The following is a 144,179-nucleotide window of genomic DNA, read 5'->3' as shown; positions in this document are numbered from 1 at the left end:
GCTGCTACGGCCTGGAATACGTAATGCGTCTGATTCGCTTTCTGTAACTAGGTTTAGGGACTGGAGCGTAGTTACTAATAATACTCAGAACTGACTGCAAACTGAGCATCATAAATCAGTAACTCTCATTGTTGTTTTTATATTTCTTTCGTAAGTGTACTCAAAACTAAGAAAGTCATTCACAGGCGTTTTCGTGCCTCGCCGATAGTCGAGCACAACATACAAATAAAAATAAAAAAGAATGTGTGTGTCTGTGTGTGTGTGTGTGTGTGTGTGAGAGAGAGAGAGAGAGAGAGAGAGAAAGAGAGAGAGAGAGAGAGAGATAAATAAAAAGCAATGAGAGAGAGTGTAAAAAATTGTTGTAAAGAAATTGAATCATGGTATTTAAAGAAATCTTTCATTAAAATGACACGTTCCACATCATTACGAAATGTCGTATTCATGATCTATGGAACAAGAGTTAATCTAATGTAATGTAATCTAATCTAATCACATCATATTGATGATTAGCCATGAAGAGTCATGAATTACCGAAATTTTGGCCAATACCAGTAACCAAATCTAAACTTGAAAATAAAAGACGACAATTTTTGTAATAAACCGTGACTCCTATCAAGACCCTTTCGTCCCTGTTATCTAACCACGAAAGATGTCTGATATACCTCCATTCTGAAGTAACAAAGTGTGCATGCATTTAAAGATGAAGTGCATGATGTGAAGTTCTGTGACGGAGATACGAACCCAACACGTAATCCGATTGTTAACTAAGAAAAATCAAATGTTACGTATCGGTTTTTCTTACGAGCCGCTAGGTGTCTGAATCTAAAATAAGGATACAAACTTTTGTGCCTAAGCGACAATCGAACAGCACACCTACCGTGCATCCACGAATATAGCTTAAGTATCAGTTGCTTACTCATGAACAGTAAGATGTGTGCGTGTTTGACCAGAAATAACGACACCTGTTGCGATTGTTGGAAACACATGAACAGACATTGAAATTGCGCGTTAATTTTCACTAGCAGGTGGGTGTGCACTTGATAAAGCTAGAAATGAAATTATGAATATTTTTGTACTGGATCAGGTTTCAGACCCACATACTTACCTTTGGAGGAGACCTAGAGAAGATTGCAGTCTTGGGAAAAGGAACGAAATGACTGAACTATACTGTTCCGAGAGATTCAGATCCTCGAAAGAGGAGATACGAATTCGAATCACAGTCCAGCACCAAATTTTTAAACGTCTCTAGTTCAATCAAGTACAAGTAAAATAAGAGCCCTGTCCCTTTAAATGGCTATCGGTTCATCAAATAAAATAAAATTTTCTAATGTAAGTAAGCTTACTGGCGACTGTATTTCTGTTTACCATGACTTCCGCTGTGTCATTTCCCAACGTAATCCGGCTCTGCCCAGTTGGTAATGAAGGAACGTGATGTTCAATGCGGATTCTGGATTATAACGTCTTTCTCTTGAGGTTACCAGAGGTAAAATAAATCTGTTTGTGCCTCTTAAAAGTAAATGCCTGAACCCACGCATTGCACCTGTGATAGCTCGTTCCACCATACCATTGTGGCCACATTACCCAGCCCCAAGAGTGTGCTGTAACGGATGATGTGCTTAGCTTACAAAATTAGTCACGGTGGAAAAAATGCGAGTCTATTAAATGGTCAAGTAGAAGCAAGCTTCTGACGCAGAGATTATGCTATTCTCATGTCAGCAGGATGTAAAGACTCTTCTAGGCATCATAGGCTGGATGTGAAGCCATTTTGATTTTTCACAAATTCAGCAAATTTCTTAAGTGAGGAAAATCCACTGTGAAGTGTGAAGTTACCGGATAATTCGATTATTACTGTTATTATTAATATCATTTTATTCATACCGCTGCTTTAACACAAGTGCTTGAACATCATTTAATGCCTTTTGGTCACTATAGATGTAGTTTCCCAAGAACAGGTTCTTTCCCTGTCTACGGAATCCTTTTCATGTTAATATCAAACACCAGCAATTACTCGTAGATTACTTTAAAACTAAAGTAATTGACGAAGACGTTACTTGGTAACAAAAACGCACTGCCTTTCTTCATTTACTTTCGCCTAGAAATGGTTATCGAGTACTGACAAACCAAAAGGAAAGAGATCCTACTGCCTTCCGATATACGTTGCTGTTAGTTCTTCCACATGATTTGGTCGACATGACCTGTTTCAAGTTGTGTATGACAGACAGTGTTTTAGAAAATCTATTGTTTCCCTTCGAAATAAACAGAAGTATTTTCATTCTAAGCTGTCCAAGTACAAAATTTTCGCAATATTAGTTCAAATTTAATATTCGCTTCTATAATGTAGGAAAGTATTTCACAGTCGCAAAACTCGCATCCGAAACGTTGACCTTACACTTAGTCGCTGACCACAAATTCTAGCTCAGAGTGACACCAGTTTAAATAACCTAATGTAGCGAAGACTGTTTGCCAGTGCTCTTTCTCACCGGAAAATACGCAATTCACTCATTTGGCTCCATAAGTACACTGTAACAGTAATTTCTGTGTGAAATTTGTCTGTAAGCTTTTGCCTTCCAACCGGCAAAATACGGCAGAGTACGGCCGGTAAACAATTCACAAACCACGATCTAGTGCCAATAAGACGATTTCTTTAAACATTGTCGAAGTTGAGGGAATTTAGTTTCTGTTTAAATCGTCTTAAGCAGCAACGTTCACAGATATCTCAAATAGGAAAAAGCTGAATATCCAGGTACAAAGGTTGTAAAACAAACTTCCCACAGTTTGTGTCAGGTTGATCTTTTCGTCTGATAAAACTGCTTAAGTATTTTGTCTAAGAGGTATCACAAGTAGTATCCCTGTAGCTGTGGGAATCATTGGTTGAAAAGAGTTTAACACCAATGGGTACAGTGCTGCTAAATTTTCACAATTATTATCAACCTAAGTCTGAGTTCATCCACAAACTGAGGCGTATTTATAATATTGGAGCTAGACTGTGTATCCTTGTCTTTCTTGAGTGGTCATTGGAAGGCGTTTACACACACGTATACAATACTATGAATACTTCGAACGCTATGGTTAACGTTGCTCTCATAAACTACTTTTTTTTTAAATTCTTCTGGGTCTTCAGCGTGCAATATGTGTTGTAAATACAGTCTCAGACCAAAAAATTGACCGCCGAGTCGTTCACGTAAGGTGGACAATACAGTCGTGCTCTTCGCAGAATTCTATGTCTGGCAATATGCTCGATCTAGCAACATGTGGACTGCGGCACTTCCCAGAGGAAGTCTTGACTCCAGTCTTAGTACATTACTCTCGACTACGACCGTAGTCTTGAGGTAAAACGCGAGACAAGCTAATATGATATTGTAGATTCGCTTGAATTACACTCATAGCTTCAGCACCGAGAGTAAAGTGGCGATAAAAATTTTGTCGATAAGTGCTTTCGGTCGCCAGACGTCATATTAGCTGGTCTCGTGGTTTACCTGAAGACTACGGTCGTGTTCCAGCAGCGGTATGAATAAAATGATATTAATAATAACAGTAATAATCGAATTATCCGGTAACTTCACACTTCACAGTGGATTTTCCTCACTTAAGAAATTTGCTGAATTTGTGAAAAATCAAAATGGCTTCACATCCAGCCTATGATGCCTAGAAGAGTCTTTACATCCTGCTGACATGAGAATAGCATAATCTCTGCGTCAGAAGCTTGCTTCTACTTGACCATTTAATAGACTCGCATTTTTTCCACCGTGACTAATTTTGTAAGCTAAGCACATCATCCGTTACAGCACACTCTTGGGGCTGGGTAATGTGGCCACAATGGTATGGTGGAACGAGCTATCACAGGTGCAATGCGTGGGTTCAGGCATTTACTTTTAAGAGGCACAAACAGATTTATTTTACCTCTGGTAACCTCAAGAGAAAGACGTTATAATCCAGAATCCGCATTGAACATCACGTTCCTTCATTACCAACTGGGCAGAGCCGGTTTACGTTGGGAAATGACACAGCGGAAGTCATGGTAAACAGAAATACAGTCGCCAGTAAGCTTACTTACATTAGAAAATTTTATTTTATTTGATGAACCGATAGCCATTTAAAGGGACAGGGCTCTTATTTTACTTGTACTTGATTGAACTAGAGACGTTTAAAAATTTGGTGCTGGACTGTGATTCGAATTCGTATCTCCTCTTTCGAGGATCTGAATCTCTCGGAACAGTATAGTTCAGTCATTTCGTTCCTTTTCCCAAGACTGCAATCTTCTCTAGGTCTCCTCCAAAGGTAAGTATGTGGGTCTGAAACCTGATCCAGTACAAAAATATTCATAATTTCATTTCTAGCTTTATCAAGTGCACACCCACCTGCTAGTGAAAATTAACGCGCAATTTCAATGTCTGTTCATGTGTTTCCAACAATCGCAACAGGTGTCGTTATTTCTGGTCAAACACGCACACATCTTACTGTTCATGAGTAAGCAACTGATACTTAAGCTATATTCGTGGATGCACGGTAGGTGTGCAGTTCGATTGTCGCTTAGGCACAAAAGTTTGTATCCTTATTTTAGATTCAGACACCTAGCGGCTCGTAAGAAAAACCGATACGTAACATTTGATTTTTCTTAGTTAACAATCGGATTACGTGTTGGGTTCGTATCTCCGTCACAGAACTTCACATCATGCACTTCATCTTTAAATGCATGCACACTTTGTTACTTCAGAATGGAGGTATATCAGACATCTTTCGTGGTTAGATAACAGGGACGAAAGGGTCTTGATAGGAGTCACGGTTTATTACAAAAAATTGTCGTCTTTTATTTTCAAGTTTAGATTTGGTTACTGGTATTGGCCAAAATTTCGGTAATTCATGACTCTTCATGGCTAATCATCAATATGATGTGATTAGATTAGATTACATTACATTAGATTAACTCTTGTTCCATAGATCATGAATACGACATTTCGTAATGATGTGGAACGTGTCATTTTAATGAAAGATTTCTTTAAATACCATGATTCAATTTCTTTACAACAATTTTTTACACTCTCTCTCATTGCTTTTTATTTATCTCTCTCTCTCTCTCTCTCTTTCTCTCTCTCTCTCTCTCTCTCTCTCACACACACACACACACACACACAGACACACACATTCTTTTTTATTTTTATTTGTATGTTGTGCTCGACTATCGGCGAGGCACGAAAACGCCTGTGAATGACTTTCTTAGTTTTGAGTACACTTACGAAAGAAATATAAAAACAACAATGAGAGTTACTGATTTATGATGCTCAGTTTGCAGTCAGTTCTGAGTATTATTAGTAACTACGCTCCAGTCCCTAAACCTAGTTACAGAAAGCGAATCAGACGCATTACGTATTCCAGGCCGTAGCAGCCGCGACTTGGAGACACCAGCTATGGACACTTCCCAGACCGCTGTAGGATCACATCGGTTCGTCTTCTTCCTGCTGGTACTGTAACTGAGATTTGGCAACAAGGCAACGTATGTTTGGCAACTCTGTGATCGACGAGTTACTTCCTGGTGTGCACGGAATTAAGCCTCAAAGTTCACTTGATTTTACCTGTCATTTCCATTGAATAATCTGAGTTATTATCGCTTGAAGGGTAACAAAAGATTGAAAATTTACGGTTTTCAGCCCAGGAAAGTCGTTGCAGGTGGAAACCGCAACTAATCTCGACCTTCAAATAGCGGTTTACGAGTTCTAGTTACTATTGGCCTCGTAATAGGAAGCTAAGACCCATACCTCCTCGCCAGCTCTGTGGTAACGTGCTGACGTGTGAAAAAGCGTGTGTTACGGTTCGCAGTTCTAGTCTCACTGACTGTAACGTTTTTATCCCTTCTGTGAAAGAGCTACAAGCAGTCACATCAAACATCAATAAGGAAATCGCAAGAAAATGCTTTTAGCTCATAGTGCAATGTTGAAAAACTTACAATGCTGCACAACAGGTAAGGCCTCTTTCTGCTGCTGACAAGCGAATTTTGGGTTTCTAGGAATACGTAACTATATTTATGAAATGCCACATTTGCATACCTCTTGAGTATGACACAGCATACCAATTAAACACAGACCCAATCAAAATCTAAGTGAGTAGTATTTTACTAATTTGTGTCGATAGAGGCATGCTTGTGTACAGATACTTTCGTCGTAAGGTTATCATGGTTAGTTTTATTTCATTTCTTATAATACAGAGCACAATTTTCGTAAGGTTTCCTTTAGTGTTGTTAAAACAATATTAAACATGAGAGGGAAATTAATCATCAACGATATATGCGAATTCTCTGATGTTACCTATGACAGTCTGACAATGCACATGCAGTTTATTGATTACATGCATGTAGAAAACTTGTTCTGAGTTAAAGCTGTCAAACAAAGTTTGAAGAAGAATAAAATATCACTACCACACGACGGCTAATGTAGAAAATACTTTTCTGACATATTATGGCACGATGCGCTCTCCCTGCACATCTTCGAGATGCATCTGCTGCCTGCTGTCTATTAAACCTGAATAGAACAAAATGTCACAGTAGTTAGCCCTTTTTCCACATGCGACTACTTTGGGTTGAGAAGTGAAGGGAATTATGTTCAAAGTTCCATTAGATTGATACCTTCAGCAGAGAGCAGAATTGCGTTTTAAAAAATGTAGCACTGAATGTATTCGAACTCGCGACATCTTATCTATGCTACAAGCTGACACGTAGCGACAGCAGCTCCAGAGCTCGGCAACTATTCCTCCAGAACTTTTGGATTCCACATCACTGTGAGATTATGCATATGGCCAGGTCTTGACTTCTGAGAGACAAACAGTTACAGCTTTTCTTTTGGACTGAACGACGTTTTCTAGTAACAGATAGCGCAATAGAATAGCTCAAGTGGAAAGGAACACTTCCTATTTAAACTTCTGCATCCTACACTGTTGGCAGTTGTGTGTAGGTGGCAGTTACGTGATTTTATTTCTGTGATTACAAAATAGTCGAATGTATGCACTGGGTAGCCGAGGCAGCTAGTTCATGGTGATTCGGTCAACCAAGTAAATGAATTTACTGAACATGCTGCAAATTACTACAGGGAGCCTGTGTGTCAGAATTCTCATCCAGTGTGGCGCAACTGCGTTACGATTGAAAAATGACTCGCAGAGAAGAGGATTTCGTGGTCTGTTGGACGGATGGTAGGTTGTTATACCTATGGCCTGGGTTCGATTCCCACTTCCGTCAATGATTTTAGATAGGGAGAGACAGATTCCATTCTCTCCTGGCTACACCAAGTGAAGGAGATATAATGGCTGCGTGGTCTGAAAATTCACATTAAAGATGATATTCCTTCTTTACCAAGTAGACGGTAGGTTCAACCACAATAAAGTCTGGAGTGGCGACATGTAGAAACTCTATCACCAGTAACCTTTCTTATACTAGTTATTTATTTCAAGTGACGACACAAACGCTATGTATGGTCACAGGACACTTATTCCATCTTTTATTTGAGCTTCTGTATGTCGATAAAATTGGTTCTAAACTGGGAATGCAACTCAGACCGCCCTTAACGCGGAATTTGATCCCTTCGTGGCAATACAGCTCGGCTACAATTTGTTGTTTGTTCAAAACTGCAGATTCCTCAACACCTTCACATATTACGCGTGAATGGGATCGAATCCTGGCCCGGCACTAAAGATTTAATTATGTATTATCAAGCTCTATCATGAGAACACCTATCTGCTGGTGGATAATAATTTTGATTTTTAATGTATTTTCATTCGTTGTCAACACTAACGATATCTGACGTTTTTAACTCCCAGTGAGACACAGAACTATTTGCGAGATGACTGTAAGTTCAAGATGCTATTCTGAGCAGCTGGTGGAATAAAATTCGGTAGCTGACGTCTCTTTGTGTGTAGTCAACAACGATATGTGTGGGGCTCTATTCCCAGTGAGCGCTGAACTCTTCGTCATATTATTTCAGTTCGTCGTGTCATTTAATGTTCATACATATTCTCAAATAGCTGCTCGTGAATAACTTTAATGTTTAATGTCATTTTGTGTTAAGTAGTTCAAATGGTTCAAATGGCTCTGAGCACTATGGGACTTAACTTCTAAGGTCATCAGTCCCCTAGAGCTTAGAACTACTTAAACCTAACTAACCTAAGGACATCACTCACATCCATGCCCGAGGCAGGATTCGAACCTGCGACCGTAGCGGTCACGCGGTTCCAGACTGAAGCGCCTAGAACCGCACGGCCACACCGGCCGGCTCCCACCATCTGGTATCAATGCATTACCCTATCATCCATTATATATAATCATTTTTATAGTACACTTGATATTATAGATGAGTAGGACACAAGACAGGACATAGATAATGTCCGTTTGACGTCAACAGTGTATAACATTTTACTTTTTTTGAATAGGACAATGTTCCTCTCCAATAATTTTTAGATTAGTTACAATAAGCTTACGCTGCAAGAGAATTCGCTTGTATTTTTCAATATGTGGTCTGTTGTCGGTTTGAAGGCCTTCCATAACATCGGCAACGTAGTGCAACTCCACCGAGGGCTGTCTGGAGTAGGGTGGAGATAGCAATGTGAAAGTTGCGAGCTGTCGAAGACGATCTTCATATTCCTAATGCGATTAGGACATCGTATACTCTTGACGACGTTTAGCACCTGTGCAGTCAGTCACCCAATTTCAGAATTCATTTTGAGTAATCCTGCTAAATTCCCAAAATATTGTCTTTTTATATTGATGAGTAATATGGATAGTCGTCACGTTCATGTGCCGTCTACAACGCAAATTTAATGTTACTATCCTAGGAACTAACCTGCAATACGTTTTGTATTTCATAATCGGAACTATCTGCATTAACCGTCATCAGAGCAATGTCAGGGAACAGAATGCAGCAGTGCCTTGCTACCTACTTGAGGACCTGCTTGAGTCGTGTTCTAAGGAAAGGGTAGTTGCTGGTTCACATTATATTACACTAGCGAGAAGTACCGACTTTTCCTTTTCTCTGCAAACATCCAGAACTAAATTCAGTAACTAAATGCTAAGAATATATTTGCATTGTGCCAACTCAAAGATCAATAGATATGGATATGGATATAGATACAGATTTTTATATTTAAAGCCATTCTCGTTCTGCGTTGGAATAAACATCATTCATTATTTGCTTGTTCTTGTTACGATTGTTATTGTCATTCTCTCACTCGCAAGAGTTTTCGCATTCCTATTTGGTATCGATGCACATGAAGAGTGGCTATGAAAGAAGGGAATACTGAATGTTACGTCATGCAGAATACACTCATTTACTTCGGCTCCTCGTGATCTACGCTACAGGAGAAGTGAGATACATAAAGTTGACAGTGTGAGGACAGACCTGGTAGCACAACTGTGCAACTACACAGTGTTACCAGATAAAATGGTGCTGCGGAATCGAAAGTGTAGTACGGACTTTGCCACAGTAGCAGACAGCTGGTAATTTAGGACCATGACCGTGGATTACACTTTGGTCAGTGCTGGTTAGAGTGCTGCAACTGTAAATGGAAGGCTTTGTTTGATAGTCTTATGCTGATGCTGTCTGAATAAATTATGCCATTGGATACAAAGCGGTTTAGTTTTGAGACCTAACCCACGAGGGGGGAAGGCACAGTGGTCTGCTTCAGGAATTCCAAGCAATAAAACACAAAAAACAACCCAGGAAGGGAGACATGCATTTGGAATCTGTTCATCGTTACGGGGTCAAACAAGAGGGTAACATTACTGAAACAATGATCGGGCTACTTAGTATATAATAGAGCATACAGGTTTCAAGGAGGAAACGTATGAAGACGCAGACTTCCTCGTTATCAATATGTGCGGCATATCTTTCGTGTTATCGAAAGTAAATTCCCGCTTTACCTCTTCTTACGTGTCAAATGAAATGAATGCAATGAGGAATAGAATATTTGTTGACTGCGTCTCTTCTTGCTTCCATTCTTACCAACATATTTCTTCGTTCTCGTGGTAATCATGACATTCTATGTGTGTGCTGCAAAAGATTGCAAGTGGACAAATTCGACATCGAGGTGCAAAGCGTTATATTCAATTCGAATAAGCTTCCGGTGTATTTTTACTTCGTTTGTATTTTTAGATGATTATGAACGTTACGGAAAATTATCTCACATGCTTTATGTTGAATGAGAAACATTGAATGATCCGTTTTGCTTTCCCTACGTTGAAATGATATAATGTCGGCGTCAACAGCCTTCTTCCACGCCGGAAGCTGAAACTTGTATCATTCTGGATTAATGATAATTGAATGTCTCATATGTATACATAGCCCACAAGGCGACGTCAGAAACCATCAGGGGAGAACGCCGCATAAAAACCAAACGTGCGCGCGCGTCTCCACTCTGAAGAACCGTATCGGAGAATCACGGCAAGCATTTCGCTGAAGAGCTGCCTCGTCAGAGAGCCTAGAAATGGCAGCGTCGTAGCAAGTATTTGTCAACACTCTGATAGTGCATTTACTTCCGGGTGTAGGTCGGCGTTACCTCGCTAAATTCACTTGACATTCGTTTTCCACATCGAAAACTCGTACGATATAATCCACTGCAAGATGACACAATTAGAAGGTATATTTAATTTCTGGACTCCAAGAACGGCGTTCTTCACATAAGTAACACCTGTTTGTGTGTGCATTCGGGAGGACGACGGTGCAATCCCGCGCCCGGCCATCCTGATTTAGGTTTTCAATGATTTCCCTAAATCGCTTCAGGCAAATGCCGGGATGGTTCCTTAGGAAGGGCACGGCCGATTTCCTTCCCCATCCTTCCCTAATCCGAGCTTGTGCTCCGTCTCTAATGACATCGTTGTCGACGGGACGTTAAAACAGTAATCTCCACCTCCTCTGTTCGTGTGTTTAAGGTTGCGTTTTGAGGCTCAGGCAACATCGCAGTGACTATATTCCGCCTCTGGCCGCCAGTGTGTCGTTAGCTCAGAGGTTCCCTTGTGCGTTGCAGTGCTTGTGCTATAAGACATAGCAGTTCGAATCACGGTAGAAGCCGCTGACTACAACCTTTTATTTTCCATTTTAATTAATGGAGTTGCAAAGTGCTAGTAAAAATTTCTTATGCGAAATCTGAAGAATGCCTTTAAACATCAATCTTCGTCCGATTTCGACTTAGTAAATTAAGTTAATATCATGGATTTCTGCTTTGCAAATTCCAAGGTGCTTCACTGTAAAATAGACCCTGAAAAGATTCAAACCGACTGTCAACGATATAAATTTGAGCTTTGTTCGTCATATACGTCTAACATGTCAGAAGGTTGTTTATGAAGTGCACATGTTCATTAATATAGTTCCCTTCTTCTAAATTTTTGCAATAGCATTTAACTGTAGACGTTTTCTAACACCGGCGTTAGCAATTCCTTTCCGTTCTCTGAAACCTTCAAAACGACAAATTTTTCTGGTTTAAATCTGATGACCTTAACTATCGCTTCCGATCAACAATAAATACTTCATGAACCCATACATGGAACTCCAAATGTGCAGTGTTCCTGCACTGCTACAGAGCATGCATTGCAAGGTATTCACACAGTTTATCGCATAGACTTACCATAAGGAATGAAACAAGAACTGTAATACACTTTACACCACAGACGCTCACTCTGGCTTGACGAAAACATCCAAACATTGACCAAAAGTTGCACAAAAAATTGAGTTTGAAAGGAAAAGAAACGAGGTATGAAGCATTTATAAATTCATCAAATGTAGTGAGGTGGTTTAATTTCGTCCCAGTCTATAAAATTAATTTCGGGCCATACTCAGCTCTTGCCGATTAATGTAATATAATACCCGCCTACTAATCAGGGCGTCTGTCTCCGTTGCTTTTGAGCGTGAATGGGAATTGTAGAAATTTTCTGTGGAGCAACATTTAATAATAAAGCGTTTTAAATCATCAAAAGCGATGAGCGGTAGCAGGCGCTTTCGATAAAGAACGGGGGAGTGCAGCGCCGCTGCTGTCGCCACGGCCGCTGCCAGTAGCCAGCAAATGGATCCCGGAGCTTTGCCGCATACGGCGTCCAGAGGAGGACAGTCTGCAGGAAATCTGCCGCAAAATCGTTACTGGATAAAATTTTGATATCGGTGTGTCACAAAGCGAAATAGATTGAATCTGCGCTACCATTACATTCACGTCTTCAGCATTCAGACAGAAGAGGCTATAAAAGTATTTTATGCCAGCTGCTCTCGATCCACTGACTTTATGAACAGAAACAACGCACGCTACCGCTAGACCACAGGCGTAATCAGCCTAGAGTTCCTCTATCATGGGACAAGTTTTCCTCCAGGAAGTGCCGCAGTCTACAGTGTTGCCAGATTGTGCAGATAACCGGATTTAGAGAATTAGCGAGTTGGCCAGTTTTTTTGTCCCATGTCGCGATCGGCGCGGACTTAGCCTCTGAAGCGGCCGGCCGCCGGTCAAGTTTTATGTCAAAGAGTGTACACTCTGTCAGTTGTCATATATCTTAGGGTTTACATGATTTATTATAACGTTTGTTGTCGCTGTCCATCTTGTTGGGCTATTTGTGTGTCTGGAGGTTGAAACACTTAACACATCAAGTAAGCTTGTTGTACAAACATTTCCTCTGATTTTATTTCTGTTCAAATCACCTGCTATTTATAACTGTGTGAATTGTCTTATATGTATTTCCAGTAATGCCTTAAATTCCGAAAGAAAGCTATCCACCTTCGAATCAGGAGAGCGGTGTGTACCTAGCGCTTTATATTTTTCTCCCTAGGAGCTTTATTTGTGCTGCATCTGCTTCAAACATCAGTTATTAGCAGTTTAGTTTGTGACATGCAGCGCACACGTCACAAACTACACAGTTTGATGTTTTCTGAATGGCCGTAACTGCTCAGCTAAGTGGAATACGATTGTCAGTATAGACTAGCCAAATGGCGTCCACGAGTCCACACTCCAACGTCTGATCTGCTACCCAGTGGAAAATAAGCACCAATGGTTAGCTCTTGCCACATGAACTTAGAGGTACTAACCACCCTAAAAACATACTACTTCTAATAGCTGTAATAAATTATTAATTTGCAAATGAAGTAAATACTGATGTAATGTTGGTCAGTTCACAGTCATCAGTCAGCAATGCACCGTATTTCATACTTTATGTGGGTTATCTTGTAATGCATTGGTACTTCTGACAATTTTTTTGTTATTATTTATACCTGTTACACCCTGCATAGCGACACCATCACTTTTATGTTCACTTCTGCAGCAATATGATTTTCGTTTACATCCCGTTAGATTACAAACCATTGTTTCGTGTACCTTTCGTCCACGCGCTGTCACTATGAAACCATTTAGTAGCTAGGTAACTAATAATACATTAATTTCATCTGATTTCACTTATTGATGCAGAACTTTAACTGTTGTTTTTGTATCTTTAGTTTGCTTGTGCAGTCTTTGTCTCACAGGAATCTCATTATTGTCTGTGGTTAAATTTTTGATAATGACATGGGAGCCAACATAAGCGTTTAGAACCTTTCCTCTTTTGGGACGATACCATACAAAAATATTCACTTAATGAAAAGAAATGATGTTACCCTCAGGTTTATTCCCCAATAAGCGACTTTTATTTCTTAGGGTGGTTGTTGCTGCTCCTTCCCTGTTTGCAATTGTTCTTTGAGAAGCATTTGTTGTTCTCTGTAGAGTATAGTTGTGGTGGAATTTGCTTCAAATGGTTCAAATGGCTCTGAGCACTATGGGACTTAACATCTGGGGTCATCAGTCCCCTAGAACTTAGAACTTCTTAAAGCTAACTAACCTAAGGACATCACACACATCCATGCTCGAGGCAGGATTCGAACCTGCGACCGTAGCGGTCACGCGGTTCCAGACTGAAGCGCCTAGAACCGCACGGCCACACCGGCCAGCCTGGTGGAATTTCGATCTCAGGTATACGCGCGGTGTGGTTGGCTTCTTGGAAACTGACGCTTGCATTGTTTGTGTGGGTAAAAGTACTTCTTGGAAGATTTCACAACCAGGTTCACCGCTCCGAAAAATCGAATCAGTAGCCTGAGGTAATGCTACAAGAGCTGAAATTTAGCACGTGGAAGAGGTAGACGGAAACAAATCTACAGCCTTTAGGCTGATGTAAGATTTACAATAAGCACTGAAATGCAGGCCATTACTTTTATACGGGTCTCTTCTCATTCAGTCTGTAGGAAGAAAGTAGGTGGCAGTGTAGGCCTAGAATATTTTCCTGTACAATCTAAACGCTGTTTTCTCGTTTCTTCATTTCTACATGTCTACGAGGGACGCTCGTTACAATTTTTTGTTGTAAACATCAAGGTAATAGATGCGTTATATATCTGTTACGTGTGATACACTGCAATGAAATAAAAAACCCTAAGATCTCACGTGCTCGTCTGAATACGCGATGCACCGACCGACGTCAGGCACCGAAGGTCGAGGGTGCGTTCAAGGAGAGCGCTGTCCAGCTCACGGTCAATGTTAAGGCTGCAGCGAGAGAGACAGCAATTACGTGCCGGCCGAGCGCACGGAGAAACTAGCGTGAGCGCGAGGCTAGCTTCGTGTTACATAATTACTCCGGAGTCCACATACTATCTCAGCTTATTTCAACACGAATATGATCGTGTAACTAAGCTGTCGGCGCTTTATAGCATAAACAGAAGTAGAATGCGGTACAGAAAGTGGTGTTGTAGTCGACATTCAGAAGACTAGTCCGATGCAGTATCCACCGCCATCTGGCCTGTGCATGTCTTTTCATATCACACCCCGGTAAGAACAGTGACAACTCGAAAATGCAATACTTTAAAAAAATCGACTTAAATAATTCCTTAAAACTTACATTGAAATAATATAAGGTCCTTGTAAATTCCAAGAAAGTATTTTTGCCAGTTAATTCCATTATATTCTATGCAGCAGTAATATGGAAATTTAGTTCTGTTCTTGTCGAACGTGAGATTTTATCAGGTACTTATTGATTAGTTCTTTGAATTGTCACTTTTTCTGCTTTTCTAAAAACTTTTTGTTTCTGTTACGACTACTCGAAACATCCCAAATAATATTTTTTCCCCTTACTGTAACACAATACGACATTATAAGATCAATCAGAGTAAAATTAGTACTTAAGTTAGAATAAAAAAGGAAAAACAAGTTGAAATTGTTTCATTAGGAAAACACAAAATGCGAAATTATGATTTATGGCAGTTAATACAATTTAATAAGCAACATCAATTACGTACAATGTAAGGAACACAATTTACAAAAGCATAGAACCATAAATGACCTTATGTAATACAGCATTGCTTATGGCGGAGAAAAGGGATTGAATATGATTTCGTAATATTTACAACAGCTGTAATCGTCAAAACATGCATGTTTGAAGGACAGTGTAGTGTAAGATCCAGACGTTGTATAAACACAGACACTGTAAAAGTGAATGATATTTAAAATTACGTTAAACTTTCCTCATACATGCAAAGTGTCAGAACTCAGAATGAACCTCTCTTCTTGAACGACCTGTGGACACCTGCCAGTAGCAACGATGAATTGACACTGTCGGTGCCGTGGCCAATCATTAAACAGCCTACAACAAAAATGACACAACTCTCCTGAAGTGGACAAATAGCAAGATGGAGATTTTACGTGTTTTGTGCTCGTTAAGGCGCCTCATACTTTTTTTCAGTGACATAGACTAAGAGCTGCCGTTTTTTACTTGAGTCGCTTTTCTTGCCGGGATGCGATGTAAGCATGACTATAGCGCACCAATGATGTTGACTCACTTCGGTCTCACTTTACAGATTTTACCCCCTACTCTTCTGTCTATGACCAAATTAACTATCCCTTGATACCTCAGACTGTGTCCTATTAATAGTTCCTTCATAAAATTGTGCCACAAATTTCCGTTCTCCTCAGTTAGATTAATTACCATATCTATCTATCTAATCATTAGGATTATAATGTAGCACCACATTTCAGAACTTTCTCTTCTCCTATTGTCTTGCTGTACTCCATATCGTCCACGGTTCACTTGCATTTAGTGCTATGCTCGACACAAATAATTTCAACAAATACTTCCTAACACTTAAATTAATAACAGTTATTCCTACTAATAACGCTATAAATGTATTAACAGACCTTCTGCACAAATCCAAACCAACTCATATAGACTCACCTAATATAATCTTTGCAACTAACATGTGTGCAAAATAAAATATTTTTATTGTCACGACACATACGAGATGTGTTAAAAACTATCGGGAATTTTGTATTTTCGCGGGTTTTATTAGCTCGATTGCCGCGATTTTTCGTTGTTGTGTTGCTAAACATGTCTGAAACGTATCTATGCACTAGCAGCCATTAGGTATGTTTGGTCTGTCGTCACTTGTCAAGAACGTTACATCTGTTTGTTACGAGTGGCGTTTGTTGTTGTTGTTGTTGTGGTCTTCAGTCCTGAGACTAGTTTGATGTAGCTCTCCATGCTACTCTATCCTGTGTAAGCTTCTTCATCTCCCAGTACCTACTGCAACCTACATCCTTCTGAATCTGCTTAGTGTATTCATCTCTTGGTCTCCCTCTACGATTTTTACCCTCCACGCTGCCCTCCAATGCTAAATTTGTGATCCCTTGATGCCTCAGAACATGCCCTACCAACCGGTCCCTTCTTCTTGCCAAGTTGTGCCACAAACTCCTCTTCTCCCCTACTCTATTCAATACCTCCTAATTAGTAACATGATCTACCCATCTAATATTCAGCATTCTTCTGTAGCACCACATTTCGAAAGCTTCTTGTCCAAACTATTTATCGTCCATGTTTCACTTCCATACATGGCTACACTCCATACAAATACTTTCAGAAACGACTTCCTGACACTTAAATCTATACTCGATGTTAACAAATTCCTCTTCTTCAGAAACGCTTTCCTTGCCATTGCCAGTCGACATTTTATATCCTCTCTACTTCGACCATCATCAGTTATTTTGCTCCTCAAATAGCAAAACTCCTTTACTACTTTAAGTGTCTCTTTTCCTAATATAATTCCGACTTAATTCGACTACATTTCATGATTCTCGTTTTACTTTCGTTGATGTTCATCTTATATCCTCCTTTCAAGACACTGTCCATTCCGTTCCACTGCTCTTCCAAGTCCTTTGCTGTCTCTGACAAAATTACAATGTAATCGGCGAACCTCAAAGTTTTTATTTCTTCTCCATGGATTTTAATAACTACTCCGAATTTTTCTTTTGTTTCCTTTACTGCTTGGTCGATATACAGATTGAATAACATCTGGGATGGGCTACAATCCTGTATCACTCCCTTCCCAACCACTGCTTCCCTTTCGTGCCCCTCTAATCTTATAACTGCCATCTGGTTTCTGTACAAATTGTTAATAGCCTTTCGCTCCCTGTATTTTACCCCTGACACCTTCATAATTTGAAAGAGAGTATTCCAGTCAACATTGTCAAAAGCTTTCTCTAAGTCTACAAATGCTAGAAACGTAGGTTTGCCTTTCCTTAGTCTTTCTTCTAAGATAAGGCGTAAGGTCAGTATTGCCCCACGTGTTCCAACATTTCTACGGAATCCAAACCGATCTTCCCCGAGGTCGACTTCTACCAGATTTTCCATCCGTCTGTAAAGAACTCGCGTTAGTATTTTGCAGCTGTGACTTATTAAACTGATAGTTCGGTAATTTTCACATCTGTCAACACATGCTTTCTTTGGGATTGGAATTATTATATTCTTCATGAAGTCTGAGGGTATTTCGCCTGTCTCATACATCTTGCTCACCAGATGGCACTGTTTTGTCATGACTGGCCTTCCCAAGGCCATCAGTAGTTCTAATGGAATGTTGTCTACTCCCGGGGCCTTGTTTCGACTTAGGTCTTTCAGTGCTCTGTCAAACTCTTCACACAGTATCATATCTCCCATTTCATCTTCATTTACATCCTCTTCCACTTCCATAATATTGTCCTCAAGTAAATCGCCCTTGTATCGACCCTCTATATACTCCTTCCACCTTTCTGCTTTCCCTTCTTTGTTTAGAACTGGGTTTCCATCTGGGCTCATGATATTCATACAAGTGGTTCTCTTTTCTCCAAAGGTCACTTTAATTTTCCTGTAGGTAATATCTATCTTACCCCTAGTAAGATAAGCTTCTACATCCCTACATTTAGCTATCCCTGCTTAGCCATTTTGCACTTCCTGTCGATCTCTTTTTTGAGACGTTTGTATTCCTTTTTGCCTGCGTCATTTACTGCATTTTTATATTTTCTCCTTTCATCAATTAAATTTAGTATTTCTTCTGTTACCCAAGGATTTCTACCAGCCCTCGTCTTTTTACCTACTTGATCGTCTGCTGCCTTCACTACTTCATCCCTCAGAGCTACTCATTCTTCTTCTACTGTATTTCTTTCCCCCATTCCTGTCAATTGTTCCCTTATGCTATCCCTGAGACTCTCTACAACCTCTTGTTTAGTCACTTTATCAAGGTCCCATCTCCTTAAATTGCCACCTTTTTGCAGTTTATTCAGTTTTAATCTACAGTTCATAACCAATAGATTGTGGTCAGAGTCCACATATGTCCCTGGAAATGTCTTAAAATTTAAAACCTGGTTCCTAAATCTCTGTCTTACCATTATATAATCTATCTGATACCTTTTATTATCTACAAGGTTCTTCCATGTATACAACCTTCTTTCATGATTCTTGAACCAAGTGTTAGCTATGATTAATTTATGCTCTGTGCAAAATACTACCAGACGGCTTCCTCTTTCATTTCTTACCCCCAATCCATATTCACCTACTATGTTTCCTTCTCTCCCTTTTCCTACTGACGAATTCCAGTCACCCATGACCATTAAATTTTCGTCTCCCTTCACTACCTGAATAATTTCTTTTATCTCATCATATATTTCATCAATTTCTTCATCATCTGCAGAGCTAGTAGGCATATAAACTTGCACTACTGTAGTAGGCATGGGCTTTGTGTCTATCTTGGCCACAATAATGCGTTCACTATGCTGCTTGTAGTAGCTTACCCGCGCTCCTATTTTTTATTCATTATCAAACCTGCTCCTGCAGTACCCCTGTTTGATTTTGTATTTATAACCCTGTATTCACCTGACCAAAAGTCTTGTTCCTCCTGCCACCGAACTTCACTAATTCCCACTATATCTAACTTTAACCTATCCATTTCACTTTTTAAATTTTTTAGCCTACCTGCCCGATTAAGGGATCTGACATTCCACGCTCCGATCCGTAAAACGACAGTTTTCTTTCTCCTGATAACGACGTCCTCCTGAGTAGTCCCCGCCCGGAGATCCGAATGGGGGACTATTTTACCTCCGGAATAATTTACCCAAGAGGATGCCTTCATCATTTAACCATACAGTAAAGCTGCATGCCCTCGGGAAAAATTACGGCTATTGATTCCCCTTGCTTTCAGCCGTTCGCAGTACCAGCACAGTAAGGCCGTTTTGGTTAGTGTTACAATGCCAGATCAGTCAATCATCCAGACTGTTGCCCCTGCAACTACTGGAAAGGCTGCTGCCCCTCTTCGGAAACCACACGTTTGTCTGGCCTCTCAACAGATACCCCTCCGTTGTGGTTGCACCTACGGTACGGCCATCTGTATCGCTGAGGCACGCAAGCCTCCCCACCAACGGCAAGGTCCATGGTTCATGGGGGGAGGGGGGGGCATTATCGTCTTGTTTTGAAAATGGATTGAGAATTTGCTTTAAATTTTGCTATAAAAATTTAACAAAATATAAAGAAGTTTTAAAAATAGTGATCAGTGCTTATCGTGAATTTGCTATGAGTAAAAACAGTGTTTACGAGTGGTTTAAGCGTTTCCAAGATAGCTGAGCAGAAATTGATGATGAACGCTCTGGACGCCCCAGCACATCAGCGACCGTGTAAGAAGTGGAAAAAGAGAAAGAAATGTTTGTGAGAGATTTGCTGAAACACAGTCAGAGAAGTTGTTAATCTAATTTGCATATCAACTGGCTCATTTCATGAAATCTTTTCGAATGTTTTGGACATGACACATTTGCCAGCAAAATTTGTGCCAAAGGTGTTCAATTACGAGCAAAACCAGCGGCCAATGGAAGTTGCTCTAGAGTCGCTGAAGTAAGTCAACAACGACGCTGGATTACTCGTACGCGTCATGACGGGAGGCGAAAGATGGGTGTACGGGTTTGGCATCGAAGCTAACGCTCAGTCGTCCCAGTGTACGCTTTCTAGATCGCAAAGACAGAAAAAAACTCGGCAGGTGCGGTCTAATGAGAAAGCTCTGCTTACCGTTATCTTCCACTTTAACGACATAGCGCATCGTGAGTACTCACTAAACGTTCAGACGATTAATGAGGAATACTACCTACAAGTTTAATGTCGTTTGTGGTAAGCAATTCGAAGAAAACGACCGGATTTGTGGGGAGACAACTCATAGCTTTTGCACCGGACAATGCACCTCTTCTCGTTCGCAAATTTTTGGCGAAGAACAACACTGTAATGATCCTCTAGACTCCATATTTGCCAGGTATGGTTTCCTGTAGTTTTTTGCTGTTTCCAAAAATAAAAACAACTTTAAGGGATTGTCATTCTACAAGTTTAGATGAAATTAAATACGAATGGCAGAAAGAGCTAAGCTGCGCTACAAAGATCGTTCCAGAAATGTTTCGGGGATTGGAAAAAACCCTGGTACAAGTGAATAATATTTAATGGGAACTACTTTGAAGAAGATAACATTAATGTAGACGAATAAATAAAATTATTTCCAAAACATCAAAGTTGTCATAGTTTTTGAGCACATGTCGTATTATAGTCAGTCTGACGGATCAGCTATGGGTTTTCCTCTCAGTCCTATATTATCAGAAATTTTCGTGAACGTTTTCCAACAAAATTTCCCACAGAAAGAACCGATTATATGGTTCAGATATGTGGATGATGTGCTGTGTTTATGGCCGGCCGGAGTGGCCGAGCAGTTCTAGGCGCTACAATGTGGAACCGCGCGACCGCTACGGTCGCAGGTTCGAATCCTGCCTCGGGCGTGTATGTGTGTGATGTCCTTAGGTTAGTTAGGTTTACGTAGTTCTAAGTTACAGGGGACTGATGACCTCAGCAGTTAAGTCCCATAGTGCTCAGAGCCATTTGAACCATTTTGCTGTGTTTATGGAGTGGTATCACCAGGCAATTAGATACCTTACTACAACATTTGAACTCCCAGCACAAGAAATTTCAGTTCACAATGGAGCTGGGAGCCTCTTCTATAAATTTCCTGCACCTTGGACCTTGATATTAGCACACAGAGATACTTCTTTAGCATTTACAGAAAAACCATAGCCACAGATACAGTAGCCCCCGTAAACACCCAACACTCAAACAGCCACAAACGTGCAGCTTTCCATTCGATAGTGTATTGCCTAGTATATGTTCCTTCATCTTAATCTACCTTTCAAACGGAACAACAAACGATCAAACATATCACTTCCAGTAATGGCTACAGCTCTGCCCCAATTGATAATACACTATGAAAAAAGCGTACATTAACGCTACTTCTGTGTGCCAGCAAACAGGAACCAGTCAGTACTTACAAAAACTAGTGCATCAACCCACATACTCGTAAAATTTCAAGTAAGCTCGGTAAAAAGTTGGAGTCTCCCAACTAGAGACCGGCAGTTTATATAAGGAGCGATCAAAACGTTTCCGTTAGAGGACGTTGCTGTAGAGTATATATACAACGTAGTGCGACTCTTTTGCGGATACATGAGCACCGACATGTAAGCAAGGGATTAGTGTGCACGTGTCTTTCCGATGTGTGTGTGCTAAATGCCGAAACGTGAAATATGGCGACTTTGTTATCAAAAGCGTCCAAGCAGAACCATCGGGATGTTTTTCTTTTCGTGACTACCGAAGGACAAACGCCGGAAAGATATCCCTCGGAGAATGGAGAATGTGTATGGCGGCAGCTTATCTGTCGGAAAAAACCGTTGTGGAACGGTGTCAGAAGTTCCGTGCGACAAAGGCGCCTGCTGATAACGGAGGTCTCCATATTGAAACTGTAAAGCGGAAGTTACGCCAACTCAAGTGTGGAGACACTCAATCACCCACCCTACAATCCTGATCGTTATCCATGCGCTTACGGTGCCTTATTTAAAAAAGGTCTTTAAGCGTCGACGATTCCTCTCGGACAAGGATGTGTAGCAGGCAGTTTCGGACTGCTTCACGTAGCAGGACGCTGTGTTTTAGCAAACTGGTATCTTCAACCTGGTGCGTCAGTTGGATGGTTGCTTCAATGCTGATGGCGATTTCGTCTGGTCCGCATACCGATTTTGGTTTGTGCGGCCTTCGAACACAAACTCTTTTCAACACCCTTTATAATACCAACAGCGTGCCAGAATTTTTATTCAGCAGTGACCCTTTGTATCTTCAGTGTAAATGATGTCGCATGTCATTGTGTCTGTGTTTGCGACATTCGGTTGTCACCGGAAGGTGGCCTAATAAGCCGAAAGACTGCTCGTGCTGCTGACAAGGGAACCTCCCCATCGCACCCCCCTCAGATTTAGTTATAAGTTGGCACAGTGGATAGACCTTGAAAAACTGAACACAGATCAATCGATGAAACAGGAAGACGTTGTGTGGAACTATGAAAAAAATTAGTAAAATATACAAACTTAGTAGTCCATGCGAAGATAGGCAACATCAAGGACACTGGGAGTCAAGGTGCGCCGTGGTCCCGTGGTTAGCGAGAGCAGCTACGGAACGAGAGGTCCTAGGTTCGAGTCTTCCTTCGAGTGAAAAGTTTAATTTTTTATTTTCAGTTTATGTGACAAACTCTTATGTTTTCATCACTTTTTTGGGAGTGATTATCACATCCACAAGAAAACCTAATTCGGGCAAGGTAGAAGAATCTTTTTACCCATTCGCTAAGTGTACAAGTTAGGTGGGTAGACAACATATTCCTGTCATGTGACGCACATGCCGTCACCAGTTTCGTATAGAATATATCAGACGTGTTTTCCCGTGGAGGAATCGGTTGACCTATGACCTTGCGATCAAATGTTTTCGGTTCCCATTGGAGAGGCACGTCCTTTCGTCTATTAATCGCACGGTTTTGCGGTGCGGTCGCAAAACACAGACACTAAACTTATTGCAGTGAACAGAAACGTCAATGAACGAACGGTCAGATCATAATTTTGCGAAAATAAAGTAAGTAAAATTTTCAGTCGAGGGAAAACTTGAACCAAGGACCTCTCGTTCAGCAGCTACTGACGCTAACCACGGGACCACGGCGCTGCTAAGCTCGCACTTTCCTTGATGTTGCCTATCTTGCATATGGACTACTCAGTTTGTACATTTTACTAATTTTTTTCACGGTTCCATACAACTTCGTCCTGTTTTATCGATTGATCTGTGTTCAGTTTTTCAAGGCCCATCCACTGTGCCAACTTATAACTAAATCTGAGGGGGGTGCGATGGGGAGGTTCCGTTGTGAGAATTTTTCCGGGTTGAATGGCTGTGGTCCATGGAACTCTTCAATCCCTGACGTTTCGTCCAAGGCTACGTTGGACATCTTCGGAGGTACTCCTGGCTGTGCTGAGTCTTGCCGACTGACAAGTCGGATGTCGAAGAGCGGCCTAAATACCGTGGAAAGTGGGCGTGATCTGGGTTTCACGTGATAGCAGAGATAAACATTGTCAAAGATAGCATTTTTTAACTATCGATTATAGTACGTCAGAGATAAAAACTTCTCATCGATTCTGTAGCGCCACTTTGTAACTACAAAGAGAAGTGTGAATACACGGTTGAAGGAACATAAAAGTCTTTTCTGACTAGGGAAAACAGACAAATCAGCTGTGGCGGAACATGCTCTTCAATCAGGTGATCAAGTAGTGAAATTTTCGGAAACTGAAGTTTTATGTTCTATGACGAACTATTATCCACGGCTATATAGAGAAGCCATCGAAATATATAAACATGGGGATAATTTTAACAGAAAGTAAGAAGCCCTGAAACTCAGTGATGTATGGACTGTGGCGGTACAGAATCGATGAGAACTTTTTATCTTTGACGTACTATAATCGATGGTTAAAAATGTTATCTTTGACAATGTTTATCTCTGCTATCACGCGAAACCCAGACCACGCCCACTATCCACGGTATTTAGGCCGCTCTTCGACGTCCGACTTGTCAGTCGGCAAGACTCAGCACAGCCAGGAGTACCTCCGAAGATGTCCAACGTAGCCTTGGACGAAACGTCAGGGCTTGAAGAGTTCCGTGGACCACGGCCATACAACCTGAAAAAATTCTCAGTAGCTGAAACATCCGGTCGTGAAAGCCATCATTGTATGATTAGACTGCTCGTGGTAAATATAATTTTGCGAGATATCAGGGAGCGTTTCCTGCTTAATGTTTATTGTCATTGCTAGTATGCTTTCATATCTCCTCCGCTTCGTCCATCCTCACTTATGCAACGTTTATGTACTACATTTGGTGTCTCGTTATCTAATCAAATTTTCCTCAGCTTCGCCCAATTTAACTGAAGATGCCTTTCCGCTCGACTGATCTTCTAACTTCATTGCTCTGAGAGAATTACAAATTCAATGGAAAACCTTACACGTTTAATTCCTTATCCTTGGTCTTTAATTACGTTTTCAAATTTCTCCTTGGGTTCCTTTACTGCTTGCTCAGTGTCCGAGGTGAATGACATGAGTGGTAGGTTACAACCCTGTCTTATGTCATTCACAGTTTCTGCATTCCTTTCATTTTCTTCTACTCTACAACAACAGTCGGATTTCTGTACAAGAAGTAGATAACCGTCCATTACCTATATTTTGTCATTGATGACATCAGAATTCAAATTATTCATCACTAGAGAAACATCTTTCAGTTACAAAATTTTGATTTCCTTTTTGACATTTCGGTTCCAGAAGGGCGTCTTGAGGCGCAGGGAATTTACGGCTACAGGGGTTGGACGAATACATGGAAACACGGCCAGAAACGCATGCTTTAACATAAATGCAGATGCTAGACAAGGCTGCAGGTTGCGCGGTAATATTCGACCACGAGCGGAATCTGCACAATGTCCTCAATACGTTGAAAGCGTCAGTCTTGGTCAGAACAATGTTCTGTATAGCAGTGACGACATTATGTCGAAGTTAAGTGAATTCCAACATTGGCAAAATTGTTGGTGCTCGTAATGTAGGTGCTCCCATAACCAACGTTGCCGATGTGTCTGGTGTTTCAAGAGCCACCGTATCGGAGATTTATAGCGCATATAATCCTAAAACGTTATCCGCTAAGTTACAACGCGGACGAAAATGTGTGTTGAGTGATCGCGAGCGGACGGTCATTGAAGAGACTGACAACTGCAAAAGTGACTGCAGAAATGAATGTCGCACTCGCGAACCCTGTCAGCATTAAAACAACGCAACGTGAGCTCCATAATTGCAGGGCGAGCTGGAATTCTAAAACAACTCATGAGTGAAGCAAATTCCGGTAACAATAAAAGTTGGTGGGGAAGCCATAAAATCTGGACTATGAATCAGTGAAAGAATGACGTTTGTTCAGATGAGTCTTGTTTCGCACTGTTTCCAACTTGTGGACAAATTTGCGTCCCATGAATAAAACATGGCGCAGTTGGGTGATGATTTGAGCAGCCACATCGTTATATTCCTTGGGCGTCATGGATACGCTGCAACGTCGCAATATTGCCAAGGATTACGTGACCATTTTAGTTGATACGGTCCATCCCATGTAACAACGTCTGTTCCCCAACGGTAATGCTCTATTTCTACATGTACATCTATATTTATACTCCGCAAGCCACCCAACGGTGTGTGGCGGAGGGCACTTTACGTGCCACTGTCATTACCTCCCTTTTCTGTTCCGGTCGCGTATGGTTCGCGGGAAGAACGACTGCCGGAAAGCCTCCATGCGCGCTCGAATCTCTCTAATTTTACATTAGTGATCTCCTCGGGAGGTATAAGTAGGGGGAAGCAATGTATTCGATACCTCATCCAGAAACGCACCCTCTCGAACCTGGCGAGCAAGCTACACCGCGATGCAGAGCGCCTCTCTTGCAGAGTCTGCCACTTGAGTTTGCTAAACATCTCCGTAACGCTATCACGCTTACCAAATAACCCTGTGACGAAACGCGCCGCTCTTCTTTGGATCTTCTCTATCTCCTCCGTGAACCTGACCTGGTACGGATCCCACACTGATGATCAATACTCAAGTATAGGTCGAACGAGTGTTTTGTAAGCCACCTCCTTTGTTGATGGACTACATTTTCTAAGGACTCTCCCAATGAATCTCAACTTGGCACCCGCCTTATCAACAATTAATTTTATATGATTATTCCAATTCAAATCGTTCCGCACGCATACTCCCAGATGTTTTACAGAAGTAACTGCTACCAGTGTTTGTTCCGCTATCATATAATCATACAATAAAGGATCCTTCTTTCTATGTATTCGCATTTCGCATTTCCAGACGACAGGGCACTGTTCATACAGCTCGCACCGTACAGGAGTGGTTTTGTGAGCACGAGGAAGAATTGTCGCATATACCCTGGGTACCAGATCTTAACATCATTGAGCCTTCGTGTATTACTTTTTGAGGGAAGAGTGCGTGAAGGCTTTCCGTCTCCGTGATCTGAACTTGCCATTACAGGGTGATTTTTCCCACCGTGTACAAACTCTACGGCCTGATCGATGACAGGATATGCAACAAAAAAGGTCTAATGAACTTGTGTCCGGAAATGCGTGGTTTCCATGCCAGAGACCTTTCATTCAGCCACACATTGTTACTGAGACTGCGATCTAATATGCGCTGTACTGTGAAGCCACAAGTACAGTATGAGTTGAAAATGGTTTCTATGTTCCTCAACCCATGTGTATAAGTGCCGTAGCATGTTCTCTCTCACGTTCACATTGGCCAGTCTGCACCCGAACAGTGTCAAAGGCAACATGAATACGCTGATGCAGTGTCTTCACATCTCGAATGGGCTCTGCATACACGATACTTTTGAGATGGCTCCAGAAACAGAAACCGCACTTGTTGAGACACGGTGAACGAGCAGGCCGTGTAACTGGACCCTCTTGTCCGATCCTTCGATCGGGGAAGACACGATTGAGATGCGTCCTGACATTAAAGGCGAAGTGGACTGGAGCACCATCATGTAGCAGCCACATAACCGAATCACCAATGACATTTCTTCCAGCAGGGGAGGCAAAGTCACTCGCAAGAAACGCCGGTAGTTCCGGCATATTCGGCGACGTCGAAGGAAGACATGTCTCAAATACGGTGGCCAATTATCCCGGCCCACACATTCCGGCTGTACCGACGCTGATGATTCGCTGTCACCATACCATGGGAGGATCGGCATACTATCCCACAGACGACTGTTGTGAAAGTTGAAGATACCACTCCGCGTAAAGGTGAGCTCAGCTGTGAATAGGACGGATGACACAAGTCCCGGAACCATGGTTGCCTGGTGAAGAGACCATTGACAAAACTACTCCCGATGTGGAAAGTCTGTCTCTAGTAAGCCCGGCACACCCTGTAAGTGATAAGGGTAGTAACAATTGTCATGGACAATGTTCCACACGGTCGTCTGGCTTAACCAGTACTGGCGGGCCAACTGCCAGGTACTGACAGGGCAGTCGCCTCCCACAGTATTAATCACATTTTCCTCCAACTCTGGTGTCCACACATTTCACATACGTCCTTCATGATTTCCTGCTTCCTGAAACGACCCTGTCTCAGACAAACGGCGAAACACTGTTGAAAACATTGAATACTGTGGTTTTTGGCGGAGGGGATAGATCTGCTGACACAACTTGCCGCTATGTTCCCCTTTGCCATTTGCCTTTACGTAAGTAAATACCTTGTCGGCAAGCTCTCGATTCGAATACGGAACCACTGTGTACAGCTCTGTATCACATCCACAACAAGGTGCATCAAAGAGAAGTGAATCGGACACAGCATTACCAATTACTATGGAAAGAGAGGGCGATAGGGCATGAGGTATGAGGAACAGTACCATCCTCTAGGAAGAAACCTTGCATACTGTAGCTGTGGCTGCATGGTACAGCGTCTCTCTGTAACAAAGCATGATTGAATAAATGGACTCTAACACGGAAACAATGCATTTACGGACATAAGTTCATACCCCTTTTCTGTTCCGTATCCTCTCATCGACTAATCCCTATAGTTTGTAGACGGTGGAAAAAATCATCGTGTATTTTTCAGTAATAATGGTATAGAATCACCTTGATAACCATAAAAGACCTGTATTTATACATTCCGAGACGACTGGAGGCTGTTTTGAACGCCAGTAGGTTTCTTACACTGTATGGACCACAGTAATTTGTTGTGTTTTCGGTGTTTCCATATTTTCGTTCACCCTCTGTGAATCCCTGGCTCTATGAAAATGACGCTTCTTATATAATAACACAGTAATTATTTATACAGGTGAACAGACATCAACGGTATATTAAAAGCCCACTGTCGCTTCATGCACTCTCACTTCCCGCATTCCGTTGAACATCGTTCCTAGCAAGTAACCGCTAATACAGTCCACAAAAAGAAAAACAAATACGCAGTGTGCAGCGAATAAACGTAAATGCTTCAGAGATGTACAAAATATTCGAATGTTGACCAGTTCCAGTAGGAACTCAGTTCAATGACACCAAGAATGGTAAGGGATACGGAGAATAAAAATATTTTGTTAATTTATTTGTGCCTTGTACATCATAAAGTATAAAATTTCGTATATAGATGACGTCATTGCACTATATTGGCCTTTGGGGAACATATCTGCGAAACTGCGTCAAAATTATTGATGAGGAAATCTGATTTTTTTTCGTTAATTATATCTTGCAGTTGTTGTAATGTGTTTCAGTAAATTTCAAGTTCGTCTAGCAAGGCAAGATTTTTGGCTTAATTATGCCAGTAAGAATGGTCGGTCTCTTTTGGAAGCGATGCATTTTATAATAGATGAAAAATAAAATGTTGTGTATGTTCTACATAATTAATTTTATTGAGTTAACCGTTTTTCAGTTTACAAGGCTGTCATCGGACTTTAAATGACTAAAAGAAGCTTCATTGGAGAAGATGTTACACGCCTTGAGTGAGGCACGAACATACATTAAATGTCATCTTTGACAGTGGAACAGTAATGCATTTAAAAAGTTAAAAGTTTAGTATCAAAGAAATATAAAGAGAGCGAACCAGAAAAACATTAACTTGTTATGTAGACATTGTTTCACGAGTATAATGTTAAATTAAATTAACAATCCTAACAAAATAAAATTGGTAGTTCAAAAGAGTAATAAAGTATAGCTTGAAAGGGTATTACATATGGAAACTGATACAGAAACAGTGTATAAGACATTACTGACAATTGTAACAATATATGGAGTCCATAGGCAATCAGAATAAAATAAATAAATGCAGGAAAATGGAGGAATAGAAACAAACAGGCAGTTTGGAAAGCATGGGAAAACTGTTTGGATTGACAATAAGAATTACCATTGTCCCAGTACACATTCGTTACGCTTGTACATACCTCTTTTCATCCTGATCTTCCTCATTTCCCAGTATTCTTCGTCGATGCTGCCTCCTTAAATTTCCTTATTCCCAGGACCCACTATATCAGAAAACATCAATTTTGTACACCTATATATTCTTCTTATATCTGCCACTATCATTATTGTTATTAATGCCATAATCATCTATGTTTCGTGCCCTGCATGAGTGTGAACGCATATTATTTACTTAATTGATGTTTGGTCTCAAAACAAGCATGCGTCTCATGAAATGTTTTTGGAAGCTCTTATTTTTCGTTACCGCTGAAGGCGTTTTTACACACATATCTTCGGTTATCTCGGATAATGCATATGAACGAAATTACGATATAGAACCGTATAAAAGTCTCCCGCAAATCACAATAGGAATACATTCCTGAAAACTTACCAAAAAATCAAAAAATGATAATACAGTGACATCAGGAACCTTTCTTTCCATAATGTTTTGCGTTGTTGAGACAATGGTCTACGAGAAAGGTCAGAATTCGTCGGCCAGACAGCAGCTAAACCTGATTTTACATAACAGTCTGTCGGCCGTGAAAACCACTTAACTCTTTTCTTTTGCAGAAGCACCAGGCAGGACAGGCCCAGATTTCCACTAAGCAAACGTAATTACTTATACATGAGGCAGTCATGATTAACAGATTTAAAACTTACGTAAAACATATTCCTGGCATAACATACTGTAGCTTCGAGTCTTCCAATATCTAAATTTTCACCTTCAAAGAAAAATTTATATTTTCATTACCTTCGAGCATTCATGAAGCATGTAACTTTTGGTAGGCACTATGAATCAAATATTTCGAGTCACGCCATCACTTGTTTGTATACTGTCGCAAAGTTACATACAAACAACATTCACATTACTTTGAAATACATAAGGTATTATCAGTTTTGAATAGGCACTTATGAATATAACTTGATATTATGAAGATTTGTTTTACAGCTTGTTTCGACACTTGCTTTATTGGAAGCGTTTCTCTTTTTGAATGATGCTCCGTGGAACAATTTTAGGGGGGAAGGGAAAAGTAGTGTCGAACACGTAAGCTTTTCCGAAGTTATAATATTTTCTGAAGGTTGTATTGGGACATTCTTCAGATTAAACCACACTACAAGACGTTACTTAAGAAAATTGTAAGACTCGCCGTCAAGGATTTTTTAATATTTTACCAGCTTTTACGCCTTGTTCGTTTAAATTTTTGGAAGCCTCTGTCGGACGTGAGTCTGTAACGTGCAAAAAACTCATTTTAATACCAAAAATTTTTAACTGGTTCGTAAATGGTTATAAACTTCAATTTGTCCGTCAGCTCACTTAATTTGCGAAAGAATCTGTCAACTTGTTCCTTGCTGAATCCTACAGGTCGGTGCAAGCTCGTGGATTCGGCTGCACTCAGTCTTAAGTCTTCATGCATTATCACATAATAATTTTAAAAGTTTTCACTTAATTTCGTTTTTGTCATAGTGAGCCGATGCTTTATTGTCAGTTATTCTACATTCTTGTACACTAGGATTAAGAACTTATCTTTATTCACAAACATAACCTGGCTACCTACATTTTTAACATGATCGTACAGTACCGTTTCCTGTTCATCACTGGCTGTTACGGAAAAAACTTACTATTTCAAAAAAAAAAAAAAATAAATAAAGAAAAGGCTCGTGCAGGTTCTTTGTTTTAACGCTGTCACCTTTATGTACTACCTGGAACTGCACATTTCACAATCGCTCCCCTGATTGTCATTTCAATACTTCTGATTTTTGTCCATCTTCGCTTTTTAAAAGGAGAAAAAATAGAAAAATTTTAATTTATATGCTATTTTTCTAATCAGATACAGCCAGAAATTGCTTAGTTCAGTGCAACCCGAATATACCTCTGTAGCAGTTTAAGTCCCACTCCCTCCACCCCATGGTAATTACTTAGGCTAAACATTGGTATAGTCTACAATTTAGAGAATAATATAGTAAGAGTTATAACTGAAGATACAATAAAAATGATCTCTTCCTTGGAAACAAAGCACACCATCCCAAAGTTATTTTCGTGCATCGAAAAGTTCGCTAAGAACACGTAGCTTGTTACCACTCTGAAAAGCTCTGTTTCTTTGATTCAGAATCTCGTGAGTCGTCTCGTTGCTCCACAGTTCAGACAGCAGTGACGCGCCAAGCGTTCTAACCAGCGCTAGAGTTCAGAGAAAGCTCTTCTCCAGTACAGTCCGCTGTCTATACCACCCAGCATTCCCCTTTGCGTCATGAGAATTAAGTGAAGGCGACCTGTTAGAAGAGATACGAGAACTCCATTTGAAATATTCTAGAAAAATTGTGTAAATGCACTCAAAGAGTAATGTTGTAGTCACCATATTAAATGCATACTGTAACCGAAATCCTGCAAATGTACAGTAACGCTGACTTATCTTTGTACGTGCAGTGCAAGGGCAGTTGCTTACATAAGACGATATGGCACTGAATAACTGTCCAAAATAGTGGCCGTTAACAAGATGTGGAGTGGCACGCCCTGAGTAACGGACATGCTAATTTCAATGCACCTGAACTGGAATGTTTCGCGGCCATGAGTGCGGCGTTGCTGTTAAAGGTGACCACCTCATGATCCACATCTGTAGCCCACCTCTACTCTGTAAGCTGCCAAACGGTGCTTGGCAGAGGGTACGTGGTGCACCATCATAATGGTGCATGCGTCTGGACTGCGGAAAGAAAGACTTTTGGCAGCGGTACCTAATTTTAGCTTGGCTATGTTTACTTGAGATGTTTGTTGGAGGAAGTAGTATATTTTCCAAGTCGTGATGGATCATGGACTAAGTTTCTCCCTGACGCTCAAGTCTTTCTAGTAATGTCTTCCAAGGCAATATCAAGTGGCGCTATTTTTATTTTATACTATATTTTCACAGTTTTCGGTAAATATATGAAATTGGTCTTTTGAAATTGTAGAACATTACTTTACTTTCACTGTGTGAAGGAGTCTTATTACTTTTTGGGCTTTCATCACGTCCAGTTTCTCTCTTTGACTGTGTGAAGCAAGTATAGGAGGCACAAAGAAGAAGTCCGATTGCACTGTGGTGTGGGTGTGAATGGAACAACAAGATTTTCGATGCGAAGAAATAGCACACCATTTGCGTTAATAAACAATGTTTGGCGCAGCTAGTGTGTTGTTTGATCACAGCGGCATCCTTCAAAAATAGTTGCTGAAAACGATGAACAAGAGTCTAAATGACAAGATAGGTCTTTGCGATGGGCGGAGAGGTGTGAGGGGAAATGCTGATGTAATCGGCGCTCGGTGCTACCAATAGATCCTGCAATGTTTAACTTCACCACGCAGTTTTGACACTATAGCTGCCAGGTCGCTGACGTTGGCAGAAATTTTAAAAAATCGGGAAGTCGACATGAAGTGTTCAGGACAAATCCGTTATGTGACGAGACCAAACGACAGAGCCATTGGACACCTTTTTTTTTCCAAGTACCATGTAGATTTAGTTACCATGTTAGCAAAGTGGTTATCGCCAAGCGTGAACTTGCACCGTTTTCCTTTCAGGTCTTACTCTAAAAGGAATGTGCTTGTTGACGTACAGATCATCTAATGATAAATAAATAAATACTTACATATACAGTTCTAAAACCGGCAGTATATTTACAATGTGCAGCCGATATTTTCATAGGTCAGTACGTCCATATTTCTTCCACCATTATATCGATACTTTTTATCGATATGTCGGCACCCGATAGTGAAAGTTTTGTAATATCTATGTATCTGATTCCCGATATTTTTAAATACATTAACAGTCCTAATTGGAACCTGGGATCTCCTGCTTACCGGGCAGTTGGCTTAAGGGAACCACGCCGTGGTTCAGGTCGAAAAAAATCGGTTTTCGTTTTTTATCATATTTCGACAGATTAAGGTTTTATTTAAATACTCTGAAAAGGATTTTGCTGAAAGAAAATTTTTCGAGCATTTATAGAGCATTTTCCTACCATGTGTGTTTATGTGCCCCGCCCACTTTTCTGTCACCTACTTTTCTGCATATATTTTAGATCTTTATATCCCCTACATTGCACGTTAGGGTTTTTTTTTTTTTTTTTTACTCCAGAGTGTGTTGGCTATCCTTGGAATGCAACGGTCGGTATTCTTTTGTTTCTGCTGTTTGTAAACAACACGCTTTCAAACGCGCGGTTAGTTTTGTTCAAGTGTGATTGCGAGTAGTTATATTTACGTTTGCAATGCTTGTTTACGTGTGTTTTGTTGTGTTTATTGAAGATGACGAAACGTAAAGGCATTTTCAAGAAACGACAATTTAGAGGAAACAAGTTTAGAAAGCTTTCTGTACAAGAGGTTATGTCGCCTGGCAACGATGTTTCTAATTGTAATTCTTCAACGAGTGCTTTATCAAAGAAACTCTCACCATTTCAAGAGAGTTACAACGAATTTAATGTAAATGACAAGGGTTACAGAAACATTATTATAAATTTGAGAATATTATCAGATGGAATTTCTAAATTTGTACAATGTAGACAGTGTGGTGAGTCACAGAGTGTGAAAAATTGTGAGAGGGCCAGTGGGAGAAAATGCTTAGCAATTGCTTTGGATTTAATTTGTACTAAATGCTCAGCTGTGATTTCATTTATGAGTTCTTCAAAACCAGATGCAAGTGGCCGTTATGAAATCAATACTAGATTAGTTTATGTCTCACGATCCATTGGCAAGGGCATGGCTGCAGGGAGAACATTTTGTTCAGTGATGAACTTACATCAACCACCAAATAAATTTGAAAAACTGACTGCAATATTAGAGAAAGCTGTATGTGAGGTCAGTGAGGAAAGCATGAAACTGGCTGCTAGGGAAGCAGTGGAAGAAATTGATGGATGTTCAGATATTGCAGTTGCACTTGATGGAAGTTGGCAGAAAAGAGGACATACTTCTCTGAATGGAGTAGTGACTGCCACGAGTGTAGACACCGGTAAAGTGTTAGATGTGGAGATAATGTCTAAATATTGCAAATGTTGTAAAGTCAATGAACATAAAGAACACAACTGTGTGGCTAATTTTATAGGAACAAGAGGTGTACAGTACACCAAATATTTGGGCGATGGTGAAAGTAAGGCATACAACAATGTCGTGAACTAAGCCATATGGAGGTGCCATTATTAGCAAAATAGAATTTGTAGGCCATCATCAAAAACGTTTGGTAACAAGGCTGAGAAAACTAACTGTTGACATGAGAGGAACAAAATTAGAAGTTGAAAAATTGTTGAACGAACAAAGTCGGTTAACTAAAACTGAAATAGAAAACTTGCAGGTATATTGTGGGCACGCAATTAGGAGAAATAAAGAAAATCTGGAGGCAATGAAGAGAGATGTTTGGCCATATTCTTCCATAAGTGCTCTACTGATGATAAGCCATGTCATGGATTGTGTCCATCAGGAGAAAATTCGTGGTGCAAATACAACAGGGCTCAGGCAACTTGAGAATCTTTTTCTCACGAGCATTGTGCTGCTGTTATTACAGCAATTAAACCTATTTTCAGAGACTTGGCTCATCCTGACCTAGGGCATGGGCAGACACAGAACCCAAATGAATGTTTCAACAGCATAATTTGGAACCGCCATCCTAAAACTGTATTTATAGGCATGCATACAATAAAACTAGGAGTTCATGATGCTGTTATTACATTCAGTTGTGGTAATGTTTGAAAGTGCTGGGTACTGAAAAAACTGGGAATTAATCCTGGTGAAAATATGATCACTGGGCTGCAATATTGCGATAAAATGAGGCTATCCAATGCAGACAGGTATGCATCTAATATGGCCAAGAAAGCAAGACAAATATCCAGGAAGGTGAAAAAGAAGCTGGAAGACCTGCTAGGGGCCAAAGAAGGACCATCATATGCAGCAGGACAGTTTTAATTAACTGTAAGTAACAAATTTCAAAATTTTTTTCTTTAAAGTCAATTTCCCGAAAACTAAAATTTTCAGTACAAATGCCCCATTATATCAGAAACTATCACAAATTAATGAATGAAATTTTCAGAGTCTCTGCATAACATAAAAAGCCACCTCTGGTACTACCTCCATTAATATTCCCGCACTAGGAAGTTACCAAAAAAATATTTTCTGCAGAAAAAACTTAATATTTTTTGTTAATAAATTTAAAAAGTATTTCTTAAAGAGTATATAATGGATAAAGTAGATTTTAGTACGGTTGACTCTGTTAGCATCATGTAACATACAGTAAAAATATTAAGGTCCTGCATCAAATAGTTTTTTTTTCAGAAATGGGTCAAATACTTGTCTAAATTAACATGGGTTAGATAGGCAGGGTGTGGTCCCCTTAACACTGTGCCACCCGGTCACAGTGTTTATCGCAAATGCGCGGATCATCTCTGGGCGCTTCTCGGCCGACCCACATTCACACTTGGCGCCACCTACCTGCAGCCCCCGTCCATGTTCTCCATGCTCGCTACTTTGAGATTCCCGCAGGAGGTCGGGCGCAATTGTGCTCTGGGTATGAAAGTGGTGGTTTCACTGCCCAAAGAGGCGAATCAGTTATGTGAAAGCGTGGTGTCTGTTCTTTCGGGCCGGCCGGAGTTGCCGTGCGGTTCTAGGCGCTACAGTCTGGAGCCGTGCGACCGCTACGGCCGCAAGTTAGAATCGTGCCTCTGGCTTGAATGTATGTGATGTCCTTAGGTTGGTTAGGTTTAATTAGTTCTAAGTTCTAGGCGACTGATGACCTCAGAAGTTAAGTCGCATAGTGCTCAGAGCCAGCCATTTGTTCTTTCGGATGTGTATGAAAGAGCAGATAGAGAGCATTCATATAAATGTATTTATACTCTTTACAGAGTAATAACGTAATGAAGATTTATTCGATTTGTTACCGCAGTCGCCCTTGTTTTTGTTAAAACATCTTCACAGCAGCGAAGAAGCCTATAATAGGCAATAAGTAAAACGTACAACACTCAACAGGGCGTAACGCAACAACCATCATAGGTAAAAATATCGAGATGTTGAGCCGTCGGTGCGACGACAGCACAGCGTAGTGCAGCAGTGCCGCTCTTCCGTTGTATTCAGTGAACCCTTATGCAAGGTGCATATCGACCAATTCTTCATCAGTAGACTTATTCATAGTACTCTCGTGTACCACAGTTAATTCCATCGCTGACACTGTCGGAAAACAAAATCCTAGACAGAACCGAGCAGTACTGGATACAAACGAATCAAAGAGGACATTACTGTTATCAGCACCATCAGGAAACAAGACACACGGCGCATACCGTCGATATTTGCACTGTTGTCAACTGTGGTCACTGTAATACATACACTGTGTGATCAAAAGTATCCGGACATCCCCAAAACATATATTTTTCATATTAGGTGCACTTTTCTGCCACCTACTGCCAGGTACTCCACTTTAGCGACCTCGATAGTCATTAAACATCGTGAGAGAGCAGAATGGGGCGCTCTGCGGAACTCAAGGACTTAGAACGTGGTCAGGTGATTGGGTGTTACTTATGTCATACGTCTGTACGGGATATTCCCACACTCCTAAATATCCCTAGGTCCACTCTTTCCGATGTGATAGTGAAGTGGAAACGGGAAGGGACACGTACAGCACAAAAGCGTACAGGCTGACTTAGTCTGTTGCCTGACAGAGACCGCCGACAGTTGAAGAGGGTCATAGGCAGATATCTATCCAGACCATCACACAGGAATTCCAAACTGCATCAGGATCCACTGCAAGTACTATGACAGGCAGGAGGTGAGAAAACTTGGATTTGATGGTCGAGCTGCTGCTCATAAGCCACACATCACGCCGGTAAATGCCCAAAGACGCATTGCTTGGTGTAAGGAGTGTAAATATTGGACGATTGATCGGTGAAAAAACGTTGTGTGGGGCGACGAACCACGGTACACAATGTGGCGATCCGATGGCAGGGTGTGGGTATGGCGAACGCCCAGTGAACGTAATCGTCCAGCGTGTGACAGTGCCAACAGTAAAATTCGGAGGCGGTGGTGTTATGGTGCGGTCGTGTTTTTCATGGAGGGGGCGTGCACCCCTTGTTGTTTTGCGTGGCACTATCACAGCAAATGCTTACATTGATGTTTTAAGCACATTCTTGCTTCCCACTGTTGAAGAGCAATTCGGGGATGGCGATTGCACCTTTCAACACTATCGAGCACCTGTTCATAATTCACGGTCTTTGGCGGAGTGGTTACACGACAATAACATCCCTGTAATGAACTGGCCTGTACAGAGTCCTCACCTGAATCCTATAGAATACCTTTCGGATGTGTTGGAACGCCGACTTCGTCCCAGGCCTCACCGACCGACATCGATACCTCTCGTCAGTGCAGCACTCCGTGAAAAATGGGGTGCTATTTCTCAAGAAACCTTCCAGCACCTGATTGAACGTAAGCCTGCAAGAGTGGAAGCTGTCATCAAGGCTAAAGGTTGGCCAACACCATATTGAATTATAGCATTACCAAAGAGGACGCCACTAATTTGTAAGTCATTTTCAGCCAGGTGTCCGGATACTTTTGATCACATGGTGTATACAGAGCCAGTATGGGCAAGAAGACAAACGAAATGCAGTAATTCTGTAACGAGCAGCCAGAGACTTTGGATCCCTTATACCAAAATAGTCAGAAGGTATCATTGGACAACATCTAAAAGTTTGTCGTTGGAGTTCAGTTCAACGCTGTACTCACCGTCTGTCCCTCCTGAGAGTCGTCAGGCGCATTGTCTCTGGTGTTTCGGCAGATATCCACGAATTCTTTTTGGCACTGTATGGCTGGAGTCAGATCAGACCAATGCTGTTAGTCAGGTCCTTCATGCGACGCCTAGTGTCGACGGTAAGCATCGGTTCTTTTCCGTTATAAACTAAATTATGTGTAAAATGGAATTTTGCTTGTTCATTCGGCAAAGCGGTCTAAGTCACGCTAGTGTGATATTCTTCTTATTTGTGTGTAATAAAAGGACCGTAAGACACTAAGAATAACCAGTTGACCAGAAGCGACAGCATCGCTGGTGCACGGCGGTAGCAGTCAGTGGCGGGCCAGGACGGAGCTGTCGATGCTTGAGTACCACTTATGCTTCGAGTTTTAATGTTGATACATATCGACAAAACGAATGTCGACTAGACTAATTTGGGACCGCTCTATCGAATGGGTGCTAAAAATCAATTCGTTTGAAATAAGAAAGAAACCGACTCTTTAATTCAACAAAGGCGTTGACTGAAACACTTGATAGGCAGTGTTAGTCTGGACTGACTCAAACTACGCACTGCAAAAACGAAATTGTAAATATCTGCCGAAACAACAGAGAAAATGCTCCAGTCACATTATTGTCTAATCACATTAACGTAACCACCTGTCAAAAGCCTGAATAACCACCTCTACCAGCGTGGACCGCTTCAGGACGTACAGGAGGAGAATCAATGAGGTTCTGAAAGATACCAACAGGGATGTGGAGCCATTCCGACTCCAGAGCCATGTCCAGCTGCGCTAGGTTTCTTGGTAGAGGAATCATGGCGCGAGCAACCCAGCCGAGATAGTCCCACAGATTCTCAACTGGGTTTAGATCCACGGACTTTGGTGGTCACGGGAGTGCAGTAAACTGATCCTGGTGCTCCTCAAATCACGCACACTGCGAGTTGTTTGACAGGTCGCATAGTCCTGCTATCTTGATGAGGAAAAACAAAATTGCATGTAGGGCTGCCCAGAATCCCCAACGATAGACGCATAATTGTGTTGATTCATTGTGCCTTTCCGAATGACGAGTTCAACCAGAGACTGTCGCGAAAGCATTCCCCAGACCATAATGGTCCCTCCTTCGGCCTGAAGCCTTCCGGCGTTTGTTGCAGAGCCGTAAAAACCAACGACAGTCTGTCCGATGGAGCATAAAACGTGATTCGTCTGAAAAGGCCATATGTCGCCACTCAGTGGACGTAAACAGCCGTCAGAACGGCTGCATATACCAGGCGCCTGCTGCAGAGGCCCTTACTCAGCGATGTTCTCTGGACAGTCGCTGAAGAGACACTGTTGGTAACCTGTTGGTTCATCTGGGCGGTGAGTTACTTAACAATGGCAAGTCTGCTCTCTCGTACACATCTCCGCAGCCAATTTCCACAGCCGTCGTCCACCCCTTTCATTCATGGCTCGTGGTCACCACAGTCGCCTCGACACCGGTTTTGGATAGCCGCCATTTTGCCAGCCACCCATCCACGGTATACCTTAACCACGGCGGCATGCGAAAAATTTACAAACTCAGCCGTTTCGGAAATGCTCCCACCCCTGGCAAGAACAGCTCTTGGTCACGCCCTTTTGGACGTCAGATAAGTCGCTCCGTTTCCGCATTACGACAACGACTGCACTGTTTTACGCCCAATTCCCCCCCTCCTCACCTCCCCCCCACCCCCCGGACACTGCAAATGCTGTCACGGTCACCTGCCGTTTCGGACCGTTACTGTATGTTGTCGTCGAACATAGGCGGTGTTACTGGTCCGTGTACTGCCATGTTTGCACAAAACCACTTTCCACTCATACGATGCCTCCTCATTAAGAACGATACAGCTAAATTCTGTTTTCTTTCGAAGTGATCAGTCTCACTTCTGTCTGAATATTCCATAGCAGATATTTTGCTTATTTAGCCACGGTGGGGAGCTATACCGAAGGTTTTCTGAAAAGTAAAATTGGCACCATAGTTCCGCTGTCTCCTGCAATTTGAATGCCATGAAGGATATAAACAAGCTAGGGCTCACATGCTCACTGCTTGCAGAAACCCTGTTGGTTCCTACATAGCAGATATTGTGGCTCCATAAAAGTCATTAAGTGCGAACAAAGAACATGATAATGTCACTGAAATAGATCTATAGTTCTGTACATACATCGTGCGAGCTGTCTTGTAGAGTGGAACGACGTGTGCCCTTTTTTTTCCTAAACCAATCGCCGTAACTGTTAATAATGGCTCTGAGCACTATGCGACTTAACTTCTGAGGTCATCAGTCGCCTAGTACTTAGAACTAATTGAACCTAACTAAACTAAGGACATCACACACATCCATGCCCGAGGCAGGATTCGAACCTGCGACCGTAGCGGTCACTCGGTTCCAGACTGTAGTGCCTAGAACCGCACGGCCACTCCGGCCGGCAACTGTTAATACATTTATCCCCATGCCTACATGGGGAACAACCGTGGCCTGCAGAAGTTTCAGTAGGAATCCCTTACATATTCTCCATACGGTCCCGATCTCTCCCCATTCCGTTTCCGCATTTTTGGAGTCCTGGAGAAAGACATATGTGGCTATAGATTTGCTTCAGACGAAGAGATGTCTGCCTAGGTACAATCATGATTCCGTAGGCAACCGCAAAAGTTTTTCCATGAAGGCTTTCACCGTCTTTTCGCACATTGGGATACATGTATTAACAGTTATGGTGATTACTTTTGAAATAATAAATGGTTCACGTGCTTTATTCGATTATTTCATTTTCGTCTCGTTTTTATGTAACCGCCCCTTACATAAAGTTTTTCCGTCTCTATGTTACGGATAATCTCAGGAACTACTGTAGAGATTTTGATACGGTTTTCACTAAGAGACAGGCTGATCCGAAAGGAACGTTTGTGTATATAATATGCTACTGCTACGCCAGACAAATCGTATGGCCGTAGATGCCTAGTGCTACCCTAGCTGCTGCTAGTTCAGTATAGAATCTAATGAGCAATCCATCAGGTCATGTGGCTTTTACTGTATTCAGATATTTAAATTGTTTTTCAACTCCGCTCTTTATTGTTCCTCTATCTGTCACTTTTGCTCCCGTGCCATATTCTAACATATGAACTGCGTTTTGGTCTTCAGTGAAGTAGTTTCGTATCATGGAATTTAGTATTTTGGTTGTAACTGGATCATACCACGACTATAGAATTTGAAAAAAGTGTCCCGAGCGATTTTGATGAATTATTACTAGAGTGACAGCATTAAGCAGCTCGACATCATAATTTTGCTAACGATACGAATCCTACACCGGAGTGAAAAATAACACTGAATGTTGAATAGAAACTATGCCTGCACTTGTCCCATAAAAATTTGAATTCCTCTCTAACAACAAGTAAATACACTCATCTTACTGAACGTATTGTTTACACCTTTTTTTTACATTTCGTTTCTCCAGTAGGAGTACAATCGATCATTTAGCAGTGGGTCATGACTTACGAATAACAATTGCCGAGGGTCCATTACTGAAAGAACGTATTTCGATATTTGAAAAAAAAAGCCTCTTTCAGAACAACCAAGAGATACTGATTATTTAAGTTTTATTGACTGCCGGTTTCGATTCCGTACGTATAATCACTTCAGATATTATCGCATTTTGTACAACAGCCTGCGTGGCAAGGTTCACACGGTGGCAGCAAATAATTATTCACGGCAGAGAGACAGGACGGTTTTTATTTTATTTGATATCACGGTACTAACGTTGCCACGCAGGCTGTTATGAGTAACCTTATGATACCTGATGATGATAGGATGACCGAAGCCGTTACTTAATCAAAATTTATTTCGTCAGGAGCTCTTCGCGTTTCTGCAACATAACTTTTTGAAATAGGCACCACCTGCACAGAAAAGAGTGTCTCGGTTTCTTTCGACAGGTCGACGATCGTTTTCAGTCATGTCATTCTATGTTTTTTTTTAATTTTGAGGGATCAAGTGGTTTCAAAATAATTTTACGCAATTTCGCAGTGAGTCTGATTTTGTCGGCACATACAAACGATGTGTGGTGTTATTTACCCTACTGTCAAGCAAAGTAGGAATTTCTGTTAAACGGCCAGGATAGCCATTGAAACACTGTTCTTTTTGAATTTGCAGCTCTTCTTATTTAGCAAACTTGCAAAGAAGAACTGGAGGATATTTCGCTTTGTGGAAGGTGAAATTTGTTCATTATATTGTAGCCATGCATGTTTCAGCACATATGGTTATATTTTCTGTGGGTGTATGTTTATTATTCTGTGTCGTATTAGTGACTTTGTGCTAGCAATATTATTTATCTCTGACTTTTATGCAGGTTAGTCGAGGTTTCTGGTACTGTTGTCTTGTCTGTCATTGTATTAGACCTGTAGTAACACTTATCGCTGTTTTTGCAGTTATACGCACTTTATGTTAATTTTATCACAACAATACTGTTTTTTGCGTTAGTTCTGTGTTAGACACAGGCTCGCTGAAGGAAATGCCTCGAAATTTGTGCGAACTGATTCAGACAAATCATGGAAACATGCTTCAGATTGTTCCGACGGATATTTGTCCCTCTTTGTCTAAACACGCTCCCAGGCGCTAACACTCTTCATGGCCACCATATGGGCCAAAAATTGTGGAACGGCCTGATAGGCCCCCTCAGCCAGAAACAGTAACGATTGTCGCTACGCTGAAGTATTCAGTGATGTTTTGTTAACTTATATTTCTGACTGATTGCAGTTGTAGTTGAAAACATGCGAGCAGGATGTGTATGGATACAAATAGAGAGCAGTTTCGTAGGTGAAAGGTTAAATAGCGCACCTCTTTAAGGAATGACGCCATTTTCAGCTCTAGTACGTTCATATGTGCATTCTTCCCACATGTGTATCCTAGGAATGCGCCCACTGGACTAGGAAATCAGAAAATAATGGAGCCTCTTTTAGAAAGACTATTGAACGGAAGTGCGAAGGACACTTGAAATGAGACCAAATACGAAAACGTTAATAGATCGTAAGTTACAACTGTGGCAAAGTGACTGGGGCACTTCCGGCACAGGTAGGACAATATATGGATTTATTCCTGACGATATGGAAGCTGAGATTTCTTCACCTGTTGAACGGACTTGTAACACAGTAAAACAGATGTGCTACCTAACAATTTTTCCCGTTATGTTTATCGTAAATCTAATGTCCTTGTTTTATTCTGCAAATCTTATGTACTATGTGTTAATTAGTAACTTGATATCCGCTGTAACCAGTATACATTTTATATTATGATGTATCTATTCTGGCTTAATGACTTTAGGGAGCGTTAGGAGAAGCAATATCGTTGGCAGAGAGTACTATCTCTGGACGCAAGTGTGACTTCAGAGCAGAGCGCGCAGGAGACTTGCCTGGTGTTTAGACGCAAGAGTGAATACACCCAAGTGGTGGGCACTGTGGGGGCGGCTGTTACTAGCGAGGCACCAAGAGCGTGACGAGTGCGGGCAGATCTAAGAGACTCCGATAACATCAAGATCCTACCTCATGACTGGTCATTGCGAATCATGGTGTGCCCGCAGTATTACATGGAGCAGTGGGAGCATTGTAGACGACAAAGCAGACGACAACGAAGACGACGGCTTAACATCTGCAACGAACTGTAAGATTGTTCTGTTTTCGCTCACATTATAAACTTTGTGAGGACTTCCCAGTGACATTCTCAGTGAATTTTATTTCAATAATAACTGTTGTACGAACAAACTGTATGACCTGATCTTGTCGTTATACTCAGTCATGCCACCTACAGCGTCACAATTATTAAACTATATGAAAAAAACGTAAATTAGTTACAGCTCTGGCGTGTGCACACCTTTATGCAAAATGCAAACGTCACTACAGATATTCGGATTTAGGTTATGACATGTTCGATACGCTTGCCGTCATTGGCGATGATGTGGCGCAGACGAATAGCGAAATTCTGCCCGACCGCTGAAGTGTCGGAACATCGATGCTGTCGATGACCTCCTGAATGGCTGTTTTCGGTTCAGCAACGGCTTCGGGGTTATTGCTCTACACCTTGTTTTAATATAGCTCCACGAAAAGGAGCCGTATGTGTTCAGATCCGGAGAATATGGTTACCAATCGAGACCCATGCCAGTGGCGTCTGGGTACCCCAGAGCCAGAACGGGATCCCCAAAGTGCTCCTCCAGGACATGACTCTCCTGCTTCGATGGTATCGTACATGAGCCACATCTCGTCGAAATCAGGGTCACGTTGGATGATGGGGATAAAATAATTTTCCAAAACCTTTGCGTACCGTTCGGTAGCTACCGTGCCATCAAGGAATATCGCACCGATTATTCCGTGACTGGACACTGCACACCACACATTCACCCGTTGACGGTGAAGAGACTTCTCGACCGCGAAATGTGGAGTCTCAGTCCCGCAGATGAGCCAATTTTGCTTATTGACGAACCCATCCAAATGCCCGAGGCAGGATTCGAAACTGCCACCGTAGCGGTCGCGCGGTTCCAGACTGTAGCGCCTACAACCGCTTGGCCACTCCGGCCGGCAAATGAAAGTGGGATTCGTCGGTAAACAAAAACCATACAGCGCATACTAATCACGCCCCGCGGCCAACTGTGCAGTTTGAACGTTCTAACGTAAACCGTTCAGAAGTTACGACGATTTTATTTCATATAGTTCAAAAACTTTCACCCTGTACTTATGGTCACATTCCTTTTCATTTATTTAATATCAGAATATCGTTGTTTAAATAGTTAAAATCATCGCAATGGAAAATTATAGTTACCAGTTTGGTTTACTAGCTAAAAAGATGATTGAAAGTAATTAATAACGAAGCCTAAATAACATTCAAAGTCAATGCCATTCTTGCTAACTGAGTGAAGAGAAAGTAAAGTAACTTAAAATTAAAGAAATTTTGGCAATTTCAAAACTAAAAAGAGAATAAATTAAGTTCACGTATTTCATATTTGTGTTTGTGGTAACAGTGTACTGGCTTCGTTCGTATTTCGGCGTTGTCAACCTGTTGAAAGCCAACATTTGCTTATTTGATCCCGTAAATTTCTGTAGCAGTCACAATCTATTCAAACCATGTAGCTTCCCATGTCCAGGAATATAGTGCATGTAAGTAAAACGTTAATCTGAGATTACGTTAATTACTGTCGTAGCAACAATCATTTACTTTTCAGTAACAAGTTTAAATATCTGTCCCAAATTCATATACTTAAGTATTTACGATATAAGACACTTGCTTTCCTTATTCATTATTATTTCGAAACGTATTTTGTTGTCAGATACATGTGTCAACCTTCTGTTTCCACACGTACAGCCAACCGGTTACGTATTCATTGCTCTCCTCGTTACTGATTAGGTATTGGACAGACAATGCCCAATCGGGCAGGCGAACGTATTAATTAATTTCTGTATTGTTTCAGTTAGATTTGTTGTGCATTACTGCTCTCCACTCACCGATAAAAATTTCTTCGGAGACGATTGCCTTGTCGAAAGTCATCCTCATTAGACATACGCGATGACGTTCATTTATTGCAATAACCGGTTAATATGGAGGGAGATTACAGTCTGACATTACTTGGCTCCTCATGGCCTGTATGCTACGTATCTCTAGAAAATCAGAGGACAGATGAATGACAGTTGCGTTTGCACCACTGAGAGCACTCCAGAACACACGTTGTGGGACTGTGTGCTCTTCGAAGACGCAGTGGGTGATGGTCGCTACTCAGTAAGGACGCTGGGTATCAGAGCATCACTGAGGAACGAGTCGACCTGCCGCATTCTGGACAATACTGCAGTCGTTGTACCTATGAAGGCCAACGACGACTTCACAAGGCATTCGACGATACGTAATCGTGTTACTATACTGGCGAGACAACATTCTCTACCGTCAGAGAGACAGCAACTGAGGTCGTCGACCAATGAATGAGACTCTTTTCACGAATTTCCATCGCCTTGAAGCAAGTGATTACTGAGGTGAGGGTTATAAAACATTACACTGAAATGTGGAATCGATAGTTACAGTGGAAACGCTGCCGACGTGCTGCGCTATGGCCAAGGAATCCAGCAGACAGTGATTTTGACCGAGATATTTTGAGGACGGACTCTGTAGCAGAAACAACCACTTATAATTTAGATACACTCCAGTTAATGAACAGAAACAATTGTACCGATTTCAATCATGACATGTATCGTACCAAACGTAGTTGTGTAATTTCTTCACAGGTTTACAGTAATTTTATGGCGGTAGAAACTACCTGGTTTACTTTGTTATAGCATTATAATTTCTTTTTAGAATTTTTTTGTAGCTACCAGGTTTAAACAAAGATATTCTGGTATTAAATAAATGAAAAGGAAAGCGATCCTAAATACAGGGTGAAAGTTATTGAACTATATGAAATAAAATCGTCATAGTTTCTGAACGGTTTACGTTAAAAGGTTCAAACTGCACGGTTGGACGCGGGGCGCCATTAGTACGCGCTGTACGGTTTGGTTTAGCGTCGAAACCCACTTTCATTTGGATGGGTTCGTCAATAAGCAAAATTGTCTCATCTGCTGGACTGAGAACCCGCATTTCGCTGTCGAGAAGTCTCTTCACCGTCAGCGGGTGAATGTGTGATGTGCAATATCCAGTCACGGAATAATCGGTGCGATATTCCTTGATGGCACGGTGACTACCGAACGGTACGTGAAGGTTTTGGAAGATTATTTCATCCCCATCATCCAAAGTGACCCTGATTTCGACGAGATGTGGCTCATGCAAGACGGAGTTCGATGCCATCGAAGCAGGAGAGTGATGTCCTGGAGGAGCACTTTGGGGATACCGTTCTGGCTCTGGGGTACCCAGACGCCACTGGCATGGGTCTCGATTGGTAACCATATTCTCCGGATCTGAACACATACGGCTCCTTTTCGTGGAGCTATATTAAAACAAGGTGTAGAGCAATAACCCCGAAGCCGTTGCTGAACCGAAAACAGCCATTCAGGAGGTCATCGACAGCATCGATGTTCCGACACTTCAGCGGTCGGGCAGAATTTCGCTATTCGTCTGCACCACATCATCGCCAATGACGGCAAGCGTATCGAACATGTCATAACCTAAATCCGAATATTTGTAGTGAATTTACATTTTGCATGCTTTTTTTCATATAGTTCAATAATTGTAACCCTGTAGGTGACATAACTGAGTAGAACGACAAGATCAGGTTCTACAGCTTGTACGTACATAAGTTATTATAAAAATAAAATTCACTGAGAATGTCACTGGGAATACCTCACAAAGTTTCTAACGTGAACGAAAAGAGAACTATCTTACAGTTCATTGCAGATGTTAAACCGTGGCTTTCGTTGCTTCATGTAATACTGCGGGCACACCATGATTAGCAATGATCAATCATGGGCTAGGATCTTGGTATTATCGGAGCCTCTTACATCTGCCCGCACTCGTCACGCTCGCTAGTAACAGCCGCCCCCACAGTGCCCACCACTTGGGTGTGTTCACTCTTGCGTCTAAGAACCAAGCAAGTCTCCTGCGCGCTCTGCTCTGAAGTGACACTTGTGTCCAGAGATAGTGCCCTCTCCCAACGATGTTGCTTCTCCTAACGTTCGCTATAGTCATTAAGACAGAATAGATACACCATAATACAAAACAATTTATACTGGTTACAGCGGATATCAAGTTTCTAATTAACACATAGTACATAAGATTTGCAGAATAAAACAAGGACATTAGATATACAATAAACATAATGGGCAAAAATTGTTAGGTAGCACATCTGTATTACAGTGTCACAAGTCCGTTCACCAGTTGAAGAAATCTCACCTTTAGTCTCTCCATATCGTCAGGAAGAAATCCTACCTGTGCCTGAAGTGCCCCAGTTTCTTTGCCACAGTTGTAATTTATGATCTATTAATTTTTTCGTATTTGGTCTCATTTCAAGTAACCTTCGCCTTTCTAAAAGAGGCTCCATTATTTTCTGATTTCCTTGTCCAATGGGCGCATATCTAGAATACACATGTGGGAAGAATGCACATATGAACGTACTAGAGCTGAAAATGGCGTCATTCCTTAAAGAGGTGCGCTATTTAACTCGTCAGGTACGAAACTGCTGTCTATTTGTATCCATACACATCCTGCTCGCATGTTTTCAACTACAACTGCAATCAGTCTGAAATATAAGTTGACAAAACATCACTGAATACTTCAGCGTAGCGACAATCGTTACTGTTTCTGGCTGAGGGGGCCTATCAGGCCGTTCCACAATTTTTGGCCCATATGGTGGCCATGAAGAGTGTTAGCGCCTGGGAGCGTGTTTAGACAAAGAGGGACAAATATCCGTCGGAACAATCTGAAGCATGTTTCCATGATTTGTCTGAATCAGTTCGCACAAATTTCGAGGCATTTCCTTCAGCGAGCCTGTGTCTAACACAGAACTAACGCAAAAAACAGTATTGTTGTGATAAAATTAAAATAAAGTACGTGTAACTGCAAAAACAGCGATAAGTGTTTCTACAGGTCTAATACAATGACAGACAAGACAACAGTACCAGAAACCTCGACTAACCTGCGTAAGTCAGAGATACATAACACTACTAGCACAAAGTCACTAATACGAGACAGAGTAATAAACATATACCCACTGAAAATATAACATTATGTGCTGAAACATGCATGGCTAAAACATAATGAACAAATTTCACCTTCCACAAACCGAAATATTCTCCACTTTTTCTTTGCAAGCATGCTAAATAAGAAGAGCTACAAATTCCAAAATAAGAGTGTTCCAACGCCCATCCTGGCCGTTTAACATTACCTCCTACTTTGACATGACAGTAGGGTAAATAACATCAAACTGCGTTTGTATGTGCCAACAAAATCAAACTCACTGCGAAATTGCGTAAAATTATTTTGAAACCACTTGATCCCTCAAACTTAGAAAAAGAAAATAGAATGATATGACTGAAAACGATCGTCGACCTGTCGAAACAAACCGCGACACTCTTTTTTGTGCAGGTGCAGAGGCGCTCTGCATCGCGGTGTAGCTTGCTCGCCAGGTTTCGAGAGGGTGCGTTTCTGGATGAGGTATCGAGTATATTGCTTCCCCCTACTTATACCTCCCGAGGAGATCACGAATGTAAAATTAGAGAGATTAGAGCGCGCACGGAGGCTTTCAGACAGTCGTTCTTCCCGCGAACCATACGCGACTGGAACAGGAAAGGGAGGTAATGACAGTGGCACGTAAAGTGCCCTCCGCCACACACCGTTGGGTGGCTTGCGGAGTATGAATGTAGATGTAGATGTAGATTTCAAAAAGTTATGTTGCAGAAACGCGAAGAGCTCCTGACGAAATAAATTTTGATTAAGTAACGGCTTCGGTCATCCTATCATCATCAGGTATCATAAGGTTACTCATAACAGCCTGCGTGGCAACGTTAGTACCGTGATATCAAATAAAATAAAAACCGTCCTGTCTCTATGCCGTGAATAATTACTTGCTGCCACCGTGTGAACCTTGCCACGCAGGCTGTTGCACAAAATGTGTGTGATAATATCTGAAGTGATTATACGTGTTGTGTACAAGGTGTTTCTGTAAGAGCACGCAAATATTTAACTGGGCATAGAGGATACTCCACTGAACAATCTGATGTGGGGAACCTGGTGTCGGAGAAGCCAGCTTAAGGAGATGATAGGAATAAAATCACATTACTGTGGAGTTTTCTATTTATATTAGTTGCAGTTAACAGCAAATACCATCAATGACCACCGCAATGGGCGTACCATTTGTACTGTATCTTACAACATGTGCTGAAACTGACGGGCATCAATCTCAATGCAAGTATGACATCGGCGAATAAATTTCTGACGCACCATGACAAATATGCCTGGTGTGTTTCGAGTCACGTCACAGGCAGCTACAGTTCTGGCACTACTTACATCTTCGTATCCACTGAGGTCTCATACTCAAGTAACTTTAGATATCAAATGGCGCTGAGCACTATAGGACTTAACTTCTTAGGTCATCAATCCCCTAGAACTTAGAACTACTTAAACCTAACTAACCTAAGGACATCACACACATCCATGCCCGAGGCAGGATTCGAACCTGCGACCGTAGCGGTCGCGCGGTTCCGGACTGTAGCGCGTAGAACCGCTCGGCCACTCCGGCCGGCTGATTTTAGATACCCACAGTGGAAATAATCAAGGGGACTCAGGTCAAGTGACGTCGCAGACCATGGAATAGGACCTCCACTTTTAATCCAGCGACCAAGAAAGGGCGCATTGAGATGGTTGCGGACATCCACGCTGAAGTGAGGCGATGCACCGTCATGTTGTATCCACATACGCTCACGAACAGCCAAGTATACGTTCTCCAAAAACTCAGGTAGAGCTCTTTGCACGAACCTCGAGTACAGGGGGCCATTCAGGCGGGCAGGTAGACTTCCTAGTAGTCAGGCTCGTCCTCCTTGTTTCCTTGCAGAAATAAAGAATGTACATAAACAGCTCAGTATGTGTAAACTTGTTCTCATGTTAGTTGCAAATAAGCTGGAAAACAGTAATGTAAGACAAAGCTGTACACAATTTTCCTCCCGTATCTCGTTAAGCTGGCTTCGCCGATAGCAGGTTCCCTGCCTTAAATTGTTCAGTGCAGCATTCCTTATGCTCTGTTACAGTTAGATGCTCTTATGGAAACACCCTGTGTATCTTCCACTGAAAGGTTTTCCTCCTCGTTGCGCTCTAGCTCCACCCTACGTAAAGGAGCAGGCTTCTTCAAAGTCTATCAAAATTATTGAGCTATTTAATAAGAACGTCAATAAATTGTTAACCACCTATGCTTCTTCACAGGTTCACAACATGTGCATTTAAGAGATCTCTGGCGTGCTTACGACCGTGCTCGACGCTAAAACGTTGCGATGAACGCACCAGAACTTGTTATCAAACTGGCCAGGACTCCAGGCGTCTCATACTGTATAGCACATATTGTCCCTACACTTTGGATGAGAGTGTTGGCAGCCACTAATTATGATTCAAGGACCGCTCTGTGTTTCTGGACGTATTATTGCATGCCAAACGTTACGCCTACAAAATTCTTTCCCATCATTTTGTACTCTTTCTGAGAAGTAGTCCACACGAGATGTAGTCAAAGAAACGCTCTCCTGAAGTAACGGATCGTGGTCTATGTGTATTCGCGCCTTGTAATGATCTGCCTATTCACTAAAAACCTTTCACTGACGTAACATTTATGGGAAAAAGTGTTCGTCAGTTGGTTCGTTGAACATCTTGAATAGTTTCGGGGATGTTCTACAATATTACATCCGACAAACGAATAACGCAACATGCTCATTGACTGCTATACAGAACCGCACTGTGACGCAGAAATTTTGTAGTTTTTTGTTTAAACAGTTAAAATCATCGCAATGAAAAATTTTCATTGCCACTTTTGTTTACTACCTAAAAAGATGATTGAAAGTAATTAATAACGAAGCCTCAATAATATTCCGAGTTAATGTCATTCCTGCTGAGTGAAGACAAAGTAAAGTAACTTAAAATTAAAGAAATTTTGGCAATTTCAAAGCTAAGAAAAGAATAAATGAAGATCACGTATTTCATATTTGTGTTTGTGGTAATAGTGGCTTGGTTTGTAATTCGGCGTTGTCAACCTGTTGAAAGCTAACAGTTGCTTATTTGATCCCGTAAATTTTTGTAGCAGTCACAATCTATTCAAACCATGTAGCTTCCCATGTCCAGGAATATAGTGCATGTAAGTAAAACGTTAATCTGAGATTACGTTAATTACTGTCGTAGCAACAATCATTTACTTTTCAGTAACAAGTTTAAATATCTGTTCCAAATTAATATACTTAAGTATATACGATATAAGACACTTGCTTTCCTTATTCATTATTATTTCGAAACGTATTTTGTTGTCAGATACATGTGTCAACCTTCTGTTTCCACACGTACAGCCGAACGGTTACGTATTCATTGCTCTCCTTGTTATTGATTAGGTATTGTACAGACAATGCCCAATCGGGCAGGCGAACGTATTAATTAATTTCTGTATTGTTTCAATTAGATTTGTTGTGTATTACTGCTCTCCACACACCGATCAAAATTTCTTCGGAGACGATTGTCTTGTCGAAAGTCACCCTCATTAGACATACGCGATGACGTTCATTTATTGCAAAAACCGGTTAGTATGGAGGGAGATTACAGTCTGACATTACTTGGCTCCTCATGGCCTGTATGCTACGTATCTCTAGAAAATCAGAGGACAGATGAATGACAGTTGCGTTTGCACCACTGAGAGCACTCCAGAACACACGTTGTGGGACTGTGTGCTCTACGAAGACGCAGTGGGTGATGGTCGCTACTCAGTAAGGACGCTGGGTATCAGAGCATCACTGAGGAACGAGTCGACCTGCCGCATTCTGGACAATACTGCAGTCGTTGTACCTATGAAGGCCAACGACGACTTCACAAGGCATTCGACGATACGTAATCGTGTTACTATCCTGACGAGACAACATTCTCTACAGACAGAGAGACAGCAACTGAGGTCGTCGACCAGTGAATGAGACTCTTTTCACGAATTTCCATCGCCTTGAAGCAAGTGATTACTGAGGTGAGGGTTATAAAACATTACACTGAAATGTGGAATCGATAGTTACAGTGGAAACGCTGCCGACGTGCTGCGCTATGGCCAAGGAATCCAGCATACAGTGATTTTGACCGAGATATTTTGAGGACGGACTCTGTAGCAGAAACAACGACTTATAATTTACACTCCAGTTAATGAACAGAAACAACTGTACCGATTTCAATCATGACATGTATCGTACCAAAAGTAGTTGTGTAATTTCTTCACAGGTTTAAAGTAATTTTATGGCGGTAAAAACCACCTGTTTTACTTTGTTGTAGCATTATAATTTCTTTTTAGTAGTTTTTGTAGCTACCAGGTATGAATAAGTGATATGTACATTGTACAAAACTACGCATTCAGTCTCTACTAAAGGCGTGATTACAAAAAGATAAAGTTCGACGGGAGGATTTGAATTTACAAAACCAAAAATTAAGTTGGTATAATGGAACAAACAACTACAAATTGCTGCGTAACAGTGCGGTTCTCTATAGCAGTCAATGAGCATGTTGCGTTATCCGTTTGCCGGATGTAATATTTTAGAACATCCCCGATATTTTTCAGGACGTTCAACGAACCCACTGACGAACATTTGTTCTCACAAATATTACTTCAGTGGAAGGTTTTACTGAATAGGCAGATTATTACGAGGCGCGAATAACCATAGGCGAGAGTTTATTTGATATCGTGTGGACTACATCTCAGAAAAAGTATAAAATGATGGGACAGAAATTTTGTGGGCGTAACGTTTGACATGCAATAATACGTCTACAAACACAGAGCGGTCCTTTAATCATAATTAATGGATGCCATCACTCTCATCCGAAGTGTAGGACCAATATGTGCTATACAGTATGAGACGCCTGGAGTTCTGGCCAGTTTGATAATAAGCTCTGGTGCGTTCATCGCAACGTTTTAGCGTCGAGCGCAGTCATATGTATGCCAGAGATATCTTAAATGCACGTGTTGTGGGCCTGTGAAGAAGCATAGGGGGGGGGGGGGTAACAATTTATTGAAGTTCTTATTAAAATGGCTCAATAATTTCGATAGGCTGTGAAGAAGCCTGCTACTTTACGTAGGGGTGGAGCTAGAGCGCAACGAGGAGGAAAATCTGTCAGGGTGTTTCCATAAGAGCGTCAAAAATGTAACAGGACATAAGGAATGCTGCACTGAACAATTTGAGGCAGGGAACCTGGTATCGGAGAAGCCAGCTTAACGAGATATGGAAGTAAACTTGCTTACAGCTTTGTCCAGCATTACTGTTTTCCAGCTTATTTGCAACTAACATGCGAACAAGTTTACACATACTGTGCTGTTTATTTACATGTACACTACTGACCATTAAAATTGCTACACTAAGAAGAAATGCAGATGATAAATGTGTATTCATTGGACAAATATATTATACTAGAACTGACATGTGATTACATTTTCACGCAATTTGGGTGCGTAGATCCTGAGAAATCAGTACCCAGAACAACCACCTCTGGCCATAATAACGGCCTTGATACGCCTGGGCATTGACTCATACAGAGCTTGGATGGCATGTACAGGTACAGCTGCCCATGCAGCTTCAACACGATACCACAGTTCATCAAGAGTAGTGACTGGCGTATTGTGCCGAGCCAGTTGCTCGGCCACCATTGACCAGACGTTTTCAATTGGTGAGAGACTTCGAGAATGTGCTTGCCAGGGCAGCAGTCAAACATTTTCTGTATCCAGAAAGGCCAGTACAGGACGTGCAACATGCGTTCGTGTATTATTCTGCTCAAATGTAGGATTTCGTAGGGATCGAACGACGGGTAGATTCAAATGGCTCTGAGCACTATGGGACTTAACATCTATGGTCATCAGTCCCCTAGAACTTAGAACTACTTAAACCTAAACCTAAGGATAGCACACAACACCCAGTCATCACGAGGCAGAGAAAACCCCTGACCCCGCCGGGAATCGAACCCGGGAACCCGGGAACCCGGGAACGAAGGGTAGAGTCAAGGGTCGTAACACATCTGAAATGTAACGTCCACTGTTCAGAGTGCCGTCAATGCGAACAAGAGGTGACCGAGACGTGTAAACAATGGCACCCCATACCATCACGCCGGGTGATATGCCAGTATGGCGATGGCGAATACACGCTTCCAATGTGCGTTCACCGCGATGTCGCCAAACACGGATGCGACCATAATGATGATGTAAACAGAACCTGGATTCATCCCAAAAAATGACCTTTTGCCACTCGTGCACCCAGGTTCGTCTTTGAGTACACCATCGCAGGTGCTCCTGTCTGTGATGCAGAATCAAGGGTAACCGCAGCCTTGGTCTCCGAGCTGCTAGTCCATGCTGCTGCAATCGTCGTCGAACTGTTCGTGCAGATGGTTGTTGTCTTGCAAACGTCCCCATCTGTTGACTCAGGGATCGAGACGTGGCTGCACGATCCGTTACAGCCATGCGGATAAGATGCCTGACATCTCGACTGCTACTGATACGAGGCCATTGGGATCCAGCACGGCGTTCCGTGTTACTCTCCTGAACCCACCGATTCCATATTCTGCTAGTAGTCGTTGGATCTCGACGAACGCGACCAGCAATGTCGCGATACGATAAACCGAAATCGCGATAGGCTACAATCCGACCTTTATCAAAGCCGTAAACGTGATGATACGCATTTCTCCTCCTTACACGAGGCATCACAACAATGTTTCACCAGGCAACGCCGGTCAACTGCTGTTTGTGTATGAGAAATCGGTTGGAAACTTTCCTCGTGTCAGCAAGTTGTAGGTGTCGCCACCGGCGCCAATCTTGTGTGAATGTTCTGAAAAGCTAATCAATTGCACATCACAGCATCTTCTTCCTGTCAGTTAAATTTCGCGTCTGTAGCACGTCATCTTCGTGGTGTAGCAATTTTAATGGCCAGTAGTGTACATTCTTTATTTCCTGCAAGTAAACAAGGAGGACGCGCCTGACTACTAGGAAGTCTACCTGGCCGCCTGAATGGCCACCTGTACTCGAGGTTGGTGCAAAGAGTTCTACCTGATTTTTTCGAGAACGAATCCTTGGCTGTTCGTGAGAGTATGTGGAAACAACATGACGGTGAATCGCCTCACTTCAGCGTGGATGTCCGCAACCATCTCAATGCTGGATTGGTAGGGGAGGTTCTACTCCATGGTCTGCGAGCTCACTTGGCCTGACCCCCCTTGATTATTTCCTCTTTGGATATCTAAAGTTACTTGAGTATGAGACCTCATTGTATACGAAGATGTAATTAGTGCCAGAACTGTAGCTGCCCGTGACGTGATTCGAAACACAGCAGGCATATTTGTCATGGTGCGTCAGAAACTTCTTCGCCGATGTCATACTTGCATTGAGGCTGATGGCCTCAGTTTCAGCACATTTTGTAAGATACAGTACAAATGGTACGCCCATTGCGGTGGTCAGTGATGGTATTTGCTGTTAACTGCAACTAATATAAATAGAAAACTCCACAGTAATGTGATTTTATTACTATTATCTCCTTAAGCTGGCTTCTCCGACACCAGGTTCCCCACCTCAGATTGTTCAGTGGAGTATCGTCTATTCGCAGTTAAATATTTGCGTGCTCTTACAGAAACACCTTGTACACAACACTGCAACATGACAGTTAGCAATTGTTGGTAGAACAAGAATTTAATAACCTGGAAAGTGACTTGCATTGTAGTCTGCGACAGAGGGAGTGTACGTCGGCGCGACTTCGTCGCTGTCGCGCCGTCGGGTTCTCGAGGCATTGTAGAGCAGTCGCCGTTACTGGCGAAGCCTGTACCATCTCGTCGATGTGAATACCCTTATTCCAGTGACGAATCAGGTGTTTACATTTAAAATGTAATGAAAATAGTGTTTATTACCATCTATTTCTTTCGTTAATTTGGGTTAGCTTCTTTCCTTCTGGTCTTCATCCTTGTCCAGCTTAAATTTTGCAAATTTTCCTGATGTTTTTGTTTTGGGTCTAATTCTAACCCCAATTTCACTTATTGTAAATTTCTATTTTCTGTATACCAGTTTCCTCCACATCTATTTGTAGAACTTGGGTGCAGCATAATTTGGTGTTCTTGTGCACACGAAACTTCGTTATCTGATGTGTCAACCTCTGCTGGTGCATTCTGTGGACGTATCCGAAGAACATGGTCCTTCTTTTACTGACGGCGACCTAGATCCTCTCTATCTGGGTCTTCTCTACTGATTCTTCGTCGTGGAAACGTACTCCGGAGAATCCTTTGTTCCGCAAATGCTACACCTACATGTATTCATACCTGGGAGAGAACTTCTGGTAGCATTAACTGATTCCCCTTATCTATTCCACTTGCGAATGCCGCGTGGGAAGAATGATTGGCTGTACGCCTCTACATTTGCTCTAATTTTTCGAATTTTCTCGTCGTGATGATGTCACGATATGCGCGTTGTCTGACTCTTCCCGGAAGGTGCTCTCCCGAAATTTGAATTGTACACCTCTCCGTAATGCACAAAGCTTCTTTTGCAGCGACTACCACTGGAGTTTGTTGAGTTTTTCCTGTAACGCTGTCAGGCCAACCTAAATGATCCCGTGGCGAAGTACGCCGTTCTTCGTTGAATCTCCTCTGTCCCTTCTATCAGTCATAGCTGGTAAGGATCCCAAATTGATGAAGTTTACTCAATAATCGGGTGAATAAACTCCCTGTAAGGATGAGTTAAAGTTCTGCATCTGGCGTCTGTCTTTCGTACTATTTGTTTTATATGGCCATTCCACTTAAGGTCGCTTTGGACAATTACTCCTAGATGTTTAACGGTAGATACTGTTTGCAGCAGTTTCTCATCAATAGTGTAATTATACAATAGCGGATTTCTTTTCCTATGTACGCGCGGTATTTTATATTTATTTACATTCACGATCAACTGCCAGTGCCTGTGCCAAAGATCAATCTGCTGCACATCATTCCGTAAATCAGTGCTGTCTTCTGGCGTTGTTACTTTCGTATAAATAACTGCGAACCGTCTTAAGGAGATTCCGACACTTTCTACTGGATCATTTATATACATTGTAAACAATAACGGTTCTATCACACTTCTTGGGATACTCCGGAAATTATCTGTACATCTGTCGACTTTGTTCCGTCAAGAGTGACGTGTTGAGTTCTACCTGTAAGGAGGTCTTGTATCCAGTCGCCCATTTGGCCCGAAATTCGGTAAGCTCGTATTTTTTTCACTGAAGATAGTGCGGGACGGCGTGAAATGCCTTCCTGAAGTCAGGGAACACGGCGTCAACCTGAGCTTCGTTGTCTACAGCGCTGTGGCTCTCGTGGGAAACGTCATAATACGTGTGCACAAAACAAACTGTTGTCATCTGTCCTGCGACCCTTCATGGAAACGGGAATGACCTGCGCATTTCTCCAGACCCTAGGTATTCGTTGCTCCAGCGATCTACGATAAACTGTTGCTTGAAGGGGAGTAAGTTCTTTCGCGTAATCTTTGTAGAATGTTTTAGGTATCTCATCTGGTCCTGATGCCTTTCCAAGAAGGTAGTTGTAGTTGTTTTACTGTTCCGCGATCGGTTATCTCCACATCTGCCATTACGACGTTCGTACGATAATCGTAAGGAGTAACCGTTTTACGATATTCCAATGTGAAACAATTTCGGGAGATCGAATCGAGTATTTCGGCCTACTCTTTGTTATCTTCCGTTTCGTGCCAGTATGCTCATTGACTGAATGAATAGAGAATTTCGAACCGCTTACTGATTTTACGTAAGACCATAACCTCTTAGAGTTTTTACTCAGCTCGGTTGAGGAAATCTTATTTTCGCTTCATTCACCTTCCGTTTGTCAGCTAGGTTTTGATTTCTCTTGACTCCTCTTATGAAGCTATCTTTATTTACGTAGTGCTTTTCTAACCCGGCAGTTAAACACCGTTGCGTTTTTCCCATCTCTTAATATCTTGCTCAGAATACACTTGTCTAGGACATATGAACCGATGATTTTGTATTTCTTCCATTTGTGCTCCACATCTTCGTCCTCAGCACTGAATATTTGAAGTCGACTAGCCAGGTACTCCGAAAATTGTATCCTGTCATTTTTGCTAAGCAAAAATAATTTCCAACCTTTCTCAAAATACCTTGTAAAATTTGTGGTCATAGTGGCTATCACAACCTTATGACAGCTTCCTTAGTAATTACGTTCACACAAGATTCAAACTATAAGGCTTCAGGGTCGGTCACTGCCTGACATTGTCTTAAGTGTGCATTGATCTAAAGATTCCTTCTTCTTCTAGATGTTCATAGTGCTAAATTCATCTTGGTTGTCCGCTGTTCCATAGCTATTTTTCCATCAGAGCATTTTATATCTAATCTAGATACTTAAATCTCTCTACTTTCTGAGTTTCCCCTCATTTTAAGGACATTCATGTGGAAGCTGTCTTGATGCTCGTCGTATATCGTGGTATCTCGATAGAGATCTATAAACTACGTTATCCACTTGCTTCTGGAGCTTCACTGTTCAATTAGTCGCCTCCTTATGATTCTGACAATATGGCAATATACTCTACAAATGCCAGAAAATCTTTCTGTATTCATTTTCTCTTGCATCCCGATTATATTTCATACACTCCTTTCATTTTTTATCAGCGTTCCCGAGTCACGTAGCCAATCTGAGATTACTCTCTTAGCACTAGATTTTCTGTAATTGTGTCGTATGAAAAGAAAACTTAGGAAGGCAGATAATTCTGTATAAGATCTTGCTTATGGCTGGCGAACCGTCTGATTCTGTGGAATACGACGTTTGCAAGCATCCCATATGTAGACGAAAACCAAATTACGAGCTATGGTAGGCTGTGTACTGCAGTGATCATTTACATATCTTCCTTCATACTACAGATAATGCAAATTTTTCTAAGCACCTACCTAACAAAGTTAATATCACAGACTTCTTTTTGTATCTCAAAATTTTTGTTCTGCTGAGTCATTGAGGTCAATTACCGACGAACTTGTCACCCTTATTGATTTTCTCCGTATTCAAGATATTATATCGATGTCAAAAATGATAAATCCCAGCATAAATTCTTGAGTAACGCTCGAGATATTGAATCTAATTGACGAAAGGAGAAAATACGAAAATGCCGCAAATGAACCAGACAAAAGGGAATGAAGACGTCTTAAAAATTATATCGATGTAGAAGCATGCATAACTAGGGGAGAGCCGCTTATAGGAAAACTGCCGGCCGCTGTGACCGAGCGGTTCTAGGGGCTTCTGTCGGGAACCGTGCTGCTGCTACGGTCGCAGGTTCGTATCCTGTCTCGGGCACGGATGTGTGTGTTGTCCTTAGGTTAGTTAGGTTTAAGTAGTTCTAAGTCTAGGGGACTGATGACCTCAGATGTTAAGTCCCATAGTGCTTAGAGCCATTTGAACCATTTTTTTATAGGAAAACTAAAGAGACTTTTGGGGAAAAGAGAAGCTACGGTATGGATTTCAAGCAAGTACTAAGCAAGGAAGGCAAAGTTGAAAGGAGCAAAGAATATATAGAAGTGCTTTACAAGGGCAATGAACTTGAAAGCAATATTATAGAAGGAGATCAGGAATTAGAAGAAGAATCTGAGATGAGATATACATAGGTGTCCGCAAGAGGGGGGAATTAAGGGAACTAGACTCGATCCCCACTCCCTGGAAACAGGAGTACGGAGTTTTTGTTCACTACAGAATTCTCATATACCCCTAAAATTTCTGTGGGATATAATACAACCATAAAATCTAGTTATTCTGACACGAAACTCCTTGAAACTGACGAACTCACATATGATCTTCGTCCGCTGCTCCTATGGATACATGATACAGTGACGAAAACTTGACAGAGAGTGAAACACCTAAGATGAAACAAGACCACTGAAGCAGACGACATTCCATCAGAATTATTATAATTCTTAGGAGAGCCAGCCATGACGAAACTATTCCACGCGTTGTGGAAGACATACAGGGTGTTGACAAATAATCCGAAAAGCTTTTAAGGCGTTGCAGGGTAGGTTATGTTGAGAAATAACTGTTAAGAAAAAAATTCGATACGTTGCGCCGTTTCTGAGGTAATTATCATCGAAGTTAGCCAATCAGGCCGCTGCGTGCCCGAATTTAAGCGGCCCGCCACAAACAGTGTCACCAAACGTGTGCTTAGTTTGGTTTCCTAAAACCGAAAAAGAGAGCGGTACAAAAATTGAACGTGAACGGTAGTAAGGATCAAACGTGAGCGAAAGGCTGAGCAGTCTCGTTTGCTGTCATTTACGCTATGAGAATAACTGGCACTAATTACACTAACTGCATCTGACGGGCAACTTGAATTTGCGAGCGCAACGGTCTGATTCGCTAACTTCGACGCTAATCAACTCGGGAACGGTGCAACGTATCGAATTTTTTCTTAACAATTAATTTTCAGCACAACTTACCCTGCAACGCCCTTACAAACTTTTCAGACTATTTCTGACGACTCTGTTTGAGGCAGGCGAAAACCCTTCAAGAAGAATATAGTCAGTCCAATAGCAGAGAACGCAGATATCGAGCTAACAGTTTAATAAGGCATATTAGCAAAATACTGACATGAAATATTTAAAGAAGAATGAAACAACTGGTACAAGCCGAACTCGGGGAAGATCAGTTTGGATTCCGAATAAATGTAGGAAAACACGGAGCAATACTGCCCCTACGACTGATTCTGGAATACAGAAGAAGAAAAAGAGTCCTATACTTATAGCAATTGTGGACTTAAGAGTAAGCGTTGGACATTGTTGACTGGAATAAACTCTTTGAAATTCTGAAGTTAGCAGGGGTAAAATACAGGAAGCGAAAGATTATAGACAACTTGCACAGAAGCCAGGCGGCAGTTGTTCAAATGTTCAAATGTGTATGAATTACTAAGGGACCAAACTGCTGAGGTCATCGGTCTCTAGACGTACACACTATTTAAACTAACTTATGCTAAGAACAATTCACACACCCATTGGTGCCCTAGACCGCGCGGCCATTTCGTGCGGCACAGCAGTTGTAATTATCGAAAGATATGAAAGGGAAATAGTGGTAGTGAAGAAACTGAGAAAGTACTCTAGCATATTCCCCTACGTTATTCGATATAGAAATTGAGAAAACTAAGGAGAAATTTATAGAGGGAACTGAAGTTCATGGAGAAGAAATAGATATTTTGATGTTGACCAATGTAATTGTAGTTCTTTTAGATAGTATGGGTCTTGGAAGAGCATTTAAAAGTAATAGATAGTGGACTGAAAAATGTCTTTAAAAGGAAAACAAAGGGAAAGGGATGTGAGAAAATTAAATTCCATGATGCTGAAGGGACTATATTAGTAAGTGATTCATTAAAAGTAGTCGATGCTTTCTGCTATTAGGTAGCAAAATTACCGATGATGGCTAAAGTAGCGCGGATGTAACATGCGCATTGACTATAGAATTTCTTATAAAAGGGCTTTGTTAATATCTAATATGGCTTTAAATGTTAGGAAGTATTTTCTGAAGGTATTTGTCTGGAGTGCAGCCTTTTATGGAAGTGAAACGCTGATGAGAGAAGAGCATGGAAGTGCAAAAGATTAGACAGGTGTATCGAGTAACTAATGAGGTGGTACTGAATCGAACTGCCTGTAAATGATATTTGTGGCACAACTTGACTAAACGTACGGCTTGTTTGATGGGACACATCTTGGAGGAAGACGGATCGTCAGTTTGATAATAGACTGAAGTGTGACGGAGGGAGGGTAAAAATTGTGGAGGAAGACCAAGAGATGAATACTCTAAGCAGATTCAAATTGTGTAAGCTGCAGTATTTATTCGGAGATGCACAAGCTTGCACAGGGTAGGAGTTGCGTGGAGAGCTGGCTCATATCATTTTTCGTACTAAAGACCACTATAACAACATAAAAATCATTCAAAAACATCCAGTACAGTGTAAAATAAATGCTTATACGAACTTTGACACTGCATATATAGGCTAAGTATGAGCTGTACAGGAATGACAAAAGGAATATATAAGATCCAGAATGAGACTCTCACTCTGCAGCGGAGCGTGCGCTGATACGAAACTTCCTGACAGATTAAAATTGTGCGCCGGACCGAGACACGAACTCGGTTGACTTTCGCGGACATGTGCCTTACCATCTTTTTTTATCTCGTTTTGTTCTATACTGTTCGTTGAATTTGTTCATGGTGGACGTCCGATGACACCCGTTCAGGTTGTTCGTTGATCTGTTCACTCAGTTTTTTTATTACAGAGGGCAGCTAACCCTCTGACCGAACACGCTGAGCTACCATGCCGGCTCCATCTGAGCTACCCAAGAACGACTTACGACCCGTCCCCACAGCTTCAATTCTGCCAGTACCTCGTCTCCTACCTTCGAAACTTCACAGAATCTCTTCTGCAAACCTTGCAGAACTAGGTCAGTTTTAAACTGCCAGGAAGTTTCAATACATAAGTTCTACAATATATCTTAAAATTAAATGGAAGGCTTAGTGACTGTTCAGAGTACATCTGAAAATTGAAAATTGGAGAATTGCTGCCCCTAAGCGACACAGATGAACGGTAGGAGCTAATATCGAAGGACGTGAAGAAAATAAATGCCGATAGCTGTAATTTCATTAATTATTTTATTGGACTACTAGTTTCGGTGCCTCATTGGCAACATCTTAAGCCCCTGCATAAATCGACAAAATTAAAATTAAAAAAGACAACAAATTTGATATGCAATATTAGTTGTCATTATTTAAAATAAATTAACCATACATATACACTAGTAAAAAGTATAAGAAGAGAGATCAAAGATATCAAGAAGATAAACTGAATTTCGTAACATACAAACATTGATCACAGAATTGTCTCGTATACATGAACTGTATTAACAAAAACCGCGTACTCTACAATGATGACATAATGTTACAAAATAAAGTAAAAGTTTTCAGTTTTTAGTAATTAGAAAAGCCTTCATTGAAAAAAAATGCTCAGTCGTCTTGTGCAAACAAGAGTACGACCGCTTTATGTGATACCATTGTTTGTGAAACATGACTCAGCACTTTTTTTTTCAATGAAGATTTCTCTAATTACAACAATATGAGAACTACTGCTTCATTTCGTAATGTTATGTCAGTATTGTATATTAAGCGTTTTTATTGATACAGTTGATAAGTATACGACAATTCTGTGAACAATGTCTGTCAGTCATGCATTTCACGTTACCATCTTGATATCTTTGATCTCTCCTCTTATACTTTTTACTGGTGTATTTCTATGGTTAATTCATTTTAAATAATGACAACTGATATTGCATATCATATTTGTTTTCTATTTTAAGCTTCATTTTGTAGAGTCACAGAGGCGCCTGAAAATGGTGCCAGTTAGGCACCGAAACTGGTAGCCAAATAAGATAATTAATTAAATTGCAGGTGTTGGTATTTATTTTCTTCGCATCTTTGTCCTTGCGCCGTCACATTCCTTTTGTAGAAGATTGGATTACAAAAATATAGTAGAAATCCCACGTTAAAAAGCTACAGTCGACGAATGAAGCGTAGGACTACTACAGAGGACGGGATGATATGTATATCGTAATCCTTTATCAGTTGCAGAGGAAGATGGAACTCATGGCATGATATTAGAAAGTAGTCAATGGTACCAAAAGTGGCAGGAGATGGGAGGATTGATGGCCTTGTAGCAGCTGAGAATGGTTGTAACACACCAGCGGAAAAACGCTCCATCGGAGCATAAAAAAGACGAAATGTTCAAGTTCATTAAAAGCTTCTGACTGAAAAGATGGCTACCATTTGGCTCATTGTACCTTCCGCAGCACCTTCCGAAATTTTCCCAAAAATTCTGGCATATGAACATATTCGAATCACTCCTACTGCCCTAACTGTTACCCGCTTACACCCACTGGTCCATCGCTGTAAGTCACCCATAACCATCCACTCCCACATATCCTTTTTCGCTAACTCATCCAGCCAAGCTCACTGCAGTTATCTCGTTGTGTCTCTCTGTCGCTGCCCTGTTTCACAGACACAGTCTCCTTCGTTCTGTCCTATTAATACTGTCTCCTCTCATTGTCACTGTCTCTCTCTTGCTCTCTCTCTCTCTCTTACTGCTACTATCTCATCTTCCTTCCCACTGCTGTTGTCTTTTCTCACTGTCACTCTCTCTCTCTTACTCGTTGGAATTCTCATAGACCTGTCTCTCACTGTCACTTGCTCCCATTTTCTCCTTCTCTTTATTCTTCTTTCACTGGCACTGTCTCCTTACTCTTTTCCTAGCACTGTTCTGTCACTGTCAACTATGTTTCACTGCCACTGTGGTCCTCTATTTCGCACAAACTGCCATTGTCTCCTTCGTTCTTTCTATACCACAACCACTGTCTACTATCTTCCAGTATTTATTACTTTTCTGTCTCTTTGCCACTGCTACTGTCTCCTTCTTTCTCAGCATAAAAAAGCGAGAACATATTCTCATGCCACAATTTTTGGGAAAAAATTTTTAAAGGTGCTGAGAAAGGTAGAATGAGGCAGCTGGTATCCTACTTTTCAGTCAAGAGTCTTTTAAACACAAGCATATTCGACGTCTTTGTCCTCCGACAGGAGCTTTATCCCGTTGGTTCCCTTCTTTCCCATGCAACAGCATAACATGTCACTCATATGAAAAGAACATTATGGGTCAGCAGAATTTTCATAGTTCGCGTATGTGAAATTGAAATAACGCAGAACTATACAATTTTACACTTCAGACCTGATTTTATGTTCGCAAAAATTTTGCATGAGCTTCACTACTACTACGTTGTGTTCCCAGAATCCATTTGATGATAATGGAGACACTTTACAGCATATTTTTCCGTGCTACGTCACTTCATAAACTACGTTTTCACCTCATACCGGATTTTGCGTGCGTATTTTACGTGTACAAGTAGGGTAACTTTGAACCTCTGTATCTCGGAAACGAATAAATATATTAAGAAAACGCCGGCCGCTGTGGTTGAGCGGTTCTAGGCGCATCAGTCCGGAACCACGCGGCTGCAACGGTCGCAGGTTCGAAGCCTGCCTCGGACATGGATGTGTATGATGTCCTTAGGTTAGTTAGGTTTAAGTAGTTCTAAGTCTAGGGGACTGATGACCTCAGATGTTAAGTCCCATAGTGCTTAGAGCCATTTCAACCCATTATTAAGAAAATTTTCCAGGTTATTGGAGAGAGGATCTTAGAAATACACCGCAATAATTGCAGTCACTTGCTGTGCATAGCCGTCTTGAAATCCGCAGCTCGGTTTTAGTACACAAAAACCATGTTATCTCTGGTTTTCTCAGAAATCCATGAATTAAATGGTACCTCCATAAGCCCCTTAAGGCGCACCGCAGGCAACATCTCATGTAGAAAGAATCAACTGATTTACTCCATTTGCCTTAGCTGGAGGAAGTGTATAATAGTGAAACTTTGGCCTTGCGGTATAGGGTAGTCACAGTAAAAGACGATCCTTCTGTTCGGTGTACAAATCGTCCCTAGCCCAAGGGCTATACAAAGCACTTGACCCTTCTTTTTTCTCATCAATAGAAGCCTAGACATGTGCACCAGAAAAATCCCGTTTCGTGCGCCGTGTTTTGGAACATATTGCGTATCGTATGCTGTCTTATGCGTACCGATAGCGTGTGTTATTGAGGACATATGATATAACAAGTATGAACTGAACTACCGGAAAAGACAAAATGGTTCAAAAGGCTCTGAGCACTATGGGACTTAACTTCTAAGGTCATCAACACCCTAGAACTTAGAACTACTTAAACCTAACTAACCTAAGGACATCACACACATCCATGCCCGAGGCAGGATTCGAACCGGCGACCGTAGCAGTCGCGCGGTTCCAGACTGTAGCGCCTAGAACCGCTCGATCACGCGGCCGGCCCGGAAAAGACCGGAAGAAGTGGAAAAAAACTGTACTGATGAAATTTCGATATCATAATAAGATCGCTGATGAAATGCTCTTAACATTATGCACAAACTGTTATCAGATCCACTTCAATACATTATATTACGATGTTCTATTATATTACGATGTTCTATTATTATCTTTCTCCATTAGATGCAGCCTTGTGCACGTGCTGGCCATGTGAAGCGGTACTACAAGCTAAATTACTTACTCACGATGCTGACTGGAAACGTGGTTCACTTCTCTTGAACAACCTTACGTTAAGCGTCTGCAGGAAGAAATATTATATGATGCCGACGGAAGATGAAGTGTAGCCGACACTCGATCACGTTTCTGTAGACGGCTAGGAGCCCAAGGTTAGCAGGACGTGTTATACAACCCGGTCGTTATAGCATCAATATCCTTTTATATAAAAAAGACCAGTTGCAGATGCTAGATTTTACAGAAACTGATTTTACTTTATGTACCATCATTCATGGTCTTGCTGGCAAGACAAAATTTATCGATTAGCAAACGTCAAGTAGACGATGTTAGGAAGAGCGTCGTTTGAGAAATAGCTGCGCTTGTCGACTCTTGGATTAGCATCGATTCGCAGAGTATTTGATAAATTAATCCCTATTTTCAAATTATGGTCATTTTTTAGATATTCAATTTCGAAGTAGTTGCTGAAACAACCACTCAATAGACAATGGGTCTTTCTTTGGAAGCAGACCAATTTCTTCATAATACCAAACTGTAAAGAGATGAATTTCTTCATAACACCACACTGGAATCATATTTTCGTAAGCTATCCGTTGTTATTGCAACTGCAGGTCCTCAACACACCGCACGGAGCATTCTTGAGCACGAAGATTATTGCTGTTGCTGCTACAAGTCTGCCTTTGGTCAGTTCAAAACGTGAAAGTCAGAGGGCGTTAGAATTGGCCATTCCTACTCAGTGCCTCTGCCATTGCCTCAGTCTGGGACGTAATCATGCAGCGACCTGTGATCATTACTAGCGAAACATAGTGTTCATCATCCTACGCTAGGTGAAAGTGTGCAGTGTTTTCCCACTGAGTAATAACTGACCCTACACGTCCTTGCAGCCTTTCCAGATCGTCATTGTTCAGAAACGACACTAACCAACAATGGAGGACGCTGTAAATCCGCACCCCCTCTTTTACCTTGTTGGTGTCCCCTTTCTTAAAAGGAGAAGAGTTTTATTTGAAAGTCGTTTTGGTAATCTCAGGACCTAGTCATTCCATTCAACCTCAACGTTAGTTCATTTTGTAATTTCGGTCAGGTGAAACAATGCTTTAGAGGGGTAAGTAAAAATCCTCTGGTAATTTATGGTAAAAGTCATAACTCTAGATTAGCATCTTGCTGAAATAAAACTGTGTCCTCGGAGTCTTTCGCGGCGGCATGCCTGAATAAAATCTTCTCGGTTTTCAAGCCGTGTCAATTTGAATAAAATTCTCGAGCTTTCGATGGTTATCTCCACTATCATCGTCAGCAGTAAAACTACTGACTGCCGGGGCTGGAGCGATTTTCCGCTTACATACGATTACGGCAGCTGGCACCAATCAGAGAGGGCCAAAAATGGCGCGTACGCGGAAGGGGAGTTGGGCAGCTCATAGCAGCTGTAGCCCGTCGCGGGACCGACTGACGTCATGTGGCACGAGGGGCGACATTTGAATTACAGCACTTCAGAGAGAATGGTTATAGCAAAAGAGACACTGAAAACGCTTATAGATGTCACTGAATACCTTGTGAATCGGCAGAAGAAGCCAACCTGGCGAGGCAACGAGCGGCAAGTTAGGATGTGTACTGCAGAAACATGGATTGAGACCATTATTCTGGCCCTCCCACAATATACTGGATATGTTACGCCCTGTTAAAGACGACATAGCTCTTCGTGTGCCCGGTATGTATGGTGTCCCTTGCTAGTACGGCAGCGTCTGCATAGGCCATACAATTCGCACAGTTGCAGAGCGTACTGACAACAAGAGGCATGTTAAACAAAGGGAGATCGACAAGTTAGCCTTTTCGTTTCCTACCTCAGCGACGCCCATAGCTGGTAGACTCATCTCCCTTTAAACATGGACTCCCGAACCACCACCATTATCTACACCTCCCCTTTCCCTGTCCCCACCATCGCTTCATGAAGTTCCTCCTGCAGCCCCCATCCCTATGTCTTCCCTCATTACTGTTTCCTCCCCTTCCATCTCCTCGCCCATATTATATCTCCATATATACCAGTGCACTCCCACTCCCGCCCCCACCAGCCATCCTCAAGTGTGTCCCCCCCCCCCTCACTAGCCACCTACCACCTTCTTCACCTGCCCGAATCATAGCCCACCAGGCCACAGTAACCACCCTAGACGATTCACCTCATGCTGGCACCTCCACACCCCATAAGAGCCTGCCTCCTGTCACCTCCCACTCCAACCCACCAACCCATCCCTCATCCTTCTTCCCAGGCCAGCCTCACCAGAAAACCTCGTAAAGGGCCTAATGGCGACCCCACTCCTGCTCCCTCCACCAAAATACCACCATCCACACCCATCCCTTCTGACCCCCACCCCCCATGGATACCACCCTATTCCCACATCCTAACACCCTGCCACGCACACCTTCCCCCTCTCCTGCCCTGACCCCAAGTTCGTTGACACCCATGCTCCATCCTTAGAAATTCATAAATACTTCTCCAATGCCCTCGTTTCCCAAATTTCCCCCAAGGACTCCATCCTCATCAAATACCCCAATCCCCCCTCCACACTGACCTCCTCAAAAAGATCTCTCATCCCACCTTTGGCCCCAGTGTCACCCCTAACCCCCTCCTCTCCCCACCAGCCTCAACCCCCTTGCTGTCCTCTCGCACCACTTTGATTACAAAGCTCAGCCCCATGGTCACAGAGGTGGAGATGTTGTCCGAAATGAATGCCCATCCTGCCATACAATCTGTTCCACCTGCTGCATTTAAAATGTCTCTAGACCCACCTTCCTTATGCATGTCCTGACGGAATCCCCCTCCTCCATCGATCACCTACTCACCTATATTGCCCTTATCTATAACTGCCACCATCGTGTTGACCCTTCCCACTCCCCTCTCTAGTACTACCAGTGTCAAAGATGCCTGGTCTACAACAATCACCTGACCTCTGACTGAAGAAATCCTTCCCTCTGCCCCAACTGCAAAGCCTCTCATTTGCTCAAACAGTGTCCCAATGTTGCCTCCCCTACTTGATCTAATACATGTAATGAAGCCCATCTCACCTGTTCTTCTAACTGTAAGGCAAAACCTCCTCCTCCAAATCCGAGCTCACCAGCCCTGTTCAAGCGATTAAGCAACTCCTCCAGCCCAACAATTCCCTCCACCACCCATCCCCCCACAGCTGGTTCCTTATATTCACCCTTCAGAACATACACCCCTTCCAATACCCACACACTCTCTCCAGCAGATTTCCCTCACCACTCATGCTGTTTCTCCTGAACACCTACGCCACCTACCCCCACAACCAAGTCCATTTTACCCACCTTCACAACCTTGTCTAAGACTCTCTTGCGCCCCTCCTTCCCCTTCCTTTCACTCCATCGTGGTGTGACGAGAGTATCACCTCCTTATCAAAACATGCACCTTAATTCATGCATACCCTGTCCTAGCCCCAGGTTGATGCCTTCATCCTCAGTGAAACCTTCCTCCAACCTCACAATGTTGTTCACACCTCACCCTATGTCCTTCACCATACCGATAATTCCTGCCCCTTAGCGCAAGATGGGACTGCTATTGGCCACCTTAAGCATATCCTCATCTGACCACAACCCCTGCTCAATAACCCTGCCAGACACCTTGTCCTCAGCACCTTTTTCTCCGCCCTCACTGTCACGTGTGTCATCCATCTTGGTGCTCCCATTCCCTACGACTTCATCTCCCATATTGACTGCACCTTCTCCATCTACATGACTGCCATAGACCTTAACATCCATAGCTGTGATCCTGTCAGCTTCCAGCGGTGGCATCAGTTTCCACCCTGCAAGGCGACCCTCTCCCCCTCCCTCAGCATACCTATCCTGAAAGTAATACCACCCCCAATGTTGAACTCACTTCCCCCAACCTTTTTGGGCACATCAGTGCAGAAGCCCTAGATTCCATTGGCAGTGACTACCTCCCAGTCCTCACCATCTCCTCTGCCCCTCGCCCTTCCCCAGCTACCCACCCTGTCGCCCCTTACTGGGACTCCATCGACACCCAAATCAGAAGCCACCCCACCCCTTACACCATCATGATGCCATCACTCACACCTCCTTCCTCCAATAGACCATCTCTGACACTGTGGCAGCCCACATTCCCATCAAACCTATCTACCCCCAATATCCTACCCTTTCTCTACAGGCCATACATCTCTGCAAATCTTGCCAGCTCCACCATTCCTTCCTCCACAATCATGACTGGGACATACTCCTCCACCACCAGCAATTTCAAAGACACATTTGAAACCCTCTGATAGCAAAGAAACATCGGGACTGTCTCCATACATGCACACAATGTAATGCCACACTCCCTGTCACCTCCAAGTACCAGTCCATTTTCCACTGCCTTACTGGTAACATCCCACTCTGCATTACCCACCCCTTCATGACGACCTCCCCTTCCCTGACAACCTCAGTAAGAGTAACCATTTTGCTTCCCACGTCTGCAAACTCTTCTCCATACCCAATGACCCTCACTTTGATTACTCCCTCTTTCCCTATGTCCTTGACTGCAATGAATCCACTGGCTTACCATTTTCTCCTAGCTTCCAGTAGTTGGACCAGTTACCACCCTGAGACTTGAACATTATTATTACAGTGCATGACATTAAACTCATCCTCTGTTCCAAACGCAACACCACTCCTGGTTACGATTGCAACACCACTCTCCTTCCTTGTCACCCTTGCTTCCCTGCACAAGACCATTCGCCCAACTGGCTTTTACCCTGACCTGTGGAAGATCTCCCATATCTTGTTGTATCTTAAAGCCAACAAACCCCCAGCTGACACCTCCTCCTATCGCCCCATATGCCTGACCATGTTCAGTATGGTATTAGAGTATCCATCGCCACCTAACATAACACCACTTTCTCCCCCTTACCTAGTGGGGTTTCTGGCCTTTCTTCTCTGTCAATGATCAGCTCCTCAACCTTCCCTATCTCCCCTCCCTCCAACTTTACTCCTGTCACTCTGCTCTTTTCGTTTCCCCCGACCTCCAGAACGCCTGTGACTATGTATGGCATTTCAGTCTCCTTTTCAAGCTCCACACCTACGCCCTTCCAATCAACTTGATCCATCTCATTTCATCCTTCATCTCCCACGGCCCTTCCCATGTCACCATCTATAATAGCGATTCCTGTACCTTACACCCTGTCACTGGTGTGCCCCAAGACTCTGTCCTTTCTCCTCTAATTTATCTCCTGTACACCGCTGATATGCCCAAACCACCCCCACCCATACATCTCTCTCAATATCTGATGACACTGCCTTCCTTCCTCTCTATCCTACCCTTTAACTGTCCCAATGGTCTCTCCAAACCCACCTAGACCAGTTTACTGCTTGGTGCAACCAGTGGCTCCTTCAGATCAATCCTTCAAAAACCCAGGCAATCGGAACAGGACATACCACCACGTCCTTCTGCCCCCAACATTTCTGCCTCAGTATCGATGACTGTCCTACCCAACTTACTCCCACCTTGAAATACCTTGGCCTCACCTCTGACAGTCGCCTCACCTGGAATCCACAGCTCCTTAGCATCCAATGCAAAGCCCACAATAGACTCTGCTTCCTGCAACTCCTGTCCAACCAGACATGGGGATTGCATTCTTCCACCATACCTACAAATCCTTGATCCATCTCATCCATTGTTATGCCAGTGTCACCTCAATTTCTGCCCCTCCTAAATTCTATAAAGCCCTCCAGATCTTTGATTGCCATGCATTCCACCTCGTTTCCAATGTCCATCTTCTGTCCCTTACGAGGATCTTCTATGACCTCATACTTTTCCCATATCTCCTCCTTTTCCATGACACTTCTGTATCGTCTACACCAACTGCCCCCTCGATCGCCCTGACCCCCTGGTGTCTCCTTCCTTCTCCACTCCTCGCCGTCTGCTGCAGCTCTCTGTACCTCCACTCCCTCGACCTCCTGTCCCAAAGAAACTTTCAGAATCTCCCTATCCCAAATGACATGCTTCAGCCCAATATTTATCCTTCCTCCTCCCTAGGGCTCCCTCTCCTTTCCCTCCCCCTATGCTGTTCCCTCCCACCTAGCCCTCCCTGTTCACATTTCTCCTTTCCCAGTCCTTGTGCTGCTTCCTGAATTGTTCCCTTCACCACCTTCACTGACTCCTGCCCCTCGGTTTGTTACTGGTTCCCCCCCCCCCCTTCCACCCCGTCTTGTCCCCCTTCCTCTCCTCCACTGAAGCCTTTTCTCTCCCTCCTCTTTTCCTCCTCTATGATCTCCTCTCCCTTGGCAGGTCCTTCCAGTTTTAACCCAGTTATTCTCTGTAGCGTTTTGGTTCTCACTGCATGTGTTACATAAATGCAGTGTGTGTTAAGTGTCTTCATCCCGTGTGTCTCACTGTTTTAGAACTAAATTTAATTGTTTCTTCGAAAGCTATGCTGCGTACCTACTCAGACTATTTTGCAATAGACATGCACCAAATTCTTCCAAATTATTAATAAAAATATCTCTTCCCACTTGTCACCCTTCCACATAATTAACAACTGTTTAAGATTCATTACCTTCTCGTTTACATTTTAAATTAATACTACAAGAGGTTGTTAAAAACAATGTAACTGTACTGTTACAAACTTCGAATGTCACTACATTTTTTCAGCGACAATGTGTGTGTCCGCAGTCTCCTAATAATCACAGTTGTTTATATGACTTTCATTTTTGCATTGTGGTCAGATTGGGCTGTCAGACCCGTCTTTGCTCATACAAAAGGTTTTGCTTCACAGCTTAATTACATAATGCTAATGGCTATAAAATCATCAAAAATTTTAATAATTATGAAAAGTGATATGAGTCAGATTTAATTATATCCGTGGTTAAAACAATTCTAGTAACAAGGTGGCCAAAAATGTTTATAATTCTGATAATCAGTAAGGTGCCTTAATTAATAACCGAAAGAACTGCTCTTTACGCAATATTCTAGAAATCATTACCCTTTACTCGGACAAATGACCTCTTTTCTGTTTAGATTTCGTCAGGAAATGCCTGAAACACATTTTGGGATCGTTATATATTTTGTCCACGCTGTGGAAACCATCTCTCGGCCCTTGGAAACACAGACTGCTAGATACATGTTGAACATATAGCTATAATGCACAGATATATCGAAATCTATAGATCGGATACAATTGTAGTAAAAAGAAAAGCTACCCTCCTTGGTGTGTACATTCTGCTAAAAAGAAACAGGGAAAACATTATATGGAGAAGTACTAGAAAGTATGTCCGCCGCCATAGCTGAATGGTCAGAGTGGCTGACTGCCATGCTGAGGACCAGGGTTCGACTCCCAGGTATTTTTTCTTGTTGGGAGGACTGGAATGCAGCGCTCTCACCGTCATGTTGCCAAATGAGAAGCTACACGACTGGTAGCTGAAAACGGGCGGGAGAGAGGTCTGCTGACCCCACGCGCATCCATACCGCATGTAATGACGCCATTAGTGGAGGATGACATGGTGGTCGATCGGTCCCGATGGGTCCGCCAGGGCCTGTGGACGGAGCTTACGTTACTAGAACATATACGAAATTGTTACGACACATGATGGAGCAAAAGATGCTGGCTAATGTTGAAATCACTCCATGCATTGTACTAAGGATAGAAATCGTCTATTGGAGACTTCAAGAAATCCTCTCCGTTATGATCTCGAGAAAAACTTCACAACGCACATTCGACAATCAGTAGTCCTAAGCACCTGCAGGATCTTCCATACCTTTTTTCTGTAATGCATCTGAGCGACAGTACGATACTAATGTCACTTACTACATGCAGTAATTTACTGTTAGTATTTCTTTCGTTACTGACATTACTAGTATCTTCGTGTTTAACTGTTATCTTTATCTATATCTGCCATAATGCTTATGCGTCCTTTTTCCATCCATCCACCCATCCTTGCCGTTGGTGGGGAGGCTTGCGTGCCTCAGCGATACAGATAGCCGTACTGTAGGTGCAACCACAACGGAGGGGTATCTGCTGAGAGGCCAGACAAACTCGTGGTTCCTGAAGAGGGGCAGCAGCCTTTTCGGTAGTTGCAGGGGCAACAGTCTGGATGATTGACTGATCTGGCCTTGTAACACTAACCAAAACGGCCTTGCTGCGAACGGCTGAAAGCAAGGGGAAACTACGGCCGTAATTTTTCCCGAGGGCATGCAGCTTTACTGTATGGTTAAATGATGATGGCATCCTCTTGGGTAAATTATTCCGGAGGTAAAATAGTCCCCCATTCGGATCTCCGGGCGGGGACTACTCAAGAGGACGTCGTTATCAGGAGAAAGAAAACTGGCGTTCTACGGATCGGAGCGTGAAATGTCAGATCCCTTAATCGGGCAGGTAGGTTAGAAAATTTAAAAAAGGAAAAGGATAGGTTAAAATTAGATATAGTGGGAATTAGTGAAGTTCGGTGGCAGGAGGAACAAGACTTTTGGTCAGGCGAATACAGGTTTATAAATACAAAATAAAATAGGGGTAATGCAGGAGTAGGTTTAATAATGAATAAAAAAATAGGCGTGCGGGTAAGCTACTACAAACAGCATAGTGAACGCATTATTGTGGCCAAGATAGACACGAAGCCCACGCCTACTACAGTAGTACAAGTTTATATGCCAACAAGCTCCGCAGATGACGAAGAAATTGAAGAAATGTATGATGAGATAAAAAAAATATTCAGATAGTGAAGGGAGACGAAAATTTAATAGTCATGGGTGACTGGAATTCGGTAGTAGGAAAAGGGAGAGAAGGAAACGTAGTAGGTGAATATGGATTGGGGGGAAGAAATAAAACAGGAAGCTGCCTGGTAGAATTTTGCACAGAGCACAACTGAATCGTAGATAACACTTGGTTCAAGAAACATAAAAGAAGGTTGTATACATGGAAGAATCCTGGAGATACTAGAAGGTAGCAGATAGGTTATATAATGGTAAGACAGAGATTTAGGAACCAGGTTTTAAATTGTAAGACATTTCCAGGGGCAGATGTGGACTCTGACCACAATCTATTGGTTATGAACTGTAGATTAAACCTGAAGAAACTGCAAAAAGGTGGCAATTTAAGGAGATGGGACCTGGATAAACTGACTAAACCAGAGGTTGTACAGTGTTTCAGGGAGAGCTTAAGGGAATAATTGACAGGAATGGGGGAAAGAAATACAGTAGAAGAAGAATGGATAGCTTTGATGGATGAAGTAGTGAAGGCAGCAGAGGATACAGTAGGTAAAAAGACGGGGGCTACTAGAAATCCTAGGGTAACAGAAGAAATATTGAACTTAATTGATGAAAGGAGAAAATATAAAAATGCAGTAAATGAAGCAGGCAAAAAGGAATACAAACGTCTCAAAATTGAGATCGACAGGAGGCGCAAAATGGTTAAGCAGGGATGGCTAGAGGACAAATGTAAGGATGTAGAGACATATCGCACCAGGGGTAAGATAGATACTGCCTACAGGAAAATTAAAGAGACCTTTGGAGAAAAGAGAACCACTTGTATGAATATTAAGAGGTCAGATGGAAACCCAGTTATAAGCAAAGAAGGGGAGGCAGAACGGTGGAAGGAATATGTAGAGGGTCTATACAAGGGCGATGAACTTAAGGACAATATTATGGAAATGGAAGAGGATGTAGATGAAGATGAAATGGGAGATATGATACTGCGTGAAGCGTTTGACAGGGCACTGAAAGACTTGAGTCGAAACAAGGCCCCGGGAGTAGACAACATTCCATTAGAACTATTGACAGGCTTGGGAGAGCTAGTCCTAACAAAACTCTACCATCTGGTGAGCAAAATGTATGAGACAGGCGAAATACCCTCAGACTTCAAGAAGAATATAATAATTCCAATCCCAAGAAAGCAGGTGTTGACAGATGTGAAAATTACCGAACTATCAGTTTAATAAGTCACAGCTGCAAAATACTAACGCGAATTCTTTACAGACGAATGGAAAAACTGGTAGAAACTGACCTCGGGGAAGATCAGTTTGGATTCCGTAGAATTATTTGAACACGTGAGGCAAAACTGACCCTACGACTTATCTTAGAAGCTATATTAAGGAAAGGCAAACCTACGTTTCTAGCATTTGTAGACTTAGAGAAAGCTATTGACAGCGTTGATTGGTATACTCTCTTTCAAATTCTGAAGGTGGCTGGGGTAAAATACAGGGAGTCAAAGGCTATTTACAATTTGTACAGAAACCAGATGGCAGTTATAAGAGTCGAGGGGCATGAAAGGGAAGCAGTGGTTGGGAAGGGAGTGACACAGGGTTGTAGCCTCTACCCAATGTTATTCAATTAGTATATTGAGCAAGCAGTGAAGGAAACAAAAGAATTTGGAGTAGGTATTAAAATCCATGGAGAAAAAATAAAAACTTTGAGGTTCGCCGATGACATTGTAATTCTGTCAGAGACAGCAAAGGACTTCGAAGAGCAGTTGAATGGAATGGACAGTGTCTTGAAAGGAGGATATAAGATGAACATCAACAAAAGAAAAACGAGGATAATGGAATGTAGTCGAATTAAATCGGGCGATGCTGAGGGAATTAGATTAGGAAACGAGACACCTAAAATAGTACAGGAGTTTTGCTATTTGGGAAGCAAAATAACTGATGATGGTCGAAGTAGAGGGGATATAAAATGTAGACTGGCAATGGCAAGGAAAGCGTTTCTGAAGAAGAGAAATTTGTTAACGTTGAGTATAGATTTAAGTGTCAGGAGGTCGTTTCTGAAAGTATTTGTATGGAGTGTAGCCATGTATGGAAGTGAAACATGGACGATAAATAGTTTGGACAAGAAGAGAATAGAAGCTTTCGAAATGTGGTGCTGCAGAAGAATACTGAAGATTAGATGGGTAGATCACATAACTAATGATGAGGTATTGAATAGAATTGGAGAGAAGAGAAATTTGTGGCACAACTTGACTAGAAGAAGTGATCGGTTGATAGGACATGTTCTGAGGCATCAAGGGATCACCAATTTAGTATTGGAGGGCAGCGTGGAAGGTAAAAATCGTAGAGGGAGACCAAGAGATGAATACACTAAGCAGATTCAGAAGGATGTAGGTTGCAGTAGTTACTGGGAGATGAAGAAGCTTGCACAGGATAGAGTAGCATGGGGAGCTGCATCAAACCATAGGACTGAAGACCACAACAACAACATAATTCTTGGATGCTTCGAAATATGAAATTCAGTTTGTCTAACTCATTGGATGTATCGAGCCTGAAATTAAGATTAAAACTAATTTATGGATGTACTTAATGCAATTAATACTAAAAATCAACGTTAATAATAATTACAATAACGTTAACCAGCCGCAGAAAATAAATAAGCTGACATTTAAAAAAAACTCTACTATCATTAATCAGCAGACCAAGAGAATGATTAATTTCTAAATTTAGTGAATACACAGAGTGATTACATACTCGTATTATTGGTCAATGTAACGTCATCACAATGACTGAACGGCGATCCTGATGCTAGTAATATCTTCGTTTAAACCAGTCTATGATCACACGGATTTTTTTTGTTTCATTTGATGAATGGTTTTGATTATTAATTATCTTCAGGTCAGTCTACAACGCACAACAGAATGTGCACACAGAGTGTTATGAAATTCCCGTTAAAAACTTCAGGACTTGTAGAGGGGAGTGAGTAGACAATATTCTGAATTGGGACCCATGTCCGGAAATGTACCGTTTACATGCTACAACTATTTGAAAACATATTGGTAGCGCGACCACTTTTCCAAGTAATTGATTAGGCATGACCCAGTACAGCACTTGTTTTACAATTTTACTCACTAATAGACAAAGAAATTGGTCGTGTGCCGGCCGGTGTGGCCGTGTGGTTCTAGGCGCTTCAGTCCGGAACCGTGTGACCGCTACGGTCGCAGGTTCGAATCCTGCCTCGGGCATGGATGTGTATGATGTCCTTAGGTTAGTTAGGTTTAAGTAGTTCTAAGTTCTAGGGGACTGATGACCACAGATGTTAAGTCCCATAGAGCTCAGCGCCATTTGAACCATTTTTTAATTGGTCGTGTACTTGTTGACGGGTCCTCTTCGACGTGATGCAGAACGCCCTCTTCCAGTTCGGGTGTTCGGCGTCTCCTTGGAGCATCACAGTCACTCCTGCTGACAGTGAAGTTGCCCTTTCTCGAAGCCGTTGTGTAGTTGTGCTGAAAATGGAATGGGATTGAATTGGACATTGTGGAGAATGATCTTCATAAAGGCGACGATCATCTCTTCCATTACCGTGACCTTCATCATTCAGAAGGATCCTGTCGATGTATTCCGCAAACGTGTACTCAGTCATGTGGTACTAACACGCGCAGACACGTGGATGAGGCTCGAACGAGGTCAGAGAGGAAGGCATTGACGTCAATGAACATCAGCCAATCTGACGTAACCATCCCCAACCATGACAAACCTGCTGCGTATCTACCTATCAAACATGTTTTCAAGCCGCTGTAGCACGGAAACGGTACGTTTCTGGACAAGTGTTTCTATTCAGAATCATGTATAGTTACACGAAACAGTGAACGACTACCATTAGAAATTACAGACTGTTACACATACAACACCAAAAGACTGCGACATAAGAAACGGAACATGTTGTCTTCCGACAATATGCCTGTCTTAACAGTAAAGCTTTCGACACCTGTCGGGTGAGGTTGCCTGCTCTCAGGCGCTAGAGCAGCTGCGAGGTACCACTCAGCTGAATAGATGTCAAAGTTGAATTGTGACGATTACGGCCTCTTACTCCATCCAGGTAGGAAAACCGGGAAGGGCTAGACCAGTGGGGATTTTACACACTTCATTCGCTGGTAGACCACAAATATATTTTACACTTTTGCAATCACATAGCAGCCAATTAAGCCCTTTCTAAATTAATTAAAAGTCCAACTAATGAGACTGGTTTAAAATTCAGTGCCAATTTACATAATTTCCAGAAAAATTGAAAGTCAATTTTAACCCAAGATGACTTAATCTTTAAGGCAAGACATGCGCTTGATAACAGACAGAATTAAATAAGGGTAAAATTGTAGAAAAGGCAGACGTTAGTCTAATCAACACTACCAGAACAGATCAGAAGGAATTACAAAATGGTAAAATTAAACATGATTTAAACATGACTGATGAAAAAAACTAAAACCATACTTAAAACAATGAAAAACAAGTTAAAACCAGTATTTAGGCAAGATTATTTTGGCCGCAGAAACACCCACCAATTGAAGATGTAACACATTTTCCAGTAACAGAAGAATAATTAAGCTCCTACAGATTAAGGTATATGTTGGGATCCCAACGAACATCAAAATTTACTTAAGATGCAGGCCACAAGATGTTGCTGTGGTCTTCAGTCCAAAGACTGGTTTGATGCAGCTCTTCATGCTATTCTGTCCTGTGCAACCCTCTTCATCTCCGAGTAACTACTGCAATCTACATCCCTCTGCTTACTGTATTTATCTCTTTCTCTCCCTCTACAATTTTTATTTCCCCCCCCCCCCCCCCCCCACGGGGTTTCCTCCAGTACTAAATTGCTGATCCTTTCATACCTCAGAATGCGTCCTACCGACCGATCCCTTCTTTTAGTCAGGTTGTACCACAAATTTCTCTCCTCTCCATTTCTATTCAGTACCTCCTCATTAGTTACATGATCTATCCATGTAATCTTCAGCATTCTTCTGTAGCACTATATTTCAAAGCTTCTATTCTCTTCTTGTCTAAACTATTTTACGTCCATGTTTCGCTTCCATACATGGCTACACTCCATACAAATACTTTCAGAAAAGACTTCCTGACACTTCTCTTCTTCACAAAGGCTCTTCTTGCCATTGCCAGTATACCTTTTATATCATCCTATTTTGACCATCATCAGTTATTTTGCTTCTCAAATAGCAAAAGTCATTTACTTATTTACGTGTCTCATTTCCTAATCTGATCCCCTCAACATCATCTGATTTAATTCGAATACATTCCATTACCATCGCTTTGCCTTTGCTGATGTTCATCTTAATCCTCCTTTCAAGATATTGTCAATTCTGTTCAAATGCTCTTCCAAGACTTTTTCTGTCTCAAACAGAGTTACAATGTCATCGGCAAATCTCAAAGGTTTTATTTCTTCTCCATGGATTTTAATACCTACTCCAAATTTTTCTTTTGTTTCCTTTAATGCTTGCTCTACATACAGATTGAATAACAACTGGGATAGGCTGCAGCCCTCTCTCTCTCTCTTCTCAACCGCTTTTTCCCTTCCGTGCCCCTCAACTCTTAACTGCCATCTTGTTTCTGTAAAAACTGTAAATAGTCTTTTGCTCCCTGTATTTTACCCCTGATACCTGAAGAATCTGAAAGAGAGTATTCCAGTCAACATTGTCAGAAGATTTCCCTATAAGTCTACAAATGCTATAAACGTAGGTTTTCCTTTCCTTAACCTATCTTCTATGAGAAGTCGTACGGTTCGTATTGCCTCGTGTGTTCCTACATTTCTCCGGGATCCAAAATGGTATTGTTCAAGGTCGACTTCTACCAGTTTTTCCCTTCTTGTGTAAAGGATTCGTGTTGGTATTTTGCAGCCGTGAATTACGAAACTGACAGTTCGCTAATTTTCACACTTATCAGCATCTGCTTTCTTTGGAATTGGGATTATTATCTTGAAATCTGAGGATATTTCGCCTGTCTCCAACATCTTGCTCACAAGATAGAAGAGTTTGTCATGACTGGCTCTCCCAAGGCTATCAGTAGCTGTAAGGGAATGTACTGCCACAAGCTAACGGATACAAGTTCAGAATTATTCCAAGTATAAACTTAATTTGAACAGGATCATTAAGTAGTGCGGCTGCGGTTGGAGGAAAAGCGCGAAAAACAGACAGCGGAGAGAGCTATCTAGTGTATGCACTCCAAATGACACAAACACCCGGCGAAGCAATCCGACGGGCAGTGAGTAAGTGGAGATCGATCCTGCGTAACACGTAATAATTTTAATTATAGCTCCAACACAGAGCTGTGTATCAAATAAATAACTCTTAGGGTAGAATTAAGTAATTAACCTGAGCTATTATCAAAAGCCATGACAATCAAAATACAGGGTGTTTATAAATAAATATCGGGGTTTTAACGCTTACAGTTGTAAATGATATGTCAAATGAAAGAGCAACTCAAACAGTTTTACCAAGAACCTTATAAATGTTCAATGTGAACACCATTTGTCACACGGCACACATCAAGTCTATAGCCGAGTTCTTCCCAAACGTTGATAAGTGTGTCTTCAGTGATTGTGGCAACAGCTGCTTCAATCCGGTTTCTTAATTCAGGGAGGTCTGCTGGTAGCGGAGGCACGTACACACGATCCTTGATGAAGCCCCAAAAGAAAAAAATCGCATGGCGTTAGGTCGGGTGAACGTGGAGGCCATGGAAAGCAAGCCCTGTCATTGGGCCCCTTGGTCCCTATCCAGTGCTTGGGCTATAGACTTGTTGTGTGCCGTATGACAAATGGTGCTTACATTGAACATTTATAAGGTTCTTGGTAAAACTGTTTGAGTCTCTCTTTCATTCGACATATCATTTATAACCGTAAGTTTAATGTAATAAATATTATAAAGCGTTAAAACTCCGATATTCATTTATAAACACCTTGTATTTAAGAACCAGTTACAAATGATTTTAAAAAATAATTTCAGTAATAGTATAGTAACATCAGGTTTTTCTTTCTTTTTAGCAAACCAATGGTACAGCCACAAGGACACCAGCATGACATTCAAAGCTCATCCGTGCACACAGTAATCCACAGAGGTCCGGAGAGAACAATTGCGTCCTGGAAGAGACTAAAATTTATCTGAGCCACTTAGATGGAACAGACGCACTATACAGTTTCTTAGGCAGCGTAGGCCTTTAGCAGATTATAATTAGGCCAGTAAAATAACAAAACCAACCCACTCTGACACGAACAAATAAACATCCTTGGTACTGGTAATATTAACCATTTCACTGCGCCTCCAATTGAAAACTACATGACCAATCATTTACTTCAAAAATCAGAAGAATTAATTGGAGGTGGACAAGAACAGGTAACGCATTCAGTAATGCGCGCCAGCAACCTTCCACAAAAGCTTCTTCTGGAACACGGCGCTTTACACTGGCTAAGGGTTCACCAGCCCCACTGATACATAAGGTTAACACATAAAACAAATTAAAATCAGGTATCATCCAATGAATCAGCCTAAAATGTCTACCAGATCTTGAAATCTCATTGCTCTTCGAATACCATGGAGAGAAGCGCATCCATACACAACAGACAGAAGGAAGACGAACCAAAGTGACAGTGAACAGCTCGGCGCCCTTCTGATAAGCCACAGCACAAGCCACATCGGTACAGGATAACTTACACGGCGTAGCACGACCCCAGTATTTGTCGCCCGACAGCGGCTGACGCCACGGAAAGCTCGTTACAGCTCCGTCGCTCAGCTCATACTGCCTACCAAACCGGCCACCACGACCGGAGCCGCCACAGCAGAGGGCGCTGGGCTCCAACGGCAACATGTTACTCAAAGATCATATGAGCAGCGATATTGATACATCGCGACAAAACCGGCACGGCTCAAAAGTCTCTGCCAAGTACATTTTTAAAGCGCTCAACAAAGGTGCGCCGAACTGAGGGGTCTCAGAGGGACCATAAGCTGTTTTATTCATGCACATGTCAATGCTGCATCCCTCCGTGGCCTTGCCACTGGACGACGCCAAACAGGAGAACTGAAAAAGCGTAAACGCCCTTTGCTGCTTCGTATCACGTTCAGATGTCGTCGAATGGTATTGAACGGTCGCTACAGGTTCCACCCTGTGTACCAAAGCAAAAATTGCGGTCGCAGAACACTACAAAAAGCTCAGATCACGTTTGCAGCGCCACAATGTTCTGATCTCCATCGCAAAGGCGTCAACAGAAGGGGTGGGAGGTGGGTAACAGGGGTGTGTGACGGCCTTCCCATGGTATGACAACGTCTACTATGGCATTGGGCAGAATTTTAGTGAAATTTGTTGCCAATGTGGCATAATTAGCCCACCTTAAAGCTCACTTGACCTGTGGCCTTTCTTTCGCATATGTCGGCAACTTGCTGTCTGAAGCGTTACGGCACGCTTTTGCATCATTACAGAGGCACTGTTGAACCAAATCTGAAACTTGAGCTTCACAATGGGAAACAGTTATGGGGCTTTTTGTTCATTGTATATAGTTTACTGATACGAAAAATGAGCTCCCCAGACAAAAAACTGGTCAACCCTAAAAATATCACACTGGTCACTTTCGAGTACTGCAGGCGGTACAACGCTGGGAGAAGCCAAACGGCCATTTACCGCTGATTATGTCGTGGCTGTGATGTTGTGTGTATGTGTCAGCCGTGTGTACTGAATCAGCGCATTACAATCGATAGACGTGGAGATGTAACGAATAGTACAAAAGAACAGTTTACGTTCGGACGATCTAACGATCACACCGTGAATGAAGTTGCCTGATTTGTTAATGTATGAAAGCTGATTGTCTAAGGTGTCTACAGGGAATGGTGTATCATGCGCAGCCCTGAATCACAGCGTAAGAACAATGGCCGTAGAAAGGTGCCAACCGACAAAGTTAGGAGACGACTGTCACCCCTTGTTAATGAAACCGGTTTGAAACTCGAAAGGAGTTTTTGCTGTCAGCGATAGCAGGTCCGTATCAATTAGTCTCTGAATCAAAATTACGAAGGGAACAGTATGCAATGGATATTTGAAGTCTGGTACCTTGTATAATGGCTTTGGTCACACTGCACTCTTCACTGAAAAAAAAACAACACAGGAACTCGACAATAACTGACTGCAGGCGTGTCCCATGGTCCGCAGGGTCGCCATTTTGCACCTTTTTTTAACTGGTGCAAGGTACTGAGTGCAACGACAGCCCAAAGGTTCTCGGTGTTGGCCTTTTTTCTACCTCTTCAGGGTGAGTATGCTGTGGACACTCTCATTTTCCAAGCTGACAGCAGCCATGTTCACAGGGCCGTATGCATACCGTACGTTCTTGTTCCGATGAACACTCAGACGTCCTGTCACACTTCGACTGTTCTCCTAAATCAGCCGATAGTAATCCCATAGAGAATGTCTGGGAATATTGGCAACAGTGGATGAAACGTAGCATTCAACATTTCGCAGTTTCAAAGCTTTGCTATGTCTAATCATCAAGGACTGGCTTCAACTGAATATGACGTACCCGAAATAAAGTGTGGACTATCTCCCTCGCGGAGTTGAAGCCGTTATTATGATTAGAAGACAGTGTCGCGCGGTCTTGGCATCAAGTCTCCTGAGGGCTATTAACTTTTTGCCTGGTGTGCTTACGTCATTTGTAAGGTGTCAGGCAAATCCAACACCTTCCATGAAAACCCTGACATGATAAGCAAATCCAGTAGTATGTCACATAGCTCCGAATAAATCGTGACATTAAATTAACCAAAGTAATACGAGTAACGAGTGAGCAAATGGAATACCACAGACTAACACAAGAGTGCCTAAATGCATGTCATCCCTTTCCACCGTGGGACAGACGCAGTTCCGAGGGGAGAAACGAGAACAGAAGCCGAGAGCAGAACCGTGTTAAGCTGGAAGGCCCTACGATAAGGGACGGACGGACACCCACGTCGCCAGCTAACTGCTAGGACCACACCACCCGCAAGTTTTAGCGTGAGACTTTTTCGCGTCTCTGTCACGTTAGGAACATCCCCCAGCCCATGTTAAAAGCTAGAGCCCTCCAGAAGAACAGTATAGATCTTACGATAACACAAAAAGGGCTACTCCACCCGCAAGTTTTAGCGTGAGACTTTTTCACGTCTCTGTTACGTTAGGACCACCCCCAGGCCATGTTAAAAGATAGAGCCCTCCAGAAGAACAGTATAGATCTTACGATAACGCTAAAAGGACCACACCAGCTGCAAGTCTTAGCGTGAGACTTTTTCGCTTCTCTGTTACGTTGCAAACTTTAAAAACATTGCCCCACCACGAAAAGTATAACGTTTCTCATTGGATAAACAGAATTTTTGTAGGCGGAGCTTAAGGTTAACATTGAGACCCTGATTGGTCAGATGAAAACACAGCCAGATAGTTTTTTTTAAACAAACTTCGGTAAATTATAGTTAGAAGAAGTTAGGAAAGAGTTACTTCCGAGACGGCGAGGTGAGCGGAGCTGTGCTGCTCGCCGCCACCTGACGAACACCGACAAGGTAATGAACGCACGCGATGCCGCATTTTTGAGCGCATAAGGCTTCACTCAGAACTGCAGAAGTCTCATCTGTTACACCCCTTTTTGCGTAATACTAGTGTCGATCGTCAATTAAAGCTCATGGTGTTCACATTTGCCACTTGAAGTAAAAATCTGAAACGCGATGATTTTTCTGTTATTTAGTTATTGAGAAGCCACATCAACCACTGTAATTTCCGACAAGTTAGATAAGTAATTAAAGATAATTGAGGGTCACTGTAGACCATTTTGATAGTTTTCTCTCTTGTGAAACTTAATTTAAACCTAGATTATAGATGTGATATGGCATAGGTCATCCTTCGATCCATTGTAGAACTTGGAAACCCATTCAGGGAATATTCGTTCACATTTTTGTTGAATGCAGTTAAGTGGAATTTTCAACGCATGGATTGTATCAAACATGTGTCTCCAAACTCTCTCAGAATTTGCGCAGATAGATATGTCGTCGCCGTTTGTTTCGCAATACTTTGTTGCAAGTTACATCAGAGTCACCAGCTTTTACTTTCCAACAAAACTCTCATGCAAGCAATTCAGTCTTTGATAGCAACACAAATTTTCGAGAGGTAAGAAAATCAGAAGTGACGCTGTAGACGGATTCACTTCCAAGATAGTTGGCCGCTTCGGTTACTTAGGGAGTCTTTTTAGCAACAACACTAGAACGGATATAGAATTGAATGTCCGTCTAACAGCGGCGAATAAGACACTTTTTAGGCTCATCAAAATTCGAGAGAAAAGGTCATTTGGTACTAACATTAAAATCCGCTTGTATCAATCGACTGCCACACAGGTAATCTTATAAGGACGTGAAGCATTAATATTTAGAAAGAAAGGTGAAGAAAAACTGTTAATATTAAAAAGAATAATACTAAGGGTAATTTTTGGACCTTTATATGAGGAAAATAACATAGCACGGAGGATAAGAAAAAATTAAAGAATTAAGAGAACTACAAAAATTGTGAAACCGTCGAAGTGCAGAAGAAGAGAAGGTTTAACTGGACGGGCCATATAGCAAGAATGATGGAGAATGAATTACCTAGAATAGCAATCTGCATAACAATAGATAGAACGAGAGAAAGAGGAAGACCCAAAATCAGGTGTCGAGATAACATCCGGGAGGACACTACTAAGATGAACATCAACAACTAATGAACAAACGATGTACACGACAGAAAGGAATATAAGAGGCCCGCAGAGAAGTCGTATGGTCGATAAGGCCCTTCCCACATGTAAAGTATGTAGAATATCTAAAACAGTCAATCATAATTGACTGAAAAGTGAAATAGAGAGATTTTGACCTTTGTGTGAGTACCTCCTTGTACAGGGATGTTTTTTGACGGACTGCTCGACCTTCTGGCACAACATACCATAGGAATTCACTAAAACATATTTATTCCACAATCAGATCTTGCACCATGGGTGAAAACCAAAAGGCGAGATCGTTGCAAGGAACTTTGGAAGTCCTCAAGTGCTGGCAAAGACAAGAGGTATGTCTCTATCCAACAAGGAGTTCCTCTAAAACCTTGATTCACAAGCCACAAGATTATCACACGACTTCTCAGAAGCCTAACAAGAATTGAAATTAATCACCACGGTTTTTCAGCTTAATTTGTTGAGAGTCGGTGTTGTCAATAATTCAACAAAGAATTAATCCCCCAGGAATTCAATTTGTCTTTGGTACGCTCAGTTTAGTATTAGGGATCACATACGTAAGACAACAAGTACGTAAAACATTACAGAAATTTATCGTAGAGAGTCTCCTTAGGCATATTCTACTCGATTTAGTGCAAGTGTAAACAGCATTTACAAATACATGATGTTAAGGTGTGAACTATTTTGTGACATATGTTGGTGAATTGTACATTTTAAACTATATTCTACACTAACAGGAAAAAATCCCAACACCAAGAAGGAGCTGTACGAGATAAACGAAAGTTGGTAGGTATGTTTCTACATACGAAAGCTGAAGTAGTTGAAATTTCGCTCCAGTCTCGTAAGAGTGGCGCTACCTGCTAGCAACGGTGGTCACGGGAAGATACGGTCGCAACGAAAGACCGCGTGTAACTGCCGAGAGGAAAGGCCGTCGTATGGCTGTGGCGCATCGTATTGCGTGTGGAGCAGCTATTCGAGCAGCAGCTGGCACCCCAGTGACATCTAATTTTTTTTCATCTAACAAGTCACTATGGGTCTGTTTTCTAGAAAACAATGAACAGACCCTCAACTGTACTACGACTAGACATATCTACTTCTTTGTTTCATTTCAGTGTATACATTAGTTTTGCTTTGTTATCACTATGTTACAGTCTTTCTCGCCTCTTAGAAAGCCCCATAAGGGGACACAACGAACCGTCAGAAATCGGTTACGTCAAGAACAGCTCCGAGCCAGACGCCAAGTGGAGTGCATTACACCGATCCCAAACCACTGCCGCTTGCGACTCCATGGTATCAAGCGAAAGCTCATTGGAGAGCGGAGTGGAAGTCTGTTGTGTTTGCTTATGAAAGCCAGTTCTGCCCCGGTTCCAGTGATGACCATATGTTGGTTCGAAGAAGGCTCGGTTAGCGCCTGAAAACAACCTTCCTGCGGCCTAGACACACTGATCTACAGCTGAAGTTACAGTCTGCGCCGCGATTTCCTATGACACCAGGAGCACTCTCGTGGTTTGGTTATCCCACGCACCCTGACTATAAATTTGTACGTCATTCTGGTAATTCGGCCTATTGTAATGCCATTAGTGAAGGGCATCTCAAAATTCTACTGGGTGCTCACCAGCAGAATAACGCTCGCCCACATACCACTGTTGTAACCCAACATGCTATGCAGGGTGTCCACATGTTGCCTTGGCCTTCTCGATCACCAAATCTGTCTGCAATCGAGCACGTATGGGACAGCATAGGACGACACCTCTAGAGTCATGCACAATCAGCATTACCCGTTCCTGTACTGACCGACCACCAGCAACAAGCATGGAACTCCCATCCCACAAACTGACATCCGGCACCCATACAACACAATTCTTTTGCTTGTTTGCACGCTTGCATTCAACATTCTGTCGGTTACACTGATTATTAATGTACCAGAATTTCACATGTCCAATTTCTTTTCTCGCACTTACTTTAACTTGTAATCTTGCAACGTAAATCACTTATACATGTTACTTTTTTTTTTGTTTTTTTTGCTTCAGTGTATATCATATTGTATATTTATTTTGCTACATGTTATTTCGAATGACAAGGTCACTGTAATGTAATATCAATAAATTACCATTAAATATGAGATTTTTTTAATCTGCTCATGGCATAAGTGTCATTATGGTAGACAAGTAATGTAATTAAATGATTTAGGAAACTGTCCGCAGCTCGTGGTCGTGCGGTAGCGTTCTCGCTTCCCGCGCCCGGGTTCCCGGGTTCGATTCCCGGCGGGGTCAGGGATTTTCTCTGCCTCGTGATGACTGGGTGTTGTGTGCTGTCCTTAGGTTAGTTAGGTTTCAGTAGTTCTAAGTTCTAGGGGACTGATGACCATAGATGTTAAGTCCCATAGTGCTCAGAGCCATTTAGGAAACATGGTGGTAGGTATCGGTATGCGTCTCACAGAGAACTGGTTGTCACTGAACTGAAAAAAAATCCGTACACAGTTCCTTATACAGAAATGTCGTTAAAGCGAATTTGTTATGGTGTTATGAGCGGTGTAGCAGATTTTAAATTCTTTCGATCGAAGAGAACTTTTTGAGATACTGGGCGCTGTATTATTAACTGTAAGAATAATTTTCTCAGCAACTGAAACACGGAACTCCTTTATCCTTACCTACACTCTGTTATGCCCTATGTTACTTAATTTCGGGGAATCCATGCACTTTTAAAATATATTATTAGACCAGAACAGAGTGATCAGAATGATTTGTGGTGTCAGTTTTGATACTTCATGCAGCCGATTGCTAAAATTCTAACTCTGCTTTTCGTTTAGATATTCTCGCTTATGACAGTTATCGTTAATAATACGAACTTATTCAAAAGGAAATGCACACTTTACTTAGTGAATGTAGTCGGAAAATGATGACATGATTTGCTCGTGGAAAGCAATTCGTTGCACAGAATGGTGTGTAACATTCTCCAGGTTTTATTTTCATCAAACTGAAAAGTTGTGGGCTGAACTCCAGATTTTCAAATATAATTTGAAAAGCTCATTTGTAGCATATTTCTTTTATTCTACATATGAGATCTCAAACTAGATGTTTTGGCTGTAATGTGTTACTGATTTGTGTATGTTATTGCTGTTACTTTCTTGAGTCGTATTTTGCTTATAATTTCCTGTATCTCCATTCAGTTAATTATGAAGCAACTTGTATTCATGGCCGAGTAGCTTTAGCTCAGATATGTCCATAAACACTGGAAAAGAAAACAAATCTGGTGCTCTTTCTGCAGGTAAATGATCGTATCTGTTGCTTTTCTAACAACTAGACACTGTGACTTGCATAAAAATTGATACAAGCGACGCTAATACTGGGATGTTAAGGTTGATTATCATACGCTAATTTCTTTTTTTTTTCTTTTCTGTATCATGTTAATCTATGTCCTTTACTGTTTAATTGTTTTAGTATTTGTCAATAGATTTTCTTGATGTCCACGGTATTTTTGTTGTTCTTCTCCACGTCCACATCTCCATTACTTCCATTTTTTTCCTTTTCTTGATCTCCAGAACGCGCCCTTCATAACCATAGATTAAAATGGCCCAAGTAAGTGTCTTGAAGAATTTCTTTCCTCTTTCTGAACGTATATGAAATTGTTTGTTGTTGTTGTTGTTGTGGTCTTCAGTCCTGAGACTGGTTTGATGCAGCTCTCCATGCTACTCTATCCTGTGCAAGCTTCTTCATCTCCCAGTACCTATTGCAACCTACATCCTTCTGAATCTGCTTGGTGTATTCACCTCTTGGTCTCCCTCTACGATTTTTACCCTCCACGCTGCCCTCCAATACTAAATGTTCGTACAAAAATCATTCTTATTTCTGAAGGCCTGTTTAATAATTGCAATTCTTCATTTAATATCCGCTGACTCATCTATTATAGTATTTCCAAGGTGTACATCTCCTTATATTAGTATTGCACACTGCATTACAAGAAAAAGTGAAGCGCCCAGAAGATGAGGTCTGATGTCAATATTACTTCGTACTCATACACGCCATCGGCGATTATGTACATGATTAGAGTTGCATTTCTCTGTAACAGGTAGAGCTGCCACCAGACAGCGTAGTGCTAGATGCTAAGTAATCATTGTGAGGGACACATAGATGCCGCTTGCTATTGTGAACCTTCGTTATTAGCACCTGCCACAGTGTGAAAGGGTTCTCATTATTCAACTCTGTTCGGCCAGTTGTTCGAATGGTACAATATTCAGATTTGTGGGGCATTCGGATGTGACAGTGACCCGATGTTGGACCTTATGGGCAGATGAGGGCAGAAATTCTCGTCGTCATCGTCCCAATCGAGCACGCCTGACCTCCACAAGGGAGCATCGCCATGCTTGGCACCAAACACATCATAAACCCCTTCGCATCTGCAGCTTCCATCCGAAAACAAGTAATGGACTCCCTGCAACGTTCTGTGTCACCCCCCACCATTTTTCCAAGACCATCAGTAGCCAGACTACGTCCCATATGTAGGCTTCCGTTAACACCACAACACAAAAGGTTACGTTTGGAATGCTGCCGTGACCATGAACTGATAAATGGCGTCTCATCCTCTTCAACGGTAAATCACGATTCTGCAGAACCACAGATGACCATCGTCAAGCACTAGGTCCTCTCTTCCAACGTATTTCAGAGGCATCGCAGTGGTACTCTTGGCGTCGTGGTTTGGGAAGCAATCGGGTGTGGCTTCAGGTACGTCACAAGCATCCTACGTCCTCATATGTTACCTCTCATGCGACAATACTGTTGTGCAAATTTTTCAGCAGGACAATGCTCATCTACACATGACACATGTCTTTATGAACTGTCCTCGTTGAGCTACTGCTGTGGCCAGCAAGATCTCCGGATTTGTCTCCGACAGAATATGTGTGGGACAGCTTGGACGTCAACTGTGCCCTAGCGCCAATGCCCTGGATATCAAGGCCCAGTTATAACATCTGAGGGCAAACTTGGCTCACGAGAGAATACAACCCTTCACAGTCTAATCAGTGCATACATCTAGGCTAGAAGGGGTGCAACGTCATATAAATAAATGGGCTCAATTCTTCCTAAATTTGACCTGATATTGTAATGACTGAATCTAAGCCAGAGGGGGGGGGGGGGGGGATGTCACACATTGGTAAATGGGCTCATACTGCCTAGTTCTGTGCAAATTTGACTCGATATTGTACCGACTGAAATAACATTACATACCCACTCAAGTCGTGAAGTTTCATTCCATTTCCTCCTCTCCATCCGAGTGCTTTACTTTTTTTGCCAGGCAGTGTCAGTTTCTTAATGTCTGTCCTTATTTGTCTATTCGATCTACCTATCACCATTACTTCAGGCTTGTTTGTGTTTACTTTCAGTTTGTGGTTGTCCAAGACAACGTACAAAACTGTAATATTTCGCTCCTGTTCTTTTCAAAGACTGTTAAGCGTTGTTTACGGATCACTTTGGCCCTTCTGTGCTACTTTTCACTGCTTATATTATATTTTCTACAAAGAAACTAATTGGATACTGAAAGAGAGAATTGCTATGTCGAACATCTCTTCTTATCCTGTTTGTTAGTGCCACTGATGTCTGTTTATGAACTGTAGTTTTCATATGAAGTGAGAATCAATCTTTTATGTCTCCAGTCTCTAGAAATTTTATTCAGTGTTCTAAAAAGTGCCTTTCAGTCCACTCTATCAAAAGCATTCCCAAGCTCAATGAATACGGCGCATGTTTATCTGTTCGTCTCATTTATTCTTTCTAAGATCATTTATAGTGCTATTATAACTTTTTTTATTCATTTGCCTTTCCTAATCCCAAACTGGTCTTCTCCTAAATGTCGGTTAGAGTTAGCTTCTTTAAAAATATTAAATATAATTTTTGAAGCGTGCATTATTAATGTTAAGGTTCCATAAAGTGAACAATCATTGGGATTTCCCTCCTTAGATACGGTATTTGTTTTAATGTTTGTTAATTTCATTGTTAGTTTTCCATCCTCATATCAGACAAATTTAAATTTGTACAATCATTCTTCCGTCTTGTGTCCTCTTTAACAACACTGAAATATCGCATGGAATATATGTGTCAGCCAATTGAAATGTACAGTTTGAGTATGATTAACTGGTTCTTTTTCTCTTTCGTTTTCATAAATTGCTTAACATTTTAAAGTGTAGCAACAGACTGTAGTGTAATGTGTCACACAGTATCGTTTCGATCGCCTGGCATCAACAGTAGCTGGCAGCGACACTTGGCGGTAGCCGGAGCTATAAATATGTGAATTACGCTTTTTGAGTTTTTTTATGTAAGCACAGTCTGGTTTTGGACTTAACTCCCAACGTTCCTTCTGCCCTTAAAAGGCTTAAGTTAACGAACTGATATGGCTACACACTCCGACTGTTGTTATATCGTGATGAAGATGCTGTGGAGGCAACTGTCGACCGGCTACGTATGGCCATTGTGTACTGCGGCGGCGTTGGGGTGGCAGAGCGGCCTCCTGTTGTGAATGTGTCGTAGAGTGTGCCAGCCATCTTCCTGCCGATATGGTCCCCAGAAAAACCCAGTCCGACACAAAGCGGTCATTCGATAGTGAGTAGCGGGTAGTGCCAAGATCTCAAGTAATTTCGTGAAGAAGGCTATATGTGGCTAATGAGCGAAAAGTTAGACTCGTACCTGTGCCGAATAGACTTCAGGCACTACCTAAATCAGATAATGAGACGGAACCAGCGGGCCTTACCTCTTCTGCTCGGGCAGCAGGCTGTTCTCTCGAGGCCCAGGCACCCAAGGAGGGAAAGAAGGGGTTGTCAGTGGCAGGTAGTCCCAGTGCTAGGCGGGTGGTGACCCGTCTTATGGAAGTAACATCACGAGAGGGATACGAATCGAATGTGCACTAGGAGTGCATCCCTGGAGGAAATGTTCGTCAAGTGGAAGAGGAAATCCCAAGAGAGCACGAGTTGCAGTCAACTGCAGGATCGTAAGCGAACCGGAGAGCTTTTAAAATATTGGTTCTAGGTACCAGAATATTCTGAGCACAGTCCCAGGACTCACAACTCATGTGGAAAGTAGTCGTTCCCACATTACACTTGGATCTGAGAGTTGGTTGAAAACCATGGTACAGAGATTGGAAATTTTCGAGAACACTTAGAACGTTTATTGAAAAGTAGAATACTCTAGTAGGAGGAGTGTTTATAGCGACAGACAGAAGCCTTAGGTCTATTGGGATCCAAAATTAATCTGTCTTCGAACTAATGTGGACAAGAGTAATTGGGATGGACTTTTTTTAATAATCGTATGTTTTAGCGATGACCAGATACAGACACATCCGTCACAGTCACGCAAAAATGGCCTAAACGAATAGCACGAAAACACCAGGAGCATACTGTACTAGTAAGTGGGCTGTCCATTATCGACTGCGAAAAAAACGCATACGTTCTTGGTGGTAAGTAAAAGTAGTTTTGTGAAGTGATACTCAATTCATTGACTGCCTCAAACAACAAGCCCTACAATCCACACGTGCATAAAACTTTTAGACCTTCTGTCTACAAGCAGACCCCATCTTTTCGAGAGTGTCATCAGTGAGAGACATGTTAGCGATTAGAATTATTTTACAAGAACACTGATCATTAGATTTCAAATGGTCCTCATTAGAGCTAGGTGAGTATTTGTGTTTCGTCAAACTGGTAGTTACTATCATCTTTCTTAAAGGGCAAGCTGGGTACCTTTAGTTAACAATTGGCAAACGCTGCAAGACGTTATAGTTAACCTCTAGGTAAGTGTGTACCAAGTAAAATAACGAAAAACGGCAAACGCCAACCCTGATTTAATGGTATCATCTGAAGTGAAAACACGTACATTCGTAAAAAAAGGCTTCGGGTGCAATCTAAAATAATTTCCACAGTCTCATCCTAGCGGAAATTCCTTCACAGTTTTCTAGAAAGCTGTGGTCATTGTAAAGTCTGTGACCGGATCCAAGCCCTGGTGTGGTGTTAAAGCTAAAGACAGCAGATAGTACGCCGAAACAGAAGATAATCTATTTATAATTGAAGCCACACGTGACGATACCACCGCATCATTTTTTCACAGCCGCACGTGTTCACAAAAGAGAGACATTGACCTTAGCATCTCAAGATACTGAAAAAGTAGACTATAGAAAGTGAACAAGGAAGCAGGACCTGACAGAACTCCACTTTAATTTTACACGAATGCGCTGCAGAGTTACGTCCTAGGGGATACTTATAGAGCACCTCTTGCGCGGCGAATAGGCCCCGCGTGACTGCAAAAGAGCAGGTGTCTCCCTTGTTCACAAAAGGTTAAAATAACAGAATTACTGGCCAATGTCGCTCACGTCCGTTCTTTGCAGGATCGTACTGTATACTCTAAGCTCAAAGATTATAGTGTTACTGGAAGATAAATACAGTCAAACAATCAGGAAAAATCAGTTCTTTTGATAAACATCGTGATTTATCATGCAAAATATGTTGTAAACAGAAGTTTCCGATGAATAGGTAGCTTTCCTCTTCCTTACTTTCTAGACGGCTTTCGGTACTGAGCAACATAGCCGAATAATAATCTATATTTGTATAACTCATACGAAAGTGTAACAAGGATCATCGGTGTGTTATAAAGGGGAATCGTCGGAAGAAAGAAGAAGTTCATACTCGGTAAGACTCAGCATCGCCAGGAGCACCTCCATAGATGTCCAGCGCAGCTCTGGACGAAACGTCAGAAACCGAAAAGTTTCTTCGACCACGGCCATACAACCCAGAAGACTCATCAGCAACAAAGAAGAAGTTGTTCTCGCGAAATCATGTTGGGACATTAATAAACTGGCATTCGAAAACGATGGTGTGAATATTCTTTTGACATCACCTTACATATCGCATAGGAAAATTACAATAAGAAAGATTATGGTGCGTGCAGTGGCATGTAGACAACCATTCTTCAATTACGCTAATTAATGACGGTCAGTGTGCGAGTGGAAAAGGGCACATCATTACAGATATTGGCACGAAGTATAAGGTATCATTCTATCCCGTCTCGCACCTTGTGCGTAAATAAGAAGAGTGAGCCTCATACGCGAACAATCTCTCCCACTCTGATTTCACGAATGCAGTATTCAAGAGAAACGTATAAGCAACGTACGCAGGCAGATTTTTTCAAGTGTCGACTTAAATATCTCATTAAAGAAATTTAGCCGACTGCTGTGACCGAGCGGTTCTAGGCACTTCAGTTCGGAACCACGCTGCTGCTACGGTCGCAGGTTCGAATCCTGCCTCGGGAATGGATGTGTGTGATGTCCTTAGGTTAGTTAGGTTTAAGTAGTTCTAAGTCTAGGGGACTGATTACCTCAGATGTTAAGTCCCATAGTGCCTAGAGCCATTTTTTGAAAGAAATTTAAGAACAGTATGCTTTGCCTGTTAAGAACATTACAGTCGACCACTATAGAAAAGCTCCCCTGAGTGCAACGTGCCTAACATCTTTAAAGACATCATACACAACACACTGCCAGTACTGACTCGTAATCAAATAATAGCTCAAGAAATGTTCTCAACTTCTTTTTGATTGCAATGCTGGTACATGATTTGTGAAATATGAATTGGATACTTTTTTTGAAAAAGATGCTACGTTTAAATCGGCGTATATATCCGGCTTTATGGCCAAGATCGGATTCCGTCTTACAGAAATGTACCTCAGTTCCAAGTACTGCTCCAGTACTCATTGCTGCCGCGGTCCTCAAAATAAATGATAACGAGGAACTTCGGTGTCCAGTGTGTGTTCTCAAAACATGTTACACATAATATTGATGACATCAATATAATGGAAATGCCGTGTGGTTAGGGCCTCCCGTCGGGTAGAGCGGAAAAAATCTCCGCCCTAGCCGCGAATCGAAGCTGCGCCGTTAGGTATGACATTCCGTCGCGCTGACCACTCCGCTACAACGGGCGGACGATTAATCATGAGCTGCTGTTTGAGGTTAGCTTTAAAATAATATTCTTACTGGTGGAAATTCAACTCAAAACTTTGATATTACATTGAAGTTGAAGTACGAATAATGAATGTATTTTTTTAAAACGATATGCTCCAATCCTCGTTGCAAATAGCACTGTACTGTGTTTGGCAAATCTAAAAGTTTTAATTAGCTTTCTTAGAAATGTCTTAACTTCAGTAAACTATTTATTGACAAAAACTCTATCTCTGTGATAAGATATTACTGCACAGCCTAAGTCAGTTTTATTTGTGGTGGAACACTCAGTATGCCCACAGAACTATTAATGAGACATTCCACTAGTAACCAATGTTCTCCTGGTACTTCCGTTTAGATAACTGTTTACACACCACAATAATAATATAATGAATATAACTAATCCCTGAATTATTTCCAGGGATGTGATGAAAAGTAATGCCTCGAATTTTTATGTGAAAAATCTTGGGGTTTAATCTACATCTTTATCCTTGAAGTCTACATATTTATTTCTAAACATAGTCATCCTGCCAACAAATACATTTCTCCCAACTAGTTTCTTGATTCTGTCACTGTAGAGTGTTTGACTTTATTGGAGAAGCCACAAGCTCACTTCTGCTTTCACCACTTCATCACCATCGAAGTGAAATCCTCGAAGGCGTTCTTTCAGTTCTGGAAACAGATGAAAATTAGGTCAAGTCGAGACTGTGTGGAGGATGATCGATGCTACTAAAACCTAGACGTCGGATTGTTGTAGTTTACGCAGCAATCGATAATCATCTGTGGACGACTCTCTCTATTGCAGCACGCCGTTCCTCACGTACGGACATAGTTACTTTACAAACTGCCATATCAAGCGCTAAAGTTCGGTGCCATCTAGCGGTAGAGGGCTGCATATATGTGGACACTAAAAATAAAAATGTAGAATGTTAATATCGTTTGTTTTACTTTAAAAGTCTTAAGAGTTTTCAAATAAAAAAACATCTATGCATTACTTTTCAGAGCGCTGTCGTATATCGTTAAAATCTGTTTATTTAAATCAAAAAATGGTTCAAATGGCTCTAAGCACTATGGGACTTAACAGCTGATGTCATCAGTCCTCTAGAACTTAGAACTACTTAAACCTAACTAACCTAAGAACGTCACACACATCCATGCCCGAGGAAGGATTCGAACCTGCGACCGTAGCGGTCGCGCGGTTTATTTAAATCAAACAAGAAAAACAAAACTCTATGTCTGTGAGCCCTTGTATTATTAATACAGCGCTAGGTAGCAAATTAAGTTTTTACATTTATGTACTAAACCACAGGATCGCACAAAAAGTCGAAACCGGTTCACTTTAAATAATTAATCATCAAATCTGGACAACGATCAAATCCATGTTACGTTTTTACAAGGAACTGTGGTGAGGAAGAATGTTCATCTGTCTGAATGTGAAATATATTAACGAAAACAGATCAGTAAAGCATTCTCATCCTTTAAGATCATGCATCACAATTACAACGACAAAGACAAAATTGCGGCCTACGCCGACTGTTCATTTCTGTGTACAATATTGATATCCCATTTATTCTGTGCTTTGAGTCATTCTTCTCATGATGATGGGAGACCATCTGGTGGCAGTTCTTCTATTGAGGTCTATCCAACCTAATGGCTGCTAGTTATCGCTAGTATCAAACTTTCATATTAGTATAACAGACAGCTCCTTTACCGACTTACAATCTCGGCGTTTGACGTGGAAGAGGAAAAGAAATACATGTTAGTATTTCTTCTTATCACATGATACTCAGGTTATTGATCTTGTTTAATATTGTTGTTAAAAATTACTTGCCTTTTTTCTTATAGCTGTAAATGTGCGAGGGCTATTTGCAAAGCAAGATCCAGTAGGCGGCGTAATGGAAACGACAGTGAATAGACGGTGGAGGTTTGCATGGATGTGTTGGGCAGTGTCTTTATTATGCCTGTCGATCACGTCACGTCACTCTTCTCAGTTCTGAGCACAGTGAGCACGTAAAGATGCCTAGAACATAGCGTCTCCCGTCAAGAATGGGTGCCCGCTGCGAGGTGTCATGCAAACACATAAATTACCTGTCATCCATTTCCTTCTTGGTGACAGCTCTCGGACGCACACTACAGAGTCAATGAAGGTGCTCCTGCAGCAGTTTCGATGGGAGCTGTCTGGTTCCCTCCTGTCTTCATCTCTGCAATAATGAACCGCTAAATATGAGGATAACATTTTGACACAGACAACGCACTGCAGACCAGAGTAGGGAAGTGGCAGAAAGCACAGGGGGTGCCTTCTATGAAGAGGGAATTGGAAAGCTGGTACAACGCCACGACAAATGTCTAAGCTGGAGCGGCGACTATGTAGGGAACCAGCTGGAATGTGTATTAAACTGTTTCAAATATGTTTGATTTTCACTGTGGTTTCAATTTCGCGAACGATCGGACCTTACCTACCGAATAGCCCTCGTATTTCACCAGCATATCCATATATAAGTGCAGTAGCAATGTAACAGAACCGGTAGACGTAGGTAGAATCATTACAAGACGATGAGGCCTACATGGAAATTTTGGTAAACATTTTTGGAATACAGTGATCAATTAATTGTTATATTTAGATTCAAGTTCAGTCTTGATCACGTTATGTCTGTTTTAATGAGTAACCGGTTTCGGTTTTTTCTATAAAACCATCATCAGACCCATTGGCTCCCTTGGGTTGGTAGGTGGAGCTCTCCTTGCTGCTGTGCAGTCAACTGATCAGTTGACTGCACAGCAGCAAGGAGAGCTCCACCTACCAACCCAAGGGAGCCAATGGGTCTGATGATGGTTTTATAGAAAAAACCGAAACCGGTTACTCATTAAAACAGACATAACGTGATCAAGACTGAACTTGAATCTAAATACTACATGGAAATGTAAACGTACCCTTGTGATATCACACTGGCTCGTTAAAGAACTGCTCTCATGTTAGCGGAGTATACCTGTAGATCTACGAGCGCTTGGGTATATTGAAGACCACGATTCTGCCGAACGGTTTTGATCAGCGACATAATGATGAAATATGTGATGGGACGAACAGTTCTAGGTACCACATATTTGGAATTCGTGTTTACATTTTATTTCTGATGTGATGAGTTTGCTACTTATGTACAGTGTTCTCTGCTTCATGGCTTGCGGTGGCGTCCCCTTCGTTGTCAGGTTATATACACACATCAAGAAAAGTTTTGCATCACCTCCTTTTCGACAGTTCCGGAACCTGTACAGAAAATTGGAATAGAGGTCAACATGAACATCATTTCCGCCATTTTATTGCTCATGAAAACCACACACTGCATTTTGTACCACCTTCAGACGACGTGGTCCAGATTGCTGTACTTACCGATACCTCTAATACCCAGCAGCACGTCCTCTCGCATTGATGCATGCCTGTATTCGTCGTGGCATACTAAACACTAGTTCATCAAGGCACTGTTGGTCCAGATTGTCCCACTCCTCAACTGCGATTCGGTTTAGATCCCTCAGAGTGCCTGGTGAGTCACGTAGTCCATAAACAGCGCTTTTCAATCTATCCCAGGCATGTTCGATAGGGTTCATGTCTGGAGAACATGCTGGCCATTCTAGTCGAGTGATGTCGTTATCCTGAAGGAAGTCATTCACAAGATGTGCACGAAGTGGGCGCGAATTATCGTCCATGAAGACGAATGCCTCGCCAGTATGCTGTCGATACGGTTGCACTATCGGTCGGAGAATGGCATTCACGTATCGTACAGCGCTTTCCATGATCACCAGCGGCGTACGTCGGCCCCACATAATGCCACCCCAAAACAGCAGGGAACCTCCAGCTTCCTGCACTCGCTGGACAGTGTGTCTAAGGCGTTCAGCCTGACCGGGTTGCCTCCAAACACATCTCCGACGGTTGTCTGGATGAAGGCCTAACCGACACTCATCGATGAAGAAAATGTGATGCCAATCCTGAGCGACCCATTCGACATGATGTTCGGCCCACCTGTACCGCGCTGCATGGTGTCGTGGTTGCAAAGATGAACCTCGCTATGGACGTCAGGAGTGAAGTTGCGCATCATGCAGCCTATTGTGCAGAGTTAGAGTCGTAACACGACGTCCTGTAGCTGCATGAAAAGCATTATTCAACATGGTCGCGTAGCTGTCAGGGTTTCTCCGGGCCATAATGCTTAGGTAGCGGTCATCCACTGCAGTAGTAGCCCTTGGGCGGCCTGAGCGAGGAAAATCATCGACGGTTCCTGTCTGTCTCTGTATCTCCTCCGTGTCCGAACAACAACATTTTGGTTCACTCCGAGACGTCTGGACACTTCCCTTGTTCCTGGCACAAAGTAACAATGCGGACGCGATCGGACAGCGGTATTGACCGTCTAGGGATGGTTGAACTATAGACAACACGAGCCGTGTACCTCCTTCCTGGTGGAATGAATGGAACTGATCGACTGTCGGACTCCCTTCATCTAATAGGCGCTGCTCATGCATGGTTGTTTACACCTTTGCGCGGGTTTAGCTCAAATGGTTCAAATGGCTATGAGCACTATGGGACTTAACATCTGAGGTCATCAGTCCCCTAGAACTTAGAACTACTGAAACCTAACTAACCCAAGGACATCACACACGTCCATGCCCGAGTCAGGATTCGAACCTTCGACCGTAGCGGTCTCGCGCTTCCAGACTGAAGCGCCTAGAACCGCTCGGCCACACCGGCCGGCGCGGGTTTAGTGAGATCTCTGAACAGTCAAAGGGACTGTGTCTGTGATACAATATCCACAGTCAACGTCTATCTTCAGGAGTTCTGGGAACTGGGGTGATGCAAAACTTTTTTTGATGTGTTTAAATTTGGGTGCTGAAAAAATGCTGGCAGTGCGCAGATCCAGTAATCCCAGTAGCGACGAGAATATACTTCTGAAAAATAAGCGTGAAACAGCAAAACAACCTGGGACGTGTTGTGATATTATTTGCCTCTTGGGATAAATTTCTGATAATATGGGATCTATCAAATTCTTTACGATCTACAGTGTGTTTGGATAAAATAGCCATGTTTGCAACAGTGATATGAAACTAGTAGAAGTCGAGACTGGTGTATTTGGCGTTGTAACAGGTCTTTTTTTCAAGGTCCAATCGGTTGCGAAATTGAAACCACGGCGTAAATCCAATGAAGCTACGTGTAGATGTGTCGCGCAGTGTCTCTGGTACGCTCGTCGATCGCGCCCCATAGCACTTTTCAGTTCTGAGCGCACAGTGAGCACCTAAAGATTCCTAGAACAGAGTTTCTCGTCAAGTGTTAAGTGCATGCTGTCATTCAGTTTCTTCATACGGGGAGCTCCCCCTGATTTCCATGCAACCCATATATTGTAACTTAAATGAGCGATAGCAAAGAGCGGCAATGGTGCAGGAATTTTGTAGCAGAACAGACAGACGTTCATTATGCAGGGGTCAGGAAGGAAGAGAATGTCAACTGACGATCTTATTCACAGAGTGGATCAGGTGATTCGAGAAAATTGACTACGAAGCGAAATTCAGAACAAACAAAGAGGGATGTTGTCATCAGCCATTGTCCTGGTTCATGACAATGCTCGGCCGCACACTGAAGATTCAATAAAGACGCTCCTGCAGCGTTTCCGATGGGAAGTGTTTGATCAACCAACACAGAGCCTGGACTTGGATCCCTTTGAGTTTCATATCTGCTCACATGTACCGCTGGCTATGAGAACTGCATTTTGACAAAGACAACGACTAACGCACCAGCAGAGGGAATTGACGAAAATCGCAGGAGGCTGTCTTCTGTGAGGCGGTTAGTGGAAAGAGCGGTTAGTGAAAGGCTGGTACCACGCTACTACAAATGTCTAAGCTGGAGCGACGACTACATAGAGAAGTAGTTGGAAGATGTAGCCAAATGTTGCACTTAAAACACTTTTGATTTTCTCTGTTGTTTCTATTTCGCGAGCTATCGGACCTTGAAAACAGAAAATAGTCCTCATACAAAGAGCGGAGTAGGTGGCCAGTTAGAAGGAACACATGGTGCAAAATCACATCTCACTATGAACACTATTTTGCTTTTTACTACAGTGGGAAGGGGTAGGTGGTTATGATATAATGTTTGGAGGGGGGGGGGAGCTTTATTTGCTGGGTTGGAAGCTGTGGCTTGATTTTTTTTTTTATACTATAGCCTAACTGCACTGTAGGTTTACGTTCAGGTGCAACACACGCACCGGCTTTCCGACCTCAGGTAACCCTACGGATCCTGTAAGCAGGTGCTGCATCAGTCAGTTGCTGGAAGAAAAGCAGTGTTAACTGTACTGCATATTGACGTTGGTCTGAAGTTCCCGGGCACCTTATAGACCTAGAATCGAAGCGGCGGTTGAGTCTCCTAATATATTAAAGCAGACAAAGGAGATGGTTCAAAGTGGCGAGGAATAATGTAGCAGTCCATGTGATATGTGAACTTCCATTGATTCGATTTCTCTCAATAGATTTTAAGTTATTCACAAAGTGATTTCTTCTTTTATGTGTGGTACACTAGCGGATACGATTGGAGTAAGTTATAGGGTGTCCAGCACTGGTTCAAAGGTTATTAATTTATGGAAGGCTTTCGATTACTGGGAGCGAAAGACTATTTACAACTTGTACAGAAACCAGATGACAGTTATAAGAGTCGAGTGGCTTCAATGGGAAGCAGTGGTTGAGAAGGGAGTGAGACAGTGTTGTAGCCAATCCTCGACTTTATACGAGCCGTACATTGAGCAAGCACTGAAGGAACACAGAGAAAAATTTGAAGTAGGAATTAAAGTCCAGTGAAAAGAAATAAAAATTGTGAGGTTTGCCAATGACATTGTAATTTCGTCAGAGACAGCAAAGGACTTGGAAGAGCAACTGAACGGAATGGACGGTGCCTTGAAGGGAGATATAAGATGATCATCAACAGAGGCAAAACAAGGATAGCGGAATTTAGAAGAATTAAACCAGGGGATGCTGAGGGAATTAGATTAGGAAACGAGACACTTGAAGTAGTAGACGAGGTTTACTGCCTGGGCAGCAAAAAACTAATAATGGCCGAGGTAGAGAGTATACAAAATGTAGACTGACTCTGGCAAGAAAGATGTTTCTGAAGAAGAGAGATATGTTAACATCGAATATAGATTTACTTGTGAGGAAGTCTTTTCCGAGAGTATTTTTACAGAGTGCGGCGATATATGGAAGGGAAAAATAGACGATAAACAGTTTAGACAACAAGAGAAGCTTATGAAATTTGGTGCTAGAGAAAAATCTGGAGATTATATGGGTAGATCATGAAACTAATGAGGAAGTTCTGAATAGAACTGGGGAGAAAAGAAATTCGTGTCATAACCTGACTGGAAGAAGGGATAGATTGGTAGGACACATTCTGAGATATCAAGGGATCACCAATTTAGTACTGGAGGGACGTGTGGGGGGTAAAAATCGAAGACATAAACCAAGAGATGAACACAGAAAGCAGAATCAGAAGGACGTAGGTTGCAGTAGTTACTTGGAGATAAAGAGGTTTGCGCAGGATAGAGTAGCATGGAGAGCTGCATCAAACCAGTCTTTGGACTGAAGACACAACAACAACATCGACAATGGGCAACATATACCATCGTGTTTAGGAAAGAGAGATTTCTTCTTACTGAGTTGCTCCCACATTTCCGTTAAAAAATCACGGAATGCACGATCGCTACGGAAAAATAGTGACGTCCACAGCTGCAACAAGCCGTGATAGAAATGATTTCACTGCTGTCGAATTTCACATTCCTTTCTGTTATATTTTGTTCTTATTTACCTTGCCTATAATCACCACCAAAGCAGTCTCTCCCCCCCCCCCCCCCCACTTCCCACTTCTTACCCCATAAAACAGTTCCTGTGGAGACGTGACGGTGCATGTCCCGATACAGCGATAGAGCGATAGGCGAACCCTGAGCGAATGTAGGCGTGGCCTAGCGAGGCAACGGTGAGGTCAGTTTCGTGGGCCAGGGACGCTGAGCGGATGCGTCCTCGTTGACAGAAACGGGTGCCGGGACAGATCAGCTGGTGAAATTCCCGGAAGTTTAACGGTCAAGATTGTATTCAACGGCTGCCGTTGGGTACACTCAATGACTGCCGCCATTTCAACATTCTGTCAGTATACAGTAGCGAAACCTGCACCTCCACATGTAGTACTGAATAGCCGAAAACATAGACTCAGAGAAAAGAGGCAAGTTGTGTAAAACAGAGGCACCTTCCATTGGATAATAAATGGCTGAGCTAAAACAAAAGTAAAGAGTGCATTTTGATATTCACTTTCAAAATTAATAATTACCATTGAAAAAATGTGACATCTGTATTTTATGTGCCATTCGATGATTCACTTCACGCAACAGCGAATGCTGTATGAAAAGTCTGATTAATATTTAGAATTCAAGCACTTATTTGGTTCAATCATAATCGTAGTTAAGTAAAAGATTTTTAGAGTATCATAATACAAATCAGCACAGGAAAGTACAGGATACCGTAGAAAATAGTAATATTAAATATTGTGTATCATTTAAGAAACTGATCGATGTCTGTTTACTAGAACTAATTAAATTGTAAGTCTTAAATATAATTAATTTGCATACTGAATAAGAACTAATGGTTCAAATGGCTCTGAGCACTATGGGACTTAACTTCTAAGGTCATCAGTCCCCTAGAACTTAGAACTACTTAAACCTAACTAACCTAAGGGCATCACACACATCCATGCCCGACGCGGGATTCAAACCTGCGACCGTAGCGGTTGCGCGGTTCCAGACTGTAGCGCCTAGAACCGCTCGGCCACCACGGCCGTTTAAGAACTAATAAAATTAGGGATATGTTGCTATCACCAGTGGAAAGGTCGGGAAAAATCCTTTGAAACTGAATAGGGTCATGCTTAGTTTTAATGATTTGTTTTAAATAAATCAAAAGATGGCAATTTGTGATAAGAGAAAATTAATAAATGATTGATGAAACCAAACAATAAACGTTAACATCACCGTATTTGGTGTCAGGGGTTGTGATTTTGAAAGCAGTACATTGTCCTTCAAATAGTTTTGATGTAAGCTATAACATGTAGTTTCTATCATAATTTTCCTCTATTTGGGCAGTAAACGTATGGGATTCGGAAGGAGAGTTTGTATGCGAGTATTAGGCAACGGACGCGCTGAGTGAGAATGAATGCGTGAACCAGCAGTTACCTGGTTGAGATTTACATCTTGTCTCAGTAAAAAGTTTAGTGGAAGTTACGGACGTGTAGATTCTGGGCAGTTGGAATGCCACAGCGTTGAACTTTGTACAATTTGATACGAAAGTATCAGTTTCAGACTTAGAGAAAATTAGCGTGCAGTGTCATGGAAATTTAAGTTATTCATGTCGCATATCGCATTGGACTTCGCAGAATTTTCTTAGAGAGGCCCCGAACTCAAGCAGTTTAGAGTGAACAGTCGGAAAACTAAACTTTACTGCACAGTTGGCGACGATCTTAGACTTACTTTCCAGTGCTGAGATCATAGGAATTACGCATATGGCAAAATACTGCAGTGTAAAACTGGAAGGCAGCCTCACTCGCACGCAGATAAATTCCCATGTGTTACCTAGAGCTTCTGAGTATCCACATCCTATATTTTAGTAAGTATAGGTGTTAGCACCAGAGTCTTTTAACTTGAATAGCACACAGTGCAACCGTTTGATGTCACTACCCTAAACAATCAACACCCAAACAATTTAGCGGCCACACATCGTCCCAGAAGCCTTGATGCAGACAGAAAACTTTATTAAAGGACGAGGGTGTTAGGTCGCAGTCACCTCGATGGTTGCCTCCTTTTCTGCAGCGTGTACTGTATTGATTAGTGAGTGTTTTGCTTCGTAATCCAAGAAACATCTGTTGCTACAATTCAGTATGTTTCAACAGGAGACTAGCGTAAATACAGATTCTTTAGCACATTTACAGTTATTATGATGATATGATTAATAGAGTGACTTGCGTTTTTTTCTGTTCCTTCTGTCACTGACCTATCACTGGTTTTTCTGAATCTAAGGGCAGCCTCCCCCAAAACTCCCAACGCCGCAACCCCCCCCCCTTTTCACACTAAGGGTAAGGCTCAGATAACCTCTCTCGACGTGTGCCTTCTTTTGAAGTCACCATGGACAGAATAAACTTGACTTCTTACACGAGTTGTGTTTGATTAGCAAAATGAGATTTTCTTGAAAATATTAGCTGGAATAGAAACTGTTACTTTTCCCATTAGTAATCAATGAGTTGCCTATAGATCATGGCGAATCTATTATGCTGCTGCAATACCTCTTTGAAGTTTTCCAGAATGCTATACTGTAGCCACTATTAAAATTAAATCAAAGTAGATTCTATTTGATATCTGCTTGTTAATATGTATAACACTGAATAAAGTAATTTGCGTGAAGCTGATGACGTATTTTATTTTAAACAGTTTGATTTTCATTTTGTAACTACAAAGAAAAGAAATAAATGTGGTGTCGTAATAGATACAGAGAGAGAGAGAACACTGATGACACTGACACTGAAAGAAGCTTACATAAATTCATCACGATATTTCTGATAATGCTGGCGAAGAGTTCTCGGGCTTCCAGCCGGGTGGCGTTGTCTTCAAACTGCGACGTTTCGATGAGTGACAACTCGTCATCTCCTGGGAAAGCATACATTCACATTTCTGATATTCTTTTTTTTCGTGGTTAGATAAAGAATTGAGATCTGCGAAAATTTTTAAACTTTCCAGCCGCTATATCGTTAAGAGATCGGGATATTTTTACACGAGAGCACACCCAATGTCCTTAATGAAACAGGGAAATCACTCCTGGAAAATTTTGGCCATACAGTTCCTTACAGGGAAGCAGTTTTGCATTCAGGTATTAAGCGAAAGAGTAGAATTCGGTTTGTACTTGTACGTTTTCTGATGCACTCCTTGTGAAGTATTATTCTTATTTTTGTTGTGTTTCTTTCCAGCCTGTGTACAGAGGCGCTTGTTGTTTGATAGCCCGTTAATTCCCAAGTCCTACATTAACTGATGTCAGATTTCTTCTCCTTCATAATCCTGGGATATACATAGTAGCTGATTTTACGGTGGAACTGTAATCCTCAATTCCCCTCAGTTTGGAGATTTTAAATAGACTAAAGTTCAATGTAAGAAGACGAAAGAATAAATTTCATAAATTAAAACAGGTTATCTTGTGACGATGAACAACTATGATGGTGATAGTGTTGTTCTACTGTTGGGAACGCCGATATTACAACGGGTGCAGTTCAAATGGGATTGGATGCGACTTTTTGACCAGTTCTGGGTAACCAGGTGGATGGATTTCAGTTGTGATCGTGTTGTGTACATAGTTCCGCGTAGTCAGCGCGTACACAACTTTCCCACTAGCGCGCCCCGCTAATCACAACAGCGCAGGCGCAGCGCTCGTCCGTCTCCGCACTACGAGATGGCGCTGACTTAGAGACAGACCAAATTCTGCTTCCGCCGATCCGCGTATTAATATGTAACGCAGCCAATGAGATTGCTGCTAATGTAGAACCTTTTCTCCTCGCGGATCACACTCGCGCGGTGATACCTGAATACTCGAGGTATTATAACGAGTGTACAGACCTCCGATTAGTCAGTCTGCATTTGTCTGCATTAGTCTGCGTTAGTCTGCATTAGTCTGTACCAGTCTATAGTCAAGTTTCAGTCTGCGCATAATACGATTACCATATTCCTGTACATAGCCATGAAGATAAATGTATAGACACTTTTGTCAAGTATCAGAGACATGTGAGAATAAGATTAATGTACCAAGACCAAAGGAACTTCAGATTGTCAATTGTAAATAGCAACCAGAACCAAGTTAAGTTATTTTTATGCTTGTTATTATTTTAATAAATGTGTGTGAAAATTAATCAAGTTCTGTGTAAAGTTGGTCACCGTCAATCTGCTACTCTGAGCGTGTAAGTGGCATTTCTATCGTCTGACCTAACGGCAGAAGATAAACACGCCACGATAAGACCACGAGACATATTGCTGACACTCGCCTACTTCGTTAGAGCGACAAGTCAAATAATCTGATGGTGTGTGTACCGAAGGTTTTACAGTACACACACCACAGGTCAGGAATAGTGGAGGTGGGAAATACATAGGAAGGTGATATGTATGTGTGTGTTGGAGTAGGAAAGTATCAAGAGAGCATTGCAATGGTTGTGGTAATGGAAAAGAATCTGGGTGTGTTTGCAGTGGGAACTGGGTGCTTAGCAGAGTATTGTGTCCAGGATGTTATTCAAGGATATCTAGGTGGGAAGCCTTGAAATGGGTGTGGTTCTGGGAGATGATGGCTGTGACATTGCTGTTAAATACAGAATAGTCAGCCAGGGTGATCTGATGAGGGATATGGGGTAATGGAATGGTTGTGGCAAAATATCTTCATTAAGTAGCATGTGATGTAGGGTGTCGTTTGGTTGTAGTTGTTTCGATAGCTTCCAGCTTTAGCGGAAGTAATCTTTCCCTTACTGGAGAAAGTGGGGTGGATACGTTAAAAGGATAGGATCATGGTGTAGACTGTAGGTTAGGATAGTGTTTTGGGCAATGAATGGAGAGATGAGCCGTGAATCAAGAGGATTTAACGCATTGTCAACGTTTTAAATAATGGCACCACTGGTAACAAGATTAATTTATTTCAAGTGGATTCTGAGAATATTTTGTCTAGATATGTAGGTCTTTAATTATTATGCATACACAAGGCTTCCCCCAGTGAACCATGGACCTTGCCGTTGGTGGGGAGGCTTGCGTGCCTCAGCGATACAGATAGCTGGTACAGCACAACGGAGGGGTATCTGCTGAGAGGCCAGACAAACGCGTCGTTCCTGAAGAGGGGCAGCAGCCTTTTCAGTAGTTGCAGGGGCAACAGTCTGGATGATTGACTGATCTGGCCTTGTAACACTAACCAAAACGGCCTTGCTGTGCTGGTACTGCAAACGGCTGAAAGCAAGGGGAAACTACAGCCGTAACTTTTCCCGAGGGCATGCAGCTTTACTGTATGGTTAAATGATGATGCCGCCCTCTTGGGTAAAATATTCCTGAGGTAAAATAGTCCCCCATTCGGATCTCCGGGCGGGGACTACTCAGGAGGACATTGTTATCAGGAGAAAGAAAATTGGCATTCTACGGATCGGAGCGTGGAATGTCAGATCCTTTAATCGGACAGGTAGGTTAGAAAATTTAAAAAGGGAAATGGATAGGTTAAAGTTAGATATAGTGGGAATTAGTGAAGTTCGGTGGCAGGAGGAACAAGACTTTTGGTCACGCGATTACAGGATTATAAATACAAAATCAAATAGGGGTCATGCAGGAGTGGGTTTAGTAATGAATAAAAAAATAGGAGTGCGGGTAAGCTACTACAAACAGCATAGTGAACGCCTTATTGTGGCCAAGATAGACACGAAGCCCACGCCTACTATAGTAGTACAAGTTTATATGCCAACTAGCTCTGCAGATGACGAAGAAATTGAAGAAATGTATGATGAAATCAAAGAAATTATTCATATAGTGAAGGGAGACGAAAATTTAAAAGTCATGGGTGACTGGAGTTCGGCAGTAGGAAAGGGGAGAGATGGAAACGTAGTAGGTGAATATGGATTGGGGCTAAGAGATGAAAGAGGAAGCCACCTGGAAGAATTTTGCACAGAATACAACTTAATCGTAGCTAACACTTGGTTCAAGAATCATGAAAGAAGGCTGTATACATGGAAGATGCCTGGAGATACTAAAAGGTATCAGGTAGATTATATAATGGTAAGACAGAGATTTAGGAACCAGGTTTTAAATTGTAAGACATTTCCAGGGGCAGATGTGGACTCCGAGGCCACAATATATTGGTTATGAACTGTCGTTTAAAACTGAAGAAACTGCAAAAAAGGTGGCAATTTAAGGAGATGGGACCTGGATAAACTGAAAGAACCAGAGGTTGTACAGAGTTTCAGGGAGAGCATAAGGGAACAATTGACAGGAATGGGGGAAAGAAATACAGAAGAAGAAGAATGGGTAGCTTTGGGGAATGAAGTCGTGAAGGCAGCAGAGAATCAAGTAGGTAAAAAGATGAGGGCTACTAGAACTCCATGGGTAACAGAAGAAATATTGAATTTAATTGATGAAAGGAGAAAATATAAAAATGCAGTAAATGAAGAAGGCAAAAAGGAATACAAACGTCTCAAAAATGAGATCGACAGGAAGTGCAAAATGGATAAGCAGGGATGCTGAAGATTATATGGGTAGATCACATAACTAATGAGGAAGTATTGAACAGAATTGGGGAGGAGAGTTTGTGGCACAACTTGCCTAGAAGAAGGGATCGGTTGGTAGGACATGTTCTGAGGCATCAAGGGATCACCAATTCAGTACTGGAGGGTAGCGTGGAGGGTAAAAGTCGTAGAGGGAGGCCACGAGACGAATACACTAAGCAGATTCAGGAGGATGTAGGCTGCAGTAGGTACTGGGAGATGAAGAAGCTTGCACAGGAGAGAATAGCATGGAGAGCTGCATCAAACCAGTCTCAGGACTGAAGACCACAACAACAACACAAGGCTTTTCACCCCTGCAAGTATGCCTTAATATTAACCTCCCGTGTTGTGATCTCGAGATCAACTTGACTGATCACCGCACTGAATGTCGTCAGGTCCTGACATGATTGGGTCGTTTGGAATGTGGGCCACTGAGCGCTCGGCAGGAGACGTAGATGCCAAAGTTTGCTACACAAAGTTGAGACATTACTAGAGGCAGGAAATCAAGAGTAATGCATATCATTACAACGATCTTTACTGAAAATCTGTTGGAGTATTTGTAGATTCGGAAGTTACTTATTTTATTTAGAAGGATTTAGGTCAGAAAATTCAGTGAGCTTGGGAAGAGGTGTCGTGAATGAATTCAGTGATGACGTGCTGGATGGATGGTTTTCTGACCTGTGGGATGGATATCTTTTAGGTGGTGAGTGTAGAGGGATGTAGCTTCTGAGGCCATTGATTGACTAGATTTGTGCGAGTTTTTGTGTGTGTGTGTGTGTGTGTGTGTCGGCTAACACCGAACATGATCAGTCACATGAAACGAAGAAGCTGATGGAATTGGAACTGATGTTAAGATTGGTGCAAATGATGTTGTTAGTGGCAGTGAAACTGCAGCAATGTACGTATCTCAACAGCAGTAAAATAAACGCTAGTGAACTTGATGATTGTGGCTTTCTTAATAGAAAGCCTGTACATAGTGCACTTGCGGTGGGGTAGGCGGTAACGACACAAAGGGATAATTAGTACAGGTATATGTGGTTATGTAGGAATACAAGTGGATGTGGGTAGAAAGATCCATTTCTCGTTATGATGAGAGGCAGATGTAGACAGAGCTGAAAGAACAGACGGGGAGCAGTGGAGAAATAAAGAGGCGCATGACATTGCTGGCTGGGAGATCATGATGGGTTGCGTTTTCCTTCCCCGACCGCTGTGGCATGCTTCCTTTTGGTGTGTGAGTTCTGCCTTAAATGTATGTGCCGATGGTTGGGTTGTTTGGGGGAGGAGACCAGACAGCGAGGTCATCAGTCTCATCGGCTTAATGAAGGACGGGGAAGGAAGTCGGCCATGCCCTTTCAAAGGAACCATTCCAGTATTTGCCTGGAGCGATTTAGGGAAATCATGGAAAACCTAAATCAAGATGGGCGGAACCCGGGATTGAACCGTCGTCCTCCAGAATGCGAGTCCAGTGTGCTAGCCACTGCGCCACTTCGCTCGGTGTATGTGCCGAGTGCAAGCGGCTGCAATACATGAGTTTATAGTACTGCGTCATGTTTATTCTGTGACCTGATAAGAGAGGGGCGAGGGTGAAACTCCGCACGTAGCCAACTGCTCTCCGATAGCTATCGTAATTCCTCACGTGCCCCTCGGATCACCATTTAACATTGTCATACGCTCTCAGTCCATGACACACTGCTCAGAGGTTTGGAATTTTATCCAGGATATTGTCGCAAAGTGTGAAGGCCAAAAACTATCCGACATCACCTCTTGTTACTTTGTCGGACGAACGCTCATGGCGAAAATTTCTCTCATTAGGATTCAAACCAGCTATCAACGAGCTGAGCGTCACCGGAAATGCGTGCGTCAGCGACCTCTGCTAAACTTTCGCTTTCTTTCAACCTCTCCATTTCTTCGCCGTCTTTCTTTTTCTGTGAGATCGGTTCTGTGCGGGCGTCCAATGACGCCTTTCAAAGTGTATCGATAAGCACTTTACTCAGTTTACTATTATTATTATTATTATTACAAGGTTGGTCAGCCCCTTGATGGGGCGCGCTGAGCTTCCACGACGTCCGCGCCGGCAACACCGAGGGCGGTTGCAGTGGTCACGCATTCAAAGGACAGCAGTGGCGATGGTGGCCAGGAAACACACAAGACGCAGCGAGGACAGCTACAGATGTGACTGTGGCAGTATCGATCACATGCGATAGTATCGGCGGGAGAGACACGGATCACAGGTGATGACAGTGGGGAGAGTGACATTGTTAACAGGTGGCAGCAGCAGCATACATGAGCACAGAACTCCAGCAAATATTTCACTGACTTACAGTAGCTGAGAAGAGTTCATTCAGCCATTGCAAATGGCCCTAAAAGTAATCATTTTCCTCAGTGCGAGAATTAAGGATTCCAAATCTCTTTTCATCACTTGTAAAAGTGGATGTACTTGTCGTCAAAAGCCACAAGCGTCAAAATTTCCTCTGTAAAATTGTGTAGCATACATAGTATCTGATTAGAAGTATCAGCACATCCCTGTGCAATGCAAACTTAACCATTAGACATCAGGAGATGCGGACCCGCCAGTATAAAAGGAGCTGGGGAGTATTGTGTTGTCGGTAGTGAAGCGTTGACAGCAGAAATGGTAGGTCGGAGAAGTTCAAAGATTTAGAACGTGGGCTAGTCACAGGATGTTGCCTGAGTTGTTGCTGTTGTTGTTGTTGTTGTGGTTTTCAGTCCTGAGACTGGTTTGATGCAGCTCTCCATGCTACTCTATCCTGTGCAAGCTTCTTCATCTCCCAGTACCTATTGCAACCTACATCCTTCTGAATCTGCTTAGTGTATACATCTCTTGGTCTCCCCCTACGATTTTTACCCTCCACGCTGCCCTCCAATAATAAATTGGTGATCCCTTGATGCCTCAGAACATGTCCTACCAACCGATCCCTTCTTCTGGTCAAGTTGTGCCTCAAACTCCTCTTCTCCCCAGTCCTAGTCAGTACCTCCTCATTAGTTATGTGATCTACCCATCTAATCTTCAGCATTCTTCTGTAGCACCACATTTCGAAAGTTTCTATTCTCTTCTTGTCCAAACTATTTACCGTCCATGTTTCACTTCCATACATGGCTACACTCCATACAAATACTTTCAGAAATGACTTCCTGACACTTAAATCTATACTCGATGTTAACAAATTTCTCTTCTTCAGAAACGCTTACCTTGCCATTGCCAGTCTACATTTTATATCCTCTCTACTTCGACCATCATCAGTTATTTTGCTCCCCAAATAGCAAAACTCCTTTACTACTTTAAGTTTCTCATTTCCTAATCTAATACCCTCAACATCACCCGACTCTGCATTTGTTGATGTTCATCTTATATCCTCCCTTCAAGACACCATCCATTCCGTTCAGCTGCTCTTCCAAGTCCTTTGCTGTCTCTGACAGAATTACAATGCCATCGGCGAACCTCAAAGTTTTTATTTCTTCTCCATGGATTTTAATACCTACTCCGAATTTTTCTTTTGTTTCCTTTCCTGCTTGCTCAATATAGAGATTGAATAACATCGGGGAGAGGCTACAACCCTGTCTTACTCCCTTCCCAACCACTGCTTCCCTTTCATGTCCCTCGACTCTTATAACTGCCATCTGGTTTCTGTACAAATTGTAAATAGCCTTTCGCTCCCTGTATTTTACCCCTGCCACTTTTAGAATTTGAAAGAGAGTATTCCAGTCAACATTGTCAAAAGCTTTCTCTAAGTCTACAAATGCTAGAAACGTAGATTTGCCTTTCCTTAATCTTTCTTCTAACAAGGGAACCTCCCCATCACACCCCCCTCAGATTTAGTTAGAAGTTGGCACAGTGGATAGGCCTTGAAAAACTGAACACAGATCAATCGAGAAAACAGGAAGAAGTTGTGTGGAGCTATGAAAAAAATAAGCAAAATATACAAACTGAGTAGTCTATGTGCAAGATATGCAACATCAAGGAGAACACGAGCTGAGGAGTGCCGTGGTCCAGTGGTTAGCGTGAGTAGCCGCGGAATGAGAGGTCCTCGGTTCGAATCTTCCCTCATGTGAAAATTTTACTTTCTTTATTTTCGCAAAGTTATGATCCATCCATTCGTTCATTGACGTCCCTGTTCACTGTAATAAGTTTAGTGTCTGTGTTTTGCGACCACACCGCAAAATCGTGCGATTAGTAGACGAAAGGACGTCACTCTCCAATGGGAACTGAAATCATTTGGTTGCAAGGTCATAGGTCAACCGATTCCTCCACAGGAAAACACGTCTGATATATTCTATGCGACACTGGTAACGGCATGTGCGTCACATGACATGGATATGTTGTCGACCCACCTAACTTGTACACTTGGCGAATGGGTAACAAGATTCTTCTACCTTGCCCGATTTAGGTTTTCTTGTGGATGTGATAATCACTCCCAAAAAGTGATGAAAACATAAGAGTTTGTCACATAAACTGCAACAAATGAATGCAACACTTTCACAGTCGCAGTTTTCCCTTTGCTCTGTCAAAACATGTTTTTAACGTTTTCAAATTTCCCGTGTGTAGACCGTCAAATCCTGCATATGTCCAAGCAAATCTGAACATGTTCTGGAATTCTGGAGAGCGAATTTGATTATGTGTGAGTGCCTGAACTTTGATAGTTGTTTGAGAATAAAAAATTAAACTTTTCACTCGAGGGAAGACTTGAACCAAGGACTTCTCAATCCACAGCTGCTCACGCTAACCACGGGACCACGGCGCTCCTGAGCTCAGACTGTCCTTGATTTGCCTATCTTGCGCATGGACTACTCAGTTTGTATATTTTGTTTATTTTTTTCATAGTTCCACACAACTTCTTCCTGTTTTCTCGATTGATCTGTGTTCAGTTTTTCAAGGCCTATCCACTGTGCCCACTTATAACTAAATCTGAGGGGGTTGCGTTGGGGAGGTTCCCTTGTAAGATAAGTCGTAAGGTCAGTGTTGCCTCACGTGTTCCAGTATTTCTACGGAATCCAAACTGATCTTTCCCGAGGTCGGCTTCTACTAGTTTTTCCATTCGTCTGTAAAGAATTCGTGTTAGTATTTTGCAGCTGTGGCTTATTAAACTGATTGTTCGGTAATTCTCACATCTGCCAACTCCTGCATTCTTTGGGATTTGAATTATTATATTCTTCTTGAAGTCTGAGGGTATTTCGCCTGTTTCATACATTTTGCTCACCAGATGGTAGAGTTTTGTCAGGACTGGCTCTCCCAAGGCCGTCAGTAGTTCCGATGGAATGTTGTCTACTCCGGGGGCCTTGTTTCGACTCAGGTCTTTCAGTGCTCTGTCAAACTCTTCACGCAGTATCGTATCTCCCATTTCACCTTCATCTACTTCCTCTTCTATTTCCATAATATTGTCCTCAAGTACATCGCCCTTGTATAGACCCTCTATATACTCCTTCCACCTTTCTGCTTTCCCTTCTTTGCTTAGAACTTGGTTTCCATCTGAGCTCTTGATGTTCATACAAGTCGTTCTCTTATCTCCAAAGGTCTCTTTAATTTTCCTGTAGGCAGTATCTATCTTACCCCTAGTGAGATAAGCCTCTACATCCTTACATTTGTCCTCTAGCCATCCCTGCTTAGCCATTTTGCACTTCCTGTCGATCTCATTTTTGAGACGTTTGTATTCCTTTTTGCCTTCTTCATTTACTGCATTTTTATATTTTCTCCTTTCATCAATTAAATTCAATATTTCTTCTGTTACCCAAGGATTTCTACTAGCCCTCGTCTTTTTACCTACTTGATCCTCTGCTGCCTTCACTACTTCATCCCTCAAAGCTACCCATTCTTCTTCTACTGTATTTCTTTCCCCCATTCCTGTCAATTGTTCCCTTATGCTCTGCCTGAAACTCTGTACAACCTCTGGTTCTTTCAGTTTATCCAGGTCCCATCTCCTTAAATTCCCACCTTTTTGCAGTTTCTTTAGTTTTAATCTACCGGTCATAACCAATAGATTGTGGTCAGAGTCCACATCTGCCCCTGGAAATGTCTTACAATTTAAATCCTGGTTCCTAAATCTCTGTCTTACCATTATATAATCTATCTGATACCTTCTAGTATCTCCAGGCTTCTTCCATGTATACAACCTTCTATCATGATTCTTAAACCAAGTGTTAGCTATGATTAAGTTGTGCTCTGTGCAAAATTCTACTAGGCGGCTTCCTCTTTCATTTCTTAGCCCTAATCCATATTCACCTACTACGTTTCCTTCTCTCCCTTTTCCTACACTCGAATTCCAGTCACCCATGACTATTAAATTTTCGTCTCCCTTCACTATCTGAATAATTTCTTTGATTTCATCATACATTTCTTCAATTTCTTCGTCATCTATCTTGGCCACAATAATGCGTTCACTATGCTGTTTATAGTAGCTTACCCGCATTCCTATTTTCCTATTCATTATTAAACCTACTCCTGCATTATCCCTATTTGACTTTGTGTTTATAACCCTGTAGTCATCTGACCAGAAGTCTTGGTCCTCCTGCCACCGAACTTCACTAGTTCCCACTGAGTAACAAATCTATAAGGGTCATTTCAACCATTCTGAAATTGGCCAGACTGCTGTTGGTGAGGTGAATGTGAAGTGGAAAAGCGAAGGGACAACAATGCCTAAATCAACACAAGGCACACCTTATATACTGACGGACATGTATCGTCGGGCACTGCAAAGGGCCGTTGTCAAGAATCGTATGAAATCAGCGGAAGAAATCTCTCGTGAGTTTCATAGGGGTATCAGCAATTCAGTGAGCAAAGTAACTCTGTGTAGGGATTTAAAAGAATGGGTTATTATGGCAGAGCAGCGGCTCATAAGCCACACGTGTCTGCAGTCGATAACAAGTGACGCTTAAAGAGGTGTAAAGAACGACGTCACTGGACAGTGGATGAATGGGAACGAGTGATTTGGTGTGATGAGTCACGCAATTCCCTGTGGCAATCCGATGGTAGAGGTTGGATTTGGCGAATCCCTAGAGAACATTATCTACCATCAATTGCAGTGATAAAAGTGAACTATTGAAGACGTGGTGTTATAGTTTGGGGGTGTTTTTCGTGAGCAGGGTGTATTCCACCTTTAGCGCCTAAGAAAAGGCTAAATGTTGAAAGACATGAAGATATTTTACAGTACTGCGTACTATGTACAGTAGTGGAAGAGTTCAGAAACGATGAGTGTCTCTGTCAGCAGGACAGCGCACCCTGTCATAAAGCGACATGTGTGAGGTAATGGTCTGTAGACAATAACATTCTTTATATGGAATGAACCATGGACCTTGCCGTTGGTGGGGAGGCTTGCGTGCCTCAGCGATACAGATAGCCGTACCATAGGTGCAACCACAATGGAGGGATGTCTGTTGAGAGGCCAAACAAACGTGTGGTTCCTGAAGAGGGGCAGCAGCCTTTACAGCAGTTGCAGGGGCAACAGTCTGGATGATTGACTGACCTGGCCTTGTAACACTAACCAAAACGGGCCTTGCTGTGCTGGTACTACGAACGGCTGAAAGCAAGGGGAAACTACAGACGTAATTTTTCCCGAGGGCATGCAGCTTTACCGTATGGGTAAATGATGACGGCGTCCTTTTGGTTAAAATATTCCGGAGGTAAAATAGTCCCCCATTCGGATCTCCGGGCGGGGACTACTCAAGAGGACGTCATTATCAGGAGAAAGGAAACTGGCGTTCTACGGATCGGAGCGTGGAATGTCAGATCCCTTAATCGGGTAGGTAGGTTAGAAAATTTAAAAAGGGAAATGGATAGGTTAAAGTTAGATATAGTGGGAATTAGTTCGGTGGCAGGAGGAACAAGACTTCTGGTCAGATGAATACAGGATTATAATACAAAATCAAATGGGTTAATGCAGGAGTAGGTTTAATAATGAATAAAAAAATAGGAGTGCAAGTAAGCTACTACAAACAGCATAGTGAACGCATTATTGTGGACAAGATAGACACGAAGCCCACGCCTACTACAGTAGTACAAGTTTATATACCAACTAGCTCTGCAGGTGACGAAGAAATTGAAGAAATGTATGATGAAATCAAAGAAATTATTCAGGTAGTGAAGGGAGACGCAAAATTTAATAGTCATAGGTGACTGGAATTCGGTAGTAGGAAAAGGAAGAGAAGGAAACGTAGTAGGTGAATATGGATTGGGGGTAAGAAATGAAAGAGGAAGCCGCCTGGTAGAATTTTGCACAGAGCATAACTTAATCATAGCGAACACTTGGTTCACGAATCATGAAAGAAGGTTGTATACATGGAAGGATCCTGGAGATACTAGAAGGTAGCAGATAGATTATATAATGGTAAGACAGGAACCAGGATTTAAATTGTAAGACATTTCCAGGGGCAGATGTGGATTCTGACCACAATATATTGGTTGTGAACTGTACATTAAAACTTAAGAAACTGCAAAAAGATGGCAATTTAAGGAGATGAGACCTGGATAAACTGACTATACCAGAGGTTGTACAGAGTTTCAGGGAAAGCACAAGGGAACAATTGACAGGAATGGAGGAAAGAAATACAGGAACACTTGAGGCAATACTGACCTTAAGACTTATCTCAGAAGAAAGATTAACGAAAGGCAAACTTACGTTTCTAGCATTTGTAGACTTAGAGAAAGATTTGACAATGTGACTGGAATACTCTCTTTCAAATTCTAAAGGTGGCAGGGGTAAAATACACGGAGCGAAAAGCTATTTGCAATTTGTACTAAAACCAGATGGGAGTTATAGGAGTCGAGGGACATGACAGGGAAGCAGCAGTTGGGAAGGAAGTAAGACAGGATTGTAGCCTCTCCCAGATGTTATTCAATCTGTATATTGAGCAAGCAGTAAAAGAATCAAAAGAAAAATTCGGAGTAGGTATTAAAATCCATGGAGAAGAAATAAAAACTTTGAGGTTCGCCGATGACACTGTAATTCTGTCAGAGACAGCAAAGGACTTGGAATGGACAGTGTCTTGAATGGTGGATATAAGATGAATATCAACAAAAGCAAAACGAGGATGATGAAATGTAGTCGAATTAAGTCGGGTGATGCTGAGGGAATTAGATTACAAAATTGAGACACTTAAAGTAGTAGATGAGGTTTGCTATTTGGGGAGCAAAATAACTGATGATGTCGAAGTAGAGAGGATATAAAATGTAGACTGGCAATGACAAGGAAAGCGTTTCTGAAGAAGAGAAATATGTTAACATCGATTATAGATTTAAGTGTCAGGAAGTAGTTTCTGAAAGTATTTGTATAGAGTGTAGCCATGCATGGAAGTGAAACATGGACGATAAATAGTTTGGACAAGAAGAGAATAGAAGCTTTCGAAATATGGTGCTACAGAAGAATGCTGAAGATTAGATGGGTAGATCACGTAACTAATGAGGAGGTACTGAATAGAATTGGGGAGAAGAGGAGTTTGTGGCACGACTAGAAGAATGGACCGGTTGGTAGGACTTGTTCTGAGGCATCAAGGGATCACCAATTTAGTATTTGAGGGCAGCGTGGAGGGTAAAAATCGTAGAGGGAGACCAAGAAATGAATACACTAAGCAGATTCAGAAGTATGTAGGTTGCAGTAGGTACTGGGAGATGAAGAAGCTTGCACAGGATATAGTAGCGGGGAGAGCTGCATCAAACCAGTCTCAGGACTGAAGACCACAACGACAACAATGGAATCAACTGCTGAACTGCCTGCAGTCCTGACTTGAATCCAATGGAATACTTTGGCGTTGAATCTGAAAGTCGACTCCACTCCAGACAGTTGCGTCCAACCTCTCTATTTTCTCTTTTTTAGACTCTTGAGGAAGAATGGGTTCCCATTCCACCACAGACGTTCAGATATCTCACTGAAAGTGTCTCCGGTAGTGTACAATCTGTCATAGAAACGAAGAGTCGACACATTCCATATTTACCCACTAACAGCTTTCCAGATAGTTGTGATTGGGTAATGTACAGTTTATTCACACACAAGAAGAGGACCAACGGTTGGTAATACTGATTCTGAGTCATCCCGCCACCTGGAAGGAAGAACAGAATCCTCCAACGCCTCTGGAAAGACCACCACACAATACGAGGAGTCAAAGATTTGGCAATTATCCAGATTGGTGAACAACGAGCTTCACGGATGATTACTATAAGGCTGAAGTCACCATAACTTACCACCAACACGTAAATAACTTAACAACGAACACGTAGAGACGTTCCCTTGCACAGCGTCAGCATTGGACGCCTTTGACCTCTGTTGTCCGCTAGCATGTGCAGACTAGCTTTGAACAGCCTTCCATGCCTGTTCACAGTTACCGCACCGCCTGTGCGGGCTTCGCTGTTCTCTGGCCCCAACGCGGCGGACTCTACCACCAACTCTGGGATCCAGAGCGTCAGATGTCAGCCTATCGGCCGTCAGACCGTCAGGTTTTCACCTGGTTCCGAATATCAGATTGATCGTCAGTTGAGCTTAGAATGCTGGTGGGGAGGGGGGGGGGGCGGAAGGGGGCGGGTGGGGGAGGGGGGACATTGTCGGCTGATTGTCATCAACGCAGAATATGACTGTGGGAGCAGCAGTCGTATTTTTCATTATTGGGTATTCCACACATGCCTTGTGCACGTGCAGTACTGAGTTCGCACTGTAGGATCACAATAACCCCATCACATTTCTGCACATTTTCGCTGCTAGCATCATTCTGTTGCATAAATTAAGCATGGTGTTCAAAGAAACAGCGAAAACAAATCGCAACATTAGATTATCCACTGAAGGCGTCGTCTGTATCTGCTGTATCTGATTGTAGCGGAGAATGGTGTACCTAGAGCCTAGAGGATAGTATTTTTTTTCCATCAGGCTTGTGACTGGTTTGATGCGGCCCACCTGAATTCCCCTCCTGTGTTAACCTCTTCATCTCAGAGTAGCACTTGCAACCTACGTCCTCAATTATTTGCTGGATGTCTTCCTGTACAGTTTTTGCCCTCTACAGCTCGCTCTAGTACCATGGAAGTCATTCCCTCATGTCTTAACAGGTGTCCTATCATCCTGTCCCTTCTCCTTATCGAAAATGTAAAATGGTGCAAGATGTCCGAAATTCTGAGAAAAGTAGGGGTAAGCTGTAGGGAGAGACGGGTCATATACAATATGTACAACAGCCAAGAGGGAGTAAGAAGAGTGGACGGCCAAGAACGAAGTGTTCGTATTAAAAAAGGTGTAAGACAAGGATTTAGCCTCTCGCCTCTACTGTTCAATCTGTGCATCGAGGAAGCAATGATGGAAATAAAAGGAAATTTCAGGGGTGGAATTAAAATTCAAGGTAAAAGAATGTCAAAGATACGATTCGCTGATGACATTACTATCCTGAGTGAAAGTGAGGAAGAATTACATGATCTGCTGAACGGTATGAACGGTCTAATGAGTACAGAGTATGAACTGAGAGTTATCTGAAGAAAGACGAAGGTAATGAGAAGTAACAGAAATGAGAACAGAGAGAACCTTAACATCAGGAGTGATGGTCACCAAGTAGATGAAGTTAAAGAATTCTGTTACCTAGGCAGTAAAATAACCAATGACGCACGGAGCAAGGAGGACATAAAAAGCAGACTATCAATGGCAAAAAGGGCATTCCTGACCAATAGAAGTCTGCTAATATCAAATATCGGCCTTAATTTGAGGAAGGAATTTCTGAGAATGTACGTCTGAAGTACAGCATTGTATGGTAGTGAAACATGAACTGTGGGAAAACCGAAACAGAAGAGAATCGAAGCATTTGAGATGTGGTGCTACAGACGAATGTTGAAAATTAGCTGGACTGATAAGGTAAGGAATGAGGAGGTTCTGCGCACAATCGAGAGGAAATGACTATGTGGAAAACACTGATAAGGAGAAGGGACAAGATGAAAGAGGACAGTATACCCAGAAAAAAAATTATGTTTGTTGGTCAGTATTCCAATCTAGTAACTGATTTTAGAACTACATGAAAGAATGTGCAGTAGAGACCCGTAAGAAGGTTCCCCCATTTTATGCAGTTTCTATTGTTGCTACACATAAGGTTGTGTTTGTCCAGCATTTGTAAATAATTCGAGTTCTACAAATCATAGCGTTGTTTAATATATGAAGGCTAGTTGCAATATACTGTATTTGAGGCATGTCGGCTCGTGTCGATTTCTCTTCTAGGCAACCTCCTCTGCCTAGTCTCTTCTCTGGCCCTCCGGTGGCACTGCCGCCGCGCCGCGGCCTGTGGGCCGAATTGTCGCGGCGTGCGAGTCTCGTTTGGACAGCGCTGGGAGGAAGTCGGGGCTCCGAGCTGGAAGCGGACGGGACAACGGTTGGCCGGATAGTGTGGTAGGTGTCCAAATGCTCCCTTCCACGAGAGGCTGATGACTATCGATTTTCCATCGAAAGTGTGTTGCCGCCGCGGCCTGTTGTGTCGCTGTCTGTCGAAGTGACAGCTTGGTGACAAACTGTCAGTTGAAGACACTCTTGCAACCTTTTACCTTGCCTGTGAATTCATTGGGAACGACGGTTGGCTGGTCGGTCGGTCGTTTCAGCGGACGACGTGTATTGATTCTTTGGCCGCTTCTGGGTTCTGTGTACACCTGATACTTGCAATTCGTCCCTGTTGCTGTACAGTGACTGGTTTTACTATTGTTTGAGTTGCTTGTGGTATTATTTATTGCTGGATCTGTGAAGGGATCAAACTAATAGAGCCCTTCTGGAATAGACAGCGCAATTGTTGCGCCGCATTCTTAAACTCTTTTTTTTAAATTGTGTATTAGAATTACATTGACCGTACAATGTTGTGTCTTTTAGCCCTGGCCGCACAGGGAGATGGCTGCCATGTAGCGGACACTGTGGACTGTTGATAAATGCCCTACGTTGGTAAGGTACAGTATTTGTACCTAGCGAAATTTTTGAACGAGCGGTCAAATTGTTCCCAGTTTAACAAAAGTTTAAGCCCCTATGGACCTGCCTGGTGTCAATGTTTTTATGTTATTTTGAAGTGGGCATTTAGTCTCTTAAATTTTTTTGGAAGAATTGTAAAATATCTTGATCTATTTCTGTTGGTTTTTAATTTTTTTTAAAAGGGAATATTTCTAAGCCTCCTGGAGATCTGTACTGATCTTAATCATGTTGTAATACTTAAAAATTTCCAAGCAGTTTCTAAGCCTTCTGGCACTTGGTGATTATTGATTACGATCTTGTAAATTTTTAAGAGAGAATTTTAAAATAAATTCTAAGCCTTGATCTTGTAATTTTTTTAAGAGATAATTCTGAAAGCAAATTTTTCCTTCTGGCGCTCGGTGAATGTTGGTTTTTGTTAACTGACTTTTCACTTCATTCCATCTTAAAGGAAAATTTTAAATGTTTTCACAAAATAAATCTAGATGCTGTCAACCACCAGTGATGTTGAACCTGGGACTTGCCCCTTCCATGAATTCGTGCTCCCACCAATGAAAGATCATTTCAGTGTGGTAGCAGAGCATTGTTGAAGTGTTCTGGGCCCATAACACAGAGGTCCATGGATCATAACCAAGCTGGCTGGACAACTAGGAGCTGGATCAGCACACAGTATCGCTAACTAGCCTAGCCTGAAAAACTGACAACCTTATATTAGGGTTAGATCAACTTGGACAATAACCCCATGAAACACGAGAATAATTTACCACTTGAAATTTAACAAATTGTTCCCTTCTATATTTTAAGAAAAGAGAAACACTTAAATAAGATTATAACGCTTAAGCCCAAGAAATAATCAAACATAACTGCAATAAAACTGTTACTTATCCCCAGAACTCTGGATACAAACACATCAAAAAAAGTTCTGCATCACCCAGGATCCCAGAACTACTGAAGACAGACGTTGACTGTGGATATTGTATTACAGACACAGTCCCTTTGACTGTTCAGATATTTCACTAAACCCGCCCAAAGATGTTAACAACCATGCATGAGCAGCGCCTATTAGATGAAGGAGGGGGTCCGACAGCCGATCACTTCCAGTCATTCCACCAGGAAGGAGGTACACGGCTCGTGTTGCCTGTAGTTCAACCATGCCTAGACGGTCAATACCGCGGTTCGATCGCATCCGCATTGTCACTTTGTGCCAAGAAGGGCTCTCAACAAGGGAAGTGTCCAGGTGTCTCGGAGTGAACCACAGCGATGTTTTTCGGACATGGAGGAGATACAGAGAGACAGGAACTGTCGATGACATGCCTCACTCAGGCCATCCAGGGGCTACTACTGCAGTGGATGACCGCTACCTACGAATTATGGCTCGGAGGAACCCTGACAGCAACGCCACCATGTTGAATAATGCTTTCCGTGCAGCCACAGAACGTCGTGTTACGACTCAAACTGTGCGCAGTAGACTGCACGATGCGCAACTTCACTCCTGACATCCATAGCAAGGTCCATCTTTGCAACCACGACATCATGCAGCGCGGTACAGATGGGCCCAACAACATGCTGAATGGACCGCTCAGGACTGGCATCACGTTCTCGACACCAATGAGTGTCACATATGCCTTCAAAAAGAAAATCGTCGGAGACGTGTTTGGAGGCAACCCAGTCAGGCTAAACGCCTTAGACATACTGTCCAGCGAGTGCAGCAAGGTGGAGATTCCCTGCTGTTTTGGAGTGGCATCTTCCGGGGCCGACGTACTCCGCTGGTGGTCATGGAAGGCACCGTAACGGCTTCACGACAGGTGAATGCCATCCTCCGACCGATAGTGCAACCATATCTGCAGCATACTGGCGAGGCATTCATCTTCATGGATGACAATTTGCGCCCCCATCGTGCACGTCTTGTGAATGACTTCCTTTAGGATGACATCTCTCGACTAGAGTGGCAAGCATGTTTACCAGACATGAACCCTAACGAATATGCCTGGGATGGATTGAAAAGGGGCTGTTTATGGAAAACGTGATCCACCAACCACTCTGAAGCATCTACGCCGAATCGCCGTTTGAGGAGTGGAACAATCTGCCAACAGTTCCTTGATGAACTTGTGGATAGTATACCACGACAAATACAGGCGTGCATATCAATGCAAGAGGACGTGCTGCTGTGTATTAGAGGTACCGGTGTGTACAGCAATCTGGACCACGACCTCTGAAGGTCTCGCTGTATGGTGGTACAACATGCAATGTGTGGTTTTCATGAGCAATGAAAAGGGCGGAAATGATGTTTATGTTGATCTCTATTCCAATTTTCTGTACAGATTCCGGAACTCTTGGAACCGAGGTGATGCAAAATTTTTTTGATGTGTGTATACATATGGACAGACATTTAAACGTGAGAATAACATTTAAACACTAGACTAATCCAAGGTAATTACAAGTTACCTCCACAGATCCAGTACTCGGACAGTGTTAAGCTTGACAGCTCTTTCAAAAATGTCACTAGATGCAAATACTGCACCTCACCAATATAGGACATTCATCAACAGTCCCCAGTGTCCTCTAAATAGCAGCCGCCTCGCTGTGCGGCTAAGGTTAGCGGCCACCCTATTGCATGGCCAACGTAATTCTAAAACACAATTTACAGAAGAGTTTAACGACTCGGCTCAATAATTGCCCTGTCTCTCCCATTAGGACTCCTATTAGTTTGATCCGTTCACAGATGCACCAAAAAACAATACCACAAGCAACTCAAAAAATACTGAAACCAGTCACTGTGCAGCAACAGAGACGAATCGCAAGTAATCAGGGGCATACAGAACCCAGAAGCGACCCAAAGCCCCAATACACGTCGTCCGCTGAGACAATCGACCAACCAAAGGTTGTTCACGATGAAATCACAGACAAGGGAAAGGGTTGTAAGTGAATCGCCAGCTGACAGCTTGTTACCAAGAGGTCACTTCGAGGGACGCAGCACAATAGGCGGTGGCGGCAGCACACTTTGGATGGAAAACGAATAACCATCAGCCTCTCGTGGAACGGAGCATTTGGTCACTTCCCACACAGTCGGCCAACCGTCGTTCCGTGCGCTTTAGATCGGAGCCCCAAAACTTCCTCCGGCGCTGTCCAAACGAAACTCGCCCGCCGAGAAAATTCGGTCCACCGACCGCGGCGCGGCGGCCGCGCCGCCGGACGCCCAGAGGAGAAGCCAGGCAAGGGAAGTCGCCCGAATTTCTTGAGTAACAGAATTTTATGTCATGTAAAATTCTGTATATTTTTAATGTAGTTATATAACGTTTGGATGGTTAAGGCACACTGCCTCAGCCATGCACTCTCTTGTACCTTGAATAAGAAGAAGGTGTTGCAGCATGGAACGATTTGCGAAGTAACTGAGTTTCGTGATTGTCTCAAAATTTTAGCCTTCTTGAACATGAAAATTTGCGTTTGTCTCCAGTAGCTTCAATTTCAAAATGTTATTAACGTGTAACTGGTTTCTAATAATACTTCTGCTTCATCTGATTTCACTTACCGTTTATTGGTGTGTAGTACAGTAATAATTTTTTAAATTTCAATAGAATATTTGTTCCTACACACATGACACTCTTTTACATTGGAACATTCACGTTTGGAAAAAATCTAAATCTTCCAGACCAAAAAATAAATAGCATCGTTTAAAAATGGACTAAAAAATATAATTAGCTTCTGTCACAGGGCTGGCTAGAGGTGAAAGTCTGAAAGGCGTTTAGAGATACAGCATTCTCCCACACTAAGCGCCGCCATGAGTACGAGGGCAGCCCGACAACCGTGAACAGATCAGAAGGTTCAATTAAACACTTATTACGGTTTGTTGTTTGTATGGTAACTAACCAGCAGTAAACAAGAAGCTGTTTACGGTTTATTGTTCGTATCCAGAGCCAGGCCGCTTACGATGGGACAAGACCCATGGGGGCTCGATGCACGGAAATTCGCGATCGCTGTGTTCCTAGGAGTCTCACACCACATAGCTAGGAACGTTCAGAAATTCCTGATATGAGTATTTATCGATGTCTTCAAAGTCTTTGGATCAAACACCTTGGGCGATAGAGCGTGTGAAGGGGAATAACTTTTGTTGGGAACACACTGTTCGCTGATGCTTTCTGGTGACGCTAGGCGTCTTGTCGGCGGCCTTGGGACGACGAGATTTCACCGAATTAGCGGGGTCTATTAACCGCCTGTGCTCTAAGCTACGTACCCCAGTAAATTTACAGAGTGATTTTCAACAAGAAAACATTAAGAATGAGTGTCTTTAGGTGGAGAAAGAGATTTCAGAAGTGAAACAGGAGCTCTAAATTTCCTCAGTCTACCTCTTTTCTCACGGAGCTGGTGACTGGATTATAGGCAACACACACTGCATACGCAAGCCGCAGAGAGCCTGCACCCTGCCGCCTCTCAGTGGCATTATGTTGCCGAGAAGCGTCGGCGAACAATTTGTCTCTAAGAAAAGTTGTCCCCCTTTACGTGTCCTACCAACCCTGGCACAGATGTTCCAGCCCTTGTCTCAGTTGATCAAAAGTCTCTGCTCTACGTTACACTTCTGTGCACCTTACGAACAACCTTACTTCCCCCGTCAAATGCAACTTTGCAATCTACAATAACTACACTACTGGCCATTAAAATTGCTACACCAAGAAGAAATGCAGATGATAAACGGGTATTCATTGGACAAATATATTATACTAGAACTGACATGTAATTACATTATCACGCAATCTGGGTGCATAGATCCTGAGAAATCAGTACCCAGAACAACCACCTCTGGCCGTAATAATGGCCTTGATACGCCTGAGCATTGAGTCAAACAGAGATTGTATGGCGTGTACAGGTACAGCTGCCCATGCAGCTTCAACACGATACCACAGTTCATCAAGAGTAATGACTGGCGTATTGTGACGAGCCAGTTGCTCGGCCACCATTGACCAGACGTTTTCAATTGGTGAGACATCTGGAGAATGTGCTGGCCATGGCAGCAGACGAACATTTTCTGTATCCAGAAATGCCCGTACAGGACCTGAAACATGCGGTCGCGCATTATCCTGCTGAAATGTAGGGTTTCACAGGGATCGAAGGAAGGATAGAGCCACGGGTCGTAAAACATCTGAAATGTAACGTCCACTGTTCACAGTGCCGCCAATGCGAACAAGAGGAGACCGAGACGTGTAACCAATGGCACCCCATACCATCACACCGGGTGATACCCCAGTATGGCGATGACGAATACACGCTTCCAATGAGCGTTCACCGCGATGTCGCTAAACACGGATGCGACGATCATAATGCTATAAACAGAACCTGGATTCATCCGAAAAAATGACGTTTTGCCATTCGTGCACCCAGGTTCGTCGTTGAGTACACCATCGCAGGCGCTCCTGTCTGTGATGCAGTGTCAAGGGTAACCGCAGTCATGGTCTCCGAGCTGCTAGTCCATGCTGCTGCAATCGTCGTCGAACTGTTCGTGCAGATGGTTGTTGTCTTGCAAACGTCCCCATCTGTTGACTCAGGGATCGAGACCTGGCTGCACGATCCGTTATAGCCATGCGGATAAGCTGCCTGTCATCTCGACTGTTAGTGATACGAGGCCGTTGGGATCCAGCACGGCGTTCCGTATTACCCTCCTAAACCCACCGATTCCGTATTCTGTTAAACGTTATTGCATCTCGACCAACGCGAGCAGCAATGTCGCGATAAGATAAACCGGAATCGCGATAGGCTACAATTCGACCTTTATCAAAGTCGGAAACGTGATGGTACGCATTTCTCCTCCTTACACGAAGCATCACAACAACGTTTCACCAGGCAACGTCGGTCAGCTGCTGCTTGTGTATGAGAAATCAGTTGGAAACTTTCCTCATGTCAGCTCGTTGTAGGTGTTGCCACCGGCGCCAACCTTGTGTGAATGCTCTGAAAAGCTAATCATTGGCATATCACAGAATCTTCTTCCTGTCGGTTAAATTTCGCGTCTGTAGCACGTCATGTTCGTGGTGTAGCAATTTTAATGACCAGTAGTGTACTTATCGACCCTGTGTTAGCCGATGACATGATATCTTCTGCAAACTCTAACACAATTTCTGATGTCCTGCGAGAGAAAGGACAAGCAAGGTTAGCAATAGCCGGATCTATCCGTAGAGTCTGAGACCTCAACAATTCTATTTCGTGATTTTTCTCGGCCAGTTCGTTATTTGCAACAGCATTAACACCCTCAACTGAGCTACCTGATTGACTAACTACTGTAAAGCCTCCTCACTGGTGACATCTTATGTCTTTGCCTCAACTTCACTCATTTCCACGGCTCAGAAAAAAATGAGACATAACAAAAATAATTTATATTGTTCAACCAGCCCCTACCGAATAGCCGGTATGTCCACGTTTGGTACGGATAACAGCGGCGACCCATCGTGGTCTGGAAGCAACGAGGCCTTGGCAGGTCGCTGGGGGGAGTTGGAAGCACATCTGCACACACAGGTCAGCTAAATCGCGTGAATTCCGGGGAGGGGGGCGATAAGTTCTGACGCCACGTTCCATCACATCATAGATGTGCTCCATCGCGTTCAGATCTGGCGAGTTGTGCCGCGCTGCACCCCGCGAGGCGCCTTCTCACTGTCCGTGCTCCTCCCCCCGTCGGAGGTTCGAGTCCCACCTCGGGCATGAGTATGTGTGTTGCCCATATCGTACGTTAATTTAAGTTAGATTAAGTAGCGTGTAGGCTTAGGGACCGATGACCTCAGCAGTTTGGTCCCATAAGACCTTACCACAAATTTCCAAAATCTGGCGAGTTGCAGAGCTACCACATCAATTGGAACTCGCCGCTGTATTCCTCGAACCACTCCATCACATTCCTGGGCTGGTGACAAGGCGCATTATGTAGTTGAAGAATACCACTGCCGTCGGTAAACATGATCATCCTTTAGGGGTGTACGGGGTGTGCAACCGGCGAACGATACTCCTTGGCCCTCATAGTGCGTTGCACGAGCTCCACTGGGCCCATGGATGGCCACGTGAATGTTCCCCAGAGTATAATGGAGCCGCCACCTGCTTGTCTCCGTCCCGCAGAACAGGTGTCAAGGAGCTGTTCCCCTTGAAAACGACGTATTCCTGCCTTCCCATCGCCATGATGAAGAAGGTATTGAGATTCATCAGAGACCTTGCAATGCTCTGCCTCTGCGGCAACGTCCAGTGCCGATGGTTAAGCAAACATTTCTCGGGAAGGTAGGAGACGAGATACTGGCAGAAGTAAAGCTGTGAGGACCGGGCGTGTGTCGTGCTTCGGTAGCTCAGATGGTAGAGCACTTGCCCGCGAAAGGCAAAGGTCCCGAGTTCTAGTCTCGGTCGGGCACACAGTTTTAATCTCCCAGGAAGTTTCATATCAGCGCTCACTCCGCTGCAGAGTGAAAATCTCATTCTGGAAACATCCCCCAGGCTGTGGCTAAGCCATGTCTCCGCAGTATCCTTTCTTTCAGGAGTGCTAGTTCTGCAAGTTTCGCAGGAGAGCTTCTGTAAAGTTTGGAAGGTAGGAGACGAGATACCGGCAGAAGTAAAGCTGTGAGGACCGGGCGTGAATCGTGCTTCGGTAGCTCAGATGGTGGAGCACTTGCCCGCGAAAGGCAAAGGTCCCGAGTTCGAGTCTCGGTCGGGCACACAGTTTTAATCTGCCAGGAAGTTTCATATCAGCGCACACTTCGCTGCAGAGTGAAAATCTCATTCTGGATTTCGGTCGTAGTTGACGATGTCGTGGTGTTAACATTGGCGTTTGCAATGGTGGTCGGCTGCGGAGGCCCGTCGTTAGGAGTGGTCGGAGCTCTGTGCGTTCAGACACACTTGTACTCTACCCAGCATTAAAGTCTGATGTTAGTTCGCCGCCTGTCCTGTTTTACCAGTCTACCCGGCCTACGTGTGGACGTGGTTTCACCTTGGTTTCGCCAGGTGTTGAGGACGCTAGCCACACAACTCCTCAAACACCCGACAAGTCGTCCAGTTTCCGAAATGCTCGTGCCGAGCCTCCGGGCCATCACAATCTGCCCTCGGTCAAACTCAGATAGACCACACGCCTTCCCTATTCTACACACACACAGCACTCTCACTGACACTACATGCACTGTGCGAGTGACTGACTAGTAGTCGTTCCTTCCAGGTGACGCTGCTATCGCCTGAACCTGTTATATCGATAGTAGGTCGGTGGTCATCATGTTCAGGCTGATCAGTGTAGATAGAACAGATAGCCGCAGGGAGTTCCACCATCCTACTTTTTCTGTCTGAGCCACCTGCACTGTCTACACTGTCTAGCTGTGTGCCCAAAACGATTACATCATTGCATATAAAGCAATCTGCTACTACTGTCAGCACAACAGGACTTTACACCAGGACTTTAGTACTCACCAGCTTGTTACTGCGGTAGTGCCTTTGGACAGCCATCCAAAACAGTGGTCCTTTTCAGACACTAAGTTTCTCGTCTGCGTAACCTTGAACGAACGTTTAGTTACATACGGCTGATATAAACTTTTCACATACTAATTGCAAGTATACCGTAGACAGTTTGTCGCACCAACAAGAAGTTGTGTCATTTTCTGGTGACTGTGTTATTGGTAGAATTGTGAAAAATTGCTCTATGTTGTTTAAAGTAAATGTTTCTCTTGTTCCTTGTCAATCTGGGAGTGAGTTCTTGCTTACTGAGCCCTAGTCAGAATGATTCATTCAAACCAAGTAATTCACACTGTATATTACTCTTTTGCCATGATGATGAGGCACTGGAGGAAGGACGAGTTCGAACATACGTGCATTTTTTGTGAAACGTGCACACATTTGTTCCAAGTCCTGAATGATGAATATGTTTATTTTGGAAGTTCTGTGTAAAAATAGATTTAGGAACAGTGTTTCTGAGTTTTGCTGACCTAACACTAATCTTGTAATCGAGAGTAGCAGAGACAGCGCCTAAAACATACCGTTTTTGCCGAGAATCACTGGGGAGGAGTTGGCCCTCCTTGCGGGAAACATATCCACTCCTCACCACACGCCCCCACCCTCTCCCACGTTAGTACGTCACGAACGAAAACAGCCAGTGGCAATGTATGCACTTCACTTCCGGCTGCGTAAGTTTGTGGAACTGTTCTGTAGAGCTTTCCTGTTACGTTTTAGAATCAGGTATTGGATTACGTGATTCCAACATACAGTGGTGGTTGATGTTTCTTTCAGCAGTGTTGTATTATAAAACACAAAGTTTGTTTGACCTGTGTAGCAACACTGTCTTAAGCAGAGGTCAAACAATCTTTATGTTTGACTTCTGCTTAAGACAATGTTACTACTCAGGGCACATATTCATTGAAAGCACCGATGATGGTTGTTAATCAGTTGAAATCGATTTGCAAAAGTAAATAAAGAAAACATGATTTTGCGACTGGTTGCTGCTTATTTGGTAATTTTAATGTTAGTGACCAACTTCCACAAAATGAAACCAGTACGTTAATTAAGTTAAAGAAGAAAATAATCTCCAACAATGTCATCGGAACCAATGCTGATAAGTCAAACAGTTTAGTTCTTTTAAACAAAAGTCATTACGTTACAAAAGTGCACCAGTTCCTTCATAGTTTCGACTTCCAACATCTACAAAAACATCCGTCAACAGCTTTCAATAAACAAATAAAAACCACCGTCACATCATGCAAAAGTTTTATATCTGAAACCAACAGCCATATCTTAATTAATGTTAATCCGAGGTCTCCCAGATTATATGGCTTACCCAAATTAAATAAAGAAAGTATTCCAACACCCCCAGTAGTGTCATCCTTTTCTGCTCCATGTCACCTGTTAGCGAAAGAGATTGGTTGTATCATTAAAAAGAAAACCTAAGTTTAGCATCAAAAATTCTATGGCTCTTGTTGACAAAATTAAAGATATACAAATCTAACCCAGTTCTAAACTAGTATCGTTTGATGTCATTAGCTTATTTACCAATATTCCTTCTGATGAGTCCATAAGCATATTAACAGACGTTTTGCATAAACCCAAAGTAAATCCTATTGAATTACATGACATAATTTATACTACTCAAATGTGTGTAAAATAAAATTATTCCAGTTTCAAAGCAAGTATTATAGTCAATCCCATGGCCTAGGTAGGGGTGCACCTCTTAGTCCTATACTATCCGAAATTTTCATAGACAATATTGAACAAAATTTCTTACAGAAAGAGCCACTACACTGCAAAATTAAATACTGGTTCAGATATGTCGATGATGCGCTGTCTTTGTGGATCGGTACCACTAGACAGTTAGATACATTACTACAGCATTTAAACTCAAAAAATAAGAAAATTCATTCACAGTGAACCTGGAAGGCTATTCTATAAATTACTTGGACACAGATGTTAGCATAAGAAAACATGTATTAAGTATTTAGAAAAAACATAACTACTGATACAAGAATCCCTGCAAGCTCCCAGCATCCACATAGTCACGAACATGCAGCTTTCAATTCAATGGTGCATCGCCTCATATCTCCACCATCATCCAAATCAGCCTTTCAAACAAGACTAAACACCACGAAACAAATCATTTACAGCGATGGCTATAGTACTATCCTGACTAATAATATTCTACGAAAAAAGAAAATGAATAAAATTACATCACTTCTGTATGCTGGCCAATAGCAAGTTTCAAAACCTGGTGCAAAATTCGTTGCCTTGCTAATTCTTTTAGACAATCTTGCAAAAAAGTTAAAGTCTTGCAACCACAGACCTGCATTTTATAATAACAATAACATATCAAAATCTTTATTCAATAGTGAAGACCAAATGCAGCCATTGGCACAGAGTGGAGTACATAAAATCACTTGCAAGTAGCGTGAGAAAGTGTATATTGTTCAGTCAGGCAGAGCTCTGGCATTGGAGACGTGAACATGAGAGAAGCTGGCGATTAAAGAAGAAAGATTCAACCTTTCCTGATCATTTAGTAGAAAACCGTCCATATGATTCAGAATGTGAACTTTTACATTCAGTCAAAAAAGAGCAGAAACATGACCCTACTGGAAATAAAATGAATCAATAATTACATGACTCAGGATGCCAGCCTAGTATTAAATGTTGTGTTGTGGCTTTCAGTCCAGAGACTGGTTTGATGCAGATCTCCATCCTACTCTAACCTGTGCAAGCTACAAGCCTCTTCGTTTCCGAATAACTACTGCAGTATTAAATGATCATACCTAATTTCCATTTTCCCCCTTGTTAAATTAAGCTTTCGTTACAAATACTAGACTGTAAATTCCTTTTATATTTCATCATTTGTTATATGCATCTCCACGTAAAAATTTTGTGTAACCCCCACCCCCCTTTTTTAGTTAATATAATTAACATTTTCCTACGTAAAGACTCTGTTACTTTTGTATTTTCTGCAGAAATAATATCTGTGTAAGTCGCTCGTCAAGCTTATCTGTATTTGCGACATTCAGTTGTCACCCAAGGATGGCCTGAGAAGCCGAAAGCCGGTTCGTGAGCAAATAAACATAATTTTTCGCAATGTTGGAATTCTTTTTTCTCTTTTAATATTATTGTCTTGCTCTGTCAATCACCGACAGAAAATTCAGTTAATTTTATATCGAGATCAAGTCATCAATTGATTACACGGTCATTTACACTATTTAAAATTAGGTGGACCATCATCGTTGTGTCATGCCGTTACGTCGGCAGTTCTTTTTCACATTTTCCGTAGGCCACAATTTCAGTCAACTACAGTAAGTAATATTCACTTTGCCCTCGAATGTAGTATTATTCTTTTCACTTCGTTTAAATGTGGAAAAGAGCTATTTCCTACTGAGTGCCGTTCTGTAGTGTGATCTCCCGTGTAGATATAGGTGTCTTTTAAAATCTTGATGTGTTACTGGCTCAGATTGCTTCACACCATCCTGAGCGGCCGACTGATCAGCGACACCGCATCGTACACTTCGTCCCTAACTGTTCCTCTTGCTTGGTACTTGATTTACCGTGTAGTTGCATCGTATAGCAGCGTTTGGAGGAGAGACCCCACACGGTGTGACGTTGCATTATGAAATACAGTTAACGGAAACCATATTTCAGCTCAGAACCGTATTAGCAGCGAAACTAGTTTGCTGTAGCTGTACCTTACTTACTATCCCAAGAGCAGTAGCTCATAAAGGGACACAAGGAAACGTGATATCATTTATTCCTGGACGACGTTCTGTTGAGCGAAACTATTTTAACACCAAATTTTCTGTTTCACGTAGCAAAGCGTCAAGGGGTAAGATTCTGTGACAAAAATCTCTTTCAATGCTTACTTTTGATAAATTTTATACTACATGAGATGTTACTATAAAATACGTTATCGTAAGCGTTTCTCTTTGCTAATTTAATCCAGGCTATCTTATTTCAAATATTGTGTTTTCATTGCGAAAGACTGAGCTAAACAGGGAAGAAATTTCTGCACATGCATACATACAGACGATATTCCTTTCAATCGCCGACATCCGCAAACGGAAGATGACAGCCATTACTTGACATTTAAACCTTCAACTTTGCCTTTTTTCTAGATAATCGTCATCTTTTTTGTTCTTTCCAGCGATCAGAACAGCGCAGATAGATGTATACCTTATTCATGTTGTCCAAAATATTACTTTTACAACACTTCAGATTGACAGAAGTGGTTCAAAAAATGGTTCAAATGGCTCTGAGCCATATGAGACTTAACATCTGAGGCCATCAGTCCTCTAGACTTACAACTACTTAAACCTAACTAACCTAAGGACATCACACACATCCAAGCCCGAGGCAGGATTCAAACCTGCGACCGTAGCAGCCGCGTGATTCCGGACTGAAACGCCTAGAACCGCTCGGCCACAGCGGCCGGCGACAGAACTGGGAAAACGACAACCACAAATCATGACAACTTAGTAGATATCTATTTAAACGAATTCGTAGAGATGAATTTCTACCATACTATCTAATTTTTATCTTTTATAGATGTTGTTGATAATCCCTTCCATACAGAAATTGTTAGTGATGTTTGCGTATTTTGCGAGCTCCCTAGAAACGGTCTGGAGTTGGACAAACAATGGCTGCAACTCCAAGAAAACCCTACTACAGTACTCCGTCCGAAAAGGCCTAGAAAGGCCCAACAGTAACGACCGACCGCCGTTTCATCCTCAGTAGATGCGTATCACTTGATGCGGATATGGAAGGCATGTGGTCAGCACACCGCTCTCCCGCCATTGTCAGTCTCTGTGACCGAAGCACATACTTCTCAATTACGTAGCTTCTCAGTTGCTTTCACAAAGACTGAGTACACCCCGCTGGCCAACAACGCTCAGCAGACCCGGCCAGTCTCCCATCCAAGTGCTAGTCAAGCGCGACATTGCTTAGTTTCGGTGATGAGATGGGAACCGGTGGTACCATTGCAGTAAGGCCGTTCGCTGCTCCAAAAATTTGGGGAACCAGAATCATTAGGTCTAATGATGATCACTAAGAATAGTTTACTGCGGATTTTGAATTAATATGGCTAATAAGGACTAATTTGGGGTTACAAATCCTTATATTACCTACACTGGTGTCCAAAATTAAAGCAACAAACCGCTATTTGTCCGTCCTGGGTCTAATTATATATATATATATATATATATATATATATATATATATATATATGTACAAACTGTCAAAGTGTGTCCGTACGTTCGTGTTCTGCACGAAAGATGGCATTCCGATCAACGGTCAACCACGCCCTCGATGACGTCAGGGCACCTATCAAACGTGGTACTGTTTGCCGGTCAGTCCCACATCCACAATCGCTGTGATACAGTCACAGACAGTGCAGTATGGCACAGAGAAGACGCTTACCAGACTTTGCGATGGAGGGCCATAGGAAGAATGGAAGGTGGACAGTCGCAGACTGAGCCGGCCGGTGATGGCCGAGCGGTTCTAGGCGCTTCAGTCTGGAACCGCGCGACCGCTACGGTCGCAGGTTCGAATCCTGCCTCGGGCATGGATGTGTGTGATGTTCTTAGGTTAGTTAGGTTTAACTAGTTCTAAGTTCTAGGGGACTGATGACCTCAGATGTAAAGTCCCATAGTGCCCAGAGCCATTTGAACCGTTTTTGAACAGTCGCAAACTGAAGTGGCCCTATGGCTTAATGTGAATCGTTCTGTTGTTTCTCAGATGTGGTGACAGTTTACAGAGATCGAGAGTGTATCCTAAAGGCATCAGAAAGAGAGGATCGTTATTTGGCTGTAAGGGTGCGGCGGTACCGGCTTAGTACTGTACAGCAACTGGCATCTGACCTCTCAGCATCCACTGGACGTGTTGTATCGAGGCAAACGGTGTACAGAAGGCTTCCGCAGAGTAGCCTTCATTGTCGGATACCTCTGACGCGTCTTCACAGAAGGGAATGTCTAGAGTGGATTCGTCAACGTGCCACCTGGACGAACAGGGGGCCAATGTTCTTTTCGCGAAAGAGCCACGATTTGGTCCGCAGAGTGATTCTCGACGGATTCGCATCTGGAGGAAACATGGCACACGATTTCGGGACCCAAACATTGTCGGAATGGACCGATATAGAGAGGGATCCCTAATGGTGTGGCAGGGATTATGCTGACTACTCGAACCTCTTCACAAAATTGTGCGAGCGACTAGGCAAGATTTAACTGCTGTCAGGTATCGTAACGATATATTGGCGGTTGTTGTGAGTTGCTGTTGGCCCAGATTTCATACTGATGGACGATAGTTCAAATGGTTGAAATGGCTCTGAGCACTATGGGACTTAACATCTATGGTCATCAGTCCCCTAGAACTTAGAGCTACTTAAACCTAACTAACCTAAGGACATCACACAACACCCAGTCATCAAGAGGCAGAGAAAATCCCTAACCCCGCCGGGAATCGAACCCGGAAACCCTGGCGCGGGAAGCGAGAACGCTACCGCACGACCACGAGTTGCGGACAATGGACGATAGTGCTCGACCACATACAGCACGGGTGGTTGATGTTTTCATGTGAACGGAAGATACTGAACGCATGGTGAGGCTTCCTCGCTCTCCCGATTTGAATCCTATAGAGCTTGTCTGGGATGCACTATGGAGACGGGCTGCATCACGTCACCATCCGCCAACCACTCTCCAAGATCTGCGACCACCTCTGCGGGAAGAATGGACGTTATTGCCACAAAATGAGACTGATGACATCATTCACAGCACTACCCGTTACTTTCAACCCTACATTGCTGACAGAAGTAGTCATACACCATACTGAGCAAATTAACTAGTTGGAATGTGTGTGCAAATACGTTAAGTTGAAAAAAAGAGCATTTCTTCTACTGTTATGCATGTTGCATTTGTTTACGTTCTATATTCCTTACACTGTTTCTACTCTACTAACACCTGTTTATACTATTTTGTGGCAAAATTTACGCAACCTTGCAAAATTTTCGTTTGTTGCTTTAACTTTGGACACCAGTGTATTTCAGTAACTGAAACTATAAAACTAAATATCGGTTGCTAACATCTGCAGGAGTTGGATAAAAATTTGGAGGAACAGTAATAAATGCATGCTTGAACGTAAAATGCTAGCCAAGCGTGCAAGTTGCGCTGTTGTGTCTGAACACGAACGGCAGCTGTGCAATGTCCTCTTTACGTTGCAAGTGTCAATCATGGTCACAACAGTGTTCTTGTGTACTTGTGAGTACATTACGTTGGAGCTAATTGAATCTTAACGTGGGCAAATTGTTGGTGTTCGTATGATGGGTGCTTTTGAAACCAAGGGAGCTGAAGTGTTTGGTGTTTCAAGAGGCACCGTATCTAATATTTACATCGCGTGCAGGGAAAGCGGAGAAATATCATACGCTAAGTCACAGTGCGGACGAAATTGTGTGTTGAGTAATAGCGACAGATAATCATGGAATAGGATTGTGACGAAAAGAGGACGCGAACACTGTCAGCACTAAAAAACACGAGGGAAGCTCCGTAAACAGGGAATTGCAAGGCGAGTTGAAACTCCAAAATCATTCATCAGTTATGCTAATTCTTCTAACAGAAAAATGTAGTGACGAAGCCATAAAACCTGGACTGTGAAGCAATGGAAGGAAATCCTTTGGTCGTATGCTTCTTGTTTTACACTGTTTGCAACTTCTGGCCAAGTTTACGTCCGAAGAGTGAAACATGGCAGGAGTTCGATGATGATTTGGGCTGCCATATCGTGATATTCCATACAGAGCATGGCTACTCTGGAAGGTCACATTCTGCTACAGATTATGTGACCACTTGACTCACCAGGGTCATCCCATAGTACAATTTTTGTTCCCCAGTAGTGATGCTGTGTCCCAAGACGAAAGATCTCCTGGACACACAGCTCCCATGGTTCTTTGAGCATCTACATCCACACTCCACAACCTCCTTGAATTGTGTGAGGATGGCTCTCTTGTGTACCAGTGTTTCTCCCTTTTCCTTTCCCTGTCGCGTATGGTTCACTGGAAGAGAGTTTGCTAATAACCCTCCATAATCTCTCTAATTTTACACGAGACTGAATTTTCGCATCTCCCCTTGCCACCACAGTCACCAGAACTCAACATTATTGAGACTTTCTGGCCTACTTTTGAGAGAATGGTGCGTAATCGCTATACACCTCCGCCAACTTGCCGGTATATTTTAGTAATAATGGTATAAAATTGTCTTGACAACCATACAAGACCTTTATTTATCATTTCCGAGACGATTTGAAGCTGTTTCGAATGACAATGGGTTCTCTGCTCCGTATTAGGCATGGTAGTGTGTTCCTGTATGTTTATGGTGTTTCCGTACTTTTGTCCAACCCCTGTAGCAGGGAAATGTTGCATCAGCCAAGATTTTGGGACATAAAATACCTCCCACGAATACAAGAACGTAACACATGCCAAATTTAGCCCTTCTAAAACTCGCCTACTTAACATTCTTCTGAAAAATATCTCATGCTCATGACCATGTAGTCTTTGTTCAAGAAGGCAGAGGAATGGATAACACTGTTGTATGTATGTGGTATGTTTGATATTCATATTCAGTTTAAAGTTTTCCCGGTCTTTATACAATTCCAAGGAAGATTACTATAACAAAGCTAAGACCCGTTAGTACTTTTGCAGCTGGTAGTGATCCGTCTCTCATAATTAACTATCGAGTCGTCCCTGCTACCTTCTTTCTCCTCCTATGTGCGAAATCATTATTGCCCAGCAGTAACATGAAATTCAGTACTTGTTACTGGATACATTGTAGCCTCGTTTTACAGAACAGATATCTGAAATATGTTTTTGCGTGAAGAATCTCATTGTTTTCAGAGTATTACGCAGAGTGAGTGACATGAGAATTTAACCTAAATTGTTTCCGGAATCGTTTATGATATCGGAATTCTGGTCTCACCGAGAGAAAGTATTAGAAAATCCTCACAAAACAGCGTATACTCCATAGCTACAGCGATACCGATTACAGTGTCATTACGACTTTTAGTGGAACTGCAGTAATTGCTGATACTACGGTATTAAAATGTATCTCAAAGAAACGAATTCAATGATATTTCATTCTATGAAAAGTACGCTGTTGGTCATTAAAATTGCAAACACAACGATGGGTAATAAATACACTGAAGGAAAAAAGTCGGAAACACCTCGATGTAGTTGTGTGACATAATCGGAATTCGGTAGACGTGTTCCTAAATCTGAAAGATGATGTTTATTTAGATTTCCCGCCATCGCATAAGAGTGGCGCTATAGCTCCACTATGGGGAAGCAAATCAAGTTTGCTTTAAATACACGCTGTAATGTGAGCGTTAGTTAGGTTTGAGATTGGACGTGGTGAACTGAAATTAGTAAAGAATGCCCTCAAGGCGACAAAGATGCCATTATCAACACCTCACCGTTTGAAGGAAGACTTAGAAAGACTTAGAAACTAGTGACTGTCAAACCCTCAGCTAACCATGTAATGAAGCTACAAACTTACACGTTGCCCACAAATCCACGACAACACCACAATACATCCAAAAGTTCGACTCAACTAACTTTGAGCTAGCTGGATAGATGCACTACTTTTATTACTTCGGAACAGTCGGATCTCCTATCCGAACCAAATACGAAACAAATCAGCACACAAAATGCCAACAACAGTTGCAATGAATCCAGTATTACTGAATTAACCACATTAAAATACCCTTAAATTAACCTTTAATAGACTTCGATCTCGACAATCAAACTCCCGAAACACATTCATGTAAATAAACTCTCTCACAGGAAATCCTTAATACTGCCCCATCTGATAACCTGTTACCAGTATGTCACGCGTGTCACATGACTTACCGAATGAGCAATGCTGAATTCATCAAATCCTTGGCGAGCTACCACAAATCCTGCAAGCAACTTAGGGCTGCCCACTACTGCTTCCGAAATATTCTCAAGCCAAAACTGAACTACCTGTCTCTCAAGTAATTTGGAAATTTGTGGTAAGGACTATTGGACCAAACTGCTGAGGTCATCGGTCCCTAGGCTTACGTACTACTTAATCTAACTTAAACTAACTTACGCTAAGGACAACACACACACCCGTACCCGAGGAAGGACTCGAAGCTCCGACCGGGAAAGCCGCGCGAACCGTGACGAGACGCCTGAGACCGCACGGCTACCCCGCGCGGCGTCTCTCAAGCCAAGACCATATTGAGCATAAGTAAGACCTACGTTGATTTCAATTGGAAAATTTTCCAAGCAAAGAACAGCTTTCGCCTCCACCTTCAGCAATCAAATTATTTTTATTTGCAGCCACCCAATGACACTGGTATGGACAGTTGCGCGATTGTTTATCCCGTGCAACCCTGGATTCTGCTTTGCCGAAAACCGCATTCTCGCTAATGTACGACTGCATTACACTGCGTCCACTACTACAACATTAAAAAACAAACACATACGCTAAGGTGACAAAAGCCACGGGAAACCTCCTAATATCCCGTCAGACCTCCTTTTGCCCGACGTAGTGCAGCAGCTTGACGTCGGAAGGACTCGACAAATGATTCGAAGTTCCCCGCAGAAATATTGAGCCATGCTGCCTCTATAGCCGTCCATAACTGCGAAAGTGTTGCCGGTGCAGAAGTTTGTGCACGAACTGACCTCTCGATCATGTCCTATAAATGTTCGATGGGATTCGTGTCGGACGATCTGAGCGGCCAAATCATTCGCTCGAACTGTCCAGAATGTTCTTCAAACTAATCGTGAATAATTCTGACCCTGTCACACAGTGCATTATCATCCACAAAAATTCCATCGTCATTTGGGAATATGAAGTCCATGAATGGCTACAAATGGTCTCCAATTAGCCGAATATAACCATTTCCAATCAATGATCTGTTCAGTTGGACCATAGGATCCTGTCAATTCCATGTAAATGCTCCTCACAACATTGTGGAGCCACTACCAGCTTGCA

Source organism: Schistocerca nitens, chromosome 4, assembly GCF_023898315.1.
Source record: "Schistocerca nitens isolate TAMUIC-IGC-003100 chromosome 4, iqSchNite1.1, whole genome shotgun sequence".
NCBI lineage: Eukaryota > Metazoa > Arthropoda > Insecta > Orthoptera > Acrididae > Schistocerca > Schistocerca nitens.
Note: the sequence above shows the minus strand (reverse complement) of the source record.